This window comes from Elgaria multicarinata, chromosome 15 (assembly GCF_023053635.1).
Source record: "Elgaria multicarinata webbii isolate HBS135686 ecotype San Diego chromosome 15, rElgMul1.1.pri, whole genome shotgun sequence".
NCBI classification, from domain to species: Eukaryota; Metazoa; Chordata; class Lepidosauria; order Squamata; family Anguidae; genus Elgaria; species Elgaria multicarinata.
The window spans coordinates 5,185,902-5,307,797 of NC_086185.1; the positions used below are offsets into that span (position 1 = coordinate 5,185,902).

General features: G+C 46.1%; 2 protein-coding genes across 7 annotated transcripts; one reads left to right on the plus strand and one right to left on the minus strand.

Annotated features, from left to right (window-relative positions):
- Positions 1-25,589: 25,589 nt before the first annotated feature.
- Positions 25,590-39,639, minus strand: LOC134409146 (uncharacterized). 3 transcript variants are annotated; one of them, XM_063141731.1, is made up of 3 exons: positions 39,365-39,639; positions 27,827-27,953; positions 25,590-26,969 (listed from the first exon to the last, which is right to left on the minus strand). In XM_063141731.1, the coding sequence occupies exons 2-3, from the start codon at positions 27,946-27,948 to the stop codon at positions 26,552-26,554; spliced, it is 540 nt and encodes a 179-aa protein (XP_062997801.1). In that variant the 5' UTR covers positions 27,949-27,953; positions 39,365-39,639; the 3' UTR covers positions 25,590-26,551. The 3 variants fall into 3 exon arrangements, 2 of the variants coding, with proteins under 2 accessions (XP_062997801.1, XP_062997800.1); XM_063141730.1 differs by lacking the exon at positions 39,365-39,639 and adding an exon at positions 29,574-29,753; XR_010026160.1 differs by lacking the exons at positions 25,590-26,969; positions 27,827-27,953 and adding an exon at positions 35,664-36,690.
- An 816-nt stretch (positions 39,640-40,455) lies between these two features.
- Positions 40,456-121,568, plus strand: ATP11C (ATPase phospholipid transporting 11C). 4 transcript variants are annotated; one of them, XM_063141963.1, is made up of 30 exons: positions 60,346-60,601; positions 66,497-66,616; positions 72,490-72,579; positions 74,225-74,305; positions 74,445-74,552; positions 75,702-75,830; positions 81,070-81,173; positions 83,941-83,991; positions 84,315-84,379; positions 85,426-85,507; positions 86,722-86,872; positions 86,987-87,184; positions 88,546-88,686; positions 89,473-89,630; positions 93,212-93,283; positions 94,349-94,422; positions 94,572-94,675; positions 95,161-95,342; positions 95,966-96,217; positions 96,595-96,769; positions 97,561-97,663; positions 98,369-98,514; positions 98,986-99,045; positions 100,277-100,404; positions 105,603-105,738; positions 107,898-107,963; positions 108,176-108,279; positions 109,155-109,308; positions 117,951-118,043; positions 121,349-121,432. In XM_063141963.1, the coding sequence occupies exons 1-29, from the start codon at positions 60,551-60,553 to the stop codon at positions 118,038-118,040; spliced, it is 3,375 nt and encodes a 1,124-aa protein (XP_062998033.1). In that variant the 5' UTR covers positions 60,346-60,550; the 3' UTR covers positions 118,041-118,043; positions 121,349-121,432. The 4 variants fall into 4 exon arrangements, with proteins under 4 accessions (XP_062998032.1, XP_062998034.1, XP_062998033.1 ...); XM_063141962.1 differs by lacking the exons at positions 60,346-60,601; positions 117,951-118,043 and adding an exon at positions 40,456-40,531 and having other exon boundaries at positions 121,349-121,568; XM_063141964.1 differs by lacking the exons at positions 117,951-118,043; positions 121,349-121,432 and adding an exon at positions 109,760-111,060 and having other exon boundaries at positions 60,345-60,601.
- The last annotated feature ends 328 nt before the right edge of the window (positions 121,569-121,896 follow it).

The following is a 121,896-nucleotide window of genomic DNA, read 5'->3' on the forward strand; positions in this document are numbered from 1 at the left end:
GTTTGATTTTCAATCATTTTTAAAAATCACATGGAGCCTTTAAAATGTGAAGGACTAAAATTGCCCCTCTTCAAAATAAACCCCTACACATTTTATCTAAAGCATTTAAACTGTCCCAAGCACACTGTAGCTCAGAGGCACAATAACTTCATTGATTTTATTTCACTGATGTAGAGAAAGGACCGTTTCACACATGTATGTAGAACGCTGGATTTCTCTACACTTGAGGTATATCCGCTTCTTCAAAGCACATTCGGGGGTGGGGTGGGGGTGCAGAAGGGGCAAAGGATCTAGCATTGCTGCTTACAAATTTCCACAGAAGAGGAAATGCATGAACCAAAAAAGAGGACAGCAATTTGCATGCAAATTGCATATGCTCATTTATCTGCCTAGATGCAAATTTCGAAATGATTATATCATTTCAGTAGAAATACAGCATGTCCACCATGCTGTGAGCAGTTGACCTGTGTGAGCAGGTGACCTGCATTCCTGCCTGTTCTGTCTGTTGGAGAACAGGCAGGAATGCAGGTCTGATGGAGAGAACTGTTGATGGACAACAATTCTTATGGTGCTTTACCTTTGAAATGGAATTGGACTGGACAGATCTTCAAACAGAAGACATCTTCAAAGATAGGATGGCTCTCCGGCACCCCTTTAAACAGAGGACTGTCCTCTGTAAAAGAGGACAAGTGGCCACCCCAGAAGGATCACAGCATCAGGGCTTTGCCTGCAAATTACATGCATTCATTGAACACCTGCACAAAGCCCCCTATGTCAGGAGTGGCAGCCGAGGGCCTCATTTCCCTCCAGGGTAATCTGTCAGGGTCTGCGTGCATGGGTTGAGTTGCTAGGCAACACCAAAGTTGTCTACTTGTGCTGCCTTCGATGGTTCAGTCATGCCAGCATCACTGGATCCTGCAATCATCAAGTGATGAAATGGCAACTGTGAGCCAAGCCATAGAGAGTTGATGTAGCAGGGAGGTGGGTGAAAATAGGAACTATGATCTAGGCCGAATCTGCACCTACCACCGTTTCAGACTGGAGGATGAATAATTGTGAGGTTTCTAGTTTCTGAGATCCTCCCTCACGGGGCACACACGAGGGAAGTTTCCCATGAGTAAAGGAGAGCCGTTGCGGGAAGACACACATCCAGTGATGGCGCTTACGAAGGTGTATCTGGAGAAGTGGGCAGGACTGGACCGATGGGTACAGAGCACGGATTATTTTTTTAATAACTCCATGGAGATGCACACCAATGCAAATACATAGAAATGCAGGGAGGGCAGATAGGTACTGTGTTGAAGATGTGCTCCTGCACATCGATATGGTTATGTGCCAATAGATGCTGATAGCCAATCAAAAACTGTGCCGAAAATGGCATCCGCCCACTCCTGCACACATCCGAAACCACTGGTCATGCCCCTGCCCCTGGTCATGCTGGGAGCTCACGCTGAACAGCAACAGCTTCGGGAAGGGGGGCACACCAGTCACGGACATCAGGATCATAGCGAGAGAGCTGGAAAAACTGTGGCAAAGGCAGTCAGTGATATTCCCGAATAACTGAGGGGTCGACCCAAGATCACCGTGGGAGTAGGTGAACGTCATGTGGCCCGGTAGCGATGACTGCGATCTTATTCTGGAATAAACGGCTGCTGTGGATCAGGCCCTAGGAAGCCCCTGCGGTCAAAACCCAGCCAGGAGTTCACTGGGTTAAGAAAAGTTCTATACTTCAACTTTCTATCTTTAATATGGGAATAATAATACTGCCCTACCTTACAGGGTTGTTCTATTTACACATACACACACACACACACACACACACACACACACACACACACACACCCCAAACCACAAACCACCTAACATTGCGTATTTTGAACACTCAGCAAATGTGCAATATAAATAAATTACCCAATAGAAAATGTGCAATATAAATACTAATACCCAATCAGTCTACCAGCAGGATAGGACACTTTGAAAACAGTTTGAAGACTGTCTGTGGCGTGTGTCCTGGGCCCCAACAGTTGTCACTACTGTAATAAACTCTCTTAAAGTAGTAGTGTAGATCTTGCCCCAGTTCGTAATTAATGCCTTCTTCCTTTTGTATCCAACTTTAATTCCTAATACTTCTTAGATTGGTGCCAGATCTGTGTCTGGCCAAATTGGTTAGAAACCTTTTGCTGCACCTGATTATTTTCTTTATTTTTTTAAGTGCCTGCCAAGACCCGAAAACATTTCTTCCTAACAAAAAAAGGGCCCAAAATATCAGTATCCCAGTTCCAACACCCAATGGTTTGGGACACTCATCCTGGCCTTAAATGCGCCGAAGCAAACGGACGGGCCGGGGCAGAATCAGCTGTGTGCTTCTTCCATTGTCTCGCGGTTTCCCACAGAAATCTATTCCATGTTTAAAATGTCTAAAGCTGGACGGCTTCTTCTCACGCTGTTCCCCGTAAAATATTGCTCGCCGCCATCTCTCAAGGGTCCGCGACCAACAACGAGGCCTTGTTGGCGAACTTTCTCCAGCCCTTGGTTAATGATTAAGTGGTTCAGAAGGTTAATTCTGGGCGATAGTGTTGTCTTTGGCCTGAACAGATGTTGGGAGGGCTTTAATGCGGTTATCAAACTTGGTTGCCCTTCATTCTTTCCTCTTTCCCGGCCCTCGGTATTGTTCCACAATGCATTCCAGGACCCCCTCTATGGAGATCCAGCAGAGCCCAACATACCACAGCATTAGCGCCAGAAAGAAGGGGGGGGGAACACGTCCCTCAGGTCACTGCGTATATTGACAATATACGACTTGTAAGCCGATCGCGACAGAACTGATCTTTTTATAAAAAGGGAAGGGGGAGAGAGATAGGTAAATATTTGTACTACATCCATAGAGATATGGGGAGCCCCGGGGGAAGGTCTGATTGCGTAATCTTGACTTCTCAGCTTAGATGGACAATCTTTACTACTAGAATTTTATACTCAAAGGTTACTACTAGAGTATTTACTACTCAGTGTTTACCACCAAATCTTCCAATAGATAGGCACAGTTTAAAATGCACAGCTGATTGTGTCATGTCTCACAGTCTTAACACTTGGGATAAAATGATGATGATGATGATAATGATGATGATGATAGATGATGATGACTTAAATAAATATTAAAGGTATCTTGTTTCAAGGGTTAAAACATACCAAAAAGAAATTAGAATTTCTTTTGAAAATATCAAGAGCCAATAAAGCGACTAAATTAAGCGACCCCATCACACGAAGTCAAATGCCTGGGAGTAGAGGAAATCTTAACCTGGTACTGAAAGGGCAAAGAGCAAACTCAGGTGCTGAGTGCCAAGAAAACTGTAGTCCATATTGGGCTACTGAGGAACAAGAGTGATGCTTGGGGGAGTTTCAAAGTTTAAAGTGGAAAAAAACTTTTCCGGGCGGGACGACACACCATCAACTAAGGTTGCTACATTTTGTATAGAGAGCCAGTGTGGTGTAGTGGCTCAGGTGTTGGCCTGGGAGTCAGGAGATCCGGGTTCTAGTTCCCACTTGGCCATGGAGACCCACTGGGTGACTTTGGGCCAGTCACAGACTTTCAGCACAACCCTACCTCACAGGGTTGTTGTTGTGAGGAGGATTATATACGCCGCCTTGGGTTCCTTGGAGGAAAAAAAGGCGGGATATAAATGTAATAAATAAATAGTGGTTTTATCCTGGTTGTGCTTTTTATATTGTATTTTGTATTTGTGTTTTAACCTGTTGGTTGTTTTATGATGGTTTTAATTTTTGTGAACCGCCCAGAGAGCTTCGGCTATTGGGCGGTATAAAAATGTAATAAATAAATAAATAAAATAAATAAATAGATAATAAATATATGGCTATTTATTATTTCTTGCTCGCTCTCTCTCTCTCTCTCTCTCTCTCTCTCTCTCTCTCTCACACACACACACACACACACACACACACACATCCAAGTACACTCCTATCAAAGCATGCTCAATAGCCATGAAATATAGAGAGACTCTTGGGGCAGAGGGGAAGCGGAAGCGTGCAGGGGAGAGAGAGGCGAAGGCCCTGCAAGAACAGAATAGCTGGCTCAAATCCTGAACAAGACACACATTTCAGGAGAGCAGATGCGCTGCAACATTTTGTAGCAGGTTCCACTTGGGCTATAGAAGAAGCGAGTAAAACTTCACCTGGATTTGGAGCATAATATTACTGGCTGCAAGTCTTTTGTGCATGCAGTGGATAGCTAGACGACACTGAGTGTTTGCTCCCTTATGAAATAAATCCCATGCTTATAGAAAGATAGTCTTTCAGGTAATGATAGCTGGAATGCTTCTTCCTGACATACTACATTTCAACAGGCAGGGAGGGTTCTTGTTCTCTCTCTCTCTCTCTCTCTCTCTCTCTCTCTCTCTCTCTCTCTCTCTCTCTCTCTCATAAAAGAGCATTGGAACATGCAACCCAACCACTACAACTTCTCCTTCAGGTTGAACTGAAATGACAGTGTGGGATAAACTTTATACCGCTCGATTCTGATGAACGTATAAACAGGACCTTAGTGATAGCTCCTTCTCTTTGAAGTTCAGGTGTCAAGGGTTGCTTCTCTCGATCTCTTCCACTCTATCCGTGCGCCTGGGTGTTCGGTTTCTGCATTTTCAGACATTTCAGAGATCACAATAGCTCTGCTCAATTAACTGTTAAACACTCGCATCAATTAAAAGATCATTTCCACATCTGATGGATGAGCCCCAAATCTCCAATTCATTTTAACCATCAGGCGGAAGAACAGTCCAACTCCTTCGACAAGGAAAAGAAGAAGAAGAAAGCAGATGAATATTTCAAATGAGATGCGCCGGTGACTCTGGAGTTACCGAAGTTGCAAACTTTCTAAGTGCACACGGTATAATGAATGGCCGTGGGGAATTAAGCGCAGGACAGAATACAACATGGATCTCTTGCTGCTTTTTAATTATTAATCACAGTAAATTGGGGGGGTGGTAATCAGATCAGGATCACGATTCCGGGGAAGGGGAGTTAACACACTGTTTTCCCAGCTGGTATCCTCCTTAGCTGCCATTTGACCTCCCCCAAGGAGAAAAGTCTTGCATGCAGAAGGTCCCAGGTTTGACCCTTTGCAACTCCAGAAAGGGCGGGGCGGGGGAACAATCCTGCCTGAAAACTCAAAGAGCTGCTGCCAGTCAGTGTTGACAACACTGGGCTAGATGGACAAAGGGTCTGACTCAGTCTAAGGCTACATCCCTACATTAGCAGCCTTTGCTGTTCTACCTCAGGTGGAAAAAGACCTTAGGGCCACCGTGCAGGGTTGGTGCACTGGCTAGGCAGAGGGTTCACCTTCACTCCACTCCATCCCACACAATAGACCAGATCAGTCCAAAGATATTGTCCAAACCAGAATCCATGGCCTCATCTACATCAAGCAGGATATTCCACTATGAAAGTGGTATGGAAGCGGTATATAAAAGGCAGGAGCCACTCGACTGCTTTATAGCGGTATTGAACTGCACAGCAGGAGCTACACTATTGCTTTACAGTGGTACTGAAGCGCTCTGACAACTGTTGGGGCCAGTGGCACATCTACACCAAGCAGGATATAGCACTATGAAAGTGGTATGAAAGCGGTATGTGTCATGTGGTATAGGCCCCAACAGTTGTCAGTGCACTTCGATACCTCTATAAAACAGTAGTGTGGCTCTTCCTTTTATATACCACTTTCATATCGCTTTCATAGCGGAATATCCTGCTTGGTGTAGATGAGCCCTATACCTGTCTCTTCCTTTTTGAAATTTACTTTGACACACAGATTGATCATAGAATCATAGAATAGCAGAATTGGAAGGGGCCTACAAGGCCATCGAATCCAACCCCCTGCTCAATGCAGGAATCCACCCTAAAGCATCCCTGAGAGATGCTTGTCCAGCTGCCTCTTGAAGGCCTCTCGTGTGGGAGAGCCCACAACCTCCCTAGGTCACTGGTTCCATTGTCGTACTGCTCTAACAGTCAGGAAGTTTTTCCTGATGTCCAGCCGGAATCTGGCTTCCTGAGCCCATGATTCCGTGTCCTGCACTCTGGGAGGATCGAGAAGAGATCCTGGCCCTCCTCTGTGTGACAACCTTTGAAGTATTTGAAGAGTGCTATCATGTCTCCCCTCCATCTTCTCTTCTCCAAGCTAAACATGCCCAGTTCTTTCAGTCTCTCTTCCTAGGGCTTTGTTTCCAGACCCCTGATCATCCTGATATCCTTTTTAATTTTTATTTTGCTCCAATGAGCTAACTTTTTGGAAGAGTAACGTTGCCGAATGGCCAAAAAAAAAAAGGCAGAACACAGCCCTCTGTTCATCCTTGTTCTCCTGCTGCCTCCGGAGGACAACGACTCTGTTTTCGTTTTGCCCCCCCCTCCCCCAACTTTCTCTTTCCCCTTATTTACCAGGATGCAATGACTCCAAGGGATAATTCCCTTTTGTGGCAGTGAATGCCACTAACCCCTGATTTACATCGCCTGTAATTTGCAAATCAACTCAAGAACTCCCACCAACAGGTTGCTGAGCTGTTCCAAACTCCGAGGGCTTGAATGATGAACAGGTGAGACACCAAGGTCTGCACAGATTTTTCCCCCATCTCACTGTTTTGTCATGGACATTCTGAACACAGGACAGCCTTGCAGGGAAACAGGAGACAGTTCATTGAGGGAGACAATCCTGGCCTAATCACTTGCACAGGACAATGGTGTAAAAACAAACTGGAGAGTTCTCTTTTAAAACTTGTTTAATACCATTCAGTGTCTAATAAGTGATGCCTCTTTGACACAATGCAAGAAACACAAGGATTGTTTCCTTTACTGCTTCTCCACTACATAACCTCAAGGTACCACTGTGGTATAGAATCATAGAATAGTAGAGTTGAGTATAGCAGAATAGCACAAGAGGAAATTGCACTTCCTTTCATTTTCACAATTAAATGCTGCATATTCCCTGCTGAGGGTGGGGGGAAGCTCACCAAATGTGCTGGTTAGACACAGAAGCAAAACTGAAGGGTTACAAATAAATGTGTAAATAACTGTGAATGGTGAATGTGTGAATGGTGAGCCCACAATAAATGCCTCGAGTAGAAAATCCTTATAAGGCAGATTCCTGAATTTCTAACTTATACTAACACTTTTTTTAAAAGACAAATGTTTCGGAAAAGAAAGAAAAAAGTGTATCTCTCTGTGTGCCTATCTGTGGGACAAAATAGGGATAGTGATTTATCAACAGCAGGGATCACAAATTAGGGGATATCCCAGGTAACAGGGGCAATCAAATTGTATGCATACACTGACGGGAAGCCAAATCTGCAGTTGTATGTTAAGAATGCATGGTTGCTTTCTAAAGAAAACAATTCAAAGTTTCTCTGGCTCAGCGAAGTACTCAGCCGGTGATAATCTTTGACTCCCACAAGAGGCCTAGCGTTGTGTTTGGACCAGCCAATCACCCTTCAAATTCTTCTTTGCAATTGGTGATGGGTATGTGTCTGGCAGTGAAATAGCAACATTTTAAAGCCTCAGTTAATTTTATTATTAATAAAATATTACATTTATTCCTCCTCCTCCACCTCCTTCTTGACATGCTAATCTGTTAATCCTAGAAATAGTAAACACAATAAAAAGGCACAGTCTATATATTGCATTTTAAAACGCAAAGGATCTGGGAAAATCATCTATATAAGTTTAATACCACATTATTTTAAGGGCTTTTGACAAGTTTCTAAAGGAGAAGACTCAGTCGTGGGCAGGGCTATTCCTGTTCTAAACTTTCAATCTGGCTTCCTAATTGGAGGGGGGCGGGAGAGAGTTTCAACCAAAGTGAATTTGCTTTTCCTATTTGCAAATTTGCCACATTAAACAAGCAGCCGACTGAAATCCCAGGCCATCTTCCCCTTAACCCTCTGGGCATTCAGAGTTATTTCTCCCTCTTGAAATTCAGTCCCTTGTGGGCTGGGATTTTATCTCCCTCCCTCCGTCCCCCCACCGCCCAGTACTAAACATTTATTCTCCCCCCACACTTTTTTTTTTTTTTTTTTAGTTTTTCTTCGTTCCCTCAATTTGATGTGACAGACCAGTGACATGAATAATGGATGCAGTCTTTTCACAGGCAAATCGATTTCATTTAGCATGCCTTTCCACCAGGACCAAGCCACAATCCTGCAAATTCCTTGAGAGCTTTCAAGATTTGAAGAAATCTTTAGAAACTGGCACTTGGTTCTGTCAAAATAGTTGAGTTCATTTTTAGGCTTCTGTTAGGGATCACTTTTATTTATTTGCTAAGCATGACTTTTCTTATTGGTTTGTTTTATCCTGTTCATCAGCCAAGGAGACAGCTCGGTCTGGCGATAATGGGGCGTTATTCCATGATATCTGCACAACAACCCTGTGAGGTAGCTTAGTCTGGGAAAGGGTGAATGGCCCAAGGACGTCCAGAGAAATAGCTCTGAAGAAAGAATGGCAAAGAGAGGGTTTGAAATTGGATCTAAATATGTTACTCCACCATGATACACTGGTTCTCTGTTTTGTCTAATCCACCCACATTGTCACAAAGAAGAAGAAGATATAAATAATCACAAATACATCTGCAACGTCATTCTGTATATGCCTACTCACAAATACGTTCATTCAGTATGGATTACTGCAGTACTAGAGGCATGAAAGTTTTGCAAAGGTCTCTCTGAAGTAAGAGTACGGCCAGCCTAAGAAGATGAACTCATTTGCATCAGAGAAGTTCACTAGAGGAAATTGTTTTGTTCCCACTCAGTTAAGAACCAGCACAAAACTGGCTAAAAAAATCTACAGAAGATCAATGATGTCATTGTACATGGGCATACAGTGGTATGTTTTTATTTATTTTATTTTTTGCAGTGACCTAGGTTTAAGAATATAATGTCTAAACCTAATTCCATATGGCTTTTGGGCTACTTTTAAAGGCCCTCTGCAAGCAATCAACCAGAGGGATCTGTCCCTCCCTTGGGAGTCTTCTGGACGTGGAGGGGAGAAAAGGAGGTGGCAGAGAGAGAGAGAGAGAGAGAGAGAGAGAGAGAGAGAGAGAGAGAGAGAGAGAGAGAGAATCTACACCTGCCATTTATCCCAGGGTGGACTTGAGGTCATCTCTCTGGGTCCAAATGATGCACAGCTAATCCGGGGGGGGGGGCAACCACTGAGTTCTCCTGAGATATCTGTAACTGCTTTTGTCCTGTTTTTTCTTTGGTCTCAGGACAATCCCAAGGGCAGTGTGGCTCTCCCTCCCGGCATCCTCCCTTTTCCCTGTGAGTAGCAGGGCTCAGGAAATGGACAAGGAGCTGTGCGTGGTGGTGGGGAGTCCTTGGGCATCGGCAGTGATGAGGAGACCGTTTTGGCCATCTTTGGGATGGTGCTCAGCACTTTCCAGTGCTGAGTTTGGTGTACGCCTGTGCGTGCACATTTAAACCATATCTTTGCACAGGATCACACCCGTGCTGTTGTACAAATGTTTCCACTTGTAAAAAAAACCCACCATGGCGTCCTAGAACGGCCCTCCTTTACTTCCAGTAAAACTCACTGGCGTGTGGCCCCTGAGGGATGATCCTGAAAGCGCAAAACCCTGTGAACATCCCTCCCCACTACTGGAAGGCCTCCAGGTGTAGATTAGGGTTAGAGAGAGAGAAAAGGGGGTGGCAGAAAGTGAGAGAGCCCTGTCTACTTTTGCCTCTGGTGTTCTGTTCAGCATGAGAATGTGGCCCCTGACAGGATACCCCTGAAGTAGGGTGACCATATGAAAAGGAGGACAGGGCTCCTGTTAACTTTAACAGCTGCATAGAATCGGGAATTTCAGCAGGTGTCATTGGTATGCACGCAGCACCTGGTGAAGTTCCCTCTTCATCTCAACAGTTAAAGCTGCAGGAGCCCTGTCCTCTTTTGTATCTGTTCACTCTGCAAAAGAGGCAGAGCTCCTGCAGCTTTAACTGTTGTGATGGAGAAGGAATTTCAGGAGGCGCTGCCTGCTTACAAATGACACCTGCTGAAATTCCCTTTTCTATGCAGCTGTTAAAGATACAGGAGCCCTGTCCTCCTTTCCATATGGCCACCCTAACTGAAGGAATGAGGCTTCAACAGAAAAAAAAATGATTCCCCACCCCTGCGATAAACAAATCAGACATTCTGTGTTTTTTGTCTGTCCTGAATCTACTTCCCATCACTTTGACCGGAGTTGTCAGTGTGTGTGTGTGTGTGTGTGAGAGAGAGAGAGAGAGAGAGATCCTTTTCTCTGTCCACTTTCTTTGACCCATAGCTTATCTAGGTGTGTGGTTTTTTTCCCAGTGAATGGATCAGGAATGGCCTTTGAGTTTCTCTGCAAGGTAGCTTGTCCATTGCTGCTTTTAATGTGCGCTCAGTCCAAACAAGATCTTGGCAACGCCCCACCAGCAGTGGCGCAGTGGAGCCAAAGCTCGTGGTGGCACAGTGCCGCTAGTTTTTGATCAATAGGGATCTACACGATTGCTTTAAAATGGCTTATAATAGTAATGACAACTGTTGGGGCCCAGGATACATGCCACAGACAGTTTTCAAACCATTTTCAGAGTGCCATATCCTGCGTGGTGTAGATCTGGCCCAGGTCGCTGATGTCCTGTCCTACCCCACACACTTAGAATTCCTTGTTCCTTCTGAGTTTAGCTGCAATTCACACCTGGGGGGGGTCGGGGGAGGGAGAGAGGGAGGGATTCTCCCAGCAACAATATCTCGTTCCCTGTTGTAATGCAAATAATTTTGGGATAAATTGGTCTTGAATGGGCAATAAAGACCCAATCACTTTGCAAAAGACTTCATAGAATCCTAGAATAGCAGAGTTGGAAGGGGCCTACAAGGCCATTGAGTCCAACCCCCTGCTCAATGCAGGAATCCACCCTAAAGCATAACTGACAGATGGTTGTCCAGCTGCCTCTTGAAGGCCTCTAGGGTGGGAGAGCCCACAACCTCCCTAGGTAACTGGTTCCATTGTCATACTGCTCTAACAGTCAGGACGTTTTTCCTGATGTGCAGCCGGAATCTGGCTTCCTGTGACTTGAGCCCAGTATTCCGTCAGTTGAATTTTCTCCTTGCTTCTACTGACCCTGTCCACCATCCTCAAACTTCATAGCCCTATCATTGGCCCTGTTAGTTGGTCTCTCTTGTGTGTGACAGAATATGTCGGGGAAATAATTTTTATATGAGTTGAATGAGGAATTTGACATTCAAGTCAACGGAAAGCTCTATTTTTTTTTCCTGACAGGCCTCTGAGCAGTAATCAATTAATAAGTTCAAATAATTCATTAATGGCTGATTAAAATGTGGGTTCTTAATTGGATTTTAATTGAGGCTGGCCTCTCTAAATGGTTTTCACTGCCAACATGCTTTTTTTTTTCCTGCTGGTTTTGCAAACAATTTCTCTTCTAGTAATTTAAACAAGGCATTTCACATGATTTTTCCACTCTCAGCTCTCTCTGTGATAATTCAGTGGAGAACTTCAGTCTTTTACACTGTAATCCCAGCACATTTACTCAAGAGTAATCCCCACTGTGTTCAATGGGGTTTACTCTTGGGTAGGTGTGTTTCAGATCACAGCCTTCAAAGATCAACTCCTATTGAGGTAGCATGCTTTCTTTTAACGCGTGGATCTGTCTGGAATAAATATTGAACCATCAGTCGGCCGGCACCGGTCATTCCTGAAGATGGACATTTTATCTGTATCTGTATCTATTCTGATGTGTCACTTGTATGAATAATTAAAGCAGCAGCTGTATTAAAATGCAACCGTTAAAAATGCAAATGGGGCTTTGACCCAACTGATCAAAAGCAACCAGCAGAAAACTTAACGAGCTGTACAAAATGTACTCTGCTGTTTACCAGATTATTTCGATTTGGAAGGAAAAGGAACGTCCAAGGGTGAAAGAGATCTTCGTACCCCCAGGTCTGCATGTAATAACTAGTTAATCAGCCAATTAGGAGGGACAAACAATTACAAATTGGAAAGCAGAGAGAAAGGACCGCCGCATACACACAAAAACTAAAGAAAGAAATTGGTCAAGGTACGACTTAATCCTTATGAAAGGATTCCTAATGTTAACCCCTAAAGAATTGTCTTTGACCATACCTGAATTCATTTTCTTGCCTTCTCCTTTCCCTGGTACTTGTTGGCCCAGCTAATTGGATGATGAACTAGCAATTACCTTCAAATATAGTTGTAGACACCGTCTTTTTTAAAAACTGGGGATTTTATGTGAGAAAGGCAACCGATTCGAGAGTTCCCCAGAGCAATGTCGTAGCAGCAAATGGGAAATGAGAGCTATACATCTGTTGCATCCGATGAGGTCAGCCCACGTCTATGCAAGTTTATGCTATAACCCAGTTATTAATCTTTACGATCGTGCAGCCGTGTTGCTTTGTGTTATGGAAGTCTAGCACGGCTGCCCTTCAAAGAGCTTCATTTTGCGTTTCTAAAGTTTTGCGAACTTCACGGGTGAAACATTTCTTTGCGGGATGCTTTTGTTTCAGGCGGAAATGCAGAGGATGTTCACTTCCCAGCTTACGGTGGGACCACAGGTTCTCAAGGTAGCTTCTTGTTGTTACAGTATGGCTTATTTTTCTTGAAAAAACCACCTTGAAAACCCATAGTTTGTTGTTGGGTTATTCCGGGTGGTTAACAAAGCCCTGGGTTCAGGCAACACACTAATCAACAGTTCAACAAACAACTCACAGTTCAACAACAACCCATAGTTAACCACTGAGTGTAGGTTAGTGTGTTGTGTGAACCTAGACTTCCTCTCTCATAGTCTGGATCACCACCCATAGTCTTTCTGGCCTTTGCTAGACCTACTGGTAAATCCGGGCCTGACCAGGGGAGATCCCACAATGCAAATAGTGCAGGATCTTGCCCTAGTCTACATGCGCCCACCATTTTTTGTTTTTTGTTTTCAGGAGGGGGCGGATGCGCAGGAGCGCTCCTGCGCAAAGGTAAGGTTGTTGCTTTTTAAAAAATGTTCCCAACTCCCCCGTCCGTGATCTCCTTCCCCTCTCCACGATCTCCTTCCCTTGTCTGCGATCTCCTTCAACCCCCCCATCTGCGATCTCTTTCCCTGGCCCTGATGGGCACAGCACTCCTGGGGAGCGCTGCGCCCTGTCCGCGGCTCCTGGCTCCTCGCGAGTAATTGTAAGGAGCCGGGAAAACCACTTGCTAGAGGGGCCACACGCTCACGGTCTTGGACTCAGCCCGAGACCGCAAGAAAAACCAGGCTACAAGTGGTGCCCGTTATCCCGGGGCAAGGGAGGGTTGATCCCTCCCTGAGCCCGGGATCCCTGTGCGTCATGTGGACGCACAGGGACGATCCCGGGGTTCACCCTGGGATAAAGCCCCATCTAGCTAAGGCCTCTCTCTCTCTCTCCCTCTCTCTCTCTCTCTCTCTCTCTCTCTCTCTCACACACACACACACACACACACAGAGGTGGATGCCCAGAAAGGTGGCCAAGGGCCTTCCTCTACTTTATTCAGACCTTTGGGTCAACTCAAGGAAATCAAGAGCAGCAATGATCAGTACGATCCTGATTTCATACCCAGAGCGCACTGATGTTCTTCCTGTTTCCCCTGATTCAAACACTGACATTTACCAGGTAAGATGGAGGCAAATACTTTGCTGGATCCTCAGTGCAATGACAATAAATTTGGCCCCAGACTCCTCCACAATGAGAAAGGACATTGCTTTATCCTTCATAAAGTGCTCCAAATGGTCTAAATGTTGAGGAGACAGGCCCGCTCCTGGGCCATTGTTAAGGGCCAGTGGTTTGCGTGGGGTTCCCCCCGCTCCACAGTTCATATCCTTGTTCCCACTGTTTGCTAAATAGTTGGCCAAGTAGGCCAGCAGGGCACGCTGAATGCTTCCTCCCAATTAGCTCCGTCCTGCTGGGCTCCGAGTGAAGAAGGCCCTTGAAAGCCCGTCATGTGAACTCTGTGCGAAGCGCGGCCTCCTTTCAACACGTCCATTCAGAGACACCATCCGTGAAAGTGAAGGCCCCGGGGATGAGGTGATATCACAGCCTTTCCTCCTCTGATCCAGGCCGTGACCACCAGCACTGGGATTTGTCAAAAGGGACCCCCACGAAGCACAGCAAACACAATTTCCTTAATGACCTGGTGCCCCTCAACTTTCATTTTTAAAAACAAGCTCCGGAAAGTTCTGATGTGAAACTACAGTGAGGGGCTGAAAGGAGCACCTGAGAAGGAGCAGGCCAGCTTCAGGTGAGATTCCCCCTCTCCTCCAGTTGACCCCCCCTTCCCCTCACACACATGTAGGCAAAGGGCTGGACCTCAGCAATAGAGCACAAGGGGGGCTCAGAAGTTGGCAACAAGGGAGAGGGCCTTCTCAGTGGTGACCCCCTGACTGTGGAATGAGCTCCCCACTGAGGCCCACCTGATGCTGACACTGTCATCTTTTGGCGTCAGGTGAAGACTGCCCTCTATGCCCAGACATTGAATGGCAGACGATGGGGCACTTCTGTCAGCTGTCTTGTACAGGTCTATTGTCGAAATTGTTCATTGAAATTGTTTTTAGGTGTTTAAATTGTTTTAAATTTTGCACATTTTTTGAGACTTTGTTTTATCATAGTGTTGAATTATGTCATGTTGTGTAATATTGCTGTTGGTATTTTTGTGTGTGTGAATTGTTGTGAACCTGCTGCTGGGTGGTATAGGAATTAAATTAAATGGAAGAATGAATGAATGAATGAATGAATGAATGAATGAGCTTTGCAGGTAGGAGGCCTTAGAGGCCCCAGATTCAGTCACCAGCAGGGCTGGAAAAGAATCCTGGACAGCTGCTGCCAGCCAGTGTAGACAATACTGAGCTAAATGGGCCAAGGGTCTGACTTGATGTCCAGCACCTTCCTGTGTTCATATTAAATCAGCCCTTTATGTAGAGCCATGAGGACTGGAATCTAACATTATTTTTAGGGGAAGGCCCATAGCACACTAGCAGAGTACCTGCTTCACATTCCGAAAACTCCAGGTTCAATCCTCAGCATCTCCAAATAGGGCTAGGAAAGACTCCTATCTGAAACCCAGGAGAGGTGCTACCAGTCAGCGTGGGCAATACTGAACTCGATGAAGCCATCGCAACTCCTTCGTTCTTCCTATCTCCTGTGTTCCCATCGCCATCCTGGCCTCTGTCTGCATGCTCACCCAGAGAGTTTGAGCACGAACAAGGAAGGAAGCCAGCAGGCAGGCAATCACACAAGAAGGACCCTAGCTCAAGGCCACAAGTAGAAGACACCGGAGCCAGGCCATGACATCTCCAGTTTAAAGAATGAGGTAGGGGACACGAGGAAGACCTCTGCTTGAGACAGAGGAAGCTGGGAGCTCCGATTTTGGTGGATCAGAGTTTCCATTCTGGGTTTTAGTTACCACCAACCAGATTCTAAAGGAGCTATCCAGGGTACTGAACTATTTCCTGCTTGCGGGTTTCTCATGGACAAGAGTGCAACGTCATCCTACCACCTATGTTCCCCAGCAACTGCCTCTGATCCTGGAGGTAGCGTGTAGACATCAGGAGTAGTAGCCATTGATAGCCTTCTCCTCCAGGAATTTGTCCAATCACCTTTTCAAGCCATCCAAATTGGTAGCAGTGAATCCCATAGTTTAACTATGGGCTGTGTGAAGAAGTCCTTCCTGTGATCTGTCCTGAATCTCCCACTAATCAGCTTTATGGAATGACCCTGTTGGCTTCTAGTATTTTGAGAGAGGGAGAAAAATGTCTCCCTATCCACATTCTCCACACCATGCATAGTTTTGTATACCTCCAACATGTCTCCTCTACTCACCTTTTTTCCAAGCTAAACCATGCCAGCTGTTGTAACCTTCCCTCCTAGGGGAGACGCTCCACCATCTTTTTCAGAAGCATTGCAAGACCTGCCTTTTTCAGAAGCATTGCAAGACCTTGCCTGTTTGCACAGAGGCTCAGGTTATGTCAATATATTCTGTTTCATGGACAGGGGCTTCTTTGACTAACTCCTCCCCTCTATCACCTCACAAGATTTGAAATATATCATACTATGAACACATGATAGAGGTGTACAAAATTATGCATGGTATGGAGAATGTGGGAAGGGAGACATTTTTCTCCCTATCTCAAAATACTAGAACCCAATGGGGTCATCCCATGAAGCTGATTGGTGGAAGACTCAGGACGAATAAAAGGAAGGACTTCTTCACACACCACATAGTTAAACTATGGAATTCACTACTACAAGTTGTAGTGATGGCCACCAATTTGGATGGCTTTAAAAGAGGGTTGGATAAATTCCTGGAGGAGAAGGCTATCCCTGGCTACTAGCCCTGATAGGTATGTGCTACCTCCAGTATCCAAGGCAGTAAGCCTATGTACACCAGTTGCTGAGGAACATGGGTGGGAGGGTGCTGTTGCACTGTGTCCTGCTTTGTTGGTCCCTGGTCGACAGCTGGTGGGTCACTGTGTGAACAGAGTGCTGGACTAGATGGACCCTCAGTCGGATCCAGCAGGGCTCTTCTTATGTAATTAACCAAGAAATAGGGTCTGCTTCTTTCAAGTCTTCTTTGTTGACTTCCCAAAGGCATCTGGTTGGCCACTGTTGGAAAGAGGACCCTGGAAGAGATGGACCTTTGCTCTCGCCCAGCAGGGGTCTCCTTATGCCTTAAAGAGGTCCTCTTGTTGAATTGGTGTTCATACAGCAATGTACCCTGTTCAACTGCCCCCTCCCCCCCTCCCCATAACAAATGCCAGAACACAAGAGTTATGGTCCCTGCTTTTTGGTGGCAGCTTTCCATTGCTAATGCCACTCTTGGTGTATTTTGAAGGAGAAATCATGCCCACATATATTTGTTGTTTGTTTTCATTCGGTCTTTGGAACTCTCCCTGTGCAACCAGAGTGTCCTCATTGATATGCAGAAGGGATCTGTAATTCGGTAACTGGCACAATAAGGGGGAGAGAGAGAGAGAGAGAGAGAGAGAGAGAGAGAGAGAGAGAGAGGAGATCAGATCCATCTTGGACCAGTCAATGTGCAAAATATTGGTATGTGTGGAGCGTGCCACAAAACTCGCTGCGCCTCTTCGCAGGAGCGCGCAACACTCCACGACGGCAACAGGTTCCCACTTGGCTCCGAACGTTCAGAGTCCTGGATGGGAGACATTTGCCTGACGTGGGTAAACAGGGCATCTTTTTATTTGATTTCCTCCCTCTTCCAAACATTTGCACTGGCCCAGCTGACGGTGGGATGTCGCTGGCCTTTGTAAACACCACAACAAAAAGTTCTGAATGGGTTGAGTGGGGCCCCCCGAAAAGAAAGGCCGCGCTGTCCTGGAGATGGCCGAGTGCTTCTCTTACGGCTTGGCCTGTCTGCCTGAGAACTTCTATTCATTTGGTTTCAGCACCTGATTAATTAGTTAATTAGGCCTCAGAGGAGAAGACTAGCTCTGTTATGTAATTTCAGGGGTCCTGGCACATGAGGTGCTGAGGCCCGCCTTCAAGGAGGCCGCGGAGGGAAACGCTGATTTGCTCTGGATTTCAATTCTCTTCCCGCCCCACTCCGCGCACACCCCATTTTCACAGGTTTACAGATCTGATCGCTTTAACTGCTGCAAATATTAAGGGTCTTTTCTGTGGCTACATTGCAGTGGGACACGATGCTACGAAATATGGGCAGCAAAGGGGAATTTCAAACGGAAAAGAGTAATTGATTCATAGGTGTACTGAGTCAATGGCATTATTATAATTATAATTGTCATTGTCATTATCATCATCATTGTGCAATTATTGGTTAGATTAGATTAACTGATTCTGAAAAGCATTATACTTGATTAAAAAGGAGTCCCCAGTTTATTGGGGAGCAGACAGAGGATCAATAGATGGATAGACAAATACTTTTAAAAACTGCAGATTGGATCCATCATTTTAAAGGAATCTCTCTCTCTCTCTCTCTCTCTCACACAAACACCCCTCACAAAGGAAGGGGATCTCTTTTGTAAGAGGGGGGATCTACACTACTGCTTTAAAGTGCTTTAAAGCGCTTTGTAACAGTTTTGACAACTGTTGGGGCCCAGGACACACTGCATATACAGGTTTCAAAACGTTTTCAAAATGCTTTAAAGCGCTTTAAAAGCAGTAGTGTAGATCCCCCCAGGATCTCTGCTAAAACACTTGTTTGCATCCTCTAAAATGAAGGAAGTCTTCTTCTTAAATCCTGGTTTTACACATATGGAAATGTATGTAAATTTTATCGGTAGATGAAAGGCCAAACTAGTCAAGACGTGATTCACATAGTTCATCCTTGTGCAGTTTTTTTTAAAACAACAACAAATAATTGGTCTGGGGGCTTTGCCCCCTCTGGACTCCTGATCCAAACTGCCCCCCTCGCACCCTGCCCCAAGGTGTGGCCCTGATCCAGCTGCTGTCTCCACTCTTAGCTGGGCTCTTTTTGTAGCACCCCTGCATATGTTAACATTATTGTTAACATTATTGCACACTTATGGATGCTTGTGCCTCTGTTTTAAAGCATTCCTGTTCACGTGGAACTCCCTGCTGATGGAAGCAAGGTTGGCTCCCTCTCTGTGCACCTTCTACTGGCAGGCAAAGACCTTTCTATTCAAGCAAGCCTTTGGCCTGTAAGCGGATCTTTGGGGTTGTATGCAGTTTTTATTTTATTGTTGTTGCTGTGTTTTTAATGGGGTTTTAATGCATGTGTTTTCATTCTTGTTTTAGTCAGGTTTTCCTTGTGATTCTAAGTCTCCTTGAGTGTCATTTTTCTTGGTAGAAAGGCAAAGTACAAATAAAATGAATTAATCCATACATTCCAAATTCCCCTCTTTTTTTCTCTAGATGCTCAAATTCCCTATATCACGTCAACCCTTGCTGAAGATGTACACCCTTCCTCAGAGCTCTTGCACAAGGCTAAGAGACCGCCAAGCAAACCGAAACAGACCCCCCTGCCCCCCGAAAAAGTTGAAAGTTAAGCGTTGAAGACCCCTCTTTTATGTGTTTGTGGAAGAAGAGGGGGGGAGTCAATGAATGGGAGAATAAAACAAGATTTAGTAGTTTTCCACTTAATTTCAGTGAAAAGGACAACTACCTTACCTATTGCACTGATAATGTAACGAGGAGGAAGGAAAACAAAAAAAGCATTGTGCAACAGACATCTCCTATAGTTGTCCCGAAGAAACTTTTCTTTCTAATATCTGCTGTGTGCTTCTAATTAATGCGGAACATTCCAGAGCTGAAATGGCTTAATGCATAACAAGTGGGAAAAGGCAAGCAGGAAAGAGAGAGAGAGAGAGAGAGAGAGAGAGAGGGATTCTCAGTGTTTACGATTGCCCTGCTAGAGTTATGGGAGAGAAAGCTGGCCTCCCCCTTCCTTCCAACCCCCCCCCCCAGCCCCCCAGCCCCAACCTCCCCAACTTACTGTCTGTTAAATCAGACCCTTTTGAAAAGGGAATCGCAACCTACAAAAGCTGCCAATCAAAGCCTGCCCTCCAAAGCCGGAGTTCACATGGGCTTCAAATGACAGCCCCCTCCTCCCCCCCGGCCCACCCCCACCCACTTGCAAAGCATCAATCTCTCACCCCCTCCCTGCCACCCCACACACACCCAGGGCCCATTGTGCAGGCTGCAGGTGTTGGTTACAGCACCCAAAGCCGCCCCACCACACACAACTCCGCCTCTGAGTTGCTGGGCCTGCGGACAATGTGACCGTGTGAGAAGAGAGGGCGGTGCAGGGTTTGCGGAGGAGGGTAGCAGACAGATGGTGGAGGGTACCGAGGGTAAAGTCATTTCCAAACAATTGCCTTCTATTTTTAACTTTCCCCCCATCGGCCCAATTTTGCCCCCTCCCAAACAAAACAGTGCGCCCCCAATCACCGGATCGCGTGGGCCCAGCGCCTTCGGGAGAGGAAGTACGAGGAGCAGCGTGCACGCCGCTCTCGAACTGAAATGCTCATAACCGAGGTCTGAGGAGGCGCGCCCCCCTCCCAGTGAGAATGGAAATAGTTTGGCCAAAGAATGTACTGGGGCGGCCGATGGAAGGGAAATCAACGTTTCGATTCAAAGATGACATTTTAAAACTTTTTGGCGATGCACGTTCCTAGAGGCGGCAGTCTAAGCAGACGCGCAAACATCTTTCGGTTTAATGTTTCTTCTGGTGGCTCGGTGTGAAAAGATTGCATTGCTTAAAAGGAAAAAAAAAGAGAGGAAGAAACAACAACCAAACCGCCCCACTTTAATTTGGGATGCAGATGTATTGTACCCAGGAGAGAAAAAACAGCGGGAAATTTTGCAAAGAAAGCCTTCTCGAAAATGAGCAGGAACATCTTCACAAGAGCACGTATGGCTTGTGGGGTGTATTGCACCATCGGTCTACAGAGTGTTCAAGAACGGGAAGAAGGATCCCCGTCCCAAGGGGACTACAATCTAAAAAAGTCAATGCTGTGGAGGCCACAAAGAGGTTGTTAGGAGGAAGATGGATGTGAGAGAATCGGGGGGGGGGGGGGAAATACTGTTCAGTTTGGTTGCATACATTTAGGTTTTATTTCAGCAGGGGGTGGATGAGGTGCCCCCCCCACAACCAAGACATTCCCATGGGGCTTGTGCAAGAAAACTCCTCAGAGGCCTGTGCCACCATCAAACTCCAGAAAGGAGTCAAGAAAGAATGGGCTAGGTGTGTTTTTTAAACAGTGCAGGCAATACCTTGATCAATGCACAAATGATTTCATGTTGCAGTTACCACTTTAAAATGTACTGAATGCTAGCAAGGTGCGGTACAAATCACAGAAATGTCGCTTTATTAAAAGTGAGGTGCTCCCCGGGCCCCACCCAGACTGAGAGTGGTTGTGGGTGATTTGGTAAGGAAAGATATGCACTCTGCATATGGGCAGAAGAATCACGTCACTATTATTCTTCCTAAGCGCAATGGTAGACTGGCCAACGTGATTGTATTATGCCAGTACTTTGCCATCTGCACTGGATGCCAGATCACGTCCTGGCCCAATTCGAAGTGCCTAAACAGCTTGGGGCCAGGTTACTTGAAGTATCATCTCCTGCCATATATACCTGCCCGGACCCAAAGAACATCCTCAACAGTCCTTCCCACCAACGGAAATGTGTTGGGTGGCTACCAAGAAGAGGACCTTTTCTACTGTGGCACCCCAGTTGTGGAATGACCTTCCCAGAGAGGCTTAGGCCTTAGCTAGACATAAGGTTTATCCCGGAATCATCCCGTGGTCGTCCCTGCTTGCTCCCGGGATATCCTGTGTGTCATTTACATAAACAGGGACGACCCCGGGACGATCCTGGGATAAGCCTTAGGTCTAGTCTGGCTCCGATGTGGTACTCTTTCCAACAACAGGTGAAAACCTCCTTATTTTCCCAGGCATTTTAGTCTTTCACTTTCTGTTGTTTTAAATCTGCCTTTTAAATCTTTGCATTGCTGCTAAGTTTTATTTTTGTTTTTTACTCTTATTTTATACCGTAGTTTTAAACTTTTCTATTGTATCGTGTTGCATTGGTTTTATTCATTGTGAACCACCCAATACACACATTCAGGAGTGGATTATTTTTCCAGATTTAAGCTCCACCTGTACTAAAGCTGAGACTTCTTCTGCTTGGGGCCATTTTCATCCAGTGTACATTTACTCCACATTCATCTCTACATCTTATGCTTAACTAGAATTGTTAACTGGCAACTGGAGGAAAACTAAGGCACTAGTTTATTTATTTATTTATTTATTTGCAACATTTATTTACCACTCAATTACCTAACACAAATTGCCTTGGTTTCATTTTCTATCATCCTTCCACTTAGTTTTTTCCTCCAGTGTAGTTGTTGTTGTTGTTGTTGTTGTTGTTGTTGTTGTTATTATTATTATTATTAAATAAAAATCTCTGGCAAGAAATATCAAATTGTGTGTGTCTGTCGATTTGCATTCCTCACCTTGGTTGAATTTATCCAATTGTACAAATCAAGAAATAAGAAGGAGATAATAACCAAAAGTGTGGAAAGCATCACAATTGTCCTGACTTGTCCTCTAATTTTCTTAGGTCAATTGCCTGAATTCTGAGTCTAAAGAGCAGTGAGTGATTTCATGCAAACATGGGCCAGGACTGGGGAGAATTTTATATTGGGCATATTCAGCATCCTGAAGAAGAGGAGGAGGAGGAGGAGGAGGAGGAGGAGAAGGAGGAGGAGAGTTTATAGACCTTCTAGTTGCCTCTATTGCTGTGATCCTATGCAAGTTTCACGGGAGTCCTCGATTCACCGAGGCCTAATTCTGAGTAAATCAGAGTGTGGTTTTGGTGTGTTTTTAATTTTTGAAACTCCAACATTTTACAGTTAATCTTGCATTTTCTAGAGGCTGAACATTGTTTGAAATATTATTGTTATTAAAATAATTTGCTATAGGAAGAATCAAACTGAACAAGAACAACAGCACATTATTATTATTATTATTATTATTATTATTATTATTATTATTATTATTATTATTCCGCCTTTTGCCCAATGCTGGGCCTCAAGGCGGCCTTACAAAGTTTAAAACATTCATTGGGGTGGGGGAACAAAACCATAAATGTTTAAAATACACAACAAAATTATAAGACGTTAACATAGATGGAGGGCCAGATTATTCTCCAAAGGCCTGCTGGAGCAAACAAGTTTTTGCCTGTTTCCAAAAGCCCGTCAAGGAGGGAGCCAGCCTAGCTTCCCCGGGAAGAGAGTTCCAAAGCACTGGAGCAGCCACCAAGAAGGCCCTCCCCCATGTTCCCACCAAGCGCGCCTGTGAGGATGGTGGGACTGAAAGAAGGGCTTCTTCAGAAGATCTCAAAGCATGGGCAGGCTCATAAGTGAGAATACGGTCTTTCAGATAACCTGGACCCGAGCCATATAGGGCTTTATAGGTCATAACCAGCACTTTGAATTGTGCCCGGAACCAGACATTCCATTACATGTCTGCTCAGAGGTATCCAATCCTAGTGATTTCAGTATGGCTTACTCACAGGTAAATAGGTATAGGATTGCAGCCTAAAACAAATACTGTCGTTATTATTACACGATGAACAGATATAATATAACGTATTTATTGTAGGACAACCATATGCAGGTCTATGCAGGAGTCTTTAGCTGCAAGTGTGACTTTATGTTATGCATGCATGTTATAAATTATACGCACATATAAAGTATATTACTTTGTATACCCCATTTTATGTACATCAACGCCATCATCAGTAAAACCTTTCTTGCAATATTGATATTGATCCTGGCCTTTTCCCAGAGCTCTGCAGGGGTTCCAGCACACACATGGAGATCCCCAGGGAACGGATGTTTCAGTCACTAAAAAAAACAAAACCTCAGCAAAAGCGATTGCACATATGTGATGGCATCAACGAACATACCAGGGCCTCTGGATTAGAACTGACAATTGGGTGCAATCCAGAGCAATCCAAAAGTAATGAGAGGGGTTTTGCCCTGGACTTGCATTGGGGTGTTTTGGGTTGCGTGGGTGGGCAGGGGATTGCACACCCACCCACCCCCCCCCCCCGGGTAATCTACAAACCCTTTTAAAGAGCCCCGGAAACATTGAGCTGAACAGGGCAGCCACGCAAGCCAGGAAGAACGAAACGCTGAGTTAGAACATGCTTACTGGTGCGTCAATGTGATAACATCTCTCCGACGGGCAGGATGGAAAAGGCAGAACTGTCCTTTTCCCCTGAAGGGACTTAGTGAGTTCCGCTTTGCTAGTCAAAACAACATGTTTCAAGTTTCATGAGATTGGCATTTGAGACCTGGAGGGTGTGTGTGTGTGTATATGTGTGTGTGTGTGTGTGTGTGTGTGTGGACAGGATGTTTTGACTTTGCAGCAAGGGCACCTTATGATTTGCACCTTTCTTGGAGATCCTTCCCTCCCTTAGGAACCCTTGCAGTTTTGACTTGTAGGCTCAACGGTCTGATTTGCACAGTCACAGAGGTAACCTCCCAGACCAGGTCCGACCTGGGCTCTCCATTCAGCACTGTCCAGCAGGCTGCCATTTTAATTTCCCACATTGCCACTGATGCAGCATCGCTCCAGGCCCTTGTGGGGAATGTCACCACTCAGGTGCGCCTTCCCCCATTCTGCGGCCAGTCATCAAAGGTACAATAATAAAATGTAGAGGGAAGGGCTTTTGAAACAGAGCAGACTTTAAAAAAAACAAACAGATTTGGGATAGGGCAACTGGGATGGGAGCTGTTGTTTGAAGGAAAAAACAAAAACTGAAAAGAAAACATTAGAAATCCAATGGGCACAAACCTGTGATTACAACCAAAGTAGCTCTTTGGATCCTGGCCATTATTAGATAAAAAATGAAGACATAAGAAGAGCGCTGAGGCTGAATCAAACCATGGGTCCATCTCTGTTCACACAGTGGCCAACCAGCTGTTGACCAGGTTATGTGCTACCTCCAGTATTCGAGGCAGTAAGCCTGAATGCACCAGTTGCTGGGGAACATGGGCGGGAGGGTGATGTTGCACCGTGTCCTGCTTGGGTGGTCCCTGGTCGACAGCTGGTTGGCCACTGTGTGAACAGAGTGTTGGACTAGGTGGACCCTCGGTCTGATCCAGCATGGCACTTATGTTCTTAACCCACAAGCAGGACACAGTGCAACAGCACTCTCCCACCCATGTTCCCCAGCAACTGGAGTACATAGGCTTGCGGCCTCTCTCCTACCAGCATCACCAGTGTTGTTTTAACTGATGCTAGCTGCTTTGGACATCTTGATTTGGGAGGGTTTCGCTGCTCGTTTGTGTTTTAAAAAACAGCAGCAGCAACAACAGCCACAATCACAAGAACAACGGCAACATCAGCGGAAATATCAGGGACCTATTTGTTTTTACAATCCCACTTTCCTATCAACATTGCCCCTCCACTGTTTACAACAACAGCATATTAAAAGCTCTCCTATTGCAACAAAAATGACTCCAAAAGAGAAACAGCAGCCAGTAAAAAGCTTCAGATAAATCATGAATTAAAACCATCGAAGATTAAGCGCTACCAAAAGTGTGAGCAACACAAGTCATTTTTAGGTGGCACCAAAAAGACTGAATGTAAGTAATTTTGTTACAGTCACAAGACCAGCAGAGAAGACCTACGCATTTATTACATTTGTATCTCGCCATTCCTCCAAGGAGCTCAGAGTGATACATCTAACTGTTTTGCTCTCACAACAACCCTGCGAGGTAGAACATAGGTGGGGGAGAGAGAGAGAGTTATTACCCCAAATGAGCTCTGCATGGGATTTGAACCCAGGCCTAATACAGGTCTCCTGACGTTACACCTCCAGCCGGTTCTCAGTCTGAGTTTTCAGCCTGTGAGCCAGTTAATGTGATGTCAGAAAAAGGTTCTCCAGTAGTAGGTTTTTGTCTTATTTTAAAACGGCTTGAACGAAGAGCCACTCTTGGCCACTCCAAACTGTGAACGTAGCACCCTCTGGTGTTCACGTTCTGTACCTTCGTATATTTCTTCCCATTTTTCCTCTTCCCGAGGAATCCGTTATATCCCTTCATTGCTAAGGGTCAAACTAGATGTGATGCAAGGAAATCTATGCACAGGATCTCCCACAATTTGTCCATTTGATTTTTTAAAATTAATTTGGCCACATGGATCCATGCGTCCAGCAGGCGCTGCTTAACGACTCCAGACACTGAACCCGGCCCTGTCAAATGTTAGATTGTAAGCCACTCAGGGCAGGGATCTGTTCTCATATACTCTGTGCCAGACATATTGATGGTGCTAAATAAATAGTGCTACCACTGCTACCACGTATTTGATTGTTATGTATACCAGAGGTCATTTATGCTCTGCTTCCAGAATGCCAGAGCTTTGACCTTAAAAATGTGCAAGCAGTTTCTGCACCTCCACAGCAATGAGGACTAGAATCTTTTTTCTCGATTATGAAAGCTGAGATATTTGACCATCCAAATTCTAGACAACGTACCCTGGTATGGATTGAATTCCATGCCGTTTTGACCCATGGGATACGCAGATGTGAGCAGAAATAAAGATATAACATTTTGCTACTATCACCACTTTCCATGAAATTAAATAGCTGTTCCCACTTTTATTTACTTTTGATTTATTTGTTTGTGTGTGTGTTTTTTTAAAAAAATGATTCCTCCAATAAGTCCTTAATTTACCAGGTCAGAAATTTGTTTCTGAGTTCAAGTCACAGTGATTGATCCCTCTTTCATTCTCTTTGTGGGGAATTTTGTAGGTTGGGTTCTTGCTAGGGTTTGGTTAATTTTTTTTTTAAAAACACGCAAATAAATGAAATGAGGTTACCTCCATTTCACCAAGTGGAGGGATTGAGAGGGGCAGAGGTTGTGGCAAAGCCATCAGTCGGGGGCTGTTTTAACAGGCCACAGGTGCTGAAGCGTATCTGTGGCTCTAAGCCACTGAGGATGGCAAGGCCGGGACGGGTCGTCCTCTCTCTGGAGCAAACGCAACAATCTCTTTCATCACATGTCGTGAATGGCGTACAGCACGATGCTCCCTGATTCGTTATTTATTTCAAGCTCCTCATCCTGGGAGCCAATGCTGTCCAGGGACTCCTTCGACTCGCTCCTGGAGGAACTGTATAAGCACTGGAAATGCTCGACAGAGTAAAGACTCCCAGACTCGTCAGAATGAAGGCTTTCACAGGAATGGCGTCCATAAACGTGGCAGACGGAGAAGGTACCTGACTTCTGGTTTGGTAGAAAAGCACCCAGCGGATGGGACACAGGGTCTTCCGGCGGTAGGTCAGGCGGCCGAGACGGCAGCAGTGCCGGCTCGCCTTCGGAGGAAGCCAACTGGTTGGGCTGCAGAGTTAGGACAATTTTCGTTTCCTTGCAGTGTGCCTGGATGGCGGAAGACGGCAGGTCTTTCTTCAGCATACTTTAAGAACAAGGACAAAATCAAAATCTGGACTAATTGACTGATGAGTAATCTCCCCGGGTTCGTTTTAATTAGGGCTGTGCAGCACCTCGGGCTGAGGCCCCGAAACCGAGCTGAGGCGGGCTGATTCGGCCCGCCTTGGCTCAGTTCTGAGGCGGTTTGGACGAAGCCTGAGGCGCACTGAAACTGAAGCCAATTGGCTCTGAAGCTTCAGGGTGCCTCAGCGCTTCAGAGTGGCCCTTGGTGTTCCTTTACCTGCTGCTTCCATTGCCATCCACCGCTGCCTCTGTCCTTGCATCTGGTGGCTTCCGCTGCTGCCAGCGCATATGACCGGAAGTAGGCTGCAGCAGCCTACTTTCGGTCATATGTGTCGGCGGCAGCAGAAGCCACCAGACGCAAGGATAGAGGCAGCAGTGGACGGTGGCGGCGGGCGGTGGCAGTAGGTAAGTGGGGAAAGGGAGAAAAGTCTGAGTCGCGTCCGAGGGCCTGACTCTTGTGTTGGCTTCGGTGCAGAGATGGGTTGGGCAAACGCCGAAGCACACCCGAGCTGAACTGGGACTGCTTCGGGGGCTCCGAGCCAGCCTCCGAGGCGGATCAGGGGATGGGTGCACAGCCCTAGTTTAAATTGCCCTGTTCTGCACCTTTTCCAACTCTACAGTATCCTCCCCCCCTCCTCTCCTTTTTGGGTACGGTGACCAGAACTGTACACAGTATTCCAAGTATCATCACACCATAGGAGAGTATTAACCTAAACGGGGAGTATTAACCTATCGCTTTGTTTATTTTCAGTTCATTGACTTTCAAGCACAAGGGAGACGGACGCACAGGTTGCAACAGTGTGTGCATGTGGCTCTTACCTCTCTTCTGTCATCAGCTTGTAGTGAAGGAAGGTGCAGCCAGCAATGAGCATAATCAAGAGCACCAAGAATACACACATCACAGCAATGAGAAGGTCTTGCTTCACTTTCTGCTTCTCCATGGAGTCTTTGAGCAAAAGCAATTTTGTTTAAAGCAGAGGGGCTGGATCTGCTGAAATAATCACCCCCCCCGCCCTGTTTTCCCCATCCCAGCTACAATGCAGGCTTAGGTAGAATTCGAGGTCCTTCCCTTATGTCCATTCTCCATGCTTTAGTCAACAATGTACTTGTATGGGGAGGACTCATGGAAGGCAACCTAGTGCCCTCCAGATATTTTGGACTACAACTCCCATAAACTCCAGCCAGCATGGCCAGTGGTGGTGGGAATTGTAGTCCAAAACATCTGGAAAACAACCTCTGCCCCTCGGACCGGAGAAGCAGGAGCGGATCAGGGGGCTTCGCCTCCCGTTAAGGCGGAGGCGAAGAGGATTGGGGGAGCCGTGAAGCGTTGCAGAGCGAATCGAGGTGAAGGCAGATCCTTCGCCTCGATCCAGAGCTCCGCAAAAAAGGTAAGTGGCATTTACTTGGCCCTGCCGCTGTCGCTGCCGCCCATGCGGCGACGGTGGCAGAGCCAGGTAAGGAGGCAAGGGGTCTTACCTGTGTCCATCCACGGTCCCGCGGCTGCTTCAACTGAGCCTGAGGACTCAACCAGGAAGACTAGGCCACAGCTGCAACCAGGAAGACTGTGGCCTAGTCTTCCTGGTTGAGTCCTCGGGCTCAGTTGAAGCAGCTGCAGGACCGTGGACGGATGCAGGTAAGGGAGAGGAGGGAGGGGGGTTACCTGGTCCTGCCGCCGCCGCCGCCGCCCATGTGGCGATGGCGGCAGAGCCAGGTAAGGGGGGACGGGGGTCTTACCTGTGTCCGTCCCATCTCATCCCATCTTCACTAGAGCCCGCGGCTCAACCAGGAAGTGTAGGCCGGGGCCTACAGTTCCTGGTTGAGCCGCGGGCTCTAGTGAAGCTGGGATGGGCTAGGACGGATACAGGTAAGGAGGAGGAGGGAGGGGAGCCTTACCTGGTGCCACTCCCCACCACTGCAGAGCTCCGATTTGGAGCCGGAGCTCCGCAGCGGAGCGGAGTGGCCCCTAGGCGGATCGAGGCGAGGAGGAGCGGGCCCGATCTGCAATTTGCAGATCGGGCACGAAGAGGAGCAGGGGGTCTGTGCACACCCCTACTGGAAAGCACCTGGTTGCTTAAGGTTACCAGCAGCACTGATGTCACATTCAAGAGGACTTCAAGAGGCAGCTGGACAGCCATCTGTCAGGGATGCTTTAGGGTGGATTCCTGTATTAAGCAGGGGGTTGGACTCGGTGGCCTTAGAGGCCCCTTCCAACTCTGCTATTCTATGAAATATATGCTAGAAAAAACTTAGCTGTTGGTCCCCAAAATGCATGTTTGGGTTAAAGGGAAAGACTAAATGGGGGAGGGCCAGATCCATTTGGGGACTGAGAGGAGTGGTGCAGCAGTAGCACACTTTTATTAGCAGGGATGCTGACGTCATCCGACATCCTCCACCCCAGAATTCCCTGCTTCCCCTCAGCTTAGCTGCAACCTTCACAATAGCACGAGGGTGTTGTATTTTTTGTACAAATAATATATCGTTCCCAGTTGTAACGCAAAATATTTGGCGGGGGGCGTCTTGGTTTGAAGAGTACAACATGGGCATTTGTGCTCCACAGCTCTCCTACCTTGACATAAGTTTGGCCTTATAAAGATGAAGAAGAATAGAATTGTGTTGGAGAAGCCGGTCATTGTTTCTTGAGTCTTTGGCTTTTCCCCATGCTGACTGCATAGTGACCAGAGGCCATGGAAATCTGTGACACCCTCAGCATTCTGAATGACATTCTGACAGCATAATCTGTCCCTGGGCCAGGCTGGAGGAAGGGACAAAGCAAGCAAGTGTCCATAAGAACATGACAAGATCAAAGGTCCATCGGTTCCAGAGACCCTGCTTCTCACGTTGGCCAACGAGATGCCTCCAGGAAGCCCACAAGGCCAGTTAGGCAAGAAATTCCCCCTCCTTGCTGCTTTGTAACTGTGCTTCAGGAATTCCATAGTGCTGCTTCTAGAGTTTTGAGGGCCATCTAGGGGCAAGACTCCCTCATGGAGCCCTGCCCTTAGCGAGTCAACTTACACACCTCCATTGCCCCCAGCTGGTATTACTACTCATTGTCTTTCTCATCATAGCCACCACTTTCTTGCTTAGAATCATAGTAGAGTTGGAAGGGGCCTCTAAGGCCATCGAGTCCAACCCCCCGCTCAATGCAGGAATCCACCTTAAAGCATCCTTGACAGATGGCTGTCCAGCTGCAACTTGAAGACCTTTAGTGTGGGAGAGCCCACCAACTCCCTAGGTCATTGCTTCCATTGTCGTACTGCTCTAACAGTCAGGACGTTTTTCCTGATGTCCAGCCGGAAGCTGGCCTCCTGTAACTTGAGCCCATGATTCCATGTCCCACACTCTGGGCTGATCGAGAAGACATACCGGCCCTCCTCTGTGTGACAACCTTTCAAGTATTTGAAGAGTGCTCTCATGTCTCCCCTCTTCTCTTCTCCAGGCAGAGAGCCAGGGAGATAGCAGACAGCAGCGTCCCATGCTCCTCCCTTCTCCCTACCTCCATTCTCTGGGCCAGAATGAGAAGCAGGTGAACAAATATGTTGCAATGGTGAAGAGCAGCAGCAGCTCCAGGAGGCTCTGGCCGGTGGGCCCCTGCTGAGGTGTGGGCCCTCAGCTGGGGCCCAACTATCCCTACCCTGGACACCAGCTTGGTGTTAAGAGATGCAATACGAACTGGTGGACAACCTCAGATGCCCCCCAGCGTTTCATAGGGAAATGCTTGTAACACCTAATCCTCGTGGCAAGGATCGCTCCCTGAGCCACCTCCTCCCACGGTTACCCAAGTCCGACGTTTATGTAGCTGACTTCTGTATGCTTTGTTCGTTTAGCCTCCAGCTGCTAGGCCCTGGGCTGTTTTAGAAGCAAAGCCTTCACTCTTTAGGTTAGAGAGGTGGACATGGAGAAGAGCAGGTGCAGCTCCAACGGGGCCTTGTCGATGGTCCCTCTGCTAGGGTGTGGGCCCTCAACAGATGCCCAAACATGCCCACTCTTGATGTCTTTGACAGGCCCCATCTCTCCCATCGTGAATTTGCCTCAGCTCCTTTTAAAACGGTTTTAGTTAGCAGCCACCAACGTGAGTGTTTACACAGGGGGAGAGGGGTTGTGTACTTGTCTTTTGCCATGCCTGCCATGGCAGCCATTTTGTGGTGGTGCCCAGGGCAATTTTGGGGCCAACGGTGCCCGTGGCCCCAAAAGGCTGCCTACCCCAGTTCCTATTCTGAGACATGATCGACCTGACCGCCAAAATCTTGAGCACCACCACTTAAAATATTTAACGCTTGCTTGATGCCATTGGACACTTAATTTGCCCGTTCATGTCACTCTGAGATGGTTCAGTGGAAGGGAATCTTGGATCGCTGCAGTGGCACCAGCTTCAAAACCTCCCGCCTTGATTCCACAGCCCCCCCCCCCGCACCCCATTCATATTTAAGGGGAGCTCTGCAACACCATGAACAATGCAAACTTATAGGGTTTTTTTTGGAAACACACACACACATACACACACAGAAATGAAAGCTTTGGATCTTCAGGAATTTCAGCAGATGTCCTGGGAAGCAACATTCTGCATTTCACACAGTGATTAGCATCATCCCTTCTAAGGACAAGATTATTTTGTGTACTCTGGTTTAAAACCCAATTAAACTTTTGACCTTCACAACATTCCTGCCACCGGTTAATTGTGTGCTGCGTTAAAAAAAAGGGGGGGGGGAGCACAGTTCTGCCTTTGTTCGCACCTGTGAATTTTCCAAAGGGTGCTCCCCTCTCGGTCTTGCATAATGAGAAAGTTTCCGACCACTTTCTCCATCTCACTTAACCCGTCCTCCTCTCCTTTTCAGTGCAAAAAAAAGGGGGCTTTTAATCCTTTTGGTTCTCATGCGGAAGTGCTGAACTGCTGCTCCCAGCTCCATCTTGCTTTTCCAGCTCTGCTCCACGTTTCGAGATGGGGCGGCCCAAATTCGACCTCGTCCTCCAGAGGTTAGTACATTCAGTGTCCACCCGAGCATCATTTCTCTGGAACTAGTACAAACTTGCCACATGGACCAAGGGTGCAAACATGCCACATGGAAGGCTATGCCTGTTATTGCCATTGCTATTTAAAGGAGAATTGACTGGTGTCCTTTAGCAGTGTGGGTTCCAGGTTTTGGGGTTCAATGCCCTCTCTCACTTAGTGTATCTCTCCCTCACCTCCTTTTTGTGCAGTTTCCTCCCTCTTTTAAGAGGTTGAAATGCCACCCCTATGGCTTAATTACGGCTGGTATTTATCCCCGCTCCTTTGACTCTGCCCACCATTAGAACATGGCCTGCAACGGATTCTCCAAAATGCAACTTGGCCATTGGGCTGACAGTCATTGCATAATTCAAGGCACGTATTCCATCACCTAATACATCGTAGTACCTCCTATGGAAAGGGGGACAGGGCTCCTGTATCTTTAACAGTTGAATTGAAAAGGGAATAATCAGGTGTCATCTGTATATATGGAGAACCTGGGAAAATTCCCTCTTCACCACAACAGTTAAAGCTGCAGGTGCCCTGGCCTCTTTAAATCTGGTCACTCTAGTATAGCTCCTGCACCTTTAACTGTTGTGATGAAGAGGGAATTTCACCAGGTTCTCCATATATACAAATGACACCTGCTGAAATCCCCTTTTCTATGCAACTGTTAAAGATACAGGAGCCCTGTTCTCCTTTTCATAGGGTCACCCTAATACATCATCACAAGTAGCATAAATGCAGAATTGCGCAGGGTAAAATTTTCCTGCGAATGCATAGCAGGCTATAAGGCATTCTGGTCTTATGAAATGAGTGTCGAATGTAGACCAGGGTGGTTTGATTTTAAATCCCCGGTCATGCAAATGATATGGCTCCCCGCCGGTCAGTCTCTTGGCCTGTGAAGATAAAATGGGCAGGGACCCTGATCTCATTGGAAGAATGGCAAGGTAAGCAAGTGATGAATTCATGAAGGGTGCATTCCTAGGCCTGTTTAGACAGATGGCTGGGGAATGCTGTGAGTTGTAGAACCTTTTTCTGTCTAAACAGGCAAAGGATTGCACCTGGTTTCATAAATAGGTCCATAGGAGGCTGCCTTATACTGACTCAGGCCATTGGTTCTTCCAGACCAGTACTGTCAACCCTGACTAGCCACAACTCTGTGGTGCCAGCCCTGCCTGAGATACCAGGGATTGAACCTTGGACCTTCATGTGCTTCACCGCTTAGCCAGGATCCCTCCCTAATGGGTCATTCTGTGTTCAGATCATCAGCCGTTCACCACAAGCCTCCACTAGGTGGAGGCAGTATCCGTCGAATGTCTCATAAAGTCTTGAAAAAGTTCAATTTCCCCTCCCCGTAGTAACCTATGGCTGTGAGAGCTGGACCATAAGGAAGGCTGAGCGAAGGAAGATAGATGCTTTTGGACTGTGGTGTTGGAGGAAAATTCTGAGAGTGCCTTGGACTGCAAGAAGATCAAACCAGTCCATACTCCAGGGAATAAAGCCAGACTGCTCACTTGAGGGAATGGTAGTAAAGGCAAAACTGAAGTACTTTGGCCACATAATGAGAAGACAGGATACCCTGGAGAAGAGGCTGATGCTAGGGAAAGTGGAAGGCAAAAGGAAGAGGGGCCGCCCAAGGGCAAGATGGATGGATGATATTCTGGAGGTGACAGACTTGACCTTGGGGGAGCTAGGGGTGGCAACGGCCGACAGAAAGCTCTGGCGTGGGCTGGTCCATGAAGTCACGAAGAGTCGGAAGCGACTGAACGAATAAACAACAAGCAAGTAAGTTTGGTTAAACTTAAGTCCCACTGAGTTTAATGGGATTTATTTGCTAGTCATTTTGCATAGGGTAACATTTTATACAATTATTGGAATCTCACAGCCCAAAGAGCTACGCCTGAAACTGACATTTCCATGTTTCCTATTTGCCCAGGCATTTTAAGCAGTTATGTTGCCTCTGGATGCATGTAGTTCTGTAGAACGTTTGTTGTCTTAGTCTGCAATTCCTTAATTGCATTTTCATTTAGGCTAACCCTATGGAAAGGAGGACAGGGCTCCTGTATCTTTAACAGTTGTGTAGAAAAGGGAATTTCAGCAGGCGTCATTTGTACATACGGAGAACCTGGTGAAATTCCCTTTTCATCACCACAGTTAAAGCTGCAGGAGCTATACTAGAGTGACCAGATTTAAACAAGGGCAGGGCGCCTGTAGCTTTAACTGTTGTGATGAAGAGGGAATTTCACCAGGTGCTGCATGCATACAAATGACACCTGCTGAAATTCCCATTTCAATACAACTGTTAAAGATACAGGAGCCCTGTCCTCCTTTTCATAGGGTCACCCTATCACTGAGGATATACCGGGCTCTGTATCTTTAACAGTTGCCTAGAAAAGGGTATTTCAGCAGGTGTCATTTGTATATATGGATAACCTGGTGAAATTCCCTCTTCATCACAACAGTTAAAGCCGCAGGAGTCCTACCCTCTTTTGTATCTCGTCACTCTAGTATAGCTCCTTCAGCTTTAAATGTCGTCATGAAGAGGGGATTTCACCAGGTGCCGCATGCATACAAGTAACACCTGCTAAAATTCCCCTTTTTACACAACAGTTAAAAATACAGAAGCCCTGTCATCCTTTTCATATGGTCAGCCTAATTTTGTCTAAATCATTTTGGATTTCCCTTTTAAACTGCCCTGGAATACACTGGATTACGGGTTGTTTAGGAATCTTCTACCCCTCTGCCAGTACATGAGTGGCAATGTCATGAAACACCTGATATTTGGCATGCATGCCAAAGGGATCCTCAGGGTGTGCCCTTGAGGGTGACCTTGTATTTGAAATGCATTAATTAATTGCAATTAATTGCAATTTGTCTGTATGGTTGAAGCCTTCCATAACTTCTTCAGCCACTAGGGGCAGACTCCCCTAACCAGCGCTCAGCTTTGACATCTAGAAGGCAGGAGGAAGATAGTAGGCAGAGGTTGAACACCTGTAGACCCTCCCTCCTGCTATGGGGCAGCCCCTCCGCAGGGGAATAGCATGGGCAGACTGTTGGGACGATAGGGGTGAGCCCTGGCAGGGGCCATGTCTAGGGCTGCCAGTGGGCATGGCTTCATTTAGACAGGCTGGGCACACCGTGTCGGACATGGGACAGCTGCGTGAATTTGCTTGAAGGGTTCGCTGCATAAACTCAGAGCTATCCCAGCTTGTGGGAAGCTAGGCTTGTCCATTAGCAATTAAAATAAAGAAATAGGCATAAGAGCAAAGGTCCACCCAGTCTAGCATCTTGCTATCCACAATGATAAACCAGATGCCAAGCGCTTCCTTGCTGCTGCTTGAGTGACTGATACCTGGCCCCATACGACCTCTGGTCATGGACCTTCTATGGTTAATTGCCAGTAATGGATTCAATCTCCCCCATGAATTGTCTCTTCCGCTTTATTTATTGAAGTGATTTATACCGAGCCTTTCTATCAAAGAAACCTCACTCAAGGTGGCATTTAACAATGCTTCTGAGCCCAATTCAAGGTGGTAGTTTTAACCTATAAAGTCGTACATGGCTTGGGACCACAATACCTGATGGAACGCCTCTCCCGACATGAACCTACCTGGGCTCAACATCTAAGGTCCTCCTCCGAGTGCCTACTCCGAGGGAAGCTCGGAGGATGGCAACAAGGGAGAGGGCCTTCTCGGTGGTGGCCCCCCGACTATGGAATGATCTCCCCAATGAGGCTCGCCTGGCACCAATACTGTTATCTTTTCGACGCCAGGTCAAGACTTTTCTCTTCTCCCAGACATTTAACAACGCTAAGTTTGTTTGTTTTAAAGGACCCCAGGACTGTTGTTTTTAAATGGATACCATTGCTTTTATACTGTTGTTTTTATGTTTTTGATGGTTTAAAATTTTGTATACTTTTTAACGTTCAGTTTTTAACTTTTGTAAACCGCCCAGAGGGCTTCGGCTATGGGGCAGTATATAAATGTATTAAATAAATTTAAAAACCATTTAAAGGCTTGTCTACACCAGCCGTTTATTCCAGAATAGTATCGAGGTTGTCCCTCCTGGGCTGCATGATGCACAGTTGATCCTGCGGTGGTCTAGGGACGACCCCTCAGTTTTCCACGGATATCAATGACTGCTTTTGTCCCAGTCCTGTGTCCCCCTGCACGCTCTTGAAAAAATCCCGAGGTTTGCAGCTGGTGTGCCCTCCCCTCGCGAAGCTGTTGCTGTTCCTCGCGAGTAGCGGGGCTCTGCGAACAGGCAACCAGCTGTGCGGAGCGAGCCCATGGGTATCCGGAGTGAGAACTGTCGACACATTCTGGATGGGTCTTGGGGTCTTTCAGCACTGTGTGTGTGCTTTAAAAAATCCTCATCTTTGTGCAGGATCACTGCTCTGCTCTTGTGCAAAAATCAGGAGGCGGGGGGGAAAACACCCTGGAATGGTTCTGCTTAAATTGCAGGCAAACTCGTTGGTGTGTGCCATGTGAGGGACAATCACCAAAGCAGAAAACTTTGTAACCATCCCTCCTTCCTGTAGACGAGCTCAAAGATCCATCACTATAATTTGTGGCCAGGGAATAAAACATTAATGTCTTTTATAGTTCACTTCCATTACAGGTTCAGCTGCAACGGAAGTGGTTCTGGTTCGGCCCAATAAAAGTTCAGCAGCCGGTATAAAACAGCTCTCCAGTTCCTATGAGGAAAATGTGACAATAAGGCTACAATCCAATGCATGCTTAGAAAGAAGAAAACAGGATGTTGAGCCTCTAAGCAGGCTGAAAACCCTATGAAGGTTGTCCTTAGGAGCTAAGAGGGATCTTTATCTCAAAGTCAATAAAACAATTGTAGCAGCTTTCATCTCCATCCCAGAGCAGGACTTTTGTAAAGCTAATGGGTCTCAATGGCCTGTTCAGGACCAAGCCTTGCCAAGATACTTCACCTTACAACAGGGATAACTCACAAGAGCTTATTATTGCTGGGGAAATCCTTTCTCTCCCTCCCCCCAAAAACTACTGTGAGGATTGCATCTAAGTTCAGAAGGAAACAGGCTAACAAATGGTGATCCTCCCGCTAATGAAAAGCTCCTGGCATTTTGACCCTGTGAGCCCTGACTCAACTACACCACTGAAAATCTGTTGGAAAATGTATAATCTTGAAGTTAACTTGTGATAGGTCGGTAATTGTTTACTAAGTCTTTTCCTGTCTTTTTCAAAAGGCATCTTCACCTATTACACATGCCCTTTGTTGCACAATTAAAATTAAACAGTACAAATAAAATAAGCAGTATTTGTAAAGTACTTGGGAGTTTATTTTGTTTTGTTTCGTACACACCTCACAGTGCTTATAGTTCGGTCATAATAGTTTTTAAACCTATTAGCTCTCTCCTGCCCACTGTGCAAATGAGCATGGAAAATAATGTGCCTTCGGGCACAAGCCTACGCACATTTAGATAGAAAAACGCCCTACAAATCCAGGCATTCCTCATCTGGGTTTTTTTCCGGGTGGCTTTAGAGGCTAAACAACCCAGCGGTTAACCCATGATTTGTTGTTCGATGGGTTGTTTAGCCCCTAAACAACAAGTGCAAAAGCAAGGAAAACCCCGTGGGGGAGTAAAAAGAAGCCAAAGGCAAAGGTAGAACCAGGCAATCTTCAAAACGGAATATTTACAAAAGTTTATTTACAGTGCCAAGGTGCCGCCTACGCGTTTCGAACGCAAACTGCGCTCTTCCTCAGGGCTGTTATCTAAAATATAAATAAAAAAGTCCTTTGAATCATAATATTTACAAATAGAGGCGTTTTACAAGTTTATGTACCTAAAAATACTTTAAACAACTTATGTATATCCAGACATACAAATTGTAATCAAAAGGTGTAATACATCATCATTCAGTTAATTAAAGTATATATACAAAAATATACCAACCAGGAGAAAATATCTATGTTACAAATGCAAACATCAGAGTTTACTTACAGAGTTCGAAACGCGTAGGCGGCACCTTGGCACTGTAAATCAACTTTTGTAAATATTCCGTTTTGAAGATTGCCTGGTTCTACCTTTGCCTTTTCCTTCTTTTTACTAGCCCCTAAACAAACCTGCACCTCAGTTTCACACGTCAATGGCACGTTGTGCAGTAAAGCAAAAGAGGTGGGTGTAGGGAGTGTGCCTGCTTACGCATAACAATGCATCGGTTTTTAAGCCCATGGGTTGTCATTGCATGAAAAACAGGTCAAATGTTGCTCCCTGGTGCTGGGAATATAAACGCCTGGAAAATCTTGAGCTGGTGATCTTATGATATATGGGGTCACGTTGCCTCTCCCGTGCCTGTCCCTTTCTCATGCAATCTCAGGTCTCTACAGCCAAAGTCCAATACGCTAATTAATACCCTTTGCCAGCTCACTATTCTACAACTATCAGCTCATTCTAATAAATTAGTTATTGTGCTATGTACTGCAGCCCTTGTAGTTGCAGAAAAGGGCAACTAAAACGATAAAGGGATTTGAGCATTTGAGGTTAGAACAGCTGGGATTGTTTAGCTTGGAAAAAAGGAGGCTGAAGGGAGACCTGAAAGAGATGTATGAAATTATGCATACATAATTTATTATGCATACACTACCACATGATGTAGCGATGGCCAACATTTTGGATGGCTTTAAAAGGGAGGTAGACAAATTCCTAGAGAAGGCTATCAAGACAGTATGCTTACATATCCCAGTTTCTGGGGAACATGGGTGGGAGGGTGCCGTTGCACCATGTCCTGCTTTGTTGGTCCCTGGTCGACAGTTGGTTGGCCACTGTGTGAACACAGTGCTAGACTAAATGGACCCTTGGTCTGATTCAGCATGGCTCTCCTTATGTGTGTGTGTGAGAGAGATCAACACAGCTGCCTGTATTTTTGGACTCTCCTTAGGGGCCTGTCATGATGAGACCCTGCACATTGACATTTGCCACTGCACTACTGATTTAATAAAACTAGGGGAACAACGGATTATGCACCTGAAACAGGCGAACTCTGCGCTGTGACTTGCATGTTGATCAAACCTGTTCACAAAAGGGAAACAGCCCTCCCTAATGTCTCCCAGCCCCTGGAAGAGAGCCAATCACACCAGCCTGCCCAAACCCGCAATACGGAAATGCCCCCAAATGCCACATAAATAAATGAAGGGTTTGGCTCCCTCTGATCCCGATTTATAGGAAAGGCCCTCCCTCTGCCCAAACACGTGTGCTGGAAGCGTTATGGGTACTTTTGTTATGAGGAGCGGTATTTCAGTGTAGGAGCGTGCCTGGACCAGGGAGGGAGAGGGAGAGGGAGAGGGAGGGGGAGGCATGCACGGCCCGCAGCTTCCCCTGCAGCAGCAGGTACACTCACACGTTTATGTGGCTCGTGCAGGTCAAGCTAGTCGGGACGCTGGAGGTCCACGAGAGCTCCGAGCTCCGTGCGGAGCTCCTGGCAATGGATGCAGGGAAGGCGGACGGCCCTTGCTCAGTGGAAGTCCGAGGTTCCCACCCCGAGGCTCCTCCTGAGACCTCGGACGGCGACACCACCACCACCGGCAATCCTGAGCAAGAGGGGCCAGGGGTCGGATCCGGTGGGGGGCGATTCCCTCCGGCTCGCGTTCGCCCTTTCAGCAGCCCGCCGGCGAGGCCGAGCCCTTTGGCCGGAGTGGCGGGAAGGCGGCGGCGGCGGAGGAGGAGGAGGCTGGAGGAGGCGGAGCAACAGGCGGGCTGCCCCAGCCTGGGGCCCGAGGCCGGGCGGACATACAACACCTCCCAGGCTGCTCTCGTGGACGGTGGGTGGAGAGAAGCGGCGGGTCCCGCCCCTGGAGCGACTCCGAAAGGAAAGCGGGCCGGAGGCAGGGGCTCGGCGTCGGGGCCGGGGCCGCTGGGGGGGGTCATCGCGGGCGGCGCGCCACGTGCGCTTTGGCGAGGTGGGCGCACGGCGCTCTCTGCGCTCTGCGCTCGGGGAGGCGGCCCAGGGCCGGGAGCGCAGCGCCGCCGCCGCCGCCCAGGCCTGCCGGAGGAGGGCTCCTGCCGCGGCTGCTTCCCGTGCCGGCGAGCGCGGGCTCGTCGCCTCCCGGCCCTTCCTCCTTGGCCGCCCGCCGGGCTCCCTCGGCTGCCTCCGGGCGCCATGCCGCCGCCGCCGCCGCCCCGACCTCGCCTGGGGCCAGCCTGACGGGGCGCGGGGACGGGGCTGAGCGCTCGGCCGCCCCCTCCCTGCCTCCCTCCCTCTTCCCCCCCCCCGGGTCTCTTCTCGCGGGCTGCAGCGCGGCGGGCGGCACGATGCGGCTGAGAGCGAACGCGGCGCGCCGGTGACCGCGGGGCCAGCGGCGAGCGGCGGCGGCCGGGGAGCCTCTCCGCCCGCCGCAGCGTCCCCGCTGACCGCCAGGCTCGCGGAGGGGGCTCCGGGCTCGTGTCCGCCGCCTGCAAGACGCCTCCCCTCCACGTCCCCCCCCGCCCGACCGCCTCCCTGCCTCCCTCGCTCCCTCCAAGGCGCTGCGGCAGTTCAGCGATGCTTCGCCGGCAGATCAACCGCTTCGTAAGTACCTCCGCGCCGCCGACCCCCGCAGCTTGGGCAGGGCAGGGCAGGGCGCCCGAGCCCCGGCAGGTGTGGGGGTCCCTGCGCCCCCGGCCGGGCCTGCCGATCTCCGGGCCCCCAACCAAGCCCTCAGCCCCAGTGGGTTTCCCGAGGCCTAGGAACGACCCCCATCCCCTGTCCCCGTCTAGCCGAGCCGGTTCTCTTTCCAGGCGCGGTGAAAGCGGCATATAAAAGGCAGCAGCCACACACAGCTGCTTTGTTATAGCGCTGTCGTCCAAGTGCACTGACAACTGTTGGGGCCCGTTGGCACGTCCCATAGACCGCTTTCATACCGCTTTCAGAGTGTGGCTCCTGCCTTTTATGTACTGCTGTCATACCGCCATATCCTGCTTGGTGTAGATGAGGCCACCGGTGCACAGGCTGCCTATGTGGTGCTGTTGTTGCTGCAGCTTTCCCGGTTTCTCTCTCTCTCTCTCTCTCTCTCTCTCTCTCTCCCTCTCCCCCCTTTCCCTCCCATCCTTTGAGCTCAGCAGGTTGTATGCTGCGACCTGCAGGGAAATAACAGTTTCCTGGGACAGCCACTGCAGAAAGGATTGGCGTTTTTGATTGGGCGCTTTGATGTCTTCCTTCCTTCCTTCCTTTCTTTCTTCTGCTTTTGTTCTTCCCGGCCCAAGAGAGCACATGGATGGGGAGCACCTGCTGCCACTCTGAATGCCAAAGCGGCCCTTTCCGCAGCCCTTGCGTGTGGAAAAGGGCAGCCGGGGGAACGGGGGTTGGAGAAGCACTTTCCCTACCTGGGCGAAAAGATGGGTGGAGTGGGGGAAGTGACTCAGGAGGGTCGTGGAGGTGTGGAGAATGCGGATAGAAGGGAATCTTTACTCCCTCGCTCATAATACTCCTAGACCTTGGGTCAGAGTAAGGATGGATCCCCTGCCAGAAGCCATGGGGTGGAATGAAGGTGTAAAACTCCGATATGGGGATTAGAGAAACTGTCTTGCTTTGCTGTGGGAGGCAAGGGAGGGGATAAGAACCTAAGAAGTGCCCTGATGCTGGATCAGACCGAGGGCCCATCTGGTCCAGCACTCTGCTCACACAGTGGCTAACCAGCGGTCAACCAGAGACCTACAAGGAGGACATGGGTGCAACAGCACCTTCCCACCCATGTTCCCCAGCAACTGGTGTACACAGGCTTACTGATTCTGATTCTGGAGGTAGCACCTAGCCATCAGGACTAATAGCCATTGAACGCCTTCTTTTCCAGGAATTTATCTAACCCCGTTTTAAAGCCATCCAAACTGGTGACCATCACTACATCTTGTAGTAGTGAGTTCCATAGTTTAGCTATGTGCTGTGTGAAGAAGGACTTCCTTCCAGGGGCACATTGGTGCCTGCAGGGACCTGGCGCAGATTATGATACTGAACTAGATGGGATTGTTGGTCTTTGATGGTATCAGGCAGGTTCATAAGGGGTTGTCTCAACACTTCCTAGTTGGGTTTTCCTACCACTTTAGTAGTGCAACTCGTGATTCCTTCCAGCCTCCAGATGTGCCGCTGGCCAAATCTGCCCCCCTCTGGCACATTAATGAATGCCACAGGTTTGCCTTCTCCCATACCATGTCTCCAGTTGTAGCCAACAGGCAGCGCACATGCCCGTGACCCCTGCTCTCTATCTCTTGGTCCTGTTTGAAGATAGACTGCTTCTGCTCACAGAGGCTTTATTTAAGTATCATGGGTTCGAGCTCTTGACAGTCTATCCTTGATAAATTGATGTAATACTTTTGTAAAATAATAATAATTGTGATCCATATAAAACTACAAAACTTGTTGCAAAAGACCTTTGCTGTAATTATTATTATTATTATTATTATTATTATTATTATTATTATTTAAAGGAAGTTTTATATTCAAATAGTCTACTGCAGGCAGAAGCCTTAAGTCCAGTCAATCTCAAGAACTACAGAAATACTATGTTTATGAAACAGAACCGGTACATTATTGAAAAACAAACAGACAGTTATGAAACTGAATATGGGCAACCCCCCCCCCCCCCCGAAAAAATCAAGTAATGCTTGCCAACTTTTTACACATGTTTGTTTCTATGCTATACACACTTACCTGGAAGTATGCCCCAATGAATTCACTGGGCCTGACTTCCGAGTAGACATTTATAGGATTGCACTGCAATTGCTGTCTTCCATCTCTTCATTTAACAGTTTCACTTTGGCCAGTTTGCAATTTGCAATACTTCATTGATCCCCTCTTTAATTGTAGGCATGTTGGAATCTTGTCAAATTCTCTTTTCACTTGTCATTTCTGAGGCACTTAGGAAACAAATTGTTTCTTTTTTCTTTTCTTTCAAAGGAGTTAATGGTTTGTCATAACTCATTCTATTAATTTCTGTTTATGGTTCATTTTCAAAACAACAACACAATAGCTTAAACTCCACATCCACAGGAAATTAGTTTGTTCATCAGAAACTGTATCTCAAGTGACTAATACTTCTCAGCACTTTATATCCTGTTCTACTGCCTTCACTTAAATGTGTGTAATATTACTGGAACACTCAGAGCAACTAGGAACCATCATAAAATGCTATTATCTTTTGTGCGTATCCTACTTACACAGTTTTTAGAGGTTTGCTTTACACAAGACCAGATAAGCAAAGTTGTTTTACAATATGGTTCATTGGCGTTATTATTCAGCTATGCCCTTTAAGTATCCAATAAATCTATTAAGATGTTAATTATGAATTTATTAATTGTTGCAAAGATCGTAGTTGCATGGTGTTGGAAGAATCTTCCAACATTCCCTACGATAGGCGAAGGTTCTGGAAATTGCTAGGATGGGTGCACTGTCAGATTTAGCATGTGGTGGCTCTGGTTATGGGCATTGAACAATGTTTTTTTGTTGAACAGCATCTGCTTATTATCTTTTGGAATAACAGTTATGAGTTGTGGAGACTGGACACATTTGTATTTGGGAAGTAATTGAAATGAATTGTGATTCAGTTGGATAGATTTCGATGTGTTAGTCTCTGTGTTAGTCTTTCGATGTGTTAGTCGATGTGTTAGTCTAGGATAGATTTCGATGTGTTAGTCTTGAACAAGAAAAACAACAGTAAAACAAAGTTAACCATAACATTGGCCTAATCTACACCAAGCAGGGTATTGCACTATTAAGGAAAAGGAAAGGAACCTCTCGTGCAAGCACTGAGTCATTACTGACTCTTGGAGGGACGCCAGCTTTCGCTGACGTTTTCTTGGCAGGCCTTATAGCGGGGTGGTTTGCTGTTGCCTTCCCTGGCCGTGATTACCTTTCCCCCAGCTAGCTGGGTACTCATTTTACTGACCTCGGGAGGATGGAAGGCTGAGTCGACCCGAGCCGGCTGCCTGAAACCAGCTTCCGCCGGGATCGAACTCAGGCCATGGGGAGAGTTTCGACTGCAGAAACTGCTGCTTTGCCACTCTGCGCCACACGAGGCTCTATTGCACTATTAAAGCGGTATATAAAAGGCAAGAAGCAGGATATTGCACTATGAAAGCGGTATATGGGATGTGTCAGTGGACCCAACAGTTGTCAGTGGTCTTCAGTACGGCTATAAAGCAGTCGTGTGGCTCCTGCCTTTTATATACCACTTTCCTACTGCTTCCATAGTGCAATATCCTGCTTGGTGTAGATTAGGCCATTATAAAATGGCCAGATTAAACATGCTGAGCCTAATTTGAATCGAAGGATACTGTGCGTATATTTTTTTAAAAAATGTTTTGATCCGATGCCAAAATGTGTGAAGGGCAACGTTGAGCCAGGGACTTCCATAGCCTGAGTGCCACAAATGAGAAAGACCCTCCCACATTCCTACTCTTTGTACCTCATATGTCTATAGATACAGAGTGGGGGGGGGGGGGCTTTGATCCTAGTGGGGGGGGGGTCCTTTAGGTATCCAGGTCTTAAACCGTTTGATCCAGAATGGCTCTTCTAACGTTCTTATAGTGATGGCCACCAATTTGGATGGCTTTAAAAGGGGGTTGGATAAATTCCTGGAGGAGAAGGCTATCCATGGCTAGTAGTCCTGATGGCTTTGTGCTACCTCCAGTATTAGAGGCAATAGTACACCAGTTGCTGGGGAACATGGGTGGGAGAGTGCTGTTGCACTCATGTCCTGCTTTGTTGGTCCCTGGACGACAGCTGGTGGGCCACTGTGTGAACAGAGTGCTGGGCTAGATGGACCCTCGGTCTGATCCAGCATCAGGACTGTTCTGATATTATTGTGTTCCATTTGTAGAAGTCCAAAACAGTGCATCAAATTGGCACCAGAAACAAATGGGGAGCTAATGAAGTTGATATTGGGGTTACGTCATAAAATATAACTCTTAAGCTGCATTATCTGATGTTTCTCTAGAATCAGCCTCATGTAGAGTGATGAATGGTTGTAGACCCAAGTCCTTTTAAAGATAGTGGGAGGGGTTGTACATATTCACTGATGCTGGTAATTTAATGAAATTTGTTTCCAAGGAATTTTTTTAGGGATGGAAAAAGAAATAGAGAGAGAGAGGTTTTGTCATTCTTTCGTCCTCTTGAGTGCTAGCTGGATACATAGCACATCTGGCCAAAATAACCTTTTCCAATGGAAATAACTATTTCACAATGAAAAGCTTCTGAGAATTCACTGACTCCTTCGATACCAAGGCTGAAAGAATGTTGCTTGGTTTTTATTACTTTAAGTTCCTTTCGCTTAGCCAGGGGAACAAAGATGAGACGGAAGGTTTAACTTCTCCGTTTCAGTCCTGATATGAGTCCCGCAATGAAAGAGAGTGAAAGAAATCAAGATGTTTTGATTATTCCCAAATTTGGCATGTAAATCACTTGAATGGCATTCGTAAAGGCCATTCTTTGTCAAGCTGGAATGGGGAGCTGTACAACTCCCTAGCCAAAGTAGTCAGTGGTTGGGGATGTTGGCGACCCTTCAAGCCCTTCTTAGCTCCTCTGCCTGTCTCGTCTGGGTGCTTTTCCCAAGCTGCCTCCTCCTTCACCTACTCTTCCTCCAACTTTGCCCATCATCCGTTCTGTATCCTTCAGCTATCTCATTTCTGAATTCCTTGTCCGTTTACTTTCTCATCTCCTGGGACATCTTTCCTCCTTCTCATCCTGCCCAGCAGAAACTTGAGCCTGTTATTCCGTGTCCTGCACTCTGGGAGGATCGAGAAGAGATCCTGGCCCTCCTCTGTGTGACCACCTTTCAAGTCCTTGAAGAGTGCTAAATAATAACACATATCGACAGGAAGGAGAGGTTGCCTCCTTTACTCTTGAACGGCTTTTTAAAAACCCACGACTTGCATTTCAGTAGTAGCAATTCTAGTTGGAGGTGGACTGCTGAACCTCTCTTCTGTTCCCTCTTTCCACACACACACACACACACAACCATTCCTCACGGCCTGCCAGTTCTGCCTCACTTCCTCCCCTTGCATAAATACACAGCAGATGGAGGCTTCTTGGAAACTTAGCTTGTAAAGCAGTGTTTGCCTTCACCAGCCTCCGCACTCCTGTTTGCCCTGAGAAGATAAGGACAGAAAGAACTAGAGGAGGGAGCATTGGGGCGGCGAGGCGCAGGGGAAGGAATATATCTATATATATCCTTAAAGCTGTAAGAGATTCAAGCTACAGGAGATTGGAGAGATCCGGTGTGATCGCCTCGGACACCCCCCCCCCCAAAAAAAATCTGTTCTGGTCTTTCCCAGCCTAGTGTTCTCCAGAGGTTTCAGACTATAGCTTCCATGACCCATAACCAGCATGGACAGTGCTCAGGGATGATGGGAGTTATTGTCCAAAACACCTGGAGAAGGTGCCAGCTCTCGTCTTCCCTGGCTACTGTCCATGCTGGCTGTGGCTGATGGATGTTGTATTCCGGGGTATCAGGTTGGGAAAAGCTGGGCTGGGCCATGGATGTGGAAGGGCCCATGGCATCTTTCCAGGTACAGCTGGGTGTAACTCCTGATTGAAACCCCAGAGAGCCATTGCCTAGTTGGTGTAGATTTAATGCGGAGCTACATGGCCCATTCTTTTATTGTTTATTTTCTTTATCCGGTAAAGGAAAAGAATAATGAAATTGGTCTCATTTGGTAGGAGGCAGCTTCCTGTATTTCTGCAGAGGGCTACAGTAGCACATAGGCATGACGGTGTAGCTGCCAAGGCTTAAGCAGCGGACGGTCCGCTTATAAAGACATGAGTTCTTTCAGCCTCAGTTCCCCGTCTGCAACGTGGGAATAATAATCCTGGCCTGCATCACAGGTTTGTTGTAATGTTTACATATATGAAGCGCTTTCAATGTTCCTAAAGCCCCATATAAATGCGGCACATTTTTTTTTTTAAAAAAAATGTTACTGGATGACAGAAGGGATCTTGATTTTGTGTGTGTGTGTGTGTGTACAATCCGGGCTTTTGAGATTATGCCAGGTGTTTTCCCAAACCCTCTGGCAGCTTGTAGGTTAGAATTGCAGAATGCCCTGAACCTAGTCCATAAGTTCAGAGTTGGCTGTTGCTGTGGCATGATTTCTGCACATCTCGCGCAGGTTTTAAGCGCAAGTTTGCTCTTTTGCACATTACACTGGAGGAGGGGAAAATAATATTCTGCTTCCAGTGTGAGAGAACTACTTTGGTGTTCTGTTCATCTATATGTTGCATCCTAAAACTCTCCCATGCCATGACATAGTTAATGCCCATGATAGCAAGGTTGTGATAGGCTGGGGTGACCGATGTCCAAACTCTCTTGCTCTGCTTTTCATCATCTTCTTCTCTCATCGCCTTTACTTGGCGAATTCCTGCAGCCTCCGTGGTATTTATAGACACTGGTGGTTCCGGACTATTTTTTGAGTGTCCCTCGCATCTGGTGTGCAGAGGCCCACTGCTAAGATTTTGCTAGACTGGTGCATCTTGGCGCTGCTTCCAGTAAGTAGAAAAAGTTTAAGGTAGACTTTTTCTGCCCCACTTCACACTGCAAATGACAGGGGAGTTGCAGGTTTGAATGTACTCCTGTTTCTTTAAAAATAATAATAAAAATCTCCTTGCAAATAGAAAGGTAGCATTAGCAAGAAAGATTCTAAACTCACCCTCTTCTTGAGATGTTAGCTTTCCAGATTCACAGAACCCTTCTCTGGGGAACATTCAAGGACGTCATCTCCCATTCCTGCGTTCTGAAGTTGTACAGCTCAGGAACGACTCTATGGTGCATTTCCCCAAATGTCCCAATTGGCTTGTAATCTTTTGACCCTACTCCTTAAAACAGATCCCCCCCTCCAGCCTGTCAGAATAGGAGCGAAAGTGAATTGGGAGGGGCCAGGGAATTTATTTATTGGTTTGGTACTCCGTCTTTCCGCCGAGAAAATAGAGCACCAGGTGGCTAACAATAATAATAACCAATTTTAAATAAATAAATAAATAAAAACTTGGTTAGAACAATCGTAAAATAAATACATGAAACACACACACACCAATGAAGGAATAAAAACAGCAGCCAACCTACAGACCAAATGCTTGTTTGAATAAAGAGGTCTTTGCCTGCCAGTGGGAACACATAGGAACATGGGAAATTGCCTCATACTAAGTCAGACCCTTGGTACATCCATCACAGTATTGCTGACATTGACTGACACGTTCCCTAATTTCAGGTCCCTGCTGCTAGGGACTCCCCTGAGTCCTCTTTGTGCTCTGCTTGCCGGCCTCCTACCAGTTGCCTGACCCCATTGTGCATTCGGGATGAGACGCCAGATGGGCCATGGGTGCCCAGTGAGAGTTTGCATCTCTTTTTGTTTCTTTAGTCCACGAGCTGCAATTTGTGCAGATTTGCAGCTGGGAATATTTATGGAAATTACGGCCATCAATAGCACAATTCGCATAAAAATGCAGGCGCAGAAGTCCATTTATGCCTGTTGTTTTACACAAATCGCGCTATTCCCGCATGGGATTTTGCACAAATTGCGATTTCCGTAAGTATTCCCACCTGTGAATATGTGCACATTGCAGTTTGAGCAAAAACAGGATTTGAACCAAAAATTAAAAAGCAGGAAACTGTGAGCTTGCCTGAGTCCACGCGCCCTAAGTCGAGCCAGCTCAGGGATCCGCGAACTGGCAAAAATCCACTGAGCTCCACCCCCAAAATGGATTCCTCCGACATCCCTACCTGCTGCTGAGTTAGTGTAAATTAGGAACATAGGAAGTTGCCCTATAGCGAGTGAGACCATGCGTCCATCTAGCTCAAAACCGTAGACACTGACTGGCAACAGCAGCTGCTGCTGTTCAGGTTTTCAGGCCAGTTTTTCCAGCCTTATCTGGAGATGCCATGGGGGATTGAACTTGGGACCATCTGCATGCGAAGTGGAGGTCTAGCACTGAGCCACGTCCCCTGCTCAGCCACAGCAGAGAGGAGACCAACCTTGCCCCTCCCTATCTCGCTCTTAGATACCGAAGTTTCATTTTTTAAAATATGGAAATCCCCATGTTTGCAACATCAGTGTTCCAAATCCACGCGGGGATTCCCTCTGCCCCCGCCAGCATCAGATATTTCTCAGTGGAAAGCTCTCGAAGGGCTTACAGGTCTTCTGGAATAGGAAGAGAGGCAAATCAATGCCCATATGCTGCCTGGGTGGGTCACTGACCTTCCTGCAGTTCCTCCTGTTTCCATTTAGCTGAAATGTACGCTTTCCGGGGAGGAGAAAGCATTTCATACAGAAGCCATGGGGCCTTCTGGTCCTGAACCAGATCTGAGAAGAGAATGGCTGGAAGCTTGAGACACAGCCAACAGCAGCGAAGGTGACACATGTGCTGGTGGGTGGGATCGGGTCCCTATTACCTAGGCCTTTTATCATCCTTAAATGGTTTTGCCTGCTGCTGATTGCCTTATTCTGACTTGCACTCTTGGGCTGCAATCCTATGCACACTTACCTGGGAGAAAGCCCCATTGAACTCAGTGGGTCTTGTGTCTGATTAGACACTCATGGGATTGCCCTGGTAGTGAGGGTGTGTGTGTGTGCCATGTTGTAGTGAAACCAGGGCCCACATTTTTTTATTAAGCAGGGACACGGTCGTCTCCCCAACCCAATTCCAAATTCCCTGTTCCTCCGAGCTTAGCTGCAATCCTCAAAATAGCTGGCGCAGAGGGCAGGGAAGAAATTAATTTCCACGGCGATAATATATTGGCCTTTGTTGTAACGTCAAGCGTTTGGGGATGGCCTGGTCTTGAATGAGCAATGAGGTGAAATTAACTTGTTGAAAAAGATCGATGGGGCTGCTTGCAATTTTGGACCCTTCTTGGGGTGCGTGGTTTTGAGGATTGCCATGATGAAGTCCTGCACTTCCAAATCTATAAAATCTCTCTGTGTGTTTGAAGGATCTTATATTGTTCATCTGTGTTGGTTAGCATCTGTTTTATAAGGCACCCTGGGACTCCCACAACTGAAGGGAAGGATGGAAACCTTCTGAATAAATACGCAGTGCATTAAGCTGGTCCAAATGCTGTCCGTGTGAGAATCCCATTCATCTCGGTGCTTAACGAATGCCATTTTGGCCCTGGACAGCTGTTGATTAGGATCTCTCTTCCTGGAGAATCTGTCTTGCTGATCTCATCGCGATAGCCCGTCCTAATGCACGGAGATTAGTGGAGCTTTTGGATCTGATCCCGGTATAATATTAGGAATCTGGTTGCATTAGGGAGGATTAGATTGCCGTGTTGCTCTGCTGGGGCCCCTGGATGTGAGCAGTCCTGAACTGCCTCTGGAGACGAGAACTGCTTGCAAGCGGAGCTGCGTTGTCTGACGGCTCGGTGAAAATGAGCACCTAGGGTGTGCTTGATGTGGCAGCATTAGGATTCACACAGATACACACAGATCTTTGCTGGGTAGCCTCACTGCAGCCTCCTTGCTTCTTGCTTTTTCTCTTGCACCCTTTGAAATTAACCTTGGATATTAGCACCAAATCAAAACCAGGAGGGCTGGCAGAGGCAGCAGCAAGGCGTGGAACGTCCATTGGGGGGGCGTGCAGGAGTGGGAATTGGATCCACTACGCATTTCGTTCCCCAGATTGGAAGAGGCACAAGCGATTAACTCCCGGTTCAAACAAACACGTGGGAAAATGCTGGAGCCGCAGCGGCGGCAACTGAAGTGAATATTGCAGTTTGCATCCTCGGAGACCGCTTATGACAGGCGGGGGGTAGCGATGAGATTTTGTTCCGAAGCGTGTCAGTTTTGGCAACGGAGCATTTGAGGTCATTTTTCCTGGAAGTGACACCCATTTTCTAACGATGTAGCATAAGTTGATGCAACTTAAGGTTTTGTGGGAACTGGGCCTTTAGCTTCAATTGACTACCTGTTTTTTGACTACAGTAAAATGTTCCACAAAGACAAGAATGCCACCGTGTAGAATCATAGAACAGTAGCGTTGGAAGGGGCCTATAAGGCCATCGAGTCCAACCTCCTGCTCAATGCAGGAATCCACTCTAAAATAATGTAGGTGGCATTATTATTATTATTATTATTATTATTATTTCATGCAGCCTTCTCCAACCTGGTGCCCTCCACATATGTTGGACTACAGTGCCCATCATCCTCAACCAGCATGGCCAGTGGCTGTGCTGGCTGGGGATTGTGGGAGTTGTAGTCCAAGACATTGGAGCTGGGCATAAAGTTGGGGAAATGCCACATCGATGTTTTTGTACATGACTCCACCTTTACTTCCTGCTGGAACCAGGAAATACCTCCTGCAAATGATCTAGCTGTGTTTTGTTTTTTAAATACTGTTTTTAAATACTTTAAATACTGTTCCTTTACTCTATTTTAATTTCTTTTGTTTACCTTGTAACTGATTTTAATTTCTTTTGCTCACCTTGTAACTGTAGGCTGAAACACCCCCAGTGTGTATTTGAGTCCACTGGTTTTCTGGACCTCGTGGTCCAAACACAAAGGCCACAAAAATTGCTAGAACATATGTTGCTCTCCTAAGCTTTGATCTCGTAAATGGGTTTTTGGGGGAGTGGCAATGATAGCAACACCAGATCTTGTAAAAGGTGACCCCGTTCAGAAGACACCTTAAACCATGGCTTTAACCACAGTAGTTAGGCCAGAAAGCTAGGCTGTGTTCAGAAGACACCTTAAACCACGGCTTTAACCACAGTGGTTAAACTAGAAAGCCAGGCTGTGTTCTGAAGACACCTTAAACCACGGCTTTAACCACAGTGGTTAAGCCAGAAAGCCAGGCTGTGGTCAGAAGACACCTTAAACCATGGCTTTAACCACGTTGAATAAGGCTTTCTGGGTTAACCACCGTGGTTAAAGCCCTGGTTTAAGATGTCTTCTGAATGGGGCCTGTGTCTTCCTGGTTGTCTAAAGGTGATCCTTAATCATCATAGCTGAGTAGTTCCTACAATCTTTTCTGTCCCTCCATCCCCGCTCCAGGTACTGCTGAAGAGGTGTCTGGTCCCTAGCACAGGTAATACAGTAACCAGGGCCCCTAGCAACTCATTTAGTGGTAGCATGATTCCTTTTTCTTTCTTTTTTTTGCTACTCCTCGCGAGTTTATCGCTCAAGCGTGAAGCACCTCTTTAAAAAATGTACGAGGGAACAGCTGGGCTTCACGCTTAAAATCTTCACAGCCTACCATGTTTGGGGGAATGTTGCTAACAAATGTTCAGGCTAAACTGTGGCAGACGCTGCTTGATCCTGCAAATTGGGAAGGGAAACAATGGCAGCTAACAAGTTTGAGACATCTGAATTGCCTCCTTATTAATAGTTTAAAGAGGGAAAGCAGCATCACACAGCCTCCGTTGGCATACTGAGCTTTTGCAGGATTTAATGTTTCATAAATGTTTCAGAAGTTTTATAAAGCCGGTTAGAAGCTCAAATCTTCAGGCACATTCAGACTTTGCAGACCCAGATTTCTTCAGGCACATTCAGACTTTGCAAACTAGAACTCCTATCATCGCCGGACAGTATATCCATTGGGAGAGGAAGCATGGTGCAGTGGTCAGAGCAGAGATGGGGGTACATTTTTTTTCCCTGTGGACGGCTGCATTCCTTTGAGAAGTAATCGGCTGAGGAAGCCCACATAGCGGTGGTGGGTAAGGCCAGAGCCAAAAATTGGTGGGGCATCCCATTCCTCCCCCCCCCCCCGACTCCCTGCAGTCTGCACCTCCTCCCACACATGTGACAAAAACGGGGAGGGCTTTTTAAAAAAACAAAAACACATTGTGTCTGTAGCTGCTTGCAAACAAGCTAATGTTTATCCTTCTGGTGTTCTGTAGCAGTTCTGGGTGCCATTTTGTTTGGAGAAAATATTTTTTGGTTGCCATGAATTTGTGTGTGTGTGAGAGAGAGCACATGGGGGGGGGGGGCTGGAAGGGCCACAGACCCCATGTTCCTCATCCCTGTTTTATATGAACACAGACAGCTGCCTAACCTTGAGTCAGACCGTTGGACTTGGTAGCCCAGGATTGTCTACTCCTCACACTGAGTGACTTTCCAGGGTCTCGGGCAGAATGAAGACTTTCTCACCAGCTGTCGTTAGAAGATCGCACAGACAGACCCTTAGACCTTGCACAGGCCCAGCGCATGCTCCACCATGGAGCCATGTTGTGCCTCCTTTTTGCTCTTAGCTCCATTCTTCAACATCTATAGGGCTTCAGCCCATGGCTTTGACCCTAAAAGCCACCAATTTGGATGCCTTTAAAAGGGAGTTGGCTAAATTCCTGGAGGAGAAGGCTATCCATGGCTACTAGCCCTGACGGTTGTGCCCTATCTCCAGTATTCGAGGCAGTGAGCCTGTGTGCACTAGTTGCTGGGGAACATGGGTGGTAGGGTGCTGTTGCAGTGTGTCCTGCTTTGTGGGTCCCTGGTTGACGGCTGGTTGGCCACTGTGTGAACAGAGTGCTGGACTAGATGGACCCTAGGTCTTCTTATATTCTTAGAGATTCTTATTCCTTGTAGAATGGTACAAAAACATGTTGTCGCACCAGCAAAGAACATGGAACCTTTGCTTGTTTGTTTTTTCCCAAGGTTGGGTGCTTCTTGGGAAGGCCAGGTTAACCTACGTGTCCTTTTCAGAGCAATCTTCCTTTAAGGAAGCACAACCTCCCTGAAAGAGCCGATGAACTTAAGTAAGGCTATTTATGTACTGGATTTAATGGTAAGCAATAAAGACGCTTTGGGTTTTGCTCTGGTCCCAAAGGAAGGTCTTGTTTTCTCCAGCCCGACGAACAAGGCGCTTCTCGGCTCCATTAGCTTGATGGTTTTGCTGATAAAAAGTGCAGACTGACAAGGAAGCAGGCCATGCCCAAAGCCCACAAATAGCCTTAGCCGACCTTGAGGCCATGCGAGTGTCTTTGGCCGCAGCTCCTGACAAAAGAACTTCACAATACGTCCAAGGAGACAGAGACCCAACTGGAAGGATGCTCCTTTTTTCTCCTGTCTTTATTTCCAAATTTTCATTTGGGGGGGGGGAACAGAAGAAAAAGAAAGATGAAGATGAAGAAGAAAGATGATGATGATGATGATGATGATGATGATGATGGGTACAGAAAGGAAGCAATTTCTCCCCTTTCTGTTTATAACACAGCGAAGCAGAGATCAAAACGTTTCTTCTTCTTTTTTCCCATCCTCAATCCCAGTTGCCAGGAGTTCCTCTTTCTACACGCTTCCTCCTTTTATGAGCCTAAACATATTTCTGTGAAATCCTTCCCAGTGTCCCCAGTCATTCAGAAAAAGGGTAGCAAGAGAAAGAACTTGCACCTTCCGTTATGTCACCTCCCTTCCCCATGTAATATCTGAATCAATTGGAAGTTTCTTTTCTCTCTCTCTCTCTCTCTCTCTCTCTCTCAATGATACATCACTGCTGATCAGCTGTTTTAATGGAAAGGGGATTCTGTGGCACGCATGGCCAAGAACGGGAAAAGATGATGAGACAATACAATCCCCACTTAGGCATTTGTTTCTTTATGTCCTGTCTATTTTCCTCTTGCAAGGAGCTCAGTGTGGCTTACGTCTTCCTCCTCCTCTCCATGTTTATCCTTACAACAGCCCTGTGAGGTAGGTTAGGCTGAGAGTCTGACTGGCCCAAAGTCACCCACTGAGCTTCTATGGTCAAGTGCATCACTTGAACCTGGATCTCCGGAGTCCCATTCCGACACTCTAACCACTCCACAACACTGCCTCTCCGCCACTTGGGGATTCACGTCAGAGGGAAAAGAGAATCTCAAAAGATGCAGTCCTCTGGCATGGGGGGCTCCACAGCTGTGTAGCCCAGCAGTGATCTTTCAAACAAGGAAAATGAGGCTCAATCTCCTTTTCCCCAACCTGCTGCCCACCAGATGTTTTTGACTCTGTCTACCATCATCGCTGACCATTGGCCATGCTATCTGGGGCTGATTCGGGTTGTAGTCAGAAGGCTGGGCTGGATGGATCATGAATCCATCCAGCCCAATGCTCCAGGCCTGAGTGGCAGCCATCTTGGGCAAATACGGGTCTTTCTTAGCCCTAGAGACTGATCCTGGGACTAGAAAAGGGCGAAGAAGTAGTTTTCACAATCAAGGCTGCATTTTGGGAACGAGAACACAAGTTTTGGAAATGGCAAAATTTTCCCGGAAGAAACACTCTTACTTGCCTTTGGTATCGCAAATGGGACACCTTTGCATGATTCGTGGACGCAAACAAACTCTTCCTAGCCGAGGCTGCATCCATGCAAAGCACACGCTCTACGGCCGGGCTCCCTGCCCCGCTCAATTCTCTTCCCCTTCGTTTGAGCATTCATGTTGCAGCAAGAAGTTCCCCTGCGATATGTGAGCAGGGTTTGGCTTCTCCCCTTTGGAGGAGAGATCACCGGATAATTATGGCGTGTCTCTAACGTTTGATTTATGTAGGCATGCACAAGAGGAGGAACAAAGGTGCGGGCAAACAGCTTAATCGCTTCTGCAAGCAGCGGATCCCCAGCTCCGTGTCTACTCCCAAGGGAAAGGCGCTCCCCGCATGCTTTCAGCCTTCATCTAACTCAGCCTCTCCTTAAGTGTCTTTCTGTTTCAAGCTGCTTTTCTTTTTGCATGTACCTTCAGAACGACTCTTAGCTGCAGGAGGTGGAAAACATAAACCGATGATTCATCTGCTCCCAGATGATTTCTTCTTTGGAAGAGGTTCAAACAATGAGCCCCTCCTGTTAAAGAAACATTTCCCTGGCCAATCCTAGACCATCATATGCAGTTGCCCTAACAAGGTATAGCTAGCCTGAGCAATCAATGGGTAGCAGTAGATCCTGCCGTTACATGATTTATCTGTGGTGTATGCGCTCTTTGTCCACGTACCTACAGCCGCACCCTTAAGAAGAATCCCAAAAAGCCTGGTGGCACCCGAAATACTTGCAAGTTTATTCTGGCAGAAACGTTCATAGATACCGTCCACTTCATTAAATGCATGAAGGCTGAGTCTCGGATTGACAAATTCAGCATGCCGGTAGGGGAGAGACGTAAACTCTTGTCAGAGGGAATTGAAATGCAAAAATTACAGACAGTGACAATTCCCTTAACAGTTGCCATTCACAAAACATTGGGTGACAACACAGACGTCGTTGCAATGGTGAGCCAGTTGACATGCAGAGTGTGATAAAAAAACAACCCAGCAACAACAGTAGCGACATGTTATCCTGAAACAAATCGCAGGAAATAGAGTTCAAATTCAGCTGTTATTTCCTGCGGTTTGAACAAGGACAACTTGGGGTTTTCTTTAAAGTCACGCTACAGATTCAACCCCGCAACAGAGGCACATGGCTGCCCTTCTGGAACCCAGTTCTAACAGTTTCCACCTCCACCAGGACCAGGTCTTTTGCAAAGCTGATGGATTTTAAATGCCTGTTCAAATCCAAGCCACATTCAAATACTTTGCATCACAGCAAGCACAGCTCACCACGGGGGCCGGGTTCGCATGATCACAGCTGGCAAAATAAGCCACGGTCAGTTACTTCACTTGCTGCGTGTGCCGGTTATGTGCTGGGCGGGGGGGGGGGTAGCATTGTTACCCTCCACAACGTGGCTTGTCTTGGGAACCCAGCCAGAATGGCTTGTTGCCATGGGTAACGGGCCACCCAGAATCCATGGGCTGTTGTAGGGTTGTGGGTGACCTGTTAATTTAGGTGATCTTTGAGGTCCTTTCCAGTTCTTATGATTCAAGCCAGCAACAAAGGTAGAGCCTGAGAATGGAGAAGCCAAAATAATTTGGCCTTTCATTGTTCCTGTTGTTGTTCTTTTGTGTGTTTTTATAAATGGTGCGTCAGCAATGAAACCCTGTGGCCCGTCTTATTTTGGAGCCATTTTCTTATCTCCTCCAAGCTGCTGTGAAACATTTGTTTTACAGGGTGTGGGTCTCAACAGAAACAACTTCATTGGAAAAACACACAAGTAGGGTGACCCTATGAAAAGGGGCAGGGCGCCTGTATCTTTAACAGTTGCATTGAAAACGGAATTTCAGCAGGTGTCATTTGTATATATGGAGAATGTGGTGAAATTCCCTCTTCATCACAACAGTTAAAGCTGCAGGTGCCCTGCCCTCTTTTAAATCTGGTCACTCTAGTATAGCTCCTGTAGCTTTAACTGTTGTGATGAAGACGGAATTTCACCAGGTTCTCCATATATACAAATGACACCTGCTGAAATTTCCTTTTTAATACAACTGTTAAAGATACAGGAGCCCTGTCCTCCTTTTCACAGGGTCACCCTAAAACAGCCTTTCTCAACCTGAGGCGCTCCAGATGTGTTGGACTACAACTCCCAGAATGCCCCAGCCAGCTGGGGCATTCTGGGAGATGCAGTCCAACACATCTGGAGCGCCCCAGGTTGAGAAAGGCTGCCCTAAAAGTTTAAGTGTTATTATTTTTAGAACTGCACCATGTTTTCATAAATGCTTCCAATCGATTTATAAATGCTTGGATCCAGAGCTACTTTGTGCAAGGGAAAAGCACCAGCTTGTGTACGTTCCCCCTCCCTCATTTCCCCCCCCCCTCTCCTAACAGGAGGGAGCCATCTATATCTCTTGAGGGAAGGCGTTCTGGAGATGAGGGCCCACCCCTGAAAAGGCTCTGTCTCATGTCCCTCTCAACCCGATTGTACCTACTGATGTGTCTTTGAGCAGGGCCTCTATGGGGAATTTTATCCTCACAAAGTCCTTGCGAGGTAGGCCATTACATAGTGACTGGTCCAAGGTCATCCAGCGTGCTTGGCTGAGTAGCAACTTGGATCTTCTTATTTACAGTATTTTTACACACACACACACACACACAGGAAAAGGCTCCCTGACCAGGGTACACAGATGAATACTAAGGAAGTCCCTGACTTAGAGTTTATAATCTAAAAGACATGGCACAAAAGGAAAAGAGATTGGGAGGGAGAAGGAAAAAAGAAGAAGCTGAACTCAGGCACTGGTTCTTGTAGGTGTTCTTTCTGGCACATGGGGCAAAAGCAAGTTTCCTGCAGGTGCTCAGTCTCTGGCTGTGGTATGGGGGCAGAATGGGCCTGCCTGTAGTGTGACGTTCTTTGTGGGAGTCAGGCAGTGCCCCCCCCCCCCCCAGTTCCCTGGTTGAAGGATGAGGACGGAGCCTTCAGTCCCAGGGAAATATCCGTTGGAGATTATGAGAGGAGCTCTTATTTTAAAGATGTTTTTATCTGTTGCAGCCGTTTCTGTTTTATTGGTTTATATTGCTGTTCCCATTCTTGTTTGATTTTACTGTGTTTACTTTTTAAAAAAGTTGCCCTGAGTGATTCATATACTTTGGAGGTAGAGAATGAGTGAGGAGTCTTTCTGAAAAAATAAAAATAAGTAAATAAACCTTGGTGGTCCCCGCCCTAAGTCTGGCACTGTAACCACTACACCACCAAACCAGGCTGGCTCACAATCTCCAAATTGTGTGTTATGTGAGAAGTGCTGGTAGGTCACAACAGGATACTTAATTTAGACTGCAAGCCTATGCATGTTTAGACAGAGAAAAGGCCTACAACTCCCAACATGGCTGGCGGCGGAATGCTGGGAGTTACAGGATTTATTCTCTGAGGTCCTCTGAACGAGCAGATTTGTAATTTGCCACACACAGAAGTTTTTTTGGGTCGAGTACATGATGTCATCAACAATCAGGACATCTCCTGTGGTATCCCCTGGAAATCCCAATATGTAAAAAAACCCCTACTTTTAATGTGTTAATATTTGGGGAAAAGGGGGATCTTCCACCACTAGATGGCACTGTCCCATAGAAGTGAAGGGAGGGGAAATATTCAGTTCAAAGCCCGTCTCTTCCTGCGTAATACAGCCCATAACAATCGTGTCAAAAAAACCAGGAAGCACAAAGCCCCGGGTAAGCAATGTAGAGATGCTCTCAGTCTAAACATGCATAGGATTATGCCCTTAACTGCCATGGGACAAGGGAGGCACAGTTCAATTCCATTGCTTTGATTGGAGGAATAACTGACTGACCTAGTCAAACAAAACAAAGTTTAAAATCAAAGGAGGGGAGTGGGCAGTATTTCCTTGGAGAGGCTCCCTTCATTGTTTTAGGATTACCCGCTGATCGCGGGGGACAGGGGGAATAGGACGGGACGGATGGACACCCAGAATGGCCTCCTCTTGTGCTGTTATTTGCTTCTTCAGCTGTAGTATTCAGGTGATACTTTTCAAAGCTCAGAGATTAGCAACATCGCTAATATCTCCAGAATGCTGCTGTTATAGGGCACTGGAGCAGAGACTGACCCCAAACTTGGTAGCCGTGTCCTTTTGGAACTGTATCTTTCACTCCGCGCCCTCTCTCGTGCCATTTTCTTGTGCCTTTTTTGCTTCTTTTGCTAAGCACTACGTCTTCATCCCCCAAAGAACGCAGAAGGAGGCCGTTACAAGCTACTCGCCCTTGTTTGATGCCATAGGCATTTCTCACCATAACTCTTGGATGCTCCGGTTACCAGCAACAGCTTTAGTCCACATTCCAGGCCACGGGTACATGTGGCTGAAAGGTCGTTACAGATGCCAGACAATGTGCACGTAACAGACAAGGGGAAAGGACATCATGGTTTATCCCCACAAAATCCCTTGGCTTATTTCATAACCAGGCTTGGTAACAAAGGTTTATATTTTCACCAGAAAATTGCAACATTAGAGTACCAGGAATCATTTATGGAGCAGCAGTGTCACCACCTGCCCCAGAAGAGTCCATATAGACACCACCTTTGAATGGATACTTATTTGGATATTTGGTCCACTTTTGTTGAAGCCTACGTGTAATTGCTATAAAGCTACATGTATTCCATATGAGAGCTTTGGCTATGGGGCGGTATATAAATGATGATAATAATAATAATAATAATAAGAAGAAGAAGAAGAAGAAGAAGAAGAAGACGACGACGACGACGTGTTTGTTTCTATGGATATATACAGCTGCTTTTGATAAGTGATGGTTTGCATATCAAAGAACCAATAATGGCAGTCTGGAGAATTTGTCTGGCAATCTAATAATGACATAATCAACTGGGGTGGTGGTGGTAATAGGAACAGAAGGGGAAACAACCCTTGATTAGTGTGTTGTCCGAACTCAGCCATTGTGGGTAGTTCTATAGGACATGTTACTATAAGTGCTTTTAGGATTTCAGCCCACACAGCCTGAACTTGTGCTTGTTTACTAAGTGGTAAGTCCCATTGAATTCTACAGGACTTACTCCCAGGTAAGTGTGCATAGGATTGCGGCCACAGGTTCAACGAGCCTTGCTTTTCCTCTAATTATGGTGTAGCTAGCTCCTCCTTCTTGGAAAGTGTTTATTTAAACTGAATGCATTCCAGCCTCATGCAATCTGATCTTTGCCCAACTTCTGTACGGAAGCCTGTTTTTCTTCTTCTTTTTTTCTTTTCCCCTTACTGTCTGCTTAAAACCAAAAAGAACCACACAATTTTAGTTCCTTAAATATGTTATTTTGTTAAGTGCGTCTTCTTGCATGAAAGGTTGTTGGCTGATGCTTCTGTCTTGGAAAAAATGGAATTGTCTTTAACTCCAGAAACTTTGCTGAAAGTGTGGTCTAATTTGGTAAGTCTAAATGCATTTGCTAGCGTTTCTGTTTGCTCTGTAAGAGCTGCGTTTATGTTTGCAACATGTTAGCTCTAGAGCATAGGCAGCTGAGAACAATCTCTTGTTTTAAAGGCAGGACGTTTCTGAGCTGGTGAATAAAAGCAATGAACTAGTTAAGCTAGAATGTCTGGTAGAAAAGTCTGAGATTTTGTATGTAGTTTAAAAACCCCAAAACATAGTTGTGTATGACTGCATTTTTCTAAGTTTGTGTTTATCATTGACTTACTGATTCCTTGGCAGCTTATCTTGCATAAGTAATGTGTTAAATGTAGTTTCCGCTTATAGTGTGCAAGTATTATGACATTTTGTTTTTAATGTTTACTTTGCAATAAAAGGCATGGACTTGATATCTTCAGTGCTGCTGTATACAAGCTACCAATTATTTCAACTGAGAAAGAAACCGACACCTATGTGCTTAGCATTTAAAAATAACGGCTCCCCGCCCTACAATTTCATTTTAAAGATGATTGTATAAAGATATGGGCTTTAGTTTCTTCGTTACATTTTAGAGTCAAGACCGTATTATCTTTTAAAACTGATTAAAAGAAATAACCATGGATTGTGGTTGAATGGCGGTTTTTGTGATCAGTATTGTAATGTCTTCTGTTGTTTGGTGGGGCCAAGTTTGCCAGCTTGGTTTCTTTCCCTCCTTCTGTTGTTGAATATCAGATTGTCATCACTAGAAGCAGCATTTTACAAGCCTGGACATACAAAGTTGCATTGGTTGAATTAAACAATTATGTGCAAAGCACAGGTTGTTTTTGGTTTTTTTGTTCATTTGTTTGTGACCCTGTTTTGTTTGATTCCCTCTTCCTTTGCTGTTTACCTCCATGTATCTGAAATGCTTTTGCAGTGCTGTTTACAGGCATATAGAACAGCTGCTTTTTTTACCACTCTTTACCACACTTCTGTAGCCTGGCAAAACAACCCACGAACAGCCATGGTTCTGGGTTCATATGCAATGACAACTTATCGTTAGTTCACAACCCAACAACAAAACATTGGTTCTCTTCCTGGGTTGTTTGTGGTTAATGACCCATAGTTAACCCATAGTTTCAGGTTTTCATGTAACGAAAATCCAGGATTCAACAACCTGTACTCAATAGACCTGGTTCACATGTAATGACAATTGCTAGGGTGTTGGTTGAAAGTGGAAGCAAAGGGCAAGTATGACCAACAATGGCCTGGTTTTCATGTAAAGACAACCCAAAATATGGCTGGAGTAGGCTCCAATATTGTAGTGGCTCAACAGGGTCTTGGACAGAAAAAAGTTCTCTCTGATCACTTCTTATCCAGGATCCTTTAACTAGAGATAGCTGGGATCTTCCACATAACTAATTTGGTACAGCACATCTAGGATTAAATGGATATAGTTCTCAGTCAGGCATTCTCTGTGGCCCCTTTAATATCCCACCAGCCCTGTTATATGAAGGCTCAGATGTAACCCCCTCCAGCCATTCCAGGTGGAGGGAGAAGAGAAGGTGGTTCCTGAAAATGTTAAATTTCCTCCTCATTCCTTTGCCCGTGTGTGTGTGTGTGTGTGTGTGTGTGTGTGTCCGTGTCCGTGTCCGGTGTTTTTAGATTTCGAACTGGCAGGCAGGGACTGTCGTGTTCCATTGATTATACGTAAGCCACTCTGGGAACCTTTTCGGCTGATGAATCAATCAAAAATAAACAAAATTGGAGTAATCTCAAGTTGAAGGCTTTCCTGCTTGTGAAGGTCTTTCTTCTGATCTAACTGTATGTGGGAGAGGCCCTCATCTTTTCCTGCTCCCGCAGGTGCCAACTTTTCAAGCAGCCCTTAGCTGCTTGTTTTTAACAGCAGAGTGATGCGTAGGTAGAAAAAGGCGGTTTTTTAAAAAATGCTCTTCTCCATCATGTGGAAACAGCTCCTGCATCTCAGAATGCTGAGTTTTTAAATGCACAGAAAAGCAGCATGGAGAGTTGCTGGTCAGTTGGCAATCTCTTCACACAAAACCCACAACCCCCTCCCCTCCCATCTTTTCCTGGTCCCTGAATCCAAGACCATAGTTTGCCTCTTTCTCTATCTCTCTCCGCCCCCTCCATCAGCATCTGGATCCTAGAATTCCATGGCCAACTGCCGGTCCCCAGGCTGGGTGGTTGCCGTGGCAATGGCTCTGAGGCCTGGGTCTCTTTATCTGATGCTGAATCCACCATATGGGATTTGAGGAGTGTTTATCCCAAGAAAGAGGACCTACACACACACACTCAAATTCTAGAGCCTCCACCTGGACCCGCAACCGGCAGAACAAGAAACAGATATGTTGGTCCAGGAAGACAAGCCAGAAGCAAAAGATTGTGTTTCCGTAAGTGGCTTGTTTATTGGGGCTTCCATTAGCATTTGGCACATGAAAACCTTAACATCTGACATTGAGGGAGACCATCTGTCTTCCCTTTCAAGACCTGTTAGTCTGTACGTTTTTGTATTTAGATTCTGCCTTTGTATATAAGTGGGGTACAGAATTTAATAATAATATTGCATAGTACTTTCAAGAATTCAGCACTTCACATACACTGTCTAGTTTTAATCTTTACAGCAACCCTGTGAGGTAGGCCAGTATGATAATTATCCACTCCCAACAATTGGGAAAACTGAGAATGAGTGACATCCCTGAGCCTACCTATCTGAGGTCTTCTGTGGCAGAACAGAGATTTGATCTCGGGACTTCTTCATTTGTGGCTCCATTGGTTAGCTGCTATGCTACACCAATAGTTATTATAGTAATGATAATATCTACACAGTAATTATTACTGGAATTATTATCAAATCATCCTTTACATGCGCATAGTGCTTTTGGGTGTTCCAAGTGCTTTGCGTGCACTGTCTAGCTGTAATCATTAACAATGACCCTTTAAGGTAAGTCAGGGTTATTGTTAGCATTATGCCGAAAATTTCTCCCACATCTTTTTCGACCAGTCTCATTCAGTTTGATAGAAAAGAAATGGCTCTTGAAAAGTAAATCAAAGGAGAAGACACTCTGGAAAAATTCTCATGGGTTGAGTTCTGGGTTCTTGTGCTTATCTGGGCAGGATCTACACTACTGGTTTATAATGGTTTTGACAACTGTTTGAGCCCAGGATATATTATATATACCCTTTTCAAAGTGTTATATCCTGCTTGGTGTAGATCTGGCCCTGACTTATGAGGTAGCTGAGGCATGGTGTACAAGCATCCTGTCTTCCGTTGTGCCGTGAGCTCTCTACACATGCATTGGAGACTAGATGTAGGTACAATCACCCCACAGATATTTTATTCATTTGGAAGATCCTGGGGAAAGTGCTGAAACCTAAAAATGACTACTATAGAACTGAGCCAAAATTTCTCCGAAGACATTTTTTCTCAGAGATGTCCCGAGGTTTTCTTTTTCTTTTCTAACCTCAGCAGAAATTAAACAAACAAACAAAAAACACTTTGCAGAATTTCCTAGAATTTCTTCCTCATTTTTGGTGGGTTTCACCTTCATTCTCCCTGCCCCCCACCCCAATGCTTCAGAACAATGCTGGGTAAACAGGAATTGTGGAGTGCCAGTCCAGCCTTGTAACCTTCAACACCACCCTTTTTACTATTTGGTGTAGATAGAATGGGATTTCAGCTGAGAGGGCAGAGGCGTCTTTAGTTGTGTGCCATCCTCTGGCAGGGGCTCATGTGGGTTTATCTCATTTTATCCCCATAAACTGCCCCCACCCTCCAAACACCATTGGGTTTCTAGATACCTTTTAACCTTGCAAACACCTGGAGACAGTTTTGGGGGAAATGGTCCACCGAGGAATGGCTAAGCACTGCTCCTAGCCACCACCCAATCCTCTACTCAACATAATTCCAGGCGGTACCCTTTTGTCTTTTAGAAAGCGCACAAAGATTGTGTGTAGCGTATGCAGTAGTTTGCCGGTATAGACATTAGCTGCCGTATTCTGCAAGCAAACTCTTTCCCCCCTTCTTTTTGAGTTAAACTGAAAGCCTTCTGAAATGTGCTGCTGAAGAGATATGTGAGAATAAAGTTCAATGTACCTCTGAGCCGATGAATGCAAAATTTGCATGGTGTGGAGGCTGAGAAATGTCGGTGGGGCAGGGTGGTGTCTAAACGGAGGTACCTTGGAAGGATTTCCCCTTCGGCGAAACCCACCCATTTTTATTTTAATCTTCTGCGCAGTTTCAAAGGGTCCTGGTGGAAGTAAACAGGAATGTCAATTGACACAAGAAATGCCTTGACCTCACATCAAATATGCTGTCAAGGCCTTGGTGTATGGAAACCCCTGATCCAACAATTGCCTGTGCGTGAGAGTTACCGGTGCACCGTTCCGGGCAAAGATAGATGCCTGGTTGCATTAGGACTATTTTTAATTCTCTCTCCTCACCCCCAGCAATAGGAGGAAAAGCCTTCCTAATTATTATTATTATTTGTTTTTGGGGTTTTTTTTTAGGTTGTGAGCAACTTTTTCCATATCAGAGATGCATAGATGTTGGGAAAAGTTGGAGTGTGTATTGAATTAGATGTATAAAATGCTTTGGAACATGAGCCAAGCTGCTTTAAGTAGGTCACAGCAAAAAATATCTTGAAAAGCTCTTGCCCAATCCGTTTTCCCATTGTTGGAGAAGGCAAATCGGATGAGATGGATTGCGAATTGGACCCAGTATGTTTCTGCCAGCTTTGCCTCCTTTTCTTTAAAAGGGATTCAAAACAACAACAACCTAACCTTTTGGGGAACATTTTCCTTATCGGCTTGCGTACCAAGGGATCCTTGAATGCTCTTTCACCAAACCTGCGTGTTGTAGAGGATTCTAGATATGTGTGTGTGTGTGTGCATTTTTGAGCCTTTCCATACGGAACTGTGCTCTAGAATTCACCCTCTGTTCCTCTGTGGTTTCATGTTGCAAGGGAAGACCGTTAGTGGGCTCTTCCTCCAGTTTTCCCCAGATCAGTTGGAAAACCTGTTGCAGAAGACGGTTCTCCCATCTGAATAGACTTGCTTGCTCATCAGGCTCTGTGCCATGTTCCTCTGGTGAACGTCTATATGACACAGGGCCTTTTTGGTGGTGGAGCCAGGACTGTGGATCTCCCTTCACAAGGGGTGTTCACTTGGCTCCCTCATTAGGAAGATTCGGCCGGCATCAAAACCGTGCTGTTGCTTTCGATTTAACTTAGAAAGCTCTCTGTATGACTAATTGTTTCTTTCCCTTGTTGCATTGTGGTTTTGTTGTTTATGCTGTTACACTGCATGGCCATTTTACTCTTGTTTTTAGATGGTGTTAATTCCTTGTTTTATGTTGCTATTAACTGCTTTGTGGGTTCCCTACGGGATGGAGAGGCAGGGGATGAATGTTTGAAATGAATCAACAAGCTTAGAATTTAGAGAACAGATGAAATGTAAATGGTGCGCCACCAACTCTTGTCTCAAGATGTTCTGTAATTCAGGAAAGGAATAATTACTGCTCGTGCAGGATATAATTGGCAAACGGCATTATTTCCATTGAAGGCTGTAACAGGAGACAGCTTGGAGGGAGGAAAATCTATATCATGTTTTTCAAAAACATGACATAGTTTCCTAGAGGTTCTCACTGTTCAAGAGGGCACGCATGGAACTCCTGGCGAACACAGATTCCAGGGTCCTTCATTCTTTGTAACGTTGGGAGCAACTCCCAAGAGGGCAGGGGGAGCGCCCCCACCATCCAGAGGATGCCCCAGTTCTTTGTGTGCAAAGGACCTCCTGGTTTGCAAGGAGTTTTGGCATTAGGCGCACAAGGGTACAGAATTCAACAAACATAGTAGTGTATTTTCCCAGTGTGTTTCCCAAACGACCACTTAATCATTCTCTTCCTCCCTTGTCTTGTAGCTTGTCGGGGAAGAGAAGCGCGTCGGCACCCGGACCATCCTCGTTGGGCACCACCAAGTCTCCGAAACGGAGGCTTACGTTCCTCAGAAGTTCTGCTCCAACCAAATTGTCTCATCCAAGGTATGTTTGTGCAAGCTCTTGGATGTTTCGTATGAACCCTACTGCTGTGCTTTAATTGCTACATGGTTCCTCCAGCTTACCTCCCCATTTTATCGTTGCAGCAATCCTCTGGGCTAGCTTAGGCTAGGCTTCCTCTGCTGGCTGGGGATAATGAGAGTTGTAGTCCAACACAGCCAGAAAGTACCAGGCTGGCTTAGATTGAAAGGGATTGACTGACCCAAGGGAGCTTTATGGCAGAGTGACTCATCAGCCACCAACCAACCGTGTCCTAGTTCGATACTCTGCCAAATCATGCCACACCTTCCCCAGCCTTGTGCTTTCCAGGTCTTCCAGCACAGTCATGCTAAATGGGAATGATGGGAGTTGCAGTTAGGGATGTACGGGTTTTGTAAAATCCATTCCTTCTGCCTTTCACGAATTCTCAGGTGCCTTTCGTTCCATCGTCTGCTCGCTCATCGACGGGATCTGATTTTTTCCCCGTTTCCTGAACTGGCACAAATTCACATTTGTGGAAATTCACACATGCAGAAATCTGCAAAACTTCCCACAAATGGAGGATGATGATGATGAGTTTACATAATTTTCTACAACTAAATTTGCAGAAAACTCCAGAAAGTAAAAAAATGAAAAAACCCAGTCCACAAGCCCATGGATTTTGTGTGACTCACAAAAAGCCGGTCCACTGCAGAATCTGCAGGTTGGATTCATAGAAATTCAGACTCACTTGATTCCGTTGTGGATTTCTCCAACACCCTTTGTTTCAGTCCAACATATCTGGAGGGCAGGTGGGAGAAGGCTGGTTGAGAGACTCGATCCATAAGTGGACACCTAACAGGGTCATTTTTCAGGTTCTAGTCCTATTCCAGTCTAAAAGTCATACTTCGGTTGATAGAAACATCTTCTTTTACTTTTTTCCAACCTGGTTTACCATTAACCTTATGCCATGAATGCCAAAGATCACTTGTGGTTGCATTTTTTTAAAAAAAAAAATTCTTTTTTTTTTTTAAGTTTACTGTTTGCTAATTTTCTTGTAATTTTGTATTACAAAATATTTTGCAAAGGTTATTAATAACAGTTCCCCGTAGTAACCTATGGCTGCGAGAGCTGGACCATAAGGAAGGCTGAGCAAAGGAAGATAAATGCTTTTGAACTGTGGTGTTGGAGGAAAATTCTGAGAGTGCCTTGGACTGCAAGAAGATCAAACCAGTCCATACTCCAGGAAATAAAGCCAGACTGCTCACTTGAGGGAATGGTATTAAAGGCAAAACTGAAGTACTTTGGCTACATAATGAGAAGACAGGATACCCTGGAGAAGAAGCTGATGCTAGGGAAAGTGGAAGGCAAAGGACAAGATGGATGGATGATATTCTGGAGGTGACAGACTTGACCTTGGGGGAGCTAGGGGTGGCGACAGCCGACAGAAAGCTCTGGTGTGGGCTGGTCCATGAAGTCACGAAGAGTCGGAAATGACTGAACGAATAAATAACAATTAATAACAGTAATAGAAGTGTTAGTTTATTAATGCCTGTGAACGATTTTGGTGTTTATCCATCTGATGTACATATTTTATGGCTATTTAGCAACCTTGGCTGTTTTAAACTTACAAAAGTGTACATCTGTCAGTAACCCAGTCTCACTGGGGGAAGTCCAGTTTTAGTATTGCATGAAAAACATATGCCCATAGTTTTCTTTTTTATAATCTTCCTTTTTGGCACAAAACAGGCGGTCTAAGATTTTTACTTTACATTTACAAGTGGGACCTGCAACAAAAAGTTGTAGCGTGCAGTGGTCCTGCCCAGTATTCTAGCTAGCCAGCTAGGCCTTATTTCAGGTTTCCCTGCTCCATTCAACCTCTCTCTGTTTTGGTGGCTGTTTCTTTATCCCAACTGACACTCAGCTTTCTGCAGCCACTAAGCATGCTCAATCCTTATTGAGCTGCGGTGTGTTCTTTTTTTTGGGGGGGGGGTGTATTCCCCCCCTTCTCCTGCAAACCTTGGGGTTCTCCCAAGCATACTGTTATCTCCCTCTATTTTCTCAGTGGCCCCATTTTTGGCTACGATCATGTCGGCACTCACCACCTGAATTGAGTATTTGAGGGAGTGGTGCCTTGCTCAGAGTTGGTATACCAAGAGAACTGGGATGAAAGACTTAGATGCAGATCACAAGATGAGTATGAGCTAGCAGTGTAATGTGGCTGCAGAAAAAGCAAATGCTATTTTGGGATGCATTAACAGAAGTATAGCTTCCAAATCGCACAAGGTACTGGTTCTCCTCTATTCGGCCCTGCTTAGGCTCAACTTGAGTATTGTGTCCAGTTCTGGGCACCACATTTCAAGAAGGACACAGACAAGCTGGAGGGAGTTTAGAGGAGGGCAACGAGGATGATCAGGGGTCTGGAAACAAAGCCCTATGAGGAGAGACTGAAAGAACTGGGCATGTTTAGCCTGGAGAAGAGTAGAATGGGGGGAGACGTGATAGCACTCTTCAAATTCTTGAAAGGTTCTCACACAGAGAAGGGCCAGGATCTCTTCTCGACCCTCCCAGAGTGCAAGACACGGAATAATGGCTCAAATTACAGGAAGCCAGATTCCGGCTGGACATCAGGAAAAACTTCCTGACTGTTAGAGCAGTATGACAATCAAACCAGTTACCTAGGGAGGTCGTGAGCTCTCCCACACTAGAGGCCTTCAAGAGGCAGCTGGATAGTCATCTGCCAGGGATGCTTTAAGGTGGATTCCTGGCCTTAGAAGTCCGAGGTCCCTTCCAACTCTACTGTTCTATGGTTCTATGGCCTACAATCAAATCTTTAAAACTATCCTCTTATCTGGCAATATTTGAAAAGCAGATTTAATTGATAATTTGCACCAAAACTTCACCTTTTAACAATTCCCCTCCCATGTGCAACAGACAAGTAACTTCATAGGCTACCTATGCTATCACTCTTGAATCTTTTATTATATTTACTGCTGCGGTGACTGGGAAGCCTGTCCTCATTGTGTTGAGCAATGAATGCAGAACAAAAGACTCTCATTTTTCTAAGGCACAAGGGACAGGTGGCTGTTTTAAATGGGCAAAAAGGAATCCCACAAAACAACATGGTGACCTCTGTTAGCCGTTGATATACAATGCATTATGTACATCAAGTGCCACACATTTTTATGTCCCTTTGTGTGCCAGTCAAGGGCTGGATTCACGTAGCTGCTGCTTGTGGCCTGCAAAGTGTCCACCTGCAATTGTGGCATGGTCTGGCGCTCTGGCTCAATGCAAGCTTAACTTCCCTGCTGCTACGGAGCTGGCAGAAAGCCTGATTTTGGGGGGCTTTCCAGGCATGAGAAGCATGCTGGATCTGTTCTGAAGATTGTCCTTTGAGTGGGGAATGTCTGGACTGAGCTGTAGGCAGCCAAGGGGTTTGAGCCAGGAGTCTGAACATTGTAGGTCAGCCTCCCCCAATCTATCCATCCAGATGTGCTGGACTACAACTCCCAGAATTCCCCAGCCAGCATGCTGGCTGGGGGATTCTGGAAGTTGTAGTCCAATACTTCTAATTGACTGACCTTGAACCAGGGAATGCTGACCTAGAACCAGGGAAAGCTGACCTAGAACCTGGGAAGGCAATCATTAACAAGGCGGTGTCCTAGCCAGAACAGGAAGCTTTTATGGCCATCCCTGTTGTGAAGATCCAATGTCTAGCCTGGGTGTGCAGAGCCAGTCCTGAGCCTTGGAATATTTTATTGCCTTAGGAGCTGCACCAACCTATAATCCTGTTGGTTCACCACAGGGAGTGATTGAGCCTGGAGTTTGTGGTTTGGGCTGCTAGCAGCTCCTGCCAGAGTGTAACAAAAGGAATAATCTGAATTAGACCAAGAAACAAAGATAAACCATGCACATGAAAGGAACCAGGCATGGCAACAATTACCTTTGCCGGGTCTCTACTGTGATTTGATTTGAGTGCCTTAAAAAGGGCTTTGAATTCTTCTTATGGCTAACATTATGTTCGCCAGATTGCACAAAAATAACCACATTCAAAATGTATATAAAGTTCTAGTCTTCCTTCATGTGCCTCAACAGGAAGGGGATTTATACTTTCCCAACTTTGTTGTTGTTCATTGTTCATATTATTCCTAGGGCACCAGCAGAAAAGGTTGAAATAAATGTTGGGTTTGATATGTTCTTTCATGGAATTCATCACGCAGGTGTTGATTGGGTATCTTCAGATATCCGTTTGTGCAGGCCACTGCTCAAAGCATCCTACCGTATCTGCAGTCAGGAAACTGTGCCGATGGGTTATTAACGCCATACCTGTTTCACCCACGCATCCACTTTAGAGCATCTTTATAGTACAAACCGTTACTAGACAGACGGCGGTTTTGAAACTGAAAATAGCATCCCTACACTGAACAGTAGCTTGAGAAGAGCAGAAATTGAAGGAGGGCTGGGATTTTGGAGCTGGCAGCCAGTGGACGTCCTTCTCCTTGATTTGGCATGTTGAAGCATGTGAGAAGCAAGAGAAGTCGAGAGGTGGTTGAGTGTAAAGGCCTTAGCACCATGGTGCTGGAGCAATGCATTTAGCAGACTTGGAAATGTTGCCTCTTCTACCAGTTTGGGGAAGTATATTCCACTTCCAACGTTAGAGTCCTTAAGAGTGTTGCTTATACAGCAATGCAGTCACAGTCACTTTTCCTCAACATTCCCAATATTTTTGCTTTTCAAGCCAGGAGAGGAGATCTCAATCTCCTCCTCCTCCTCTTCCAAAAAAACCCCTTTCTTTGCTTTCACATCTCCGACTCTGATAATTGAGTATCTGGACTTATGCCTTAAAGATTTTGCAAATATTTATATATTTATACCAACTGCGCCCTTATCTGGATGGAGATAGCCTAGCTACAGTTATCCATGCTCTGATAACCTCTCGTTTGGATTACTGCAATGCGTTATACGTGGGGCTGCCTTTGAAAACGGTCCGGAAGCTTCAGCTGGTACAAAACAGGGCAGCACGTTTACTAACAGGGACTGGCCGACGAGACCACATCACGCCAGTCCTTTTCCAGCTTCATTGGCTGCCAGTCCAGGTCCGGGCCTGATTCAAAGTGCTGGTATTAACATTTAAAGCCCTAAACAGCTTGGGGCCAGGTTATCTGAAGGAACGCCTCCTCCCATATGTACCTGCCTGGACCCTAAGGTCATCCTCAGGGGTCCTTCTCCACGAGCCCCTGCCAAAGGAAGTGAGGCAGGTGGCTACCAGGAGGAGGGCCTTCTCTGCTGTGGCACCCCGGCTGTGGAATGAGCTCCCTAAGGAGGTTCGCTTGGCACCTACATTATATGCTTTTAGATGCCAGGTGAAGACCTTTTTATTCTCCCAGCATTTTAACAGTCTATAAATAAATGTTAACTCGGTGTTATAAATTTGTAATTTTGTATTGCTGCTGTTTTTATCTGGTTGAGCTTTTATATTGTATTTTATATTATGGTTTTATACTGTTGTTTTATACTTTGAATGTTTTTAATTTTTGTGAACCGCCCAGAGAGCTCCGGCTATTGGGCGGTATAGAAATGTAATTAATAAATAAATAATAAATAAAATAAATATATTGATGGGGAAAGGAGCATGCATATTGCTCATGGGGGATTGGCAGCTGTGCAAGCTCTTCACAGGCAGAGTCAGATAGTTTCCCCCTTTCTCGAGTATGAGTGTGCCTTTTCACATTTTAAAAGCCATGCCTTCTTATCAAGGCTTTTCTGCAAAATGTATTGTTACTTTGTGAACTGGAATAATGACATGTCTCTTTCCTTAGCTGTGGTTGTACAGTCTTCAGAGGATGTCTTTGTTAGTTGTATTCATGGTTCATTCCTTCTTCCTTGCTTCTGTCCTGTAGTACACAGTGTGGAATTTTCTCCCAAAGAATCTCTTTGAACAGTTCCGAAGAATTGCCAACTTTTACTTCCTTATCATCTTCCTTGTACAGGTAAGACCACTTTTGAAGAAGAAGGGTGTTGGCGGATATCTTGCGTTCTTTCTTCCCTTTGTCTTTTTAGAAATTGTACCTTGAAATTTTTCAGGGCCATCCTGCTAAAAGAATGCTATGCCTGAAGAATGAATGAAAGTCTAAGATTGTGGATGTGCATTTTCAAAACACAATAGCTGTTGCAAAATTTGACCTTGTCAAAGACTGTGGAATAATGACGGGTGACATGCTTTAATGATCCAGTTATGCTTATCTTTAATGATCAGGGATACATTCCTGCCTCCCTATCTGTAATGAGACTCTAAAATGCCTCCCGGATCTGGACAGGGGCCATATGAATGCGGAAGTAAGCTTCTGCTTGTGGCATTTCGAACAGGATGGGGAAACAACGCACACAAATGTGTGTACTGCATTTGCTTCCACTTCCTGGTTCATTTAGCTAGGGCTATGCATGTGGTTCCCTTGTTTAAAAAGCAGAAATCCAGCATATCAGCTGAGGGCAAAGAGGGGAACAAGATTTATCCTTCCTCCCATTCCTGCAAAACAGCTGATAGATGGTAGAATCATAGAATAGTAGAGTTGGAAGGAGCCTATAAGACCATCGAGTCCAACCCCCTGCTCAATGCAGGAATCTACCCTACAGCATACTTGACAGATGGTTGTCCAGCTGCCTCTTGAAGTCCTCTAGTGTGGGAGAACCCACAACCTCCCTAGGTAACTGGTTCCACTGTCATACTGCTCTAACAGTCAGGAAGTTTTTCCTGATGTCCAGTATTTCAGAAAGGTCTCTCTCCCTGTAGCCAAGTGGAAGCACCCTGTTGGATCAGAGCTTCTTTGGCAACGTATTTGTCCTGGGTTTTTATCAAGTTAAAAGCAGTAACTCTCATAGATAAAGGGACACGACTTGGCCTCTTCCTTGTAGGTTGGAGCGTTCCTCCGACTTTGCTAAACGGAGTGTGTTGAGCTCACTGCTGCGGTGTTCATGACAACCGCATCACGTCAGCACCGAAGATGAAACGCTTTGCCAGTGTGCATGTCATCCTTGTGTTGGGGATGAGACGTTAATGATCTCCGAAGAAGTCACTCTGGCTCATAAAAATGATAATGCTAAGACAGCGTCATCGGTTAGACACGTCTTCTAGATAACGCAAGTCCGGTGCGGAGCAATCAGGGCCGGTTCCAAAATCTCAGAATTAGGAATTACGTCGTCACACAAAAAAAGGACAGCTGACTGCTGTTTCCTAACGGGCTGCATTTCAGCTTGCCAGGAACAACATATAGCAAATGCCTGCGGGGCTTTAACTAGGAAGAGGTTAAAAGCAAGGCTATATTTAACTTGAAAGAAATCAAAGTACTGCCATTAGCCACGGATGTGGGATTTTCACTCTTCCATTGCTGTGCAAATAAGCATTGGAGGAAAAAAATGTGTTTCTCCTCCTTCCCCCCCTTTTTTTACTCCTTAATGAGCATGCCCAGAAATTCCCAGAAAACTTTCCAACAATGAACTGCTCACAAGTGTCTTCGCATGTCAGTTTGCGTCTATTGCTTATAGAAATTGAGGGTGTTGAATCTCTCATCAATACTCCTTAATACTCTTTGCCTCTTACAAATGTAAATAACGTGGCTTCCCCTCCCTCTTCTCCAGGTCATAGTAGACACACCAACGAGCCCGGTTACGAGCGGACTTCCTCTGTTCTTTGTTATTACCGTCACAGCTTTTAAGCAGGTACTTTCCTTAAGGGATCATATTTATGTTGAGTTTTCTAAATGGCGGGGCAGCACACCTCTCCCGCCGCTTCCATTTTTTTGACTTGGTTTCCTTCCTCCGAGACTTGGGCCACACTGAGTTCCTCTTGTGCCTTCAGGGTTATGAGGACTGGCTGCGGCACAGGGCCGATGGGGAGGTGAACAACAGCACGGTCTTCGTGGTGGAAGATGGAAAGCTTGTGAAGAAAGAGTGTGAAGGAATTATGGTAATGAGGCAGCAGCGGGGGAGAGAAGGGTGTTTGGGTTCCTTTGGGAGGTCGTGGGAAGCGTTAGCGGGCTTGGGCAAAGAATCCGAGCCCTAGGAAGCCTGTCTCAGTACTAGAAGCCTTTTCGACTGGAGATTTGGGCTTGAAGTGAAACTCTCGCCTCCCCTAGTTGTTTCCACAATTAATATTTATTTTATTTATTTATTTATTATACTTATATACTGCTCCCATAGCCAGGGCTCTCTGGGCGGTTTACAGAAATTCTAAAATTGAGATAAAACAAGAATACAAAATTTAAAACTCTAAAACACAGTACATAAAAACATAGAGCATTAAAAACCAATTAAAAACTAAACATGTGGGTAATTAGGATGTGCCGCCATATTAAGAAATCCTTTACAGAGATAAACTGGCTGTTTCAGCCGCCTTTTCCTCACTCTTGAAATGGTTATGAGCCTTGCATTTGTCAAATCGCCTGGTCGCCAAAGAATTCCGTGCAGGCGAGTGGAATGGGCTGCTGGAGGAGATGGCGGTCCCCCATGGGTCTACTTGTAACCTGCTAAAGACTGGTAGCCTGCATTTCAATCCTGGCTGTGGCAGAAGCTGCGACTACCATCTTAGCAGGCTAGTAACCCGTGGGCTGATGTACAAGGCTGTCCCATGTACGTCTGAATCAGGCAAGCCATGTTTTTAAGGTGGATTTCCAGTTCTGAGGTGGAGACACGTGATTGCTTGGTTTGGATGCGGTGGCGAACTTGCTGATTTACCTAGACAAAAGAGTAAGGGAGAGAATTGGGAGCAGGCAAGGGGAGGAAGACGTGCGTGAGCCCCAGCAATGGTCAGTTTGGCTAAACATAAGAGCGGAGTCAAGAGAACGGATCAAAGTGCCACCGGGTTTGCCATGCAGTAGCAAGGAAAGCTTTCAGATGTAAACATACTTTGCCTCCCAGCAGCCATTAGGCAAATAGGTTTCAAATAGGCCTCCCTAAGCAGGTGGTTTGAGGGAGGGGGTCAGGAAACACCATGGAGAAAGCCCCACCCTATACCCGGTTTCATTTTACCAAGGGATGGGGAGGAATATGTACAGCACCATTACTACACGTAGCTGAGGTTCTTTAACAGTGCAGTGTAATCGGTTTTGATTTTCAGGTTGGCGATATCGTAGAAGTGTCGGCGGATGAAACCTTTCCTTGCGATCTGATATTCCTCGCATCGAGTAGCAAGGACGGCTCCTGTTATGTCACTACAGCTAGCCTGGATGGAGAATCAAATGTCAAGGTAATGGAATGGGTAAACAGCACAGGCCGACCTGGAGCCCTTTTATCTGTCCTAAGCTTTGAGGACGACGTGGCAGATTTGTGTCTGGGTTTCACTTGCCCGTGGAGCTTCACATGAGTCTCTGCGTGTTCATGTTTTTATTTATTTTATTTTATTATTTATTACATTCCTACACCGCCCAAGAGCTGAAGTCCTATGTAAGAATGTAAAAGGCCCATCATAGCCAGCGTTCCACTCTCCATCTTGGCTAACCAGATGGAGTCCAGACAGATGTCCCAGCAGGGCACGAAGGGAGTAATTCTCCCCCTGCTATTCCCCCCCCCCATCCCTGTACACAACTGGCATTCCATGTTGTGTCTGAACATGGATGTTCCATATAATTGTTGTGTGCAATAGCCATTGCTAGACGTAAACCGCCCAGAGAGCTTCGGCTATGAGGCGGTATGTACATTTAATAAATAAATAATAAATATTTAATGTGTTGTGTTCTCTTCTAAAGTTATTTAAGGTAATGATCATTATTGAGGGCCAGCCCTTCCATTAGGCAGAGTGAAGCAGTTGCCTCAGGTGGCAAATGCTGGGGGACGGCAGCACAATGTTGGGGGAGAGAGCCGTGGGCCATGCGGCCTACCTTGTACCCCCTGTGCTAGCTCGTCACCTGCAGGTGCAGTAGAGGACACTGTCCCATTGCCAATGCTGAAGGAAGATTCAACTGCCCGTCCAATTGGCATTTTTACGTGGATGGGGAGAGAACACCATCTTGTTTTTTCCCTCAGGCAGCAAAATGTCTTGGGCCGGCCCTGTCATTGCTCAATGAAATGTGTGCACACACCCTCCTCCTGCAACACCCCCTCCCGCCACTAATGAGCAGTTCCCTTTCTGTGCGTCAAGGGTGGGCAACTTGTACCCCTCCAGATGTTTTTGGCTACGACTTCCACCACTATTGGCTATGCCAGCTAGGGCTAATGGAAGTTGTAGGCCCAAACATCTGGACGGAACAAGTGGCCTGCCCTGGCTTTGCATGGATGCTTCCATGGCAATGAACTTGTGCAAAACACCGACGCAGTAATAGTTGATTCCCCATCTTGACGCCCTCCTCACTTGCAAGGAAGCAGCGTTGGTTTTATTTGAACTCGCCTCCAGCTACTTCTTGCCTCTTCCTGTTTTACAAGAGCAAAATGCAACAGGATATGTGGTAGAGAAGGAATGCGTGTAAAACACTGAATGACCTCTTTTTATGAGTCGCCGACGCGGAAACTATTTTAACTGCCCCAGACCTCTGCGCTCTACCCCCAAGTTGTGAAATGTCAGGTTTTCAAACGCCATTAATCATCTCCCGCCGCTGATGCAATAGAGCTGTTTCCCATCCTGCTTGAAACGAGGGGAATTTAGAGATCATGAACGCAGGAAGCATTCGGGTGAGTTTTGTTTATAAAGATGGATTACGGTAATGCATCTTGGCGACGGCCTTGATTTACAGCTCTCGAGTAGCTTCTAGAAATAGAACCTCTGTAAAAAAATAATAATAATAAGGTGAATTTTAGATGTTTGGGGGGGGTCGTCCTTCTAATTTGGAGAAAAATCCAATCCACATACCCAGAGATACAGAAAATAGTGCTGTTCTCCTCCAGTATTTAACTCTCACACTTGATTACCTCAAAGAGATCCTGGGTCAGCTCCCTGGAGGAGCCAAAACATCTGGTGAAACATCTGTAGGTTTTCATGGAATCTGGAGTTGCGGAACAATTCTTCTCCAATAGGTCTCTGGAATAAAGCTCATTAAGTCTGTTCTGTGACTTTACTAAACAGGGGAAGTCCTTTGTAAATAATTTCTAGCGCAATCCTAACCACATTGACGCAGAAGTAAGCTTCCCTGGGATTGCAGCCCTGCGAAGAGGAAATGAGCATCGTGTTCAGCACAGAGACCTGTCCTTAAAACTTAATTCTGTATTGTTGCTTCTTAATGAACTGGAAACAATTTGGTCCAAACCCTGGGCTTTTTTAGACTTAAATTACAGTGTACCCATTTATAAGAGGTCCCTACAACCTGGCCTAGTACTGGGGAATAAGGTTTGCAGCCTGTAATTCAACCTTGGACTCAGGCAGCACAGTTACATTAGAAATGGATGCACATATATACTTAAGTAGTATTTAAAACATTTATTAACTAAAAAGAAAGAAAGAAAGGAAACCTAATATATTCAAGACAGCTTTAGAAAGAAGACGGTACTGGTCACCGAGGTAGGACAGGAAGAGAGACCGAGACATAATTTACCCTGAGAGTGCCGAATCTTTCAGCTGAAGGGCTGAATTCCACTTTGGAGAATCTCTTGGGGGCCCACAGTGTGGGTAGGAGTTGAATGAAAAAAGGGGTAAAAGGGGAGGTGCCAAAAATACTAGCAAGTTTTAACTGCTAGTAACTAAGCCTTTGGAGAGGCGTTTCAATCTTTTAGGGCACAATGCTATGCATATTTAGACAGGAAAAAAGTCCTACAATTCATGCTGGCTGGGGAATGCTATGAGTTGTGGGATCTCGCCCACCTCCGTCTCAATATGCATAGAATTGCACCTTCAGAATAAGGGGTGGGGAAACTGCAGAAAAGCTGGGAACCCACTGAACAATCGGTGCTCAGGGAAGTGAGGGCTGGGCGAGGGGAAGGAGGCGTGGTCTTCTATAGTTCTGTACCTCTGCTTGCGTTTTCATGGATTCTACAGTGTCGTTGGTTGCAGTGTCTGTTCACGGACAGATTCGAATTTATTTCCCCCTGTTATGTGGAAAAATGCACAACTAGTTCTATAAGAAAGCCTGCAACAAGATTCATGATTTATGTTAGTCCGTAATATTGAACATATTTCTCCATTCCATTTGACTTTTCTGCGTGTATTATTTTCCAGCATAGCATAGATCTCAGCAGAAACGGTTATGTTTTCCTGGGAATGAATTTGCATACATTTTGGGAAAGTGAAAAAATACAGGAGTCCGCGGACTCTGCACATCCCGGGGAGGCCGGTCAGCAGCAGATTCTGCAAGTTGGATCTGAACTCATTTTAGCCAGTCACAAATTTCTCCAGGATCCCTTGCTACAACTTCATACTATCAGCTGTAGCTTGCTTAAAAACCACAAACCTAATACTTGGCTGTCTGGTGAGATTGATAAACAAATGGTCAAAGAACACCTAATTTCCTTGAATGAGTTCAAATCCCCAGGGCCCGATGAACTGCATCCAAGAGTAATGAAGGAGCTAGCGGAAGAACTCTCAGAACCTTTGTCTATTATCTTTGCAAAATCATGGAAGACGGGTGAGGTGCCGGACGACTGGAGGAGGGCTAACGTTGTCCCTATCTTCAAAAAGGGCAAAAAGGAGGAACCTGGGAACTACAGACCAGTCAGCCTGACATCCATCCCTGGGAAAATTCTGGAGCAGATTATAAAGAAGTCAATCTGTAAACACCTTGAAATCAATGCAGTGATTACTAGAAGCCAACATGGATTTGTCAGGAACAAATCCTGTCAGACTAATTTGATCTCATTTTTTGATAGGATAACCTCCCTTGTGGACTGTGGGAATGCTGTGGATGTCATATATCTTGACTTCAGCAAAGCTTTTGACAAAGTACCACATGACATTCTGATTAACAAACTAGCTAAAAGTGGGCTAGATGGAACAACTATTAGGTGGATCCACAGTTGGCTACAGAATCGGACTCAAAGAGTACTTATCAATGGAACCTTCTCAAACTGGGGAGAGGCAACGAGTGGGGTGCCGCAGGGCTCAGTCCTGGGCCCAGTGCTCTTCAACATTTTTATTAATGATTTGGACGAGGAGGTGCAGGGAACGCTGATCAAATTTGCAGATGACACCAAATTGGGTGGGATAGCTAATACCCTGGAAGACAGAAACAAACTTCAAAGTGATCTTGATAGGCTGGAGTGCTGGGCTGAAAACAACAGAATGAAATTTAATAGGGATAAATGCCAAGTTCTACATTTAGGGAATAGAAACCAAATGCACAGTTACAAGATGGGGGACACTTGGCTCAGCAATACTACAAATGAGAAAGATCTTGGAATTGTTGTAGATCACAAGCTGAATATGAGCCAACAGTGCGATATGGCTGCAAGAAAGGCAAATGCTATTTTGGGCTGCATTAATAGAAGTATAGCTTCCAAATCACGTGAGGTACTGGTTCCTCTCTATTCGGCCCTGGTTAGGCCTCATCTAGAGTATTGCGTCCAGTTCTGGGCTCCACAATTCAAGAAGGACGCAGACAAGCTGGAGCGTGTTCAGAAGAGGGCAACGAGGATGATCAGAGGTCTAGAAACAAAGCCCTATGAAGAGAGACTGAAAGAACTGGGCATGTTTAGCCTGGAGAAGAGAAGATTGAGGGGAGACATGATAGCACTCTTCAAATACTTAAAAGGTTGTCACACAGAGGAGGGCCAGGATCTCTTCTCGATCCTCCCAGAGTGCAGGACACGGAATAACGGGCTCAAGTTAAAGGAAGCCAGATTCCGGCTGGACATCAGGAAAAACTTCCTGACTGTTAGAGCAGTGCGACGGTGGAATCAGCTACCTAGGGAGGTTGTGGGCTCTCCCACACTAGAGGCATTCAAGAGGCAGCTGGACAACCATCTGTCAGGGATGCTTTAGGGTGGATTCCTGCATTGAGCAGGGGGTTGGACTCGATGGCCTTGTAGGCCCCTTCCAACTCTGCTATTCTATGATTCTATGATTCTATGAATTCATAGACGTTTCTGCTAATTGCTATTTCCCCTTTTCTGTTTTTCTAATTAAAAAATCAACTAGTTTTTACTTGAGACTACAGGCTTTTTATTTATAAAGGCCCCTAACTTTCATCAAACTAAACTTCTATATGCTAACTTGTTTATTTTATGGGTGTTAATTCCCTACAATATAAATAGCTTAGCATGCTTTTCTATTTTGTTGACAGATCCTTAAACAAACTAAAAAACAGAAGCACGTCTGCCTTCCTTTATAGCCTAAAGCACTCTTGCGGTGCCTTATAAATAATTTTAAAAACTAGGCAATAAAATTACAATAAATCCAAGAAAAGATGGCTAAAATGCAGATTGAAATCGATTCCTGGCAGCATTTTCAGCTGCAAGATGACAGAGGAGCTCCGTAATTTGTTAAAAATCACACGTCAACCGCTCTCTGGATTCTCAGAGGATGTCCAACAGTTGCTTACCAGTTTTCTCTCTCCGTCTCTCTCTAGACTCACTACACTGTGCAAGATACTGCCAAACTCTGTACGTGCCAAGCCATGGATTGCCTTACCGCCACGATAGAATGTGAACAGCCCCAACCAGACCTCTACAGGTACGTTCGGGGATGTAAACTTTCTGAGCAGTTCACTGCGTTTCGTTTTGCCCTGACCCTGGCAAGCATTTGACTACTGAGTTAAAACTCCGGGTGTGGTAGGCTCTGCTTTGCCTGTATGGATGGGCTTCACATGGTTTGATTTGGTTTATTACATTGATCACCAGCTGCAAGTTGGAGTCCTACCACGTCCTGGGAGAGCAGGTAGCTAGCAGTTCCATGGGCTTCTTCTGGCTGGGATTATGAACTAGAAAGCTGCGTTATACAGAGCCAGACCGTTGGTCCATCTAATTTAGTATTAGTCCGGATTAGACATGTGAAGGTCCAGGGGGGGAAAAAAATGGGGAAAATTGGGGGGGGGGATTCCCCCCACCTGTTTTTTTCCAAAGCCTTTTTTGTGAAAAATTGAAAAAAAAAAAGGATTATGGTATGTTTTATTTTAGCATGGTGAATAAAATGTTTAAGACATAAATAATTGTCTTTGTCACTAATGCTGATGGTTTCTTCTGCTTTTGTTTTAATAGTTTTTTGTCTGCTCTTCATGAGCTGGCAGAGCCTCGTGTGGCGCAGAGCGGTAAAGCAGCAGTTTCTGCAGCTGAAACTCTCCCCACGGCCTGAGTTCAATCCCAGCGGAAGCTGGTTTCAGGCAGCCGGCTCGGGTCGACTCAGCCTTCCATCCTCCTGAAGTCGGTAAAATGAGTACCCAGTTAGCTGGGGGAAAGGTAATCACAATCGGGGAAGGCAACGGCAAACCACCCTAAGACCTGCCAAGAAAACGTCAGCGAAAGCTGGCGTCCCTCCAAGAGTCAGTAATGACTCAGTGCTTGCACGAGAGGTTCCTTTCCTTTTCATGAGCTGGCAAAAACAAAGAGGTTCCTTACAGTTCAGGAGCTTGTAGCTCCATTCGTTACCAAAACAAAATTTAAAAATATATACTAAAAAGTAAATTCAGTTTGTAATAATGGTTGAATACACTGTACTTTTATTTATTTATTTATTTATTTATTGCATTTCTATACCGCCCAATAGCCGAAGCTCTCTGGGCGGTTTACAAATTTAAGACAATTCAAAACAAAACAACAGTATAAAACCACAATATAAAATACAATATGAAAGCACAACCAAGATAAAAACAGCAGCAATGCAAAAATACAAATTTAAAATACAATTTTAAAACAGTTCAAAGTTAAAATTAATTTATAGACTGTTAAAATACTGGGAGAGTAAAAAGGTCTTCACCTGGCATATAAAAGTATATAATGTAGGCGCCAAGCGAACCTCCTTAGGGAGCTCATTCCACAGCCGGGGTGCCACAGCAGAGAAGACCAGGCTCCTGGTAGCCACCTGCCTCACTTCCTTTGGCAGGCGCTCACAGTATATTATTTATTTATTTAATTAATTACATTTATATACCGCCCCACAGCCGAAGCGCTCTGGGCGGTTTATAACAATTAAAAATAGTAAACATTAAAAGTATACAAAAATTAAAAAAACATAAAAACCGTATAAAAACAACAGTATCCATTTAAAAACAACAATTCTGGGGTCCATTAAAAACAAACTTAACGTAGTTAAATGCTGTTAAAATGCCTGGGAGAAGAGGAAAGTCTTGTGATAATTTTATGCCAAACCAACTTGTAACTAATTACTTTTTATGTTCCTAAAGTGACAAAGTGACTTTCAATCTGTAAAAAGTGCTAATATTTCATTTATTTCGATTTTTCCTGAAAAAAAAACAGACACACGCACCCCGGTTGTTTTCCATGGCTGCAAAATCTCCAGAAATTTTGCATCTCTAGTCTGGATCGTCTACCCCAGGGGTGGGAAGACTAGATCTGCAGATGTTTTGATCTTCAACTCCCAGAAGCCCTTGTCAGAAGGTCTAATGGCCAGGAATGCTGGGAGTTGAAGTTCCAAAGTCCTAGAGATCTACTTTCTGTCCACCCCTGGCCTACCGTGACTGGGAGCCGTTCCCAGCCCTACAAAGAGAGGCTGCTTTTTTAAACCTGGGACCTTCTGCATGTGAAGCCTGTGCTCTATTACTGAGCTCTGCCCTGTTCCAAGAGAGGCTTTCCTCTTTTTCTGAGGATTTGGTATGAAACAATCCTAAATCTAGAGTTGCCGCCTGCTTTTCCCTGAACAGGAAAGTCAGCTCTGTTTTGGTATATTCTGGAATTGATCCTGAATCAATTACCCACAGGCTAATTTTGAACAAGTCACTTTTCCGTTAGCGCGCCTGACCCAAATGCCGCATTTCCCTTCTCCTTGATTCTCTCTCCCTTTTTACTCTCCCCACGCCCTTCCTCCCAAATTTCTCATGACCTTACCTTTTTAGGTGTTTTCCTAATTCTTAGCTAGTGCCTAGCAATTGTAACCACTTGATAGATGGGTGCATTGAGTAAATGCTGGTGAGTTGCAGGGTGATGGGTGATTGTTCCTAAATTAAATGTCTTTATTGAATGCAGTTGCTACAAATTTGCCCTTAGGCACTCCTCTGCCTTTGCCACTTTGGTGCCATGGGATGTTGTTGTTGTTGTTGTTGTTGTTGTTGTTGTTGTTATTATTATTATTAGCCTATTGGTAAACTACTTGCTGTACCTCCCCAGTTGAACATCCCTTTTTAGAGCTGTTCTCCACAAGCAGGTCCTGCTCACTGGGTTGCATTCCTGCTATTCCGAGGCCTCTTTGTTCATGTATATTTGCAATGGCTCCCATGCAAATACAAAACGGTGATTTAACATCCTCTTGTGTGTATTTCTGATTCCAGGTTTGTGGGCAGAATTAACATCTACAAAGGTGACCAAGAGCCAGTTGCCAGGTTTGTTGGCCCGTCTCGTGTGTTTGTTGTCACTATGCCTTATTGATTGGCGCTTGTGTTTTGTAATTAACTAGCTGGCCTCCTCCTGCCTAAAGGATATTGCTGACATCAATCAGCCTGATGTCTGACCTCCCTTGCTCTCCCGTCTCCCACCTTAATTTCACATATTCCCTGTGCGTTGGTTTGTCATAGTGGCTTGGTGTTCTTACCTTGGTTTAAATAACTCATCCCACTGCATCCCTGCCACTGACCTGCCTTAGCTGGCATTTTCTGAACGCTTCTCTCTTTCTTGCAAATGGCCTAATAGTCTGACTTCGTTTTAGGGCGCTGGGTCCCGAGAACCTATTGCTGAAGGGAGCGACATTAAAAAACACCCCTAAGATCTTTGGTGAGCAAATGTCTGTTGTGTTTCTGTTTCCTAGTAAACGTGTGTGTGTTCTGCCCAAGAAATGTGTTAGGCCACAGCCCCGTGCACCCTTTCTCATTAGTGTGCTCTTAAGTGTTTTTCAATGGCTGTTCTTTAGCAGTGAAGACTTCATTTTTAACCAAGATTCAATCTGCTGTAAAGTCAACCTCCTTCTTTATTATATTTGTTTCATCTTGTCCTTCCTCCAAAGGGCTATGGGTGCCCTAAGTGATTTTCCATCTCTCTTCCCTCATAAGAATGTCATGACATAGGTGAAGCTCAGAGAGAGAGAGAGAGAGAGAGAGAGAGAGAGAGAGAGAGAGAAGTGAGGTGGCTGAGAGGGGATTTGAATATGGGCTGAATATTCAACACTCCGGCCCCAGTCCACACTCACGTTTGCATACCGGTGGACTGTGCCCTTGTAGGTCAAACATCTGATGACTGTAGCATCAGGTGATGACTTGAACTGATGAAATAGTAAATGCAGGAAAGACTCTGTGATATCATATTAGATTGTGTCGAGAGTTCAACTGTGGGATTTGCCACCACAATGGGTGGTAGCCCCCCACTCAGATGGCTTTACAAGGGGATTAGACATCTTTGTGGAGAGTAAAGGCTATCAATGACTGTTGGCCATGATGGCTGTATACCAGTACATGCCTCTGAATATTAGTTGCCTGGAGATGTGGGCAGAACTTGGACCTCTCCTGGGTATCTGGTTGATTACTGTGTGGAAATGGGATACGGGACTGGATGGATCTTTATTTATTTATTTATTTTGTTTATTTATTGCATTTCTATATCTCTCGGGCAGCGGGGCTCATCTTATGACCTGTTCCTCTAGCATTATGTCAAATCCAGTGCTTTGCAATGCGGGCCAGTTCCCACATTCAGCTGCAAGCCATCGAGAGTTGAATATTGGGCATTGCACATGCATGTGTGGATCAGTCACTGCAAAACTTCCTTGACAGGAAGGAGCAGGTAGTCAAGGGTTTACAGGCCACTTACTGCTTGTGTTTAATTTGTAGGAGTTGCTGTCTATACCGGGATGGAAACCAAAATGGCCTTGAACTACCAAGGGAAATCTCAGAAACGCTCTGCGGTTGAAAAGTAAGCACGTGCGGCAGGATTTTATTTAGTTAAAAACAAAATACACAGGATCTCTTTGATTCTGTGGTTGGTCTTTAAATGCATAGTGTATAAAGTGCTTTAAATGTCTTCCCTTGATCTCTGGAACCCCTAGAAGAGCTTTAAAGGTTAACACTAATGTTTTGAATTGAGTCCAGAAGCAAACTAGTAGCCAGTGCAGTAGAGAAATACATTCATAGAATCATAGAATAGTAGAGTTGGAAGGGGCCTATAAGGCCATCAAGTCCAACCCCCTGCTCAATGCAGGAATCCACTTTCAAGGATCCCTAACAGATGGCTGTCCAGCTGTCTTTTGAAGGCCTACAGTAAACTTTTAATGTTTACTGTTTTTAACTTTTGTAAACCGCCCAGAGAGCTTCGGCTAAGGGGGTGGTATATAAATGTAACAAACAAATAAATAAAACCTCCCTAGGTCATCGGTTCCATTGTCAGACTGCTCTAACAGTCAGGAAGGTTATCCTGATGTCCATCTGGAATCTGGCTTCTTGTAACTTGAGCCCGTTATTCCGTGTCCTGCACTCTGGAAGGATTGAGAAGAGATCCTGGCCCTCCTCTGTGTGACAACCTTTTAAGTATTTGAAGAGTGCTATCATGTCTCCCCTCAGTCTTCTCTTCTCCAGGCTAAACCTGCCCAGTTCTTTCAGTCTGTCTTCATAGGCTTTGTTTCCAGACCCTTGATCATCCTGGTTTCCCTCCTCTGAACACGCTCCAGCTTGTCTGCATCCTTCTTGAAGTGTGGTGCCCAGAACTGGACACAATTCTAATACAGGCAGCCCGGGCTACAACAACAGTTTATTCAAGGTCAATAGACCATTCCAGCAAATAAAAATTTTACATACAAGCAAACGGAACATACCATTAACTATTAAAAGTTAGGCGATCATAGAAGATCTAAAAGAAATGGCCAAGTTCAAAAACTTGGCCACTGGCAGCCCGGGCTAGTTGAATGGCTGCTGCATTTTGTATCAGCTGAATTTCCAGACAGCCTTCCAGGGCTGTCCCTTGCATAACGCATGAGTTAATGCAAGAGGGGAGGGGTTTAATGGCAGTGCCTCCCTTGAAATCTCTTTCGGGCCTCCTTATCGGCACAACCTTTTGTCAGTGTTTGTGAAGCATCAGAAACAGCTGTATTCCCCCCCCCTTTTTTTTTCCTTGTGGATGTTTTGACTTTTCAGGTCGATCAATGTCTTCTTGATTGTCTATTTATGCATTCTTGTGGGCAAAGCGATAGTGTGTACCACCCTGAAGTATGTCTGGCAAAGTGTCCCATCTAACGATGAGCCTTGGTACAACCCCAAAACGCAAAAGGAGAGAGAAACCTTCAAGGTAATGGATTTGCTTCAGCCTGATTGCTGTTGCGGTCCTATTTTCCACTTTTGTCCTTATATGCTTATTCAAAATGCAGTATCAGCCCAGTGAATCTTTCTGTTCTTTTTTTAGCTCTTAAAAATGTTCACCGATTTCCTGTCCTTCATGGTTCTGTTCAATTTCATCATCCCCGTCTCTATGTACGTGACAGTGGAGATGCAGAAATTCCTGGGCTCCTTCTTCATTGGGTGGGACAAAGAGATGTATGATGAAGAGCGCCAAGAAGGAGCCTTGGTGAACACCTCTGACCTCAACGAAGAGCTTGGCCAGGTCAGAAACGGCTCCTGTTCCCTCCTCTTTCCTTTCTCCTTGTTGTTGTCCGTTGGTCCAGGCCAAGAGGTGGCATCCTCGTGCCCTCCACATATTTTGGGCTACAGCTCTCACCAGCTCTAGTCAGCATGGCCAGTGGTCCAGGGTTATGAAAGTTATCCAAAACATCTGTTGGGCTCTGGGTTCCTTCCCCTGGTCCAGACACTGGAGTGGTATGACTCTGTAAAAGGCAACTTCATTGGTGTGAAATAAAAGTGTGCAACTCCATTCCAGGATGGAAATACCAGGCGTAATATAACTTTCGAAGAATATGCTGTGGAACGCACGAGTAGATCATTTCCTATATTAAAGCGGGTTGCACTTTTGACTAGGGTATTTTTTGGTGGGATGGAGGGAGGCACTGAATGGCCAGGTGGGACAGAAGAGAGGTCTCCTGTAACTCCAGCAGTTGGGTAGAAGAAGGGATTTTGCCAATGTAACTTGTTGTATTGGGCCAAGAGAAGATGGTGGGTTCCCCCCCCCCCCAGAAATCCCTTCTTTTACTTAACCACTCAAGGTGTGGCTGTCGAAGTGGACGCATTCTGCCTGTGAGGCACATGTTCTGCCGACGAATAGAAATCATGTTTTGTTTTATTTGTGTTGCATCACTTCTTATGCACGATTTAAAGCTGTTCCCATTTTGAAAGGGTTCAGTTGCTACCCAACCCACGAAGGGAAATTAAATTATTTCAGAAAAGTTTCCAAGGTCCGAAATCTCAGAGGGGGAAAATGTTTGACCATCAGCCCAAGCGGAAGATCATTCTCTTGGTGACGTCTCAGTAGCCTGATGAATCGCACCCTCTTCTCCCTTGGGCCCTGTTTATTTCTACTCTCCTTAATGACATCAGTGCAACCATAGAAATGCGTATTTTAACAACACAAAAACCCTTTAGCCAGCCAGAAGTGCAGGAGTTGATTGTCTTGCCTTCGTAAAACCTGAGACTTTCAGGTTCTCGTGTTCCTTTCAACGCAGGATCCCCCCTTCTTTTTTAGAATTTAAATATGTATAAGCACTAAAGATTGATCCTTTGGGCTCCCGAGTGTGTGATGCTATAATTAGCCCTCACTAAGCAGGATTTGCGTGCCTGTTACCAAGCGGGGAAATGTCAGGCTTAGAATCCATGCTGTGTGTGTCAGCCGGTCCCCTTGGTTGGGCTGCTCCGATTTTTACGATCGCCTTCTTTGCAAGGGCCACCTGGCCAGCTACAGCAGGGCCAGCAAAAAAAACCACCCTCAAGCTGCTGCTCCTCTTGCAAGGAAAGGGAAACGTGGTTTGATGTGGTTTCTCTATATCGCCAAGAATGTCCTGCCTTTTCTTCTAGGTCGAGTACGTGTTCTCTGATAAAACAGGGACTTTAACAGAGAACACCATGGAGTTCATTGAGTGCAGCATAGATGGCTACAAGTACAGCGATGGTTTCTCAGAGGTCGATGGATTGAAGTCTTCTGGCAAAGCACAAAGGGTAAAGCAAACATAGCAGTTCCTCACTCTAAAGAATGTATGAAAAGCCCTGCTGGATCAAGCCAAGGGTCCATCTAGCCCAGCACTCTGTTCACACAGTGGCCAACCAGTGGTCAAACAGGGACCAACAAGGCAGGACATGGTGCAACAGCACCCTCCCACCCATGTTCCCCAGCAACTGGTGTGCACAAGCTTACTGCCTTGGATACTGGAGGTAGCACATAACCATCAGGGCTACTAGCCATTGATAGCCTTCTCCTCCAGGAATTTATCCAGCCCCCTTTTAAAGCCATCCAAAATGGGTGGCCATCACTACATCTTGTGGTAGTGAGTTCCATAATTTATGTGCTGTGTAAAGAAGTCCTTCCTTTTATCCAGCCTGAATTTCCATCCAATCAGCTTCATGGGATGACCCCTTTGGGTTCTAGTATTTTGAGAGAGGGAGAATAATGTCTCCCTGTCCACATTCTCCACCCCATGCATCATTTTGTACACCTCTATCATGTCTCCCCTTAGCCTCTCTCAGCCCTTCCATCAGTAAAGGGACCCTTGTAAGGATTCATCCAGAGGGTGCTAGGGCTTGAAACTACCACAGCAATATTGGGGGAAACAAACAGAACTTTTGCAGTCTCCTCAAAGGCCTGTTTCTTGTTCCACTAGTCATAGTTGGTTTTATGAATTGTTCTTGAATATTTATTCATTTAAATTTTTGTTTCCTGCTTGGTCAGTAGAGCTGGCCATCCACCCACGAACAAACCCGTTTGACTTTGCAACGTTCCTTCCCCAGAGTCAAGAAGAGCTGTTCCTGCGTGCGCTGTGTCTCTGCCACACGGTTCAGGTCCAGCAAAAGGATGAAGTTGACGCAAGGACATCGAAGGCCAAGAGCCCAGGCAACTACGTTGCGTCTTCCCCAGATGAAATTGCTCTGCTTCAAGGAGCTCAAAAGTAAGGGTGGCGGCTTTCCCCCCCTCCCATTTCCCTCCCCGCTCAGTTGTATCGCACGGTGCACACATGTTGCTTATGTGCCTCTGCTGTTCACTGATGGGTGCTTCCAACTTTGGATGCTGAGAATATAAGTACGGCAAGGCTTCCTAGAGCATACTGATCCAAAGATGTTTGTCGTTGTTGGAAGAGCTCACTGTTGGTTCTAGGTTTGACTAAAGCCTGCCCCGGGTCTCTTTACGTACGGCAAGTGCCAGACGTTGGCATGGTCAGGCACCAGCTGGGGCCCAGACTGGTGGAATGGCCCACCTGCGAAGAGTAAGTGGCACCATCTTGGTGATCACATGACACCGGCCCGGCCAGGTCACAAGTATCGGTTGGACTCGATGGCCTTATAGGCCCCTTCCAACTCTACTATTCTATGATTCTATGATCGTGCACTCACTCACTCTCTGATCTTGCCAAGGCCTTTCCCAGAATTCCCCGGATTGGTGCAAAGGCTTCTGGGATGTTTGCCATTTCCTTCTGTCCGTCTACCACTTAAGCCACAACAGTAGAAAGCCCTGCGTCTGTCCCCACCCCTGCAAACATTGTGGGTCCTTCTTAGAAAAAAACTTGCCTGGACTTGTGTCTCATTTACAACAACAAAAAAGAATAAGTAAAGAAGAAAACCCAGTTGTTAGCCACCTCAGGAACACTTGAGATTGAGGCAGGATAAATAATGGTTGCGATAAAAACCTTTAAAACATCACCAGATAAAACACTGCTCGATAAAACAACCAGCATCAAAGCATATTAAGAGCAGAAGGAAGGGAAGCAGCAGCTTCTGGTTCTCTGTACATGCCTGCAGAGAGGGAACACAATGGATGGAGAAGGACAGGGCACCCTAGGGGTGAGGCGCCACAACCTAGAAGTCCCTGTTCCTCAGAGCCACCCAGCTTAATTCATAAGATTGGGCTGTGTGTGCATGCATGTGCATGCTCTGAGCAGGGCCTCTAAAGAAGAGCTTAAAAGTTCATGTGCTCATGTGGGCGGTTCTTCAGTCCTCCAGAAATGGCCCTCAACACATACCTTTTATAAGGGTGTTGCTGCAGCCACCCACCATTGCTCCCACGCCGGTCTGGGTGCATGAAAAGACTTGGTCCCAAATGCTTGGGCCTTTTGGCATGTTTATGCGCCACGCAAATGATCCCTTGCATGGAGAGCATCACCTCCCCCACCATCCTGTGTGCGCCATTAGGCCTGCTAGGGAGACTCTCTTTTGTGTCCCAGTGGTGTCCCATGCGCGGCTTGCTGGGCTATGGGAGGCAGCCTTCCCTGGGCAATGCTTAGATTGTGGCACTCTTACTTGACGGTGGTGGTGGTCCGTTCGACCCCTCTCGCCTTCCTTTCCACTGTTCGAGTCAAGGCTTTGAGTATTGTGGCAGGCTGGGAATTCTTTTGTGCCCTTTGTTCTCATGGCTTGCGTCTGTCGGCGCATTTTTAATTTTTGTTGTTGGTGGTTTTGCCAGCTTAAGGTACCCCAGCCAGGCAGGTGGTGCAAAGGAGGCTACCAAAGAAGCTTCCAGTGCACTGAGAGCTGGGGGAAATGCCACCCAGCATGTAAAGTCAGGGGTTTAGGGGAGATTTTAAATTGCGGTAATTTGCAAAGGGTAATTTTCGTTGGGGCATTTTCTGGTGTTCTAAGGCAGCTTGTGGTCCTCCAGTTGTTTGGGCCTACAATTCCCATCAGCCCTAGCTAGCCTAGGCAGTGGTGAGAGCTGGTGGGAGGGTAGGCCGACACATCTGGAGGGAGTTGGAGATCAAACATGGGCGGGAGGGTGCTGTTGCACCATGTCCTGCAGATTCAGATTTTTATTATGCGGTCACAGACCCAATAAAAGCAATACCAACAATCATTAATTTAAAACCATAAAATCACAGTCTTTTGTTCAATAGGCTAAAAGAGTTATTTAAAACATACACATATTTAAAATATATAGGCATAGTTAGTAAAATTGGGAAATGCTTGTTCATCCCAGGCTGATGGCTGGACTAGATGGACCCTCGGACTGATCCAGCAGGGCTCTTCTGATGGTCTTATGTTCTTAAAACATCTGAAGGGCCACAATCTTTCGAGGGTCGAAACATCTGGAGGGACAGCCCAGACCCACTCGCATACACACACACACACACACACACACGTAGTGAAAACTGCCGACCCCCTAATACATTTAGCAACCCAAGGAACTGTGCATGAGATGCTGACAACTACTCATCTACAGCTTATAAACTGCCAAGTTTGCCTAACATGGCCTTTGCAGTTGGCTCCCGTTCATTGTTACTAATTCACCTGAGACATTGATTCCTCTTCCCCCACCCTCCACCCGGCCCGGCGGGAAAATAAAGCACTGGAAAAATTTCAGTGGATTTTTTTCCATCGCACATCACTGAAGTAAACTTTCAAAATGGGATAGGGAGAGGAGGGCTGTGTAGAAGGTTGGGCTAGGAGGACAGGCCGTAGGTCGCTAGCTGCCGCTCTCTGGCCTCAACAAAGCTTGATTGCTAGATCAGCTTCCTAACTGAAGGAAGGACTTGCATCCTCAAAGAGGGGCGGCATCTTCCCTCCAGGGTGCCACTGAGAAGTTTCCCAGTAACCAGCGGGGTCCTTTCCCATTTATTGAACAACGTCGTCTTCCTGTCTTGGGTGCTTGTGGGTTCGGCACACACTGAACCAGAGGCCTTCGGCTTTACCCCCTGTGTTGCAACTGTAGCAAAATTGAGATCTTTGTGTACAGCAGAAGTAACGTCTGCATGCCGGGGCAGCTTCCGAAGGTCACCTCCGCCATTTGAAACTCTAAAATTCTTTTCTGCGGACAAAACAAGGGGATAAACAAAGTGGCACATGTACGGCCAGAATTAATCTCACTGTTTACTAAGAGGGCTTCCTTCTGGGATGCGATTGCGGTCACTGTAAATAAAACTCTCAACATGCACTAACCACCTCAGGGGTAAGCCAGTAGGAGAGGAAATGTTTGAGTACGGAAGGTCCCAGATTCAGTCCTTGGTGTTTCCAGGTAGGGCTGGAAAAGCTCCTGCCTGAATGAAACGCCGGAGAGCCGTTGCTGTCAGTCAGTGTCAGCAATACTGGGCTAGATAGACCAAGGGTCTGACTCAGGAGAAGGCAGCTTTTGTGTTCCCAGGGCTGTAGGCTGCTGTATTCCATGGTTTATTTTCCTAAAAACAACAAATTATACAGACAATTAAAATCCTGTGTCCCAAAAAGCTCACTTAGGTTATGCAAATAGAACAGTTTTCTATAAATCCGAGTTTGTTCATCGCAAAGGGCATATATTTTCGTCCCTGCAGACTTGGAACATGAAAAGAAGGGGTGAACTCTATGCCTAGCGCAGATTTTTGTGGGTTTTCTGTGCTTTCTCTGAATTGCCTGCATCATGTCCTCAATCCACCCACCTCTCGTGTGATATTTACTTATTTATTTTTTGGTTTATTTTATTTATTTATTTTTAATCTAAAGTGTGTGCGTGCGTGCGTTTGGGTTTTTTTTTTTTCAACGCCATTCTGTCCTTTTTGTTCATTGACAGGTATGGTTTCACTTTTCTAGGACAAGAAAATAACTTCATGATGGTACAGAACACACAAAAGGAAATCGAGAGGTAGGCACGCTCACCCCTTGGCCTCTGGTTTTGCACAAGGCAGTCAAAACTATTTGGGAAGAACGTTACTATGGGGCGCCCCTTTCTGGAAATGATGCGTGTTGGAATGGATGGGCTCATGTGTCACACAGAGGAGGGCCAGGATCTCTTCTCGATCCTCCCAGAGTGCAGGACACGGAATAATGGGCTCAAGTTACAGGAAGCAGATTCCGGCTGGACATCAGGAAAAACTTCCTGACTGTTAGAGCAGTACGACAATGGAACCCGTGACCTAGGGAGGTGGTGGGCTCTCCCACCCTAGAGGCCTTCAAGAGGCAGCTGGACAACCATCTGTCAGGGATGCTTTAGGGCGGATTCCTGCATTGAGCAGGGGGTTGGACTCGATGGCCTTGTAGGTCTCTTCCAACTCTGCTATTCTATGATTCTATGATTTTGCAGCGCTTTTTAAATTTTAAATTTAAATTAGATTCCCTGGGCCTGGTGCCAACGTTCCCCTTGCTCCTTTATTTCTGCTTCTAATGGGGTGGGCTGTGACCGGTTTCAGCCAAACAGGAATTAGCAGAGATACATAAGCTGAGTTGATCTCGCCATTTTCTCTGGTTTAATCCAACTGCGGACAACCTCGGGCTTATGTTTTGTGCGTTTATCCTTTGTGGCTGGTAGCTTCTTGTTAGCATTTCAAAAATTCTAACTCTGGAAGGGGAAAAGAAAGTGCTTTCAGAAAACACTTGAGACATTATTACGCTGGGCAGCAAGTAGTTTTCCTGGAAGGCCTTAGGATGGGCTGACGGTGCTTGGGTGATGGGCTCCATCACTACACACCTTTCTTCTCTGGGGTCTAATACTATCCTTTAGGGGGATGGATATGGCCCTGAACCTCGTAGCACTAGATTATGGACAGTTTTCTATTGCGTCCAGGCTCAATGGCCAGCAAAAGGCATCCTTCAGACTCTTGTTCACATTGATTCACTTGCGCTGGGTTTTGAGTTGAAGGTATGATGTGGTTTGATTTCCCACCCGCCTCCCACGGCTCTAAAATGCTCTTTCTCTCTTTTGTCTAAAAAGCTACGAGCTGCTAAATGTTCTGGATTTTGATTGCGTCCGTCGCAGGATGAGTGTTCTCGTGAGGATGTCAGACGGTTAGTTGAGGCTTTCTCTCTCTCTCTCTCTTTAAATGAAAGCTGTCTTCTCTTTTTAGCATTGCCAGGAACAGTGCGTTATCGCCTCCGCAGTTCAGTTAAACTTTTTAAATCCCCCAATCCGTTCTTTTTTTCAAATGCTGTTTCAGGACAGATATACCTGTTCTGCAAAGGAGCAGATTCAGCTATTTTCCCAAGAGTCCCGCAAGATGAAGCACAGAGGACAAAAGTGCACGTAGAGAACAACGCGTTGGTAAGCGCACCAGACAAGCCTGTGTTTGGGGGTTTAATTGTTAACATTGGGGGGGGGGCGGTATTTGGAATGGAGCACAGGCCAAAAAGCAAATGTTGCTGTCCTGTTTGGGCGCGTCCACGTGCGCGTGGACCCCATCACTGCTCTTCTGTTCCGGGGTGAGACGCTGAAGGACCAAAAGCAAAAAGCAGTGCAGCCGAGATACCAAAAATGCCAGCATATTTTAACGTAAAGGTTTTGCCACCAGTCAGTAAGAGGTATTTCAAGTTTTCGAAATGTGGGGGAAAGACTGGACAAAATCCAGGTAACCACCAAATGACCAGTGGTTGGGGAAAGAGGGTGGAGCCAAGGGAAGGGCGTGGCCGTTTGGGAGCCTCGCAGGGCTGGATGGGCTCCAGGAGAGCCGGGTTTGGCCCCCGCGGCCTGAGGTTGACCTCCCCTGCTTCAGAGGATGCCAAGTTGGTTTGCTTGACTGCCCCCTCCAGGATGGATATCGGACTCTTTGCGTAGCCTACAAAGAAATACCTGAGAGCGACTATGAAGGGATCGATAGCCAGATCAAGGAAGCGACGATGGCACTGCAGGACCGGGAAGCGAAGATGGCCATGGTTTTTGACGAGGTGGAGAAGGACATGCATTTGATTGGATCCACGGCCGTGGAGGACAAGTAAGCAATGGCTGGGGAAAGATGTTGATGTCAGCGCTGTCCAACAATGGACCTCACCCGGGCCATCCACCCCGCTTCCCCCGGGTTTCCTGTGGTGGATGGACTGCGTGAGCAGCCTCTCCACGCGTCCAGTTCCCCCCAAGGGGCCCGACCCTCGGGCTTTCGTTAGAAAGTAACAAACAAAATTGCAAGTCGGCCCCTCCTGACTCTCGGAACAGAGAGAATTCTGACGAAAATAAACATTCCCCAAAATGTGGTGTGTTTTGGGGTAATTTGTATTACTTATTATGTTTCTATATCACCCAATGGCTGAAGCTCTCTGACCACAACACTTAAAACCATAAAATACAACAGTATAATAAACGTGATATAAAACGGTGTACGAGTTTTAAAAACGTTAGAAAGGTTGCATACAGAATTTGCCTCCCCCTCCCCTTCTTATTGCTGGGTATCCATTAACTAATTAATGGAGAGTGAGTGTATAATTATACTCAACTGAAAACTTTTTCTATTCGAAAGATGTGTCTCGTTAAAACCAAAAAACAACCTGAAAATAAGCGGACAGGAAGCTCTATTTTGTGCGTCAGCCATTTTGTTTGGTAACTCATGGCCTCTGTGCGTAGACTGCAGGAGCTCGCAGCAGAAACCATTGAGGCCTTGCACACCGCAGGCATGAAGATCTGGGTACTGACGGGCGACAAGCTGGAGACCGCCCAGGCCACGTGCTACGCCTGCAAGCTCTTCCAGACCAGCACTGAGTTGCTGCAGCTGACCACCAAAGTCGTGGGAGAGGAAGACAGGAAAGGGCAGCGGCTGCACGAGCTGCTGGTGGAGTATCACAAAAAACTCGTGAGCGACATGCCCCAAGGCAAGAGGTAATTGGAATGTTGGAGAAACCCACGCGGGAGGTGGAATTTGATCTGCAAATGGTCGTGCCGGTTCGTGGATTTTTTCCAGGAATTTCGGCCATTTTTTGGTTTTTGCCATTTGCGCACATTTCTGAGGAATTTGCGCAAATTCGGCAGGATTTTGCACAAATCCCAAAAGCTTTAAAAACAGCCCCCCCCCCAAAAAAAAAGTTCCTAGAGTTTGGGGAACAGCCTAGCACTCGCCTGCAGGCATAAATCGTACGTGCTGCAAGACTCTGTTGAGCCAAAAAAAAGAGAAGCCGCTTCTGTACTGCTTTGCGGCCTGTGTCAAAGAAGGTCCCTGTTGACTTTTTTTAAAAAACCCTTTTCACCTCCTGTTTTAGAAGCTGGACGTTCAGTCATGAGTATGGACTGGTTATCGACGGGGCCACCCTGTCTCTGATCCTGAACGCTTCCCAGGATTCAGTTTCCAGCCACTACAAGAGCATCTTCCTGCAGATCTGCCTGAAGTGTACCGCCGTCCTGTGTTGCCGAATGGCCCCGTTGCAAAAAGCCCAGGTGGGTCAGGCTGGCCTTGAGAGCGGCGTGACGCGCCCAGTAGAAAGGATCGCCTTGTTTCTGGGTGCTGGATCTTCACCCTTTTAAAGCCCTAAATGTTTTTGGCCCTGCATGCCGCAAGATCTGCTTTCTCCAATATGCTCTTACCCCGGTTTGCACGTCATGCTGCAAATCCTGGGTTGTTTAATTGCTGGGGACGAGTGAAGTTGCAAGCGTGCTGCCCCAACAATTGCTCATGGTTGTTGTCTTTTTGGTTGGGTTAATTCTGTGTTGTTTAACCCCTAAACTACCCATGGTTTCTGGGTTTGCACATCGCATAACAACCCAGGAACGGGTTGCTGATTGAAAGCAGAAACAGGCTTTTTAGGCTGGTGCTCTGAAATGGCATCCTGTGGCCCCATTGCTACATTTCTCCCAGCCCCTGGGGAAGGCCTGGCTCCTTAAAGGAGCATTTGGAGAGAAACCGATAACCTGTTCTCCCTGCTGATCCATTTATTGTAGTATTTTATTATGCGCTGTGTGTGTTGTCGTCTCTCTTATTTTCTCTTTCTGCGTTGTCAGCTGCTTTGACTTACCCTTGTACAGGAAAAGCAGGCTAGAAATTTGTGAGTGAACTTGCATCTTGTTTGGTGAGTTTCCGATCCTGTCCTTTTCTCCTTTCCAGCAATAGGAAACCCAAACCCCAGTAAGCACGTGTGACATAAGAGAAGGAGAATCACTGTGTGGATCTTGTGTGTTTAACAGTGTTCAGCCTGCCTTTATTATGTGTGTCTTCTGTCTTGCTTGTTCAGATTGTGCGAATGGTTAAGAACTCGAAGGGCAACCCAATAACGCTCGCGGTGGGAGACGGCGCCAATGACGTTAGCATGATTTTGGAAGCTCATGTGGGCATAGGTAAGAAACATCTGGAAACACCAAGCCGTTTGGAGTCGTTTTTTAGTTTAGGAAGACAACTAACAGGGCGATGATAGTGCAGCATTCCCCAACCTCTTGCTCTCCAGATGTTGTGGACTTTAAGTCCCATCAGCCCCGTCCAGCATGGCCAATGGTCAGGCATGCTGGGAGTTGTAGTCCAAAACATCTGGGGGGCACCAGGTTGGGAAAGACCGCAATAGAGGCTTTTGCATGATGCGGAGAACGTGGACAGAGAGAGATTTTTCTCCGGGCATCGTAAGAAACCAATTAAAACAACAAATAAAATGAAGTTAATGCCAGATCCGTTTAAAAAAAGACAAGAGCAGCAATTAAAAAATGGGGAAAGATAAAAAGCCCAACTGACACTAAAAAAAAGCCAAGGCTGAAACCAAGGCTGTCCTACACACCGGATAAAAGTCAACACTTGCTAGAACAGTGGATGCCCACCAAACCTACAGGGACAGGCCTCCCTGTCATTCTAGGTGCCGCAATCTTAAATCGTTCCTTTCCCAAATATTCCTGGCGGTGCCTTGTAGTAGTGTCCATCCAGGAATGCAGGAAGGGCATGTTGACTTCCTTGCCAGCGGGGCTTGACGAGGCAGGAGCTGCAGGAGCTGCTGTGAGGTACAGCTCCTGAACCGGGATGCAATTCCTCCTGCGATTTTTTTCCATCTCCATGCCCAGGTATCAAAGGCAAAGAGGGGCGCCAAGCCTCCCGGAACAGCGACTACTCCATCCCCAAGTTCAAAGATTTGAAAAAACTGCTGCTGGCGCATGGGCATCTGTACTACGTCAGAATAGCGCACCTTGTTCAGTACTTCTTCTACAAGGTATTTAGTGAGTTGTTTATTTGTTATGGCGCTTGTATCCTGCCCCTTAGCTGAAAAGGCCCCGAAGATGGCTTACACAGACAAGAAATAAGACCGTCCCTACCTGCAGACTTGCAATCTAAAGGACATTGATGCAAAGGGAAAGGGGATTGGGAGGGAAGCGGAATGGAGTTGGCTGCCTTGGGGCCGGGGTGGGGGTGGGGGGCATTGATAAGTGCCACTCCGAACGGCCATGCCGGGCAAGACGGAGAAACCGTCTGACCTGGTCTAAAGCAGCATTCCGTGTTCCGGCTACCGTCTTCCTTAGTGATGCACGGATTACTTGGAGGAAGGACAGGAGATCAGTGCAACAAAATGTTTCATTTCTGGCGGGGATTCAGGATAGAGCTTTGCCTGCATCTCTCGAAGGGCAGGACGGGTTATGCAAGGATAACGTGACTCTCGCTTTTCTGTCGTCTTGTGTGTTTTTAGAACCTTTGCTTCATTTTCCCGCAATTTTTGTACCAGTTCTTCTGTGGCTTTTCGCAACAGGTACGTTGTTGCTCTGTCGGCCATGCTTTGGGGGTCTGAGGCGAGTCTGTGGATCCCAGCTGACTTTTCGGCTGAAGTTTGAGACCTGCTAAGTTTAGGGTGCAGACCCAGGCCCAGTTAGAGCCTCTCATTTCCCAACATTCCCCAGCCATCCCTTGAAACACCTGCGCTAACTCCCACTGCCTCCTCAGGTCCTTCATCCAGTTCAAGTTTTATGGCCGTCAGCTGTAGGGCTCCGCAGATGAAGAGGTTCTCTTGCCCATGCGTAGACTTCCGTAGTACCCTCAGTGCGTATGGTGCTTTACTGAGTACCAGAGAACAGGTCCCTGCCCCAGTGAGCTTACAATTTATTTTTGCTGTACAGGAAATGGAGGAAGGGGAGGCGGGATAAACCGGGAAAGAATGTGTGATTGTTTGAGTGGCACGCGGTTGGGCCAGGTTAAAGGCTTAGCTGCAGTTGGACCGGGTGGGGTGGGGGCATTGTGCGAAGAGCTTCCTGGAAAATGAGGGACGTGAAGGTTGAAAGCGGTACTTCACAGCTCCAACGCTCCAGTCCTTGGTTTCCGTGCCCGTTGCCTTCCTGAGGACAGCGTGCCATCGGTGTGCCTGCCGCTGCCTCCCCAGCAGTTTGGAAAACAGCATGTGTTGAAACAACAAAGAAGAAGCGTTGTCCCTCAGCCAAAACCATTCCTGTTCTTAAGGAATAATTTTTGCAGGTGCAAACGGGGAAGCCGTCTGCTGCTTTTTTCTTTCCTTTTTTCAATTCATGGGAAGCGGAGCGGTCGGGCAGCTTTCGCGGCCGTGGGAAGTGTCTGTCTCCGTGCGCTAGGTCTCCTGCCCCCAAATGCAGCCCAGGGCTTCTGAAAACCCTCCCTCGCCCCTGCGCGCAGGGGTGGGGGAGTTCTTTCTAAGGCACGTGGAAGCTGAGCTGGCTCATCAGACGCCATCTTTCTTGCTCAGCTTGAAGGTTCCCTGGAGTGACCAAATAGTTTCGCCGCTTGGCTTTCCAGAAGCATTTTTTTTCTTCTTCTGCTCGCCATAGATGAACAAGCACATGCTTATTTCTAAACCTGGGATTGATTGCCTCTTGAAACCAATTGAAATTGAAATCTTAATCAGAGGATAATTATGCTGGGGAGAGGAGGGGATGGCGAGGGACCATAAGGAATATTTTGGAGTGCGTGGTGTCTGCTTTCTGTCGCTGATGCTTCCTCATTTTTATTTGTTCTAGCCTCTCTATGACGCCGCCTACCTTACCATGTTCAACATCTGTTTCACATCTCTGCCAATCGTGGCCTACAGTCTGCTGGAGCAACATGTCCCTATTGACACCCTGATGACCTTCCCGAAATTGTATCTGTAAGTAATAAATGGCTTTCGCCGTGTTCACTTTACTTTTAGCTGTGGGCCAGTCGGCACTGACCAGCTGCTGATACAGAACGTGAACTGGTGCAGTCCAGAGAAGCTGACTTAGGAAACAGTCCCCCGTTTGAATCTCTCCTCTGCCATGAGCGTACCCGGTGGCCTTAGGCCGGCTACTCCCTCTGAGCCTCAGTCCCGCCATCTGCAGTGTGGGAATAACGACACTGACTTGTCTTCTTGTAGAGCTGTTTTTGAAAAGGTGACTGAGATAATATGTGAAGTGCTTTGAACTATCCCAAGTCCTATGTTGGGGATCAGCGGCTTGAAGCCCCCGGGCTTCGCTGTTTCAGGGCAATCAGTCGGCCCGTGGGCCCATCCCCACCGCTAAACTTCCCATCAGGCTTTTGGCAAGGGTCAGCCTCTAGGTCAGGGTTTAGACCACCCTTTGGGGCCTGGGGCCCCATTTAGCAATTGGAGAAATTGTCCTGGGCACTGCCACAAAATGGCTGCCACGGGAGGCGTGACTAATCCCAAAGAACAAGTAACCTGCCGAAAAGACTGTGCAGAGCATGAGGCAGGGGTGGGGGCTGGTCCCCAATGCACTAAACTTCACCTGTGAACCCACAGTTTTCAGCAACAACGGCAACCATTCCCCCCTCCCCCGTCTCCCACTCTGCCTCTCAGCTCCTTCTTTCCTTGGCACAGCACCCACAGATGTGCGCCCACTCCTTTCTATCTTTCTACACCCCCTGCACCTCCATCCATACGTGCTTTGCTTTGACGTGATCCCAGCTGCCAGTTTTTAAAAATTAAAATAAAGTGGGGAGAGGGTGGTGCACCTCGGTGGATGCCAAGAAAGCCGTTCGAGGGCTCCCTGGTGCCCCCCCCGCCCCCCCGGGCACCATGTTGCCTAGCCCTGCTCTAGACCATGAGGTTCTACCCACCCTGGGAGCTGGCCATCATGCCCAGTGGCCAACCAAAAGGGAAAACAGCGAGGAACGCTCAAAAAGCCCCAAAGGGGCAGACAAAACAGATGTTTAATTCAATGGAAACCATTCCAGCGCGTTCCATGTCCTGCATGGGTCCTTCTTCTGGGCAATGAGGTATAGCGCAGCCAGGGCCCTGAAGAAGGCTGCCTTCAGTGGCGCAGTCTTCCCCAGTGGGGGATTGGCACCCTAGGAAGCCACCGGCCGGATGAGCCCCACGGCAGTGCCTCTCCCCTCCCCTCCCCTCCACGAGCTCTGCAGCGACAGGTGCTTCCCCTCGCATCTGTGAGAAGTGAGCTGCTAAACCGTTCCGGCAAATCAAAACGTCCCTCTGGCCCCGCTCCAGCAAAGCCAGCTGCTGTCGTCTGTATCAGGCGCTGGATGTGGTTGTAAACATCCTTCGTTGAATCCAGGGGATTTCTGGATGCTGCAAAAGGAAGAGGGTGGGCGGAAACGGGGCTGGCCCGGAGTGGGGCCGGCCACCGCTGCTCCCGGGCCCTCCTTCCTACCTCTGCCAAGTGCTGTGGCATCTCTCTCTCTCTCTCTCTCTCTCTCTCTCTCTCTCTCTGTGGGCACTATTTATAGCTTGCAAAGAACCCAGTGGGCTCACAGGCCTGCCCGGCTAGTGTAACGGTGCGAGCAGAGTCAGGGAAACAATCGAATCGCCAAAAATAATATGGCCTCAATTTGAATATTCATCACATGAAACGTGGCCCTGAATACAAAGGGCTCGGTGCGTGCTGCCACCGTTTCAGCTTTCCACTCTGCTGCACTGCAGTTTTGTTTTGCGATTGGCACAGGGCGGGGTTGTGGGGGGGGGGAGAGCTACACCCACAAAATTTAACCGCAGGTGGTAAACAGAGCAGGCAACGCAGGGCTTCTCAACTATATTATTAGCCTTGAAACCGATCGCTTTCCCCAAATAGCAGAGCAGCCCGGGCTCTTCTGGCCTTGCATGTTATGCTGTGCAGCCCTGGCAGGTGGGAGGGATACGAACGCAGCCTGTTATAATGGGCGCTCCAGTCATCAAGACAACTGGGGGAGGAAAAAGATTATTTTATCCTCCTTTCCTTTGTGTTCAGTTCAAAATCTGAGCCTGAACCTGCCAGAGCTAAACACGTTTAAATCCCCTTGATTTATTCCGGGGCGGGGGGGGCGGGGGAGGATACTTCTGTATATGGTTAACGTTTCTGCTGAAATCTACGAGACCTAGCATGCTTAACCTTTTTATTTCACCCTTTTTATTTCACAAACAAAGACCTCTGTTGCCTATCTTTCTCCGAATCCGTACACAGTATAGGAGTGCATTTCATGGAGCAGAGACTCTCCTAGATTTAGGAGAAAAATGACTTAAGACACAATATGCATCCTATATTAGAAAAGAAAAAGAAAAACGACAGGGCTGGAGGAATAAATAGCAGGCTGGAGAGAAAATAAGGCATCTTTGGGTATTTAGCAAATTTACTTTATTTATTTAAAACATTTCTTGGCCGCCTTTTGGGGCAGAAGCCCTCACAAGGCGGCTTACAACAGAAGGATACATACAACATGAAAAGCAATAAAATATTAAAAATATTAAAAGCAGTAAAAGGAGGGCAACCAGGATGATCAGGGGTCTGGAAACAAAGCCCTATGAAGAGAGACTGAAAGAATTGGGCATGTTTAGCCTGGAGAAGAGAAGATGGAGGGGAGACATGATAGCACTCTTCAAATACTTGAAAGGTTGTCACACAGAGGAGGGCCAGGATCTCTTCTCGATCCTCCCAGAGTGCAGGACACGGTATAACGGGCTCAAGTTAAAGGAAGCCAGATTCCAGCTGGACATCAGGAAAAACTTCCTGACTGTTAGAGCAGTATGACAATGGAACCAGTTACCTAGGGAGGTTGTGGCCTCTCCCACACTAGAGGCCTTCAAGAGGCAGCTGGACAGCCATCTGTCAGGGATGCTTTAGGGTGGATTCCTGCATTGAGCAGGGGGTTGGACTCGATGGCCTTGTAGGCCCCTTCCAGCTCTGCTATTCTATGATTCTATGATTAATTAAAACAAGAAGACCAACAATAAGAATAGGAACAGGAGGATCAACAATAGCAGCAATAGTAACAATGTCAATACTTGTCTTGTTGTGAAGGCCGAGGTGAAATATAATGCTTTTAAGGCCTTCTTAAAAGCCTGCAAGGATGGTGCATGGTGGACCTTTGATGGAACTTGTTCCACAGGTGTGGGGTCACCACAGAGAAGGCCCTCTCCTGCATGGACACCCACCTAATTGCCCTCACTGGGGGGCAGGTGAGAAGGGACTCTCTTTCTGATCTTAATGTGGAGGCAGGCTGGTATGAGTGAAGGCAGTCCTTCAAGGAACTTGGTCCGAAAACATTTAGGGCTTTAAAGGTCAACATCTACAGTGCAGCTCAATAACTGTTGGTTACCTCCCCCTCCCTCCCCCCCCCCCCGCACACACACCCTTAGTGCTGAAGAGGGTGCTCTTCTCTTACCTGTCTGGACATATAGGGCTGAATTGCGAAGTCTGAGTCCTAATTTGGAACAGTTGAAAAAATGTCATTTTGAGGACCAAATCCCAATCTTGCTGGACTGTTCTAAATACAGGATTCTTCACTAAATCCTGGGAATGTGGTGGTGGGGTGGACAAGTTGAAGAAGGTGGCATTAGATCCCCAATCCTACAGGGATTTATTTATTTTATTTATTTATTTATTTATTTATTTATTTATTTAAACATTTGTATCCCGCCCTATATCACAAGGATCTCAGGGCGGCGAACAGGTAAAATCACACAAACAATATAAAACAAAAAATATACCCAGCTAAAAACAAATTAAACCATTAATGAGCTAAAACCAGTTTAGAATTTTAAAACCAATTAAAACAATTAAAACTATGAGGTGGATTGGTGAATTGTTTAAAAGCCATGTCTTAACGTGGCGCTGAAACGAAGCCAATGTTGGCACCAGTCGGGCCTCCGAAAGGAGGGCATTCCACAGCCGGGGGGCCACCACAGAGGAGGCCCTCTCCCATGTCCCACCGTAGCGTACGTCTCGCGTTGTGTCCTCTTCCAAATTTGGCACCAGGTTTTAGAGAGGATTTCCTCCTAAGGCCTGGGTGATGACGTTGTTCCTGCGGTGTTGGATTCCCCACCATGGCTAAGTAGCAGGCACCCTTCCTTTGGCCTACAGAAGGTTTCCAGATCATGCTCCAGCATGTCCAGTTTTCAAAAAGATGGTATGATAGGAAAGGCCCCTTCTCTTCCTGAGACCCTGGAGAGTTTTGCCAATCAATGTTAGCAGATACCGCCCAGCCTGGTGGACGGTGGCTTCCTAGGACGACTCCTGCTACTTTGCCTAGACGGTGTTCTTGGCGTTCTCTTGAAAAATCTGTTCTGGAACTCTTCTCCAAAAGGAGATTACAACTTGAGGCCAGCAGAGGGAGCCCTTGCCTAGCATTCCTCCTAGGCAGAAGTTCTACAAAATGAGGGGACCATCTCTCCCTCCCTCTGCAGGTGGAAGTATCTGACATTCCATAGCAGCCTCCTTAGCACATTTGGAAAGTGGCCATTTCTTTTTTGTCCCCAATATTTATTCAAGGACGTTGCTCTTGTCTTGTCCTGCTTCTTTACCCCCCTACTTCCCATGTAACATGGGAAGTCTGGTGTGCCTGCATGGATTTCTTTCTTTCTTTCTTTCTTTCTTTCTTTCTTTCTTTCTTTCTTTCTTTCTTTCTTCTTCTTCTTCTTCTTCTTCTTCTTCTTCTTCTTCTTCTTCTTCTTCTTCTTCTTCTTCTTCTTCTTCTTCTTCTTCTTCTTCTTCTTCTTCTTCTTCTTCTTCCCCTCCCTCTCTCCCCCCTTCTTGGTCTTCACAACAATCCTGTGAGGTAGGTTAGGCTGAAAGAGTGTAACACGCCCAAGGCCACCCACTGGATTTCATGGCTGAATAGGGTTTTGAACTCTCAGCCCACTGTTCTTAGCCCTGCCTCTTAACTATATCATGGTGTAGAGACCTCTGTGCTCCAGAAGCCACCTGGGGCTCACTGATTGCTTTGTGAATATTGCAAAGATATGAAACCAGGTTTTGTCCTCCTGCCTAGTTTCTCTCGCTGGTCCTTGAGAGGCAGCATTGCAAAACACGCTTTAGCCATCGCATGTTTGTTTCTCCCTGCTCCACGTGCACAGGTTTACATCCTTCCTTTTCCTCGCAGGAACGTTTCTGACAACGCCATGTTGCAGCTGAAGCCTTTCTTATATTGGACCTTCCTGGGCCTGTTCAACGGCTGTGTGTTCTTCTTCGGCGCTTATTTTCTTTTCCAGGAAGCCTCTGTAGAGGACAATGGGAAGGTAAGACGCTCTGAAGCCAAAGCCAGGCTTGGCCTGGGAACACAGAACAGGGCTAGCTCTCTGGATGTGGCGTTGCCAAAGAGCAGCCCTGGGCCCCACATGGCTAGCCACTTCTGAAGGGGAGAGTTTCAGAAGAAGGTTTGTGACATGGCAATGTGCTGCGTGTGAGAAAAAGCCAAACTCTTCCCACTGGATAGATGTCAATGTTTGGGTGTCCTGCAAACTACTACTTGGATCCCACCCTCATTCCATTAAGTGTGCCTGGAAAACAAACAAGCAAACAAACAAGAATAATAATTGCCAAATGATGTAGCATCAGATATCGTATTTACGGAACTCATGATGAAGATATACTAGGGCTGGATGTTTAGTTTTCCACATTTTGCTGTTTTTCCAATTTCCCATGCTGTTATAGCTTGGGACGGATGGATTTCGTAAAATCCCCCGTCTGTGTTCTGCAGATTATCAGGTGCCTTTTATTCTGTCATCCACTCCTTGGCAGAATTGGATCATTTCTAATTTCCCGAATTTGCGCAAATTCGTATTTGTAAAAAATTGCACATGTGCAAATGCATAAATCCCCCCCCCAAAAAATGTGCACCCCCCTGAATGCACAGATCTCCCCCCAAATGTGCATTTTCATGATTTAGCCTATGGGGAAAGGTGCACTTTCAGCTGCTGGTATTTTTGTCTGTTTTTAACATAATTTTGTACAACTAAATTTCCATAAAATTCTGGAAAGTTTTTTTTTTTTTAAAAAAAAGGGTCCGTGCAACTCGAGAAAAGCTGGCCCACTGCAGAATCCATGGTTTGGATTCTAGAAATCTAAACTCGTTTGATTCTGTTGCAGATTTCTCTTGACATCCCAAATGATAGGTGTACGTGTTTCCCCCTGGGGCAAATAGGAGCATGTTAATTGGTAAAATGATAAAAGGGGGAGGTTTTTTTTAAAAAACAAATAAACCTCCCCATGCATTATGGTCTTGATCAGAATCTGCTATCCATGGTGGTTGTTTTTTTAAAATTAAAAAAAAAAACACATTGTAGTATATTCATATTTGTGTCTAGTTTGTAAAAGTGAATTTAAATGTGAGTTTACGTTCAGGGCATCGTGTCGTCTTTCCCCTCACCGCCTCCACTGAATCGACGTTTATTTGGGGCTTTTGTGCAAAGATTGTTCGCTGTCACATCCTTTCTTGAAACCTGTTGCGATTATTTGTGGAAGCGAGGACCACGGACACTTCCAAAGGGGAGAGCCCTGGAGGTCTGCGCTGCACCCTCGTTAACCTCTTTTGCGGCTGTAGGAACTGCCGGTTATTTCTCTTCGTTTGCACATTGCTTTTGTGCCTGTTTGACTTTATTTATTTATTTATTTATTAAAAGAAATGCAAACAAAGAAAACAACACCACCTTCTTAAAAACTTTTTACGTGTCACTTTCTGTTTCAACGTATGCATTCAGATCGTGACAGAATCCGGTAGGCGAACTGTCCCGTTCTTCGCCACTGCTCTCACCTGAAATGCAGAATATTGCTTGTTCTTTGGTAGCGCGTCAAGCCGGGGAAAGGAACAAGAGTGCGAAAAAGAGGGGATTGCAGTCCCTGTGTGAAGGCACAACTGCATGGGCATTTCGCCAAAATGCCTTTTTTGTTGCTATAGCACAAAACCAGATGTTTGGGAATTAGATCCTAGAAAGGCACACACTTGACCAGGGCAGATCAGCTGTTTTATTTAATTTTACTTTTCCTGGACTGAGTGTGTATCACCAGAATCCTTTGCAGCCCCTTCTGGTGCCAGTACAGAGCTGAGCCTGCCGTTGAATTCACAGACATTCCAAGTTGCTTTTATCTGGAGGGATTGACCTTGGTGTAAAAGAATGCTAACCCTACTTCCTCGTATCCAGTTTTCTTAGCAGAAGGTCACTGTGATTTGCATTTTATTTGAAAAAGATTGCAGTTGGTGGCAGTCAATGTTTCTTGCTAATTTTGTTGTGCCTTGCAAGGTGTTTTCCTGTAAGGGGTGGGGAACCCTGTACCAATTTCAGTTGTGATATTTTGTTCCTGTGAAAAGCTAAATATATCTTGGCCTCCTTATTCTTCTGCAAACGCCTTCCCCCAAAACTTGGCAAGACAAACATCTGAACCGGCTATGTTTTTTCAGATGGCGGGAAACTGGACGTTTGGAACGATGGTTTTTACTGTCTTGGTGTTCACCGTCACCCTCAAGGTTAGAACTCCTCTTTTTCCCATTTCTTTTAAATAAAGCCATCTCTGATAAGGGATAAGATCTGATCTGGGGTCGATGTATTGATCTTGGAGATGTGAATTTCTGACTTTGTCTTCAGTTATTGTAGTCGTTGAAAATAGCAGTACCCTGCATTATGTTCGATGCTGTTTTGTAATGCATCCCTTTTTGCTCTTCTTTGCTTTTAAAACTAGCTGGCATTAGACACACGATTCTGGACGTGGGTAAACCACTTTGTCATTTGGGGTTCCTTGGTCTTCTATGTGTTTTTCTCGTTCTTCTGGGGAGGAATCATTTGGTAAGTGTTTTTCTTTAAGTGTATATTGCTGTGCTCGGGGTAGTCCTCCCACTTGCACCCTACATTTAAGTATAATTGCAAATTTTTGAAACTTTCTTTAGATGATGATGTGACCCCCTCTAGTTTCGCTTCTGTGCCTAACCAGTGATTTTGAGGAGTTTTGTTTGTTAGTTTTAGAGCTGGGAAAATACGCCATTTAATTGTTAAAGCGAAAGAAAGCGTGGTTTCCTTTTTTGTGTATTTGTGCTATTCTGCTATACCACCGTGCCACTTAGAAGTTATGTAGCAGGAAAGCAGGAAAGGGAACGCCCCTCATGTGGTGCTCAGATCTCAGTTCTGCGACAAAACTGGAAGTAAATAGAGTGGATTAACAGACTTGTGTAGAAAAGCTCACAGTCAAAAGAACTTCATCCACACACAAGTGTCTGCATGCTTCAGGGGATGTGTCTGCAGGCTTCAGGGGAACTCTAAAATGTGTAAAAGTACAAAACTATTTATTTAATATTTATTTATATATACAGTATATATCACTCACCATATTTTTTTTAAAAAACAACTCTTTGGAACCCACCCACCCTACAAGTGAGCAAAAGAAAACTGAGCTTGCTAACTGTTGGGTGTTGAGTGAAATGGAATGTCCTGGAATTGGGCATGGCTGGCTGGAATTCTGAACCAAAGCACTACATGCTGCAACATTTTGTTGCAGGTGCCCCTTGTAACAGTTCTGCATTTCTGTTACAATACTTGTTTTTTTCAAAAATGCTTAATCTTGATGCTTTGCGTCTGATAACTGATGTCGAGGCAAATGAGTTTTGTTCACACGTAATGTGGTGTGCGCCTCTTTTTCTCTCCTTGCATGTCACTGTTCCACCCAGGCCTTTCTTGAAGCACCAAAGAATGTTCCACGTCTTTGCTCAGCTGCTAACTTCTGCATCTATCTGGCTGGCCATATTTTGCCTGATCTTCCTCGCTCTATTCCCTGAGATCCTTGCCCTCATTTTTAGAAACATGAAAAGAAAAACCCACCAGGTAAGGAACAAACGAACCGGTTACGTGGTTTCTGAAACGGAAGAGTGGATCCCCCTCTTCTAAGCAGTTGACTGACACCTTTTGTTTTTTGCGTAAACTCGGTGCAACAGGCAGGGCCTCTGCAGTTTTCCTGGTGCTCTTGAGAACATTTGAAAAAATCCAGCCTAGATCAGCTAAGCAGCAGATTAGCTAGCACTGCCTCCTAGTCCAGCGTTTGCTAGTCTGAGCAGAGGACGCCGACTACTCCTTGACAATCCCAGCAGGAAGAATGATCCTTGATCCATGCTGTGTGTTTGTGGAACGGCAGCTGAGCTTAACACGGCAAAAGGCGGCTGCATCCAGTTAGACCTGGACCTGTAGAGGCTGGACCAAGTTAAGCGAGAACTCAGGGAGGAGGTTCTGGAAAGAGACTCACATGTAATACTTGTATTTGAATTTCCAAAACCTCCAGTTCAAATCCAGACTCCACCTTCTCAGGGATGCATCTGGACCCCTCGTTTGGGGCGAGTGCTTCAATTGGAGGAGACGTGCGTGATTTTAACAACAAATAACACCCTCGAGTTGAGCAGGTGGTCAAACTCCGCATGTCCCAACCAGATGATCTCGGGGTTCTGGTTAGCGCTGAATTACTGCAAGGAGTCCATTGCGCTGGAACGAACCCCACTGCAGAACTGTCAAGAGCAGCAAGAAAGGAGAGATGATGAGACGCCTTGCTTAGTCCAGTCGAAGAGCAATTTATTATTTACTTTTAAAAAAAACAACCATGGGTTTGTTTTGCTTTGTTTTTGTTCAGTTAAGACTCCGGTTTCCTCTCCCTTTCTTTCCCCACTGTTGCATTTCTTTTCCCTCCACGATCCAGTCCTTCACAGCTGCGGTCCTCAGAAATGTTTTGGAGGTTGAGCCAAAATGTAACAACAACGCTGCGAATCAGTTCCCCACTCTGTGTGCACAAGTGAGCTCCCTGCTAGAGTCAATTCCCCAACACCCACACGGCTAACCAGGTTCCTTCACAGCTTAGCTGGAACATCATTTTGCACCCTGTTTTGTCAGAACTGGTTTCTCACAAATGAGGTCCTGGCAAGGATGTCCTGCAGCAAATGTGCCGCCCTACGTCTCCCAGCCATGGATCAAAATATGATATTGGGGCCTTCAACTTCATTCATTCCTTACTTCCCTGCTCCATTGGGTTCTCTCTTCCTTTCTAGCCTTAACCGTGTCTTAGCTTGACATGTGTACTGGTGCTAATGATTTTGGTCACCATAGACCATGGTTAGTGCCAACGTAAATGTGACGGTAAACCATGGTTACAACCAGAAAAGGAAAGGGGGGGGAGAGAATCCATGCAAGGGGGTGAGGAAAGCATGAAAGCCTCAACCATAGATAAAAGTCCAGCTGCATTATATCTGCAACAGACTCACATATAATACTTGCATTTGAATTGGGACAAGGTTCTAGTCCACAAGCCATTGCACAAATGCCTTCCTTATTTCTCTTTTTAGGTCCCGGGGTTGCTACTGTTAACAGGGACTTAATAATTTTAGGAGTAGAATATTTCTGTTTGTTCTTGCTTTTTTTTCTTTGCTTTTTTTTTTACACAGGAAGTTGACAAATGTAAGCGTGTAACATTGTGTTGGTTTGTACTTTTATGTGGGTTTACAGTAAATTCTGTACACAATTAACATGTGGATGAGTTGTCTTTGATAGTTTATTCGAGATGCTATAGTATAACAAATAAATGATGGAGAATTTGGATATTTTTTGACGGGCAGCTTTTAATCGATGCAGGAATGCATGAGGCAGCTTTGCTGGCGTAGCTCAGCAGCTAAGGCCATAGCTAGACCTAAGGTTTATCCCTGGATCGTCCAGGGGTCAAACCTGTTCATCTAGGTGACACACAGGGGATCCAGTGCTCAGGCAGGGGCGAACCATGGATGATCCCAGGATAAACCTTAGGTCTAGCTGTGGCCTAAGAAATTCTGCTGTAAAATCGAGAGTTCCCAATTCCAATTTCCCCTCTGTTGTAAACTTATGAGGTGGCCTGGACATGCCCGCTTTCATCCCCCCCCCCTACAATCGGATGGAGGTGTAATAATGCTACACTACCTTACAGGATTGTTGTAAGGGTTGCTGAAGCTATGAAGTGTTTTGAACATTCAGCAGCACTTGATAAGGTTGTTTATAGTTACTCCACGCAGAGTTGGAAAGACTGGAATCTCCTCACGCACATCTAGAACACATACCCAGTAAACTGTGGCCATGATCCAAGTAGGCTAGGGCCAAGGACTGAGGTGCACTCAGAAGGTTTTTTGATACCTCCCTTGCTTAGAAAGCCTCCTGCTGCCCTCCACCCAGCTGTGCTGTTTGAGAGACCCGGGGGGGGGGGGGAAGCCCTTGGGAACGCCGGGCTAAATGTGCAGGTTTTTTGAATCTCCATCTAGGTTTAAAAGCGCCCCACACCCCCACCCACACACATATTATCTGCCTATTAAGGATCAAGTCGCATGTCATATCGTTAATTCTTCCCATGTGCTTTTAAAGAATTTAAAGGCAGCCAACAGGAATGGGAGCAACTGCCTGGTCAATCCTCCCCCACTGAAGTTGCTATTAGCTGTACAGGTGAGGGAGACAGTTACCTGTCTTGTGCCTGCCTTTCCGTCCTCACCGCCTGACTCATGGCAGGTTGAGAGAGAGGGGAGGGGAGTTAATTGAGAACACAGCACCCAAGTGAAAGGGTTAATTCAGCTACCCTGCTCTAGCGTCCCATTTCTGCATTTCAGTAGAGATGGGAGTTTTTTACCTGGTCTGGGTCACTTCCTTGTGTTGTTCCCCCAGGGGTTGGTTCTGTCCCACTTCTGCAGAAATCTGGGACTGATTTATTTTTGAAAGGCCACACAAAAACCTGTATTCTAAATCTGCGTCTGGATACTATTTTCTTCCTTTTTTTTTTTTGAGCCAAGAGCTATGTTGGCACACTCAGGAAGTACAATATGCAGGTAACCAAGTTCTGATCCACACATTAGTCCAGGTAGGCGTATCAGGCCACTTTGGAGCAGAATTCACAAAGTTCAAATTCCTCAAGCAATCCCTTGAAGGGGATACTTGAAGTAGTTGTGCAGCCAAATTTCACCACCAGATAGAACATTCTCTAACCCCCGGCCCCCTCCTCATATATGTGTGTGCTGATTCTGTGCTTTGTAGACCAGTTCCTTATACTCTGGCCTTTTTGGTTGCCAACTTCTACGGATCCATGCTCCTCTGTCTTTAACAACAGGTCAATCCAAAGCCATTAACTCCATCCTGTAGAAAGGTCTGCATGAAAGTCTCCCTTTTTTCTGATCAGTTTGCAGCCCTAGAAGCCCAAAGATGGAGACTTACAAGACCCCAAATTTGGCAAGGTGGCTTGTAGTGGAAATGTGTTTAATATTACTGAGAACACGGGGGTCTTTATTTCTCTGTGTTGCTTTTTTTTTAAAAAAAAACATAATACTTTGAGGCTAGAATACCAGTCCAATAAAAAGCTGCGCCAAAATGTATACTTCCCTCGTCTGAGGGCATCTGAAAAATAATGTGGAAGCGTAATGTGCATATTCATTCAATTCAACATATGTTTGTCCTCTTGATTATTATTATTTTCTAAAGCACTCTGAAAAACCTAATAATCCCTGCTCTGGGGAGGGAGTGTCCGTCATGTCACAAGCTCTAGCCAATCAGTGCTGTGCATAGCTAACCTTTGCAACCCTTTTCCCGGAATTTGATCCTAGAGAGAATTTTGTGCACATGGACCGAATATAGTGAAGTGCTTCCAGAGGCCCTAATTATATACATTTGCAAGCACCCTGTAAGGAGTATAAAGTGCTTAAAAATGGAATGGGAGAGAACTTTTACTGTTCAAGGAATTATTTAGTTCTACTTCAAAAACAGACAATGCTGTGGCTTTGAGCTCACAGAACCGAGAAACAAATGTCTTGTGTATAAAATTTATACACCACCTATTCAAGAGAAACACCCAGTACTTATGGGCAGATGAGAAGTATTAGGTCAACTTTATCAGGAAATAAAAAATATAAAACAAGACTGTGTCTCAGGGTCAATGTGTCTAAATGAATGATGCACCCACACTTGGAATATGGCATACACTTCTGGACAACCCTTCTCAATAAAGGAATTGGAGAGAGAGAGAGAGAGAGAGAGAGAGAGAGAGAGAGAATCATAAGCAACATTATTGGGTTAGGGAAAGGTTAAAGATTTGGGATTTCTTAGTCGTTAATAATAATAATAATAATAATTCTTACCTGCCTCTCCATCCTGATCGAGGCGGGGAACAACAGTAATTATAAAATACATAAAATATTGATTATACATAGCTCAGGAGGGAGGGAATATGTTATAGCTTAATTTTATTTATTTTATTTATTGAAAGCAACTTGACGGCCCCCAGGTGTTTTCGTCCTGCCCCTTCCATCTGCCCAAGTCAACGTAGCCACTGGTGAGGGATGCTTGCAGTTATAACCCAAAAGATCTGGCGGGCAAGGATTTGACCACCCTTTATTTAAAGCAGTTTTACCTGGCCCTTCAGCCAAAACTGACTTTACCGATCAGTGAAAAGGCTTCCAGTCTAAAAGATATGACTCAAAAGGAAGAAGAGGAAGGGAGGGAAGAGGAATAACACAAAATTATAAAGTTGCAATGGAGTAGAATGCAATGGAGAACAAGAGATTCCCACCCCCTTCTCATAATACTGTAACACAGAGTTACCCAATGCAATTTATGCGATGGTAGACTCCGGGCAGACCCCAAAGTATTCCATTGTGTAACACATAATTAACAACTCACAATCCATACGACAATGGGTCACTAGTTCAGCTTTCACAAGCATTAGATACTTTCATGGAGCAAGATCAGTCTCTCGGAGGCTGATGGCCACGAGAACCAAGTGGAGCCTCCATGTTCAGATGCAGTCTATCACTAGGAACAAGAGAGGACAGCTTGCCTCCGTGCCCTGCCCATGGGCGACCCAGATGCATGTCGCTGCTCCGTGTTGGGAACAAGATACTATTATTATTTATTTATATAGCACCATCAGTGTACATGGTGCTGTACAGAGTGAAACAATAAAATAGCAAAACCCTGCCGCATAGGCTTACATTCTAATACATTTACATTTGTTGCAATACAGAGATGAATATATTAGACTTGTTTACTATATGTGTGCAGAACCTCCCCATAAGTTTCTCTGTTCTGAGTCAACCAGAAGAGTTGAATTCCCCGTCTCAAGGCAAAGGAAATTCATGAGCTGCTTGTCCGTACTCAAAGCCTTCCTATCTTAAAACCGCTTTGCCCTCGCTGCTCCTCTCTTTAACGTATTCTGTGCGCTCCGCTGTTATTATCGGCCTCTTTCTGCGTGACGATGTGTTTTGGAATGGAAAGCTCATTCGGACATTTTCCTGCTTTCTCTGTATTTTCTCTCTCTCTCTCTCTCTCTCTCTCTCTCTGCAATTTCCCACTTCTCTTTTGTGTCATTGTGAACCAGGTAACAAGGCGCCTTCCTTCCTCTGGAACGTCTACTATCTTCGTCCTCTCTCAAACCTGCAGCAATCACAGCTTCTCTGAGTGAATAAGGTGATTTTCTTCTCTTCATCGCTTAGCCGGTCTTCTTTCTTTCAGTGTGTGTAACCTTCTGATAATGCGCGTCTCTGTCTCTCGCCATTTCCTTTTCAAAATAATGTAGCTCCTTGCACATTCACGAGCCTCTTAAAAGGCCTTTTTTTAATTGCCCTTCCTTTTCACACAATTTGCCGCTCCTGTGCCGGTGGCATCTCAATCTGTTCCACGTAACCCCTCTGTTTTTGCAGGAGACCACAGTCTCAGATGCCGAGGGGCAGATCCAGATCCTCACATGTTGACTGTTTGGTCCATGTGGGAGCCCCATGGCCAATGGGAGAGGACCATGGGAGCCATAGTCCACCAAACTCTGGCAACCCAAGGTTGGAAAAGGCTAGCCTATCCAGAAATTGATGTGTTGCCTCCCAGGCTTTGAATCTGAGACAGTACTTCACCTCACAGCTACCCATAGATCATGTGCTGCAGATAGGACCGTCTTCCACATCACCTCAGGCCTGATGCTCCCTTTTCCCCTTGGTAGTGTTACATAAATGTTCTTCACCCAGGGACGAGATCCAATCAGCCCCTAAGCACGACTCCACACTTCCAGCGACAGAGGGTTCAAAAGCGCTTTGTTGATTAGTAATCAAGTTCTGGTCTCTTGAAGGTGAGCAGTCAGACAAAGAAAACAGGGAATTCAGTACAGCATTTGAAGCCTGCAAAGGGCAGTTCCCAGTAGCAGCATGAGCCAATCAGAACATAACACTGGAGCATAGCTAATCTATGTTAAACAATCTCTTTGCTCTACTATAAGCTAACTTTGGCACCGAAGCACTGGAGCTGAGGCTCTTGTTTTCATTAGATAAGACAGACACAAGGATACTCTCGCGTACGTGACTCCTCGCTTGCTGCTTAATGGCTGCTTCACAGTTTCCTTTTGAAAATGGAGGCACCTATGCTAACAGTAGTGTCAGTTCACACAAGCCTGCTGGTCCACTTATGCAGCAGGAGGAGAAAGGAAGACTGAGGGGAGACATGTTACCAGCATTCAGGTACATGAAAGGATGCCACATGGAAGATGGTCAAGAACTATTTTCCATGGCCACAGAAATTAGGACCTGAAGTAATGGTTATAAGTTCCAGTTACCTAGATTTTCATTAAATATAACTGTACGTTCTATACAACAACGGAACAGTCTACCTATGGAGGTTGTGGGTTCTCCATCTCTGGAAGAAGAGGTTGGACAGCCTCCTCTCCTGGATGGTTTAACTGGTTTTCCTGCACATAGCAGGGGGTTGGACTAGATGACCCTTATGGTACGTTCCAAGTTAAAAAAAAAAAAAAAAAGCAAGCTCTACCACCTCAGGATTCTACCGTGGCCTTTTCCTGCATGAAAATAAGGCTTCCACTGGGGTTAGGATGGAATGTTATTGAGCAATCGCTTGATGAGTGATAAGACATGTGCACATGACTATCGGCTCTGAGTGGCAGTTAAAACACAGCTAATATTATATCGTTAAGAAAGCCCAGGGTACGAAAAGGTAGGTCATAGGACTCCAAGGCCTGGTCACTAAGGGACTGACGGTGTGTACTGGGGACGATGGCATCCATCCATATGTCCATTGGGTGTTTGTGGATGTTGGACCTGCCCTAGTGACTATGAGCCCCCAGACAGAGTTCCCAATCTGGTTCCCTTCAGATGTGTCAGACTTCAGCTCCCAGAATCGCCCAGCCAACTGGCTGGGGGATTCTGGGAGTTGCAGTCCGACACATCTGAAGGGCATCCGTTTGGGAGAGACTGCGATTGTGTGTGGTCTTGTGTAGAAATCTCCCCTCCTCACAAAGTTGAAAAGGATAGCATTCTGCTGGTCAATGAAATGCAAATCAGACTGAAAATACAAATAAATCTAGCCCTAAGTAATAATCTTCAGAAAGAGCAGAAACTAAAAGAAGTAAGATATTGCCTATATTCATTTTTTTCCTAAAAAGAAAAAAAGAAAAAGACATCGTTCCAAGCCATGTGCATGATTTATTTCAGTTGGTTCTTAGGACCTAAAAAATTATCTCAGGGTGTGGAGCCAAGTCCAATATGCCCAAAGTAGTGTTTTGTTGACATGAAACAGAACGGTATTTATACCAGGCCCAGCCAATCCAGAAGCTTCATACCGCTGGCCAATCATAGCCGCCGATGTCACACCCTGCTATTCCCTTCTTTGCCTGAAGAGGGCTCGTGAAGCCTGGGGCAGACAGTCCCACTGAACTCATTAACCAGATTTAAGAGGGAACTTGGGTCTACCGGAACAAGTATATAGCTTCTGTGGCAGGGATGGTCCGTTGTTGACCATCATGCAGAGCACATGAAGCTGTAACTCCGGGCCCTCTTCTTGAAACAGCAAGCTCCACCCACCCAAGCATGAGGTGGAGTAGAATGCAAAGTGCGCGGGGCTTTTCCCATGAGTGGGCGGGCCTATGTAAAAGAATGGCGCGCACCTGTCCTGGTATCATCAACAGCAAGGTAATTTTTGTATAACACTAGGGTGATCCTATGAAAAGGAGGATAGGGCTCCTGTATCTTTAACGGTTGCATAGAAAAGGGAATTTCAGCAGGTGTCATTTGTATATATGGAGAACCTGGTGAAATTCCCTCTTCATCACAACAGTTAAAGGTGCAGGAGCTATACTAGAGTGACCAGGTTTAAAAGAGGGCAGGGCACCTGCAGCTTTAACTGTTGTGATGAAGAGGGAATTTCAGCAGGTTCTCCATATATACAAATGACACCTGCTGAAATTCCCTTTTCAATACAGCCGTTAAAGATACAGGAGCCCTGTCCTCCTTTCCATAGGGTCACCCTATATAACACTTGACACATTAAGCCTGCCTTTCTTTTGTGCGCTGTTTGTTCGTTGTTGGTTTGTTAACTGTGCGTTTCCCCCTTTTCCTTTAAGCATCCTCTTATGTTGTTGTTGCATTGCTAACCTCGCCATGTCCATTCAATGCATGTTCATGTGCCGTGTCCTGTGTTTGCCTCGCTATTTACAGAAAAGAGTTCCCAGTAGGACTGTGACCGATGCAGTGCCAAACCGACCTCTCCTTTTACGAACGTTCTCAGACGAATCTAATGTATTGTAACAGGTATCCCGTTCTCAAGAATTAGGGCCTTGGAAGGCGCGGATTAACCAAGTGATTCCTGAAATCAATTAATGTGTGGTTCTTGTAATCTCAGCTGCTGGTGGCGGCAACTGCCCTTGCCGGGCAGGATCAGGTACAACACCTGTCGTCGCTTCCTCTTTTTCCCCCCTGAATTGGAGTTCTTTTTTAAAAGCAAGATATCTTTTTCGCCTGATCTCTTAGGCAGACTCCAGAGCATCAAAGCTTTTGTTTCGACAGAAGCTTTGCGGCCATCTCGGCTGAGCTTTGGAGGTGTTTGGAAATGGAAGGACGAAGGGTGCTGGGTTTGCTTCTCTGCTTTGCATGTTTTCCCGTCTTTAATCCACCTGTGGCTTCTCTCTCCTCTTCATTGGACCAATGGAAGCCGGCTTCTTTGCCCCCTCCCCCCCAAACGTTCCTAAGTGCTCTGAAACGCTGCCATCCAAATTCATGTTGCAAGTCAATGCCGTCCTGTTTGGACGGGACTTGCTTGGAGTGGAATTTTGGTTCACTCAGTGGGACGCCTTTCCGTAAAACCCACAAGGCATCTTACCACGACCCTTTTCGTGATCAGGTATTTTGTGTTGGGGATTTGTGGATTTGGAAATAGATCTTGAAAGATTCTTGAAAGCATGGTGCCCTCCAGGTGTTTGGGACTGCAACTCCCAGCCAACACAGCTAATAATCAGTGAGAGATGGCAATTGTAGTCCCAAACATCTGGCGGTAATAATAATAATAATAAATGTATTTATTTATTACCTGCCTCTCCCTCTGGATCGAGGCGGGGAACAACACTAAATACAATATAATACATCATACCACATAGCCTACTCCTGCTATAAGGAGAAAGAACTTCTACGGACCGATTTTTGGGGTTGGATTATGCACCCAGACTTGGAGAAGTTTCTTTTTTTGGTTTGGAGCTTGCTCCAACTGAGCTCCTTGGCCTAGGTTTGGCCGCAGCTGCCACCCTTATTACTTGAGTTATTGATATTAGCACTGATGTTCATTTTCTACTAGTGTGCAAGGAGGGGATATGGAACATGGATCTGTCAGCTTGTTGGGCATGCAAGGGGAGGTAGATCCGGAAACGTCACCCCTTCTAGGACCCCATAGCCCAGTTCAAATTTTCACATAACGAGAAGTGATTTTGGCACATTCTCTCAAAAGCAAGTTTTCCAGCCCTGGTATATGTTTGAGGAAAAATAATCAAATCTGTAATGGCCACGATCCTCCAAAAACCATGGATGCACGTTTCAGTAACAGCTGTTTGTTTTGATGGGACATGGGAGGTTCTTGATGAATTGTGTCCAAGGCGTTGAGAAGTCCGCGCTGATTTCTTAACAAATCTAGAAGTGATGAACATTTCGACAAGTATTTGGCTTCCATTTATTTTCAGGTATTCTGGCCTTGCACCTGTGAGGCATTCGTAATTTCATTGTCCCCTCCTTGCATGCCCATCTGTCTGAATTAAACTTGCAGGATCTTGGTATGAATAGAACTGAAACTAAGGTAGTTTGATTCTTTCTTGATGTCAAATAACATAGGATAACGTAAGGTATACCTGTGTGTGCTGTTGTATGTATGCTGTGCATTTTTCATATCATGCACAACTCTTTGCTACATGTTTGATTCTAAAAGTGTTTTAATTACCATATGTAATTGAGAGAAAAGAATGCCAAACCACTAACATCCCAGGTTAAAATCTCCCCCTGCAGATGTGAAAGGGTCTATTTCATGCACGTTATTACAACTTCAGTTTGTAGGGCTGGTTTGACTGGTTATGTAATGGGCATTTCTACATGAGGCTTTTATCTGCTTCCAAATTCGTTATAGGATCAGGATCGGCTCTTATACATGCGTTCTCCCCCCAACCCCGAAATTCCTTTCTCTGCCCTTCTCTGTGTTCCATTACACAGCCACTAGATGGCACTGTAGTACAGCAGAATTGCAGAATTACACGAAACTCTCATTCTGCCAATTCTAAATAATAACAGTCTTTCCTTGTTTGGGGTGGGGTGGGGAGATAATGGTTGCAAAGCACAAGAGAAGCCCCAGAGAATGATGGTGTCATGTAAAGGGTCCACAAACTTCCATGAGTAAGCAATCACCAATGTACAATAAAAGCCTCATGTAGAAAGGCTCCATATCTCTGTGGAGAGGAAGAGCAGGTGCTTTGCACCTCCTCTTTTGCTTGTGACCTTGTAATGTGTGCAATTCAATATTCCCATCTCATCAGATGCACAGTTTCCCAATGCAAACCAAGTCCAGATATTGGACTAAGGGTGGAGGGAGGTGAAACAATCAAACGTCAGTCATTGCAGTCACACTGAGAGAACAGGACACAAAACATGAAAGTTTTGCTTCTTGTCCAGAATGGGATGAACCAAACTCCTTTGCTATTTACAGTGCAATGCTGGGCATGTCAACTCAGAAGTAAGCCCCACTGAGTTCAATGGGACTTCCACGTGAGTGGGTATAGGATGGTGCTGTTAATGGTATGTTTCAATTTGCTAGTACAAAGGAGGATTTGATTTGTAGGACATCTTTCCTTCCAAGGAGCTTCCCATTTCTGATTCCAGAATCTTCCAGTGTGAAGGAGTATTTTTATAGCACATCTGGAAACTAGAGATGTTAGAGAACTCCATTTTGTGTCGGGGGTGGGGGTGGGGGTGGAATTCAATTAATTTTCCTAGCTGTGGCCTCGGATTTTGTTTTGGTTCCCATTGGAACACCCGACTTGATCTGCCATTTGGGATAGTTTGCAAATTTTCTGCAAATTTTAAAACAGGAGGGGGAGAGTTTCTGCAATGTGTGCGAATTTTTATGCAAATTATGCAAATTACAGCCGAACTTGCATAATGGCCACAAATTTGGCATTAATTTGCTCAAACTGCCCAGAAATTTGAGCAAGTTGAGTAAACCATCCCCCCAAAACCCCACACAAATAGTTTCCATGATTCTGGGAACACCCGGCAACTCTGTTCACAGACTCAAAGCAAGTCACACCCACCTCACAACTCCATTGAGCCGAAAAAGAACTGAATTTCCTAGCAACGGAGATCCCTTGTGAAAACTCAACCATTTCTCTACTCCATTACAAACCTGGTTTGGCATTGTTATTCTCCTCTTAAAATCATGTTCTTCTTTTCCTCCAAGCTAAATCTAAGACTTTCAGAATGGTGCTTCACCACACCCCGACTCCCCATACATTGACAACAGAAACTTGGCTAAATTTCTGCCTTTTTCCCCCTCCCCCACCCCCCTCACATTTCTGTTTTTTTTACAGCTTGACACTCTGGATCTGCCAATGCTGATATCCTACAAACGGCTCGAGAATGGTCATACCTCTCGCGTGAAGGCAGGGGGCACCATGGCGAATTTTGCAGGGCATTGCCATCTCAGGAGACTTCAAATGCAAAGATTATAACCCCAGCACGTGGCTGTCAAGTGAACAATGCTCTCTGAGACAGAACGAGTATTTGGGAAGCCATCACGCTCGTGAGAAACGGATGCAAGACCTTCGTTCCGCCTCCCTGTCCTGCCCCGCCATCTCTTTCTCTCTTTTTTCAAAGAGGACACTGGTTTGCTTTGCATTTTTAAAAATCAACGTCAAGGGGAGGAAGGATTTCCTTGGGGTTCTTCCCCCCCCTTCCTTATGCAAGTTTTGAAAAAGCAACTTTGCTATTTTGATGGCAAGAGATTTTGGTACTCTGAAATGAACGGTGTGTCCTCTGTTTGGCCATGATTTATCCTCATCCAAGAACTGGAAAGAGAGGCTCATGTATCTTTTGTTTTGCTTGTTTTCCAACCAAAGAAATAGCACAAGTTTTCTGT

Excerpts from the sequence above, each read along its gene's own strand:
- LOC134409146 (XM_063141730.1), bottom strand. The coding sequence starts at position 29,637 with ATGACCGGCTTCTCCAACACAATTCTATTCTTCTTCATCTTTATAAGG. Across the intron at positions 27,954-29,573 it reads AAGGCCAAACTTATGTCAAG|ACTCCATGGAGAAGCAGAAA; the intron begins GTAGGAGAGCTG and ends TTTTGCTCAAAG. Across the intron at positions 26,970-27,826 it reads AAGCTGATGACAGAAGAGAG|TATGCTGAAGAAAGACCTGC; the intron begins GTAAGAGCCACA and ends TTGTTCTTAAAG.
- ATP11C (XM_063141961.1), top strand. The coding sequence starts at position 60,551 with ATGGAATTGTCTTTAACTCCAGAAACTTTGCTGAAAGTGTGGTCTAAT. Across the intron at positions 96,218-96,594 it reads GACATGCCCCAAGGCAAGAG|AAGCTGGACGTTCAGTCATG; the intron begins GTAATTGGAATG and ends CTCCTGTTTTAG. Across the intron at positions 96,770-97,560 it reads CCCCGTTGCAAAAAGCCCAG|ATTGTGCGAATGGTTAAGAA; the intron begins GTGGGTCAGGCT and ends TTGCTTGTTCAG.